Genomic DNA, 144,179 nt, shown 5'->3' with positions numbered 1-144,179 from the left:
CCCATCCTTCTGAATGGAGGTTGCCAACTCATACACTCTTCTTGTATCCACACCTGATGGTCTCGAGGTGAAGAAACTGTGCAAGTCTGCCCTTTCCAGGTACCTGCTGATGTCCTCTGACCTGCTATAATCCACCAATTCTTGTGGGATCATCGGTATATCCACCGCTTGCCCTTGAGGATCTCTGAAAGTCCCCTGGTAGATCTTTATTCCCTCTTGTTCCAGTACTGCTTCCTCCACCCAAGTTTTGGTTGGCTTGAGGGTTTCTGCTGGAATGTCAAAGGGTTCTGCTTCTGCAAGAGCATCTTTGATTGTCGGTCTTTTTCTCTTTGTTGCTGATAACTTGGCGGAATCCATGGATCCTGTAACTCCAATTTCAGAAGTTAGCATCTTTTTAGTACTGAAAGCCGAAATGAAGCTTTTAACTATTCAAATGACTTGAAAATTGAAACATGAGCTATTCAGGGTCTAAGGATGCAGGGTAGGTGAAAAAATATGCAAACTGGGCTCAAAATCATGCTGGAGACATCATACGCGTATGATGTCTTTTGTGTCAAAATGACTTCATATTGGTTGTGCTTGTAGCTGATAGTGTATACATGAGTATCATATGCTTGGATTTGAGTTTGGATCCCATTTGGTCAAGTTTTGGCCAGTTTAGTCCAGTTCAGGCTCTTGGAAAAATTTTGAAAGGGAAATGGATTTTATGATCCAAATTGGATAAAACTTGGTGGTTCACCTTCAAATGGCATGTAGATCACTTCTGTTTGGTGGTTGAAGCCATGAGGTTCCAAAATCACATAGTGAGACATCATACGCGTATGATGTCTTTTAGTGTATTTTTGGACCAAATTCCTCTATAAACTTGGATATGGCTTTAGATAGGCTTATTCAGTGGATTTATGAATTTTGGATATATTTTGGGCTAAAAATGGCTCTAAAGACATCATACGCGTATGATGTCTTTTTCATCAATTTTTCATGGGATTGATTCTGTGGACTCCCCATGTACTAGTGAAGGACTGTCTCTACTCAAATCTTGGTTTGGACTTGAGTATGTTGGATTTGGGCCAAAAATAGGCTTTGGATGAAGGATTTTCCCTCAATTGGGCTAATGGGGTGATCCACTTGACCAAATGGTTCCAAACTTCATATGTAGCATGTATTAGATATATATAATGGATGTATGATGACAAATGAGCAGTTTTGGCTCTGTAAGTGCAAATAGACATCATACGCGTATGATGTCTTTTGTGTCAAAATGGTGCTTTTTGGTTCCAGATAGCTTGTAGATGTGTTAATCAACAATCCTACAAAGTTTCAATGAGTTTGGAGTTATTTTGACAAAATTAGGACCAAAAATCAATTTTATGGCCTACTTTGCGTCTTTTTGGTTTTCCTTGGGTTTTCTAACTCCAATTCTCATGATACTTGGTTCATAGGATGTGATTAACATGTGGAATGAGGCTATGCACTCAAATGTTGAAATGGATGTGAAAATCATGCTGTGAGACATCATACGCGTATGATGTCTTTTCTTGAAATGTTGGTCTTTTTGTGCAAAGAATGCTTTGTGCTAGTGCCCTAAGCCCTGCTAACTAGTTTTCAACTTAAAAAGTCATCAGTTTAGCTAAAAAGCCCCCTTTAGGCATTTCAGTCTCCGAAGTCGTCTTTTTGCCTTGGAGTTGAATTTCTTCAACTTTTCTTCTCGAGAGTTGCATTTCCAGCTCATTGGATATGTTGTGAAGCCACCTATTTGGTTGAACTTGACTTTGGCTCCCCGTTCTCCATCTTTCTCCATTTGGTTGCCCGAAAGCGTCTTTTTCACCATCGGTAAGTGAATCAGCTTTCTTTTGGGTTTTGCTTGCAAACATAAGTCATCCATGTATATTTGAAGCTGCTTGTGAAGTTTCATGTCATTTGGTCGTCAATTTTAGCCGTTATGCCAAAATGACGCTTTGTGTGTCCGCAGCCGAATCGGTTGTTCCGACCTACTTTTGGTGATCCAAACCCGGAGATACTCCATGGTTGCATTGCCCTCGATGTTGTTAAGCTTCCTGAGAAGTTTTGTGTCGTTTCGACAACTTTTTTTCTGTTTGCCTCTTGCAGGCTCTGTTGACCTAGGGTTTTTCAAGTCGTTCTTTCTCGAGCTTTGAGTGTTAGAAACCCATCTTCTATGTTAGGGTAACCCACCTCTAAGTTCTTGCAAGGTTTGGTTAGGCGGTTGTGCCCCTACCTAGCGTTCCTCCCCATTCCCCGTCTGCTCTTGTTTCTTGGTTTTGGTCAGTTTTCGCGACAAAAGTTAACGATAAGCATCAAAAGCTTATGGCAACGAGTCTACCTCTCATGTCTGGTGTCCTCTGAGCTCTCGTAGCAGTCGTAGAAGGCGGTAGAAGGTCGGATGCTCCTGTGTGCTCTTTGCTCTCTCCAAGAAGGTAATAGTGGAAATGAGCTTGAAAGTGATGTGAAAAATACTTAACTTCGGACTTCCCGGATCACTTGTTACCAAATTTGACATGTGCTCCTATCTCGTCGTGAAATGCACTTTAGGATTTGAAATTTCTCAATTTGGACTCCGTTTGACCTGTTTCTGAGAAATCTGTCCACTTTGCCAAAATTCTGTCATTTCGGGCTTTCCGCAACTTTTTCAGAATTGTACCCAATTTTTACCATGGGTTGCCCTTGTCATTAGGACCATCACCGTCTATTCTTTTCTTTTTTCCGATCTCATTTCACCTGCTTTTTTATTTTTCTTTTACTTTTATTAAGAAAATCATAAAAAATAAAGGAAAATAGCAAATTGAAGCCAAAAAATTCCAAACATACACAATAAATAGCTGGTAACCCTGTGTATATGAATATACACTTATTTGTGATTTCTGGACTTGGATTACCACTTTTTAGCTCCAAAAACACTCTTATTTAGTGATATTTACACGTCTAGAGACCCAAATTCATCATTTGATCTCTTCTTGTTGCAAAACAAGGTATATAAGGGCATAAATATTATCAATATCCGCAATCAAACATAAAAATTGCAAAATCATGTAAGACACTGCCCTTGTAATATAATTTTTGTTTTTCTTTGTTTTCGGCGCTTGTAGCTGCTTTGTAACTCCTGTATGCCTGTATACCTCCCCCCCTCCTAGTCTGAGTCCTCCTGGACGACTATGAAGTGTCTGTGGGCGAAGCATTGTAGTTGTTTTGGTCATAAATTCCCAATGCAATTGCAGAGCGATGATACAACAGTCTTTCCAATAAAGCTGCTCTTTGTTTGATTGAAGGATTGGTGGTTGGGTTTTGGGTTGGTTTTGGCACTTCGGTAGTAGAATCAGTAGATGGATTCTTCTTTACTTTGTTGTTTTCTTTCACAATCCAAATCTGCTTCCGCTTCACTTGTGCTTGCCACAAACTCTTTGCGACCCAAACCTGCTTTGTTCTTTGTGTTGATTTCCTCGCCTTGAAATACCTAGGAGTTTCCGTTGATTGTACTGAAGGGAGTTCCTGTTTACAAATCTTTGGGATCCAAATTTGCTTGCTATAGCTTTGTGCCGTCATGAACTTCTTTGGAATCCAGATCTGTTTCACTGTCCTTGATTGTCTGGAATCACTCTGTTGTCTGGTATTGAAGACTCTGTTTCCACCTTTGTGTTCTCTGGCACAACCTTTTTTGGTCTCCATACCAACTTTGACTCCGTTTTTTCCCAAGGTTGAGCTGTTATATTATTGCTTGTCTTCCTTATCCACTGTTGAGAATTCCTCGTCGAAGAGTAATCCGGTTGTATAGAAACTTTTGGTTGCCATTGCTTCTTCTTTTTCTCTGGTTGTTGTTTACCTTTGTTCTTGGATTCTTCCTTTGGAGTTGGCTCTGATCCTTTGGTGAACTTAACTGATTGACTTTCACCTTCGTATTTGATAAGCACTGATTTAGAACTCCAGTCAATCATTGCATTGTATTGCTTCTGCCATGGTTGTCCTAGCAATAATGGATGTTGTGTAGCTTGGTCTTCAACCACGTAAAACATATGAGGATACACATAATGGTTAATCTGTATATGTAAAACTGTGCATCCGACAGTTTTGATTGAATTCTCAGAGTAACTCTTTAACTCTTGCTTGGCAGTTTGTAGTTTAGTGTCATTTGTCAATTGTCTATACAAACTGAGTGAAAGTAGGTTAGCTTGAGCTCCTGAATCCAATAGTGCTCTGGCTTTGATTTGGTTGGTTCCTACTTTGCATTCAATGATGGGTTCTTCTTTGTCATTATCCATTTCTGTTATACTGACTGCGTTTATTCGTATTGCTCCTTCATTGCGCTGTTTCTGACGCAGTAGTCTTCTTTTCTCCATTCTTTCCTTCGCCTCGGCTTGCGCTTCCTCCTCAATCTTTTTCTTTTTCTGGACACGCAGCTTTTCTTGATGTATTTTGAGAAGCATGTCTTGGGTTAGCGGCAAAAGATACTTTTTCACTCTGCATCCACTAATCCAATTGGGCATTTCTTCTCCGTCTAATGTAGCAAGCTTGACGGCTCCACTTGGTGATAGATCTTTAATCACCAGAGGTCCCATCCCTCGCTTTTTAAGCTTCTTAGCATGCTGTTTCAGAGTGTAAACTAGGACATAGTCCCCAACCTTAAACTCTTTAGTCCGCACATGCTTATCAAAAAATTCTTTTTGTCGCCTTTTTTGAGCGTAGATAGAAGCTACTGCTTTTAGGCGAAGCTCATCTAGCTTTTCCAGGTCATCTATTCTATCAGAAAGCTCGTGCCCTGTCCACTCTAGATCCTTAGCCACCCTTAAGGTTGAAATCAAGAATTCTATTGGTAAGATAGCATTTAGCCCAAAAACCATGTTATATGGGGTCGTTCCTATTGATGTTTTATATGCTACCCTATATGCCCATAATGTTGAATGCAACTTCTGGTCCCAGTCAGTTCTCGACTCAGATACAATCTTCGTAAGGACCGTGCATATGGTTTTGTTTGTTGCTTCAGCTTGTCCGTTTGCTTGTGGATGATACGGGGCTGATTTCCTATGGATTACCATGAATTCATCTAGAAGGATCTTTATCACTTCATTTATAAAATGTGTGCCTCGATCACTCACAATTTCTATTGGCAATCCATATCGTACAAAGACGTATTCATATAGAAATTGTGCCGTGGTCCTGGCATCTGCTTTTTGAGTTGCCTTTGCTTCGACCCACTTTGTTAGATAGTCTGTAGCCACAATGATGTATTGTGCATGAGTCTTATATGCAGGAGGTGAAATGGGTCCGACATAATCAATCCCCCATTTTGCAAAAGCTCTTGCCCCCATCATTGGTCTAAGCGGCATATCATCTCTTTTAAGTGGTACTTTGGTCCGCTGACAGTCATCACACCGTTTAACGTATTCCTCAGCGTCCATATGTAATGTTGGCCACCATATTCCTGCGGCTAAGACAAGTTTTGTTGTCTTATCACCTGAGAAATGGCCTCCACCTACTCCTCCATGAGCTTGCTCCAGGATTATCACATACTCAGACTCTGATGCGCAAATCCTAAGCTGGTTGTCTTTACCTCTCTTATAGAGTTGATCTCCTATTAAAGCGTAATCTCTAGCTTCTGTCTCTACAGATTTCTGACGAGCTTTTGACGTTCCTTCTGGGAAAGTTCTATTTGTGAGATATTCAACAATATACTGACTCCATTCTGGAGCGATCATTATCTGATATAATGTCGAATACTCTGCTGGCGGTTTTGATGAACATACAATACATACAGTGACATATTCATGTACGCTTTCTTTCATTCCTGGCCAATAGACTCCCAATTGTAACAAATTCCTATATGTGTTCCTTCTTGAACAATGAAATGCACATTCCTGAACATGTGCTTCGCGCAGATATATATTATATTCCTCAGGATTGATGCATAGTCGTAAAACATGATCATTTCCCAATTGATACAACCTTCCTGCAACCAATTGAAGATTCTTGGATTGCTGAATAGCAATATGTTTCTGGTTGTATTCTCTTCTATCGAACTCTCCTCCATAGGTTAATAGGTTAACGACATTTTGAGACCACTTCGGTATCATTTCTATGTTGAACAAGTACGCGTCTGGCATGTCGTCATCTACTCCTATAGGGTCTTCTCCATTCGTCAATCGCGAAAGATGATCAGCTCTAAGATGTGTTTTTCCTTTCTTTACTACTACCGTGAAGTCGAATTCCAGTAAGATAATGAACCATCTCACTATTCTCCCGGTATTGCATGGTTTATTCACTAGGTAGAGCAAGGCTTGGTGATCCGTAAAAAACACAAACTTGTTGGCTAGAAGATAATGCCGAAATTTCTTCACAGCATATATCATTCCTAATCCTTCTCGCTCTGTTGTGGTGTAATTCTTCTCTGCATTGTTGAGCTGTCGACTGGCGTAACAGATAGGAAAATCCATGTTTCCTTCTTCTGGCTGAGCCAGAATGCATCCTATTGCATATGCCGAAGCATCTATATGCACATGGAATATCTTCTCCCAATCTGGTGATTTCAAGACTGGAGCAGTAATGAGTGCCTCTTTCAATTTCTTGAACGATTCCTCACACTCCTCTGTCCATTCAAAGTTCACTATTAGCCTGTAAAGTGGTTGGCCTATTATAGCGTACATGTAAATGAATCGTCTATAATATCCGCAATGTCCCATAAAGCTCTGTACTTGTTTCGCATTGGTTGGTCTAGGCATATCCACTATAACTTTTATCTTCTCTAAATCCGTGGATATTCCGTTTTGTGAGACAATATGTCCCAGAATTCTGCCCTGTCGGACCATAAACACACATTTCTCAGGATTGAGACAAATGCGATATGTCCTACATTTCTCAAATACTTTTCTTAGGTGTTCTAGATGCTCATCTCTCAGAAGAGAATGTACACATAAGTCATCCATGTATATTTCTAGAAACAACCTTAAGTATTCTTTGAAAGCATGCGTCATCAGCCTCTGGAAGGTTGCGGGAGCATTGGTTAGACCAAAAGGCATAACCCGATAAGCATAAATTCCCCACTCCGTTGCAAAAGCTGTTTTATGTTGATCTTCCAGTGCTATGGCTAGCTGGTTATATCCTGAAAAACCATCAAGAAAAGAGTATGCTGTTTTCCCTGATACACGCTCTAGAACATGATCAGTTATCGGCAGGGGATAATTGTCCCTGATTGTTGCAGCATTCACTTTCTTTAAGTTGACACACACTCGGAGTTTTCCGTTCTTCTTGGGTACCACCACAATTGGAGATACCCAATCGGTGTGTTCAATCTCGTATATGAATTCAGCTTCCATTAGCTTATCTATCTCTTCTTTGATTCGCTTAGCAAACGTATCATTATATGTGTATGGTCTCTGTCTGCTAGGCTTTGCGTCTTGTTTCAGTGGGATTGTGTGTTGGCATATCGATGGGTCAACTCCCTTTAAGTCCTTATAAGACCATGCAAACACATCCCTATACTCTCTGAGAAGACTCAAAAGTCTCTCTTCCTCGCCTGGAGACAAATCTGTGGCTATGTACACCGGTCTAGGTGGCTCACCTGGAGCTGCTAAATCAACTTTTTTTGCATCCTCCGGTCCGTCATAAGATTCGTTCTCCTTTCTCTCTCGAATAGGTTGGGTTAATACCACCTTCCTATCCTCTATTGTGAATTTCCTATAGTGAGAGGGAACATCCATGTTTTCCTTGATTTTGGCGTTTTCGTCCTCTCCACTCTCAATTTCTGTCGTCCAAACTTCTTTCAGAGTTTTCTTGAGCTCTCTGTACTTGTTTCTACGTTCTAACTTGGACTCCGTGTGTTCTCTGTTGCGCTTGTTCTTTTCTGATTTTTCTGTTTCAGTTTTCGTTCCATTCCTTTGAACTTGATTTCTTGAGCCTTTTTTGTCTTTTCGTAAGCTCTTTTGATCATTGCCTCTCATTCTTCCAGAAATCTTGTCCTTAACACAATCTTATGCCTTTACTAGCATTAGGAATTGATTTTTTCCCCTTATTCTAAGCATCGGATTGGTTCTAACCCCCTTTGTTTTTCTCTTTGCTCTATAGCGTTTTTGGCGTTGTTTAGTTTGGTTCGGAAAATCATAAAATCGGACATCCGTTATAGTTTCTTCGTTTTCGCTTGAATTGTCCGTTGACTCGTTGTCTGCTTCATTTCCCCACTCAGGATGATCGGGAATGTCGTGAAACACCTCCTCTTCATCTTCCTTTTCCAGTGTATCGTTCTTTTCAGTTTCTTTTTCGAGTACAGTTCTCAACATGAAGTACAGAACCACGTCGTACCCGTCCTTGTCGCAAAATTTCGTTGTGGGACCATCCGGAATTGCACAAACATCTAGGGTTGCTAGAATGTGTGTCCATTCTAATGGTTCAAGCGTGTCCTCTGGAAAGGGTTCTCCTATATAAGTTTCGTCTTCGATAGCCCTTTCTAAAACACATTCTTCTCGTTTCAGACTTCCACATTTCGAGGCTCCACACATCCATAACTCCTCGGGCTTACCTAACCAAGCTGGAAATTCGGATCCCGCCAAAGTAGCTGAATCAAACTCCTCTACTGGTGTTTGGTTCACATCTTTGTAGCTATGGTCTCTCAGGTTCACACGTGTAGTGGTTTCCATATTTCTCAGGTATATGTGATCGTAGCCCCAATCCTGGACCATTTTCAACTGTCTCATGAATGGTCTTCCCAATATGATATCATAGTTATTCTCCTTGCCAAAATCGACAATAGCAAAAGTATGTTCGTATTCAATGCCGCAAGAAGTCACTACAACTTTCTCTAATAACCCCATAGGTTTCTCCATGTGTCCATCTGCTAATTGGAGTTTCAACCTAGTCTTCCTTATTGCTGGTTTTCCCCATTTTTTCCAGATTTCTTTTGTAGCAATGGCTACCCCAGCTCCGCTGTCTAGTATTGCCATCGTGTTCACTCCTTGGAATTCAACTGGTAAGGTTGTATTCCCCTCTTCACCTTCGCAATACTCTCCGACCTTGTTTAAGGGTACAGGCTTAGCGTTCTTTTGTGGTTTACTCAGCTCTTGTATACCCTCTTGCAGTCTCGATGTTGGGTCTTTTATCCCGAATTTCTCCAAGCATTTTCCTACAGTGGTCCACATATGTGGTCTTAGCCTCAAAAGCTCAGCTAGAGTGATAGTGCATGTCACTGGTGTTGACAAGATCTCTATCAATCCTTGCGAGTCCATGACTTTTTCTGATGAGATTCTTCGTGAGGGAAGTGCTCTAATCTCGGATTTTGCTTCATACTCTCCTAAGTATGAAGGTAAGGTATTCAGTGAATGAGGTTTGCTCTCCATTGTTCTAACAGAGCCCCCATCTCCCCAGTAAGATTGCAGATCCAAGTCCACTTGAGATCCTGCCTCAAATTCCACTATGGGAGGATTCCTGATGTCCTTTTCCCAATTTGTCTGATTAGCTTGGCAACTTAGCTCGTTTGCAAAGTTTGCCTCTCTCACTTGTTTCCAAAATTCATTGTAATCCTCATCTCTTCCGTAAGACCTCTGTATGACTGGATGAAAACTCTCTATCTCCTGATCGGTTGTGTTCAATACTATGCGGTCATCCTTGTGTGTATTTTCAGGCTTTTGTGCACTGGGAGTCTTTTCAGCTACCCGTGAAACGATAGTCTCTTGCTGAATTGGGTTTTCCGTTCCACAATTCATTGTTTCTTTTGGTGGTTCTAATAAGGCTTGTGCAGTCTCGATCATTCTCTGGCACATTTCAAGTCTCTGCTTTTCCAATTCCGCGTTTGGGTATGTCATCCACCTCTGTTCTTGTGTTTGGTTGTTCTTTAACCTAGCTTCGTAAGCTCTCATCAGTGCGTCCAATGGTTCGTGTACTTTGTCGACTAGCACTGATCCCCCTGAGCTTAAGCTCGTTGTTTCTTTGATACTCTTTTGTTTCGTTCTTTCCGGGCTCATCTCTCGTTTCCCGTTTTGACTCTCAAGTTTTTCTAATCTATCTTTAGTTCGCTTTAGTTCCTCAGCTAGAATAGCGTCTTCACGTTCTTTTCTCAACTTCATGCGTGCTTTTCTAGCTTTCCATGTGTTTTTCTGACTCCGCGGTCCTTGACTAACCATTTCAGTCGCTAACTTTCCATTCTCAGGTTCTCTAGTGGTTTTCTTAGCTTGAGCTCTAGTAACAACTTGCGTTGGTATCAGAGTTTCATTTTCAGACCCACTGCTGGTAGGAATAGTTTCTAGCATATTCAATGTCGTCTTTTGCACTTTGTTTGGATTCTTTGAACAATCCTCAATGAAGTGAGTAACCCCACACTCAGTGCAATAAGCGTTAATTCTAATGATTTCCGTATGTGGGCAAACATTCATCAGATGGTCACCTCCACACTTGTAACAGGGTCCTAGTGCTGGTCTTGGTCCCATTTGATTCGTCCTTTGTGGATAGGATGGTCTTTGTCCTGTTAACCCTCCATGAGCTATGAACATCAATGTTCTTGCGTCCAAATTGTATCTCTCTTCATCAGAAGCACTTGTAACTGTTGGTATTCCAACATTCCCAATCATGCCCCATGGTTCTGGTTGTTTGGGTTCTTCTGGTGGGTAATACACAGTTGGAGACATGTGTGCACCAGATTCTTCATAATAGGCTTGAACAGGCACTAAGGCTTGTTCTTCCTGATTCTCTAAGGTTGGTGCATATCTAATGCCCACTGGTCTTGCTCCTGGTAAAGGTGGTTGTTGTCCCAATACCGGTTGCGGTCTTTCTATCCCCATAGGTCCTGGTACATTTCCCGTTGGGTATCGAGGTACTGGATGTACTTGAGGTGGTGCTAATTGAGCAGGAGGTGCATACTGACGCTCCCTTACATACCCTTTGTTGTAATAGCACTCCTCTGTTGGATGGTTTGTCCATTTTTGTTCAATAGCACACCATTTCAGTGTTTTTGGCAATGGTTTTTGGTATGGTGCCATCCTTTTTAGAGCATCTTCTATCATTTGCTCTACATTTGGCATGGTTGTTGTTTGAACATTCTTTTTAGTGGTAGTCTCGCTCGCTACGGAGGAGGAGCTACTGGATGCAAAATCTGTATCCGCTGACACCTCTCCATAAACCGTACAGTTATCCACTAAGTACAATGCCTCTCTCGTTACTTGCTCGAAACTTGTACAAGCTTTCAAGTGCAAGTCCTTCTTGAGAGTGTCGTTTCTCAGTCCCTCAATAAAGAGAACAGATAGTCTGTCATCTTGTGGTCGTTCACGTACTGGACATCTCTCAATGTATTGTTTGAAGCGAAGTGAAGCTTCCTTCACTTTTTCGTGTTCTCTCTGTTTAAAAGCATATATTTGTGAGACCGTATTGTGCTTAATCCCTCGTTTTGAGAATTCCTCAGCAAACTCTCTTAGCAAATGGTCAATGTCATGGAATCCCCCTATGTTCAGTGGTTGAAACCATGTCAATGCCGTACCTTCTAGAGTAAGACCAAATCCCTCGTATTGTGTATGGAAATCTGTTATCTGCTCAGCTCTTAAGACTTGCTTAAAGAGTGACACATGTGCATACGGATCTCCTGAACCACCATACTTCTTTGGCATACACTTCGCTACTTGAGATGGTCTCATACGTCTATGGTCTGCTACCAATCTCATTGCTCCTGTGTCCCGGCTAAAGCTTTCTCTAGCATCATGGACTTCATGGGTTACCCTTGTCGGTTCCCCTGCCCTGAATCTACTACTAGGAGGTAAATGTGATGGTTCCGCTTCGAACCTTGGACCTGGAGTGGTATACGTGGGGATTGGAACTGCACTACCTCGATTCGTATCCATTGACTCTCTGGAATGTAATGATCCCATTGGTCCGGGCTTCGAGTACTGAGGTTGACTGAAAGAGTCAGCAGCCTGAGTTCTTTGTCCTCCTGTCGTCATTGGGTTTTGCACTCCATTTGTTGGTGCTGGTCTTTGTGAGCTAGAAGTAACATAATACTGATGTAGTGGTCCCCCAAAGTATGTATATCCTTCTAATTCTTTCTTGCCCATTGTTGAGTATTGCCTCCCATACTTGTCGTAAGCGGCAATTTTCACTTCCGATCCCTCTGTGTAGGTAAAGACATAAAGTCTTTTTTGGTCTGTCAACTCTCCGGTGTAGGGTTCTTCACATCTATAATAGAGATCTTGCTCCCCATTATTATATTTGTATAGCCCCACATAGATGTTATCAGTGTTGATCCTTGTAGTTTCATTCTCTCTTCTTAACCTCGCATCAGGGAAGTTCATTATTGGTGCTTTCTCCTCGAGTTCTTCATCTACTTTGGCTTTGGTGCCCATCAATCCCCACTTGTCCACAATGTTAGGGTTTAGGACTACCAAGTACATGGTACCCTCGTCATCTAGATATCTATCTCCGCTATAGCTCACAGGCACTAAGTCCTTGAACTCACTAGGTCTCTCCTCTATCTTTACACAATAGCGGTCCATTCCATCTTTGTAGATCTTGGCACCTTGCTCATTGTCGTACTGGTATTTTATGAACAATAGCTTCATTGTGGCGAAAGGGTTTGATGATACTGCTGCCATATTTTCTCTGTTGTTTAGGTTCAAGTGTTCCAAGTGTTCGGTGAAAATCTCGTAAGATCTCTCCCAAGAAGTATCAGAGACACTTCCTTCAAAGATCGGCTCTAATGGTTGCACCCAACTTTGGTTTACACTTCCCTCGGTTGATATGACACTTGCTGGTTCCCCTTGTTTTGGTTGGTTATTCTGGAGGTTCCTGCCCGATCTCAAATTCATCAATTCCCCTAAAGGACTTTAACTTTTCCGTCTCGGCAATTTGTTTTCCCCAAGTTTTTGTGGTCAGAATTGATCCAAACTGATTGATACTTGGTCAATTGTTTAATCTTGTCAGTTGGACAACTTCTGTTTCATCAAGTGAGAATTTTGTTGCAGTTATGCTGAAAAAGACATTATACGCGTATGATGTCTTTTTTCACAGATTTAGACTATTTTGGTTATGCTCACTCTCAGTAGCCCCCTTATGCTCTTTCCACTCACAAAATTCAGTTTGAACTCTGTTTGAGCAAGTTATGGCTAATTTAGGCTTTTCTTGGCAATTTTCCGCTTTTGACTTGTTTTTTGGTCAATTGTGATCCAAATGGGATGAAACTTGAAATATAACCTCTAGACAGCTATTACAATGGATCTGTGTTAGCAAAGTATCAAAATATGTCCAAAATTAGGTCAAAGACATCATACGCGTATGATGTCTTTTTCATCAATTTGGGTCAAAACTTGATATTTATGCTTCCTACAGTGCTTGTAACAATCTTGTCAGGTCAGATATCAAAAATAAGCAGTGGATGTGCCAAAAGACATTATACGCGTATGATGTCTTTTGTCCCAGATTTTGACTATTCTTGGTTTTAAGCCTTCTCCAATGTTTATAATTGAGTTTCAAGTGTTTTTGTCAGGTTTGAATGTAAAAACAAGATCTGAATCCAAAATTTCCTATTCTTTGCGTTTCTTGGACTCCGACTTGTCTTTTTGGGTTTCTTTGAGTGTTAATGCTCTTGTTTTAAGTTGAAATTAGGGTATAACCCCCCTTTTGAACACTCTGGTAAAGTCAAAATTTCTGTTTTGGTCTCTGTTTGGTCATTTAGACATCATACGCGTATGATGTCTAAAGTTGCAGATTTCCAGTTTTTTGGCACAGAATCCTTCCTAAAGCTTCCTCAAGTGCTCAGCAACTCCCAGATACACAGAAAATTTCTCTGAACTTTTGTTTATTGCAAGTTTCACTACTAACTCGACGGTTTAGTGATCTAACATGCAATCAACCATATCAAGCAAATACTCCAATGATTATTAGCTCTAGATCAGGATCAAATGAAGTCCTACCTAAGCTATTCCTAATCATAAAATGGGTTTGGTAATTGTGATTTTAAAGAGATCCACTGCCACTCACGGACTAGCAAATTCTTCTTCTATCAACAACTACTCAACACCAACAAAACAACAAACAAATCTAAGCTAAACTAAAAATACTGTCAACACGGAAGACCCAGGAATACCCCACTTCCTAGTATCTCTCGAGATCTTCGGAGTCCACCACTCCTAGATCTTTTCTAACTAAAGTATACAAAGTAGTTTATACGACTCACCTCGTAGGATTAGTCTAAGGTCACCTACTTAGGGCTCTCGTCCCCGACAGTGGCGCCAAATGTTAAGGCGGTTACGCCGCTAGCGGAAGCTAAATAGCGAGAACTCAACCAACAACAAAATTTGTCAGACGAGGACGAAGCTTGACCCGCAGGCGCATGGAAACAACTAGGTGGGTGTCAAATCACCTACTCGACCTTCTAATGACAATCACTACTAAGGAAATCAAATCTAAGTTCTAAAATACGCAAGTGACTGAAATCCGTACTACGAACGAATGCTATACGAAACAAGATCTAGAATCATTGAATCGATCTCAAACTCAAGGGAAAGTCTATGCACTAGGTAAGAACAACACCCTAAAGACTTGAACTGCAAAATCAACCTATAATCACTCCGTGCGGTAAACGCGTATGAAGACAGGCCAAAAAATACAGGTGACCGAAACTTGACCCCGATGGTACTAATGTGTAGCTCTACTCTTTGTGGTTCTATAGATATGCTGCACGCTCTATTCCGACACACGAGTTGGAAGAAAACTCACACCGAAGCTCGTAGGAACTTACCACACATAGAAGCCGATAGCGCGCACTCTTGGTATCAGTGCATAGCTCTCGCCGTTGCTAACACAATGGCAGTGTCGCTTCTCCAATGGCGGCTCCGTAGCTCGCGTAGCAAGTAGATAAGACTCTCTCTCTCTCACACACACACTCTCTCTCAGACACAGTCACGGCGCTCAAAAACTCACTTTGATTAATAATCTGAATCCCCTTAGGTTACAAAACTTTGGCTTATATACCTCAGCCTTGGAGGTGAGAACATCTCTAACTAATTACATCAGCAAGTGAAACTACTTCGGGATTACAAGCTGGAAACTCAATTGAGTCACGTTACTTAATGAATGGCTCAATTCAAAATCAATGTCGGAAAAACATTTATTACAATCAATGGTTACAAAAATGATGAGTGTGAGCAAAAATGTGGGTGTGATCCTCTGCTGGCTCAACAGAGAGCTAGAAGAGCTTAGGTCTCAGCAAGAGACTAAGGCTATGGTATGTTGCAATTCATGCCACTCTGGAGGACACCCTCCACAGGACTGTTCCCTTCGGGCTTACTGCCACTTCTACAAAAAGTCGGGGCATGAAGACAAGGATTGCTACTACCTCAAGGGGTTGCGACAAATACAACAAAGTCTTGGTCCTACTTTTCAACAAGGGCCAGCACCTGCATCCAACATGGTCTCTCCATGTGGCCATCCACACCACATGCCACCTTTATTGTCAGCCCGTCCAATGCAAGGTATGCAAAGCACTTTTCCCTCTCAGAGCTTTTATCTCTCCCTCCACACCTGCTATCCCTCCACACCTCACAGCTTCTATGCAAGGACCACCTCGTCCTTTGACACGTCCAGTGAAATCGGCCCATTTTGTGCTACAGATGCGGGGATATGGTCATTATCAAAGCAAATGCCCTCTGCCCGAAGGGTCCCCTCCTTGCTGTCATTGCCCTAATATGAAGGATCACTACAGTAAGGATTGCCCTAAATTCGTGCATCCACGGCTTCGAACCCAAGTCAAAGCTAGAATGAGTTTGCCTTTCCCAAGCTCATTTGATAGCATTACATTGGTTTTCTCAGCCGCCCCCTTCTACCCACGTGGTTACCCCTAAAAATAAGCCGCCACATCGGTAGAGGAGCCAACGGGCGTCCTCACCCGGGCCCAAAGAGCCTCTCTCGGTCTTAGCATTCCAACAGTTCAACTCCCCCACACAGTCACACACCAGTGATACCCTGCCTGCAGCTGTTAACAAGCCATTCCCCAGTGCCATGAAAGAATCCAAATCTTTGCTCTCCGATATTGATGAAGCTTTCTTGGAAGCAGTTTCCGATCTACAAAAGATCAAAGTACCCGAGAAACCACTGGTAGAACAGGAAAAGCTTACAGGAGAGTCAGTCTTGAAGAACACCTTCCAACAAGTGTCCCTCTATGACATGCTGCGACTAGGTGCAAATTTTAGAAGTGACACCCTTGATGTTATTCAATCACTTTATCTTGGAGCAGGTCCTAGTGGCGGGCACCTCCCAGTGCGACCATCAAAGTCCTATATGATATCCAATCCCGCTGCTCCACTCACTGATTATAGAAGCCCTCGCCTGACAGTGTCCGTTTGGGTCGACAATTCTCAGGAGTGATAGTGGATGGTGGATTTGGCATCAACCTAAGCCCGAGTTCACTATGTTAGCTATAGGTCTACAGCCTACTCGCCCTGCCCCCTTCACAGTTACATTGGCCGACCAGCGGACAGTCTACCCAGTGGGCATAGTGGACAATGTGCCTCTGCATGTACAAGACTTTACTTTTAACTTGGATTTTGTTGTGGTTCGTCTTCCCCAGGTTGAGGGCAGATTTCCCTTGCTCATTGGAAGACCATGGCTGCGACACACTAAAGCACTTCATGATTGGGGAAACGACGCAATGTGGATACAAACTTCTGGCTCTCCAATGCAACCCATCCTCTTAGAAGGAGGTATGGATCCAGTGGTGCAGCAAGTTTCTTTGTCAATGGAAACCAACCCTGAACAAGAACAACCTACTACACTTGAAGGGTCAGACGAAGATCTGCTGGAGTGGTTGGAGGCTACCAAATCTATGCCTTTTTATGGAGTCTCTATTCACTCTTTGCTTGAAGGTACACCCTCTTCAAATGGTTCCATAGTAACTAAAGCTAATGTGCCACCTGAGCTTATGAAGAAGCATAAAAGCAGTAAGAAATCTCCTCTACAGGAGTTCACCCCCCTTAAAACATCAACCCCTTTGGTGTCTGCTTCTCAGACCAGAACAAAGCTCTCCTCTGTGTCTAGCAAGCTCCCTTCACAGAGCCCGTCTTGCAAGATGAATTCCAAGATCATGATATCTCTCTTGCTCATGATAGCTGTGTGCTCTTTATTTGCCCCCTACCCATCGCCCTACCCTCCCCATCTCCCCCTCGCCCTCGAGCTAATCCCTCCCCCCTCCCCTCGCCTACCCTCCCCCTCTCCCCCTCGCCCTTGCCTAGTTCCCCTCGCCCCTAGTCCCTTCCCCTCACCTCCTCGCCCTAGTCTCTCCCCCTCCCTCGCCCCTACCCACTCGCCCTCGCCCTACCTCACCCCCTCGCCCTCACCGCTAGTCCCTCCCCTTCACCTCCTTGCCCTCGCCCCTACCCTCCCCCTCACCCCCTCACCTCGCCCCACCCTCCCCCTCCCCTCGCCCCTACCCACTCGCCCTTACCCTACCCTCGCCCTCGTCTACCCTCCCCCTCGCCCCTACCCATTCGCCCTCGCCTAGTCCCTCCCCCTACCCTATCTCTCCCTCGCCCCTACCCACCCCCTCACACACACACACACTCGCCCCTACCCACCCCCTCACTTTGCCTCTCGCCCCTACCCACCCCCTCACCTTCCCCTCGCCCCTACCCTCTCCTAACCTCGACCCTATCCACCCCCCTTGCCCCTACCCACCCCCTCGCTCGTACCCACCCACCCCCTCTCGCCCTACCCTCTCTTCCCCTTGCCCTACCCCCCCCTCCACCACTCGCCCTATCTAAACTTCCCCAACCCTCTCAACCTCAGCCTCATCTCCCCCACCCCGTTGATCTACACTGTATCTGCAGTAGCCTCAAGCACCCTTTGCAACCTAAGGAATCTCTTCAAAGAGTCTGCATTCCAATTGCTTCGTGAACCCTCCATGCTCTTCCTCAACAACTACGACTGGCCTCTGCAACTCCTTCAGTAACCTCTCATTTGCCTCCTTCATAGCAACTACACTTCATTGGTTTTCAGCTCGAGAAGTGCCAAGAGTTTGCTGCAGCTCTTCGCACTCTACTTGGAAATTCCCAGAATTCTTCTGAACTCTCATCATCTCCGCATAAGAATACGCCATCCTGTGTTCGAACGAGAAACCTCCTCCTTCAAGTGTTGAATTCTCTTGCCAGCTACAATCATTTCTTGCATGGTTGGGCCAAGCACCTGCTTCAAGAAATATGTATATGCGCTTCAAGAAAGATGTACATGCGGTACCTACTGGTTTTATTTCGCAGTTTTTCAGTATTTCCTAGTTTTTCAATATTTCCTCTCACCGAGACGGTGAGCAGTCTTGGCGGGCAACCTGTAGAGCAGGCTACAGTGTCACTTTCATAGGACACTCGGTTAGTACAGTTGGTCTGGTGTGAACCGTCTGGTCTAGGCTGGGCTGGGCAGTGACACGTGGCAGGATACAGATGATGGTCTAGTGGACATCGTGGCTAGGTCACCACCACCACTCACTTTGGAGATTGTCTTAGGTGACTGACATTTATGGGCCGTTGGGTCATTATCATCATATGCTTCACATCATCATCTTCGACACATCCAGTACGTAGTCGTCTACAGTGAGTGAGTCTATACAGAGAGCACGTCTTCACCATCCCTACACATTTGAGCCTCGACACCCCATTGTACCTGTGAGTCCTGGGCTGGAGCTGAGTGTGCTGCCACGCTAGAGTCTGTATCAGTCTTTGAGATAGTCGATTCATATGTTCTGGTCTACTGTTGTGTCTTTGTGAGCTCTGTTGATGTCTATTGTTTCCTTTCTGTTCAGTCTGTTTGAGTGAGATTGTCACGCACATTGCATTGAGGACCACCCACTATAGAGAGCCGACACATTATCCGCGCTACAGAAGATGACACACGAGAATGATCAAAACCCTCCCTCAAGCCCTGCTCAAGGTCAAGGAGGGTGTCATTCATCCTTTGCTCAGGCTTGTAGCTCTAATCCTACCGCAAGCTCTGCTAATATAAGCCGAAGTGAATTATGAACTGGAGGAGAACCTTCACCAAGTGGTCCTACTTTGCATCAAGAATTTGATAGACAATGGCTGCTTGAACTCCATCTTAAGTGGACGCAAGCATTTGTTGCATATGGAATTCCTTTTAATGTCATTCAAAATCCTATCTTCAAAGATGCTTTAATGAGCACAACGAAGAAGGGTTTTGTGGTACCTGATTATAATAAGATGCCTACAAAATATTTAGATAAAGTAAAAACTACATAAGAGAATATTTTAAAGCTCACAACTCTTGATTATGTGTTATAGTATGGATGCACAATCGCTCTAAATGGTTGAACATATTGTCAGAAGAAACCATTGATTAATGTGATGTTGATTTGTCCAAGAGGTTCCATCTTTCTTGAAGCGATCGATACATCCCTAAAAGACAAAACTAGTGGATATCTTGCTTTTGTATATGAGCGTTTGATCAGAAGAGCAGGGGGGGCTAAAAATGTGAAAGCCATTGTCACAGATAATGCATCTAATTACAAAAAGCAGTTAGAAAAGCAGTTGAAGCAAATTATTTAGAGATTACATGGGTTTCATGTGCTGCTCACACTTTGAATGCTCACACTTTGAATCTTCTCTTAAAGGACTTTGGAAAAGTTCCTTCTCTTAAGCAAACTCTTCTAGATGCAAACCACTTGGTGAAGTTTATAAGAGAGCATTCATTTTCTTAAGCTTTATTTAGAACAAAGTCTCCAACCAAAAATAAATTTTTTTTTGTGTGACCCGTTTTGCGATAGCATATTACGTTCTCTCTACACTACAACAGGTTAAAGCAGCCCTTGTTGAAACAGTGGCAAATAGAAGATAAGACATTTGGCTTGATAAATATCCCAAGTGTTGGGGTATAAAGCCCAATGTGGTCGCCCAGGTAAGTGGCCGGGCCGCCAGGTATGTACACATATTCTTTTGTAAAAACCTAATAAGAACTCACTATGCTCTACACATTACAGTAGAGCGAGTTCACCATATCCTCGTCCTCTTCTTCTCACACACTCTCTCGCGTCGCACTTCCGCTCGTACTCCTTCAACTGGTATCAGAGCTTAGATCGAGGCTCGAGGCAGCACTGCAGGAGGCTAGAGTCACCAACTCAGATTGGAGTGAAATTCGACAGGCAAAGACACGGCCCCAAATCTCGTGGGCAAGCCCAAAGGGCTTGGTGTTGTCAGAATTTCATTCTGAGGTCATCTCGGCCACCGTTCGGCTTCTACAAAGGTCTGCGCAGGCCATTTTCGACTACGTGGTCTCGACGGGTGCAGATCCGACTCTGCAAATTTGGGGTTTTCGGCCTACGACTGCAAATGCTGAGGATATCGACACTCCCAGAGTGATGATTTGTGGTTGTCTACACATCGAAGGACGGCTCACAGTTCTTGGAGGCGTGTCACATACGACACGGACGCATCTACACACAAACTGTAGGCGACATCCACTAGTTCATCAGGTAGCTTGTGTTTGCTGCTTAATATTCCATATTTCATCCTGACATTGCAGGTACTTCCACATGGGATGTATTGTCAGAGATGATGTATGTTTGTTGAGGGTTTGCTGGCTTTGAGTCACGCAGCAAACAACCGCCGCAGCGGTTACAGCATATAGTGGGAAATTTGTGGATGTATGACTTTGTGGGAAGTCTATGTACTGTCAGATTTACTGCAACCTTTATTGAGGGTCGAGTGAGGTTTTATTGAGCTGAGGGATTCTCGAATGTTGAGATCCTTTCGGTGATACAGGTCTTGGAGCGATCCCTCGAGCACCCTTAGATAGGCAGCTAAAATGTATTGACTGTGAGTTAGACAGTTGGGATTGCATCTTTGCTTTACTGCCGTTGAGGCATTGTCACAGTCTATGCTTACAGGACAGTGACAGACAGTACAGGTGCAGGACAGGTTTACCCGCAGCTTACAGTGTTAGAGAGACAGTGTTTTTTGAGCTGTTTTTTGGTCTGTTTTTAGTACACCAGAGCCATTTTACAAAGGAGACTCTGCCGAAATTTATGCAGAATCTGAAGCTTTCTTGGTTCATTTGACAGGTTGATATTGGTTCAGAGGTCAGTTTACAGGGGAAACTCTGCCGAATTTTTCCCAGGAAAGTAAACTACTGTGAAGCGTAGCTATGGCTGGATCACAGGACACTTCTCTTTACAATATCAAGAAGCTGGATGGAACCAATTTCCCATTGTGGAAGAAGCAGATTTGGCACGTGTTGGTACAAAAGAAGTAGATAAAACCTATAAAGCTCAAGGGGATAAAACCAGAAGATATGGACGAAGATGAATGGAGCGAAATGGATGAATTGGCACTTTCTACCATTATGCTGACTTTGGCAGAAAGCGTTTACTTCAATGTAGCAGACGAGATGTCAGCTTATCAAGCATGGTTAAAGCTGAGTGATCTTTATGAGAAGCAGAGTGCAGCTTCACAGGTATACTGGCTTAAGAAGCTTGTTGACTTGAAGATGAAAGAAGGGACACCTATGTCCAATCATCTGAATGAATTCAACACAATCTATAGTCAGTTGTCAGCTCAAGGTGTCAAGTTTGATGAACCTGTTAGAGCTATGTTCCTGTTGATCACATTGCCGGAAAGTTGGGACACTTTTCGCACATCTTTGAGTAATTCTGCACCTCCAGATGGTTTGAACATAGCAGGTGTAGAAGGAAGTCTGCTTACTGAAGAAACCAATAGAAAGACAATGGACAAAGGCAAAGGAACATCCTTAGTTGTCAGGGGAAGGACCAAAGACAAGTACAAAGGTGGAAAGAGGAATCAGTCTCGTAGCAAGTCCCGCAGTGCTAAAGGCAAGAGTGGCATAGAATGCTACCATTGTGGCAAGAAGGGTCACATGAAAAGAGACTGCAGAGAATGGAAAGCAGAAAAAGGCAAAGAGAAAGCTGAAGACCATGGTGAGAAGAACAAGTCCTCAGTGAAGATTCAAGAAATAAATGTGACAAACACTGTTGCAGAGGATGACAGTCTAGTGTCAGGAGACATCTACTTCTTGAAGAATACAATGAACTCAGCTCTTCTTACAGCATCTGATGGAAATGCACTGAGTGACTGGATTATAGACTCAAGGGCATCACTTCATGTGTCTCCAAACAAGGAGTGGTTTACTTCTTATGTGACCACTAAAGATCATGTTCGGCTAGGCAATGGGCAAACATGTGAGATCTTAGGTGTTGGAGATGTTCAATTGAATTTTCAGAATGGCTCTTCTTTCACGCTGAAGAATGTGAGACATGTTCCCGCAATTACAAAGAGCTTGATCAGCATAGGTTTACTTGATGATGCTGGCTACGTCACCACTTTTGGATAGAACATGTGGAAGATATCCAAGGGTTCTATGACAGTAGCACATGGAGTAAAGTCTGGAGGACTTTACATGATTTATGTATCAAATGTCTCTAAAAATGTAATCAATGTAACCGAGCAGCCGAACATTTCTTTGTGGCATAGCCGGTTAGGACATATGTCCAAGAAGGGAATGGAAATCTTGTCTCGTTCTGGTTATTTGCCTGGATTTTCATTTAATGATTTTGAATTCTGTGAACATTGTCTGTATGGTAAGCAAACACAGTAGCCACATAGGCATAGAAGCAATAGAAGAGATACACAGTTGGCACTTGTTCATAGTGATTTGTGTGGACATATGCCTAACCTATCTCTAGGGGGAGCTTCTTACTTAAGGACATTTATAGATGATTACTCCAGGAAAGTATGGGTTTACTTTCTCAAGCACAAGGATGAAGCGTTAAGTGTTTTCAAAACGTTTGTGACACTTGTGGAGAATCAGAGTGGCAAGAAGCTTAAATGCTTACGCACTGACAATGGTGGAGAGCATGTTTCAAAGGCCTTTCAGGACTTTTGTGAGTCAAAAGGTATAAAACGTGAACTTACTGCTCCTTACAATCCTCCTCAGAATGGTGTTGCTGAGAGGATGAATAGGACCATACAAGAGAAGGTCAGAAGTATGTTGTCTAATGCACAGCTGCCAAATGGGTTTTGGGCTGAAGCTGTATCAACAGCTGTTCATCTTGTAAATAGATCTCCTAGCAAGGTTTTGCAGAAGGATTCAGTGCCAAAGATGGTATGGTCAGGCAAAATGCCCTCATACAAGCATCTCAGAGTCTTTGGCTGTGAGGCATATACTCACATTCCAAAGGAATTTAGGAACAAACTTGAGCCAAAGAGTAGAAAGTGCATCTTTCTAGGCTATGGTAATTCTGGTGAGATGGGGTACAGACTTTGGGATCCCGAATCCAGAAAGGTTGTCCGCAGCAATGATGTTCACTTTAATGAATCCAAATATCATTCTAAACCAGAGAGGGTTGAGGAGATTAGAAGAGTTGTCTTCCAAGAAGATGGACCTGCACGTGCAAGACAAAATGTCAGGGCTCAAGAGGAGCAAGGACAGGATAGAGTGGAACCACAGGTTGTGGCTGAGCCTGAGCCACCTATTGTGCGTAGATCTGGATGTGTCACGCGACCTCCTGATAGGTTTGTTCCATCTATGAACTATGTCATGTTGACTGATTGCAATGAGCCTTCATGTTACAAGGAAGCAGTGCAAATGAAGGACTCCGGGAATTGGCAATTGGCCATGCAGTCAGAGATGACAAGCTCTGCATAAAAACCAGACATGGAAGCTAGTTAAATTACCACGGGCAAAAAGGCTCTACCTTGTAAATGGGTTTACAAGGTATAAGATCACCGCTCATGATAGTCAGCCAAAGTACAAAGCAAGGCTTGTTGCCAGGGCTTTAAGCAAGAACAAGGCATTGACTTTGATGAAGTCTTCTCTCCGGTGGTCAAGATGACTACATTGAGATGCTTTCTTGCATTGGTTGCCATATTAGATTTGGTGTTGCACCAAATGGATGTCAAGACAACGTTCTTGCATGGTGATTTAGATGTGGAAATTTACATGCAGCAGCCAGAAGGGTTTGTTGAGAAAGGAAAGGAAGATTGGTATGCCAGTTGTTAAAGAGTCTTTATGGCTTAAAACAAATCACCGAGGGCATGGTACCATAAATTCCACAAGTTTATGCTTTCTCAAGGCTACAAACGTAGTGAGTTCGATCACTGTCTATATACAAAGAAGGCTAAGGATGGTAGTTGGCTGATCCTTATTTTGTATGTGGATGACATGTTGATTGCTGGCAAGCACTTGGAAGAAATTTCAGCTTTGAAGTCAAAGATGGCAAAATCGTTTGACATGAAAGACATGGGTGAGGCAAGTCATATACTTGGTATGCGCATTGAGAGAGACAGATCAAAGAAGTTGATTTGGTTATCTCAAACAGAGTATATTGACAAGGTTTTGCAACGTTTCAATATGGAGAAGGAAAGGCACTGAGTGTTCCATTGCCACCATATGTGAAACTTAGCAAACAAGATTGTCCTGTGTCTGAGGAAGAACAGGCTGAAATGGATAAGATTCCATATGCGTTGCAGTGGGTAGTTTGATGTATGCAATGATTGCTACTCGCCCAGACATTGCATTTGCAGTGGGAGTAGTAAGTCGATACATGTCAAACCCAGGCAAGAAACATTGGGAGGCAGTGAAAGGAATATTGAGATACCTGAAAGCTACAAAGAGTATGCGTATATGCTATGGGAGTCAGGAGCTAAGTGTAAAGGGTTTTACAGACTCAGATTATGCAGGTGACTTAGACAACCGAAGGTCTACGTCAGGGTATGTCTTTACATTGGCTGGTGGAGCAGTATCATGGCGTTCTAGATTACAAGATTGTGTTACTCAGTCTACTACAGAGGCTGAATATGTTGCGCATCAGAGGCATGCAAAGAATCAATTTGGCTTAATCGACTAGTAACAGATTTGGGAATCAAAGAAGAGATGCCTGTGTTATATTGTGATAGTCAAAGTGCTATACAATTGGTCTCGCAATCCAGTTTATCACTCAAAGACAAAGCATGTGGATGTGAAGTATCTTTCATCAAGGAAATGCTCGAGGATAAGCACTTCAGCTTGTCAAATTTTCACACCACAGAAAATCCTGCTGATCTACTTACAAAAGGACTTCCCTCAGAGAGCTTTGCGCATTTTCGCAAGCAGTTAGGTGTAGGGTAGTACATCACTTCTCTACATCTCTTGTATATTAGCTTGTATAGTAGCTTCTCTCACACTTAAAGTACCACATTGGACTTTAAGTGGGAGGTTGTTGGGGTATAAAGCCCAATGTGGTCGCCCAGGTAAGTGGGCGGGCCGCCAAGTATGTACACATATTCTTTTGTAAAAACCTAATAAGAACTCACTATGCTCTACACATTACAGTAGAGCGAGTTCACCATATCGTCGTGCTCTTCTTCTCACACTCTCTCTCGCGTCGCACTTCCGCTCGTACTCCTTCACCAAGTATGAACATGCTGCTTCCAAATGCTATCAGCTTGTAAACTCTCCTGTTTTTTGGAGAAATGTAGACAAAATTGTTAGTGTCACAGAACCCTTCACTCATCTGATACGATTAATGGACAAAGAAGCCTCTATCTTTGGACGGGTTTACCGGTACATGCATGAAGCCTCTCACAAGTTAAAAGATTGTACATCTTATGCAGGAAAAGAGAAATCCATGATGATGTCATTTGTCAAAAGACGATAGCAGCAGCTACATACTCCTTTACATGGTGCGGGGTTTGTCTTAGACCCCAAGTTCGAGATGCACGAGCAATCTTCAAACAATGAAGTGATCAGTGATTTCAAGAAAGTGTGTGTCCAACTATTAGGCAATGTGCATGGACATGTGGCATACACACAGAAGACGACATATACTAGCAGAGAAGGAATGTTTAAGGATCCATGGCATATAGATGTTATCAAGACAATGAGCGCACCAGTTTGGTGGAAAGACTACGGTGGAGAAAAAGTGGAACTTCAACGTGTGGCTGTGAGCTTGTATTATCTGTCGTCGCCTCAAGTGGTAGCAGTGAAAGAAATTGCTCTTTGTTTTCTTCCATGTATACTAAAAAACAAAATCAATTAAGTCCTAAACGAGTTGCAGACTTGGTGTATGTATTTTGTAACATACGACTTATGCATAATCCAGCAAAGTCAGCCACACATGCCACAGAAGAAAGCTTTGGGCGCTTTCAAACACACAAAGCAATTGCAAATGAGCTCAACTTTGATGATGAAATGGAATGGAACCCGGAAGATATTGATCTGGAATGTTCAAATGTCAAAGAAATTGATGACATGGTGCCTGTGACTGAGGGGACGGATGAGCTATAAAGTTTGTACTATATTTTCAATTAATTTTATAATGCGAAAGTTGTGTGGAGTTTAGCTTCACAATCTCTCTCTCTCTCTCTCTCTCTCTCTCTCTCTCTCTCTCATTGTCTCTCCACCTTCTTTCCATCATTGTCAGAAAGAGGGAGGGAGAGAGAACAAAACTTCCACAATTGCAACAACATCCGACATGTTCATTTGCTCCAACAAATAGAGATTTACATATCAAAAAGAGGTTTTTAGTTACAAATCTTGAGATTTAAGATACAAAAGGAGCTTAGTATTGTTTGGGAGATTTAATTTAAATCATGGGCTGGATCCCCTAAAAGATCAGATACACAAAATTTTAAATTGCCGAATGAATCACTTGGACACTCATTGCCTATGATCTCTTCTTTAATTAACAGGCCCATATCTTGCCTCATACCATGCCAACTTTCTTTTTAGCTCTGCTATACAAGCACGCAGCATGACTGGGGTCTCTCCTTGACTTACCAAATCCACACCTTGGGTTGCAAGCTGCTCAATGACTTCGGTTTCTTCAGACAAATATGTGTAACCTCTCTTGCTTGGCTTCCCATGCATGAATCTTCTCGGTTGGGCGTCCTTTGCCGATGCCTCTTGTAGTGGGACAATTGTTCCAATCTACTTTGAGCCACAATAAATAATAACAATAGCATTGTTGCACAAAGTAAATTGCCACTTGATTGTTATTTGGTGGCGATCTGTACACTTGGATAAATCTTGAAAGGATATTTCTTGCAAGGACAATGTGTTGCAAATCTGAACCTTTCAAGGGAGCGGAAGCCTTAGCATTTCCACTAACTCAAAATAATGTATTGCGTACAAAGTGATTTGGACATAACTGTCTACATTGCCTGTAATTCAGTGGCTCCCCTTGAAGTTCTGATTTGTCTTCTTGGGACGCAGCCAAAGTGCTGAGATCTCCTTGAACCACCCAAATCTCTTCCTCTTTGTAAATTTGTTGTGCCAATGCATGATTAAGCAAAGGATCATTAAGCTGCTGTGCATTCTGGTCAGGAGCAATATCTTCCATACTTGAAATGCAAAACAATAAACTTTAATGGAACAAATCTTATCACTTAGAAAAGAGAGATGGTTTAGAGGATTTTAGTGATCCAACTTGAAATACTTTAAAACCTTAACTTGAAGAACTTTAAAGAGGTAACTGAAAACGATTAAAGATCTAATTTGAAATATCACACCACATTGCACACCATTAATGAACAAAAATATTGTTACTGGTCTAATCATCAACAGGCCTCAAACCAGATTCGATTACAACATGATAGCCAACATTATGGGCTCCATTCAAACAAAGGCTTAAATCCCATATTTTAGGCCTATCTAAGGGTTTGGAGAATTTTCCACTAGCAAGATATTTGTTTATATTTTGCAAAAATTTGCGCTTGAGAACCTCAGAGGGCTCTGGAATACACGTAACCAAGCATCTAAGAATATATGAGAGACTATATATATCAGATGCTTTGGTGAAAGGAGGAGGATTGGTGCTGATATTTTCAGGGGCAATCTATGGATAATCTGGGAACATGTATGGAGAAAGCTTTTGAAGGAAAATTTTGAGGGAGATTTTTCATTTTCTCTTACTTGGGTAATATTTTCTAGCAAAAAGCTCCCTCCTCTATCACTGGAGAGAGCTTCCTTTGTCATTTATCAATCCCTTAGAATTTTCAAACTATGGTTGTATTTTATAAAACTTATGCTATGACCATATTCAATGAACAATATGGTACAATCCACACTTTCAGGACATGTGAGTCACGGCACAGATCACAATTTTAGTTTAGTACACATCATCTATTAGCAAAGAAATATATTATGCACAAAGCAGACGAACTGCAAAACGACTTCAACCCAGCATATAGCATATATAGACAAAGTAATATGGTAAGCTTCAAGTAGACAAACTGCACAACGTTTAGTGCCAACCAACAAAGAGACATGTTATGCACAAAGTCGAGGATTCTCCAAAAAATTGAGATGACATCATCTTGAAGATGGAATTCTCATTACAAGAGTTTCAATACAAAATCACTCCGCAATTACATACAAAGTCACAAGCACTCAATGGCAATTATATTGCACGTTTACAATTGAACACGCACAACACATCTTCATTTGTAAGCTTTCTTTGATGACGAACGTATTGTGGTTCAAATCCAAGACAAAATAGCGTAGGAAAATGTAGTATATGCGCTTACAGGCCATATATGGTTTACTTTGCTTCACTCGGTCTGCAAAGTTTCCATATGTACACATCGGACTATTGGCAACATGCACTTCATATCTCTCTCCTCAAACTTGAGAAGAAGATATCTCCACCATGAACTTTTCATGCATGCTTGCCTTTACAACAATGTGTTGAATAACATGTACCTCCATGGTTATGGCTGATTCAATTCTCTTAGAGACCTGAATTGATACGCCTAGTCGATAATGTACATTGCTGGTTTTCCTTCTTGCAATCTTATTTACTGTGAAGCCCCTTGTCTCCAAATCCAACATCTCCAAGGCATTTATGTTTGTTCCCTTCTCCACAGGCCAAGTTGTAGGTACTCTTGCAGGGCATTGAGTGATTGTATTGCAGAGTTTCCACGTGTGATCCACACTATCATTGTAGAACCACATGGATTGTGCCTTTGAAGCGCTTCCCTGACCAATGGAATCACCTCTTTTTCATGTACGAATTCCTCAAAAAGAATGGTGCAACCGCGCCTGCACCAGTGTTCTTTATGTTTTTCTTGCATTTACCAAATCTAGAACCCAACCACCCTTGACATTGAACTCTACTACCCTTTGATATACGACGCAGTGTCCACATTGACTTATGAAAATCTTTCTCTTCTACTACCATACCACTCTCATTATCTTCGACCTCCTGAGCTGCCATTTTAAATGTTGTTTGTATTCCCCCGACAATTGCGAGGAACGTTCTGTGTAATATATTCAAGTCAGTGCGACGTGTTCTCCTCCTCACAATGTATTGTACTAGAATTTTTGCGCCTTCTGGCTATTGTAATATTATCTCCATCCATTGCTGGTCTTTGATATAGGGGCGTACCTCCATACCATCTTCAATGTCTTTAGCAATGTCCACAGGAACTGGTGCTTTTCCTTGTGCGTACCGACCAAGTTTTTATGTTGAATCATGATAGACCTACTCCATGATATCTAACTTCGACAAAAGCAAGCATCTTCACACTTTGCAACAATGAGTTTGATAGATCGAAAATGCATGCACCGTTCAAGCTCAATAATTCTTTGTTCCCTCGCCGGCTAGCCAGCGGGCATGCTTTGTTTCTACAAGATTTGTAGTTGGAATTTATGACAAATCATCTACTTCTTGCAACATTAAAAAAAACTAGTTAATGCATTGAAGTGAATAGTTTTACTTACCACTAATACATATTCTACATAGTTTTACCATAGCATAGTGCTTTCTCTAGCAAGGGTAACGCACGTGCCACCAATTGAGCCAACAATCCATCTGGGATAAGTTATTGTTGAATAGTTTATCAGTTGCCCACCAAGTTCGAATAGTCCTATACAAGCTTGTTGCCTCATCCTCGTTACTTGCACGTCGCCAAAGTTCACACACACGCTTGTGCTCGTCCTAAAAATTTTTATGCACGTATTGCATGGTGTGAATTTGCAAACTTTGGTCCCAGTGAAACAATGTCATTGTGGTGTGAACCATCGGTTGGCATATTCACCTTCAAGCATGACAAAAATTTACCAAGTTAACAAGGTGAAAATTCACTATGGTCTACATAAGGCTATTTAGAGGAATTTAATAGTAAGAGTTTCTTTGTGAGAGAGAAAACAAAAAAGTGACACTAGCATATTTTAAAACAATTGCAGTCACAATAAGGTCTTACAAATTTTAAAAAGAAATGTGAGGAATCATTTAGATTACAATATTTAGGTTACAAATTTAACAATGCACTATTTAAAATTACAATATATTCTAAAAGCATAAGAAATACTATAAAAAAAAACACTTGAAAGCATTGCAACAAATTGAGAAAAAATATGTGGAAGAGGATGAGAAAGATTGTGTGTGACCTAATACTCAATATCCCTCTTTAAAGAAAGAAATACACAAATGTCAACACACTCACAAAGGCTACAAAAAATAGTTTTAAAAAATTTTGTTTCTATGTGACACTAATCATTAAACTTTATCCAATGGTTCACAATGCAACCCTTTACTAAGGCCTTATGAAGTCCAAAAAGATTGAGCAACAGTATGTCCTTGCCCTTTAAGAAGGCTAATAAAAACAAATGAAAGAATCACGATGACTTTCTAAAACAATAAAAAAGTGATAAAATCATTAAGTTGAGTTTAACTAGAATTATATAAAGTGAAGCATTATTCAAGAATGTCTCAATTTTTAAGTGATTGAGTTTCCTCCTCGTAAAGAAGCAAACTAGAAATACTGAAATTTGCAAGATTTTTGAACTAGGTTCTCACGTAATTCATCGATTTTTTTTCCCTTGTTCATGGTTTGCTCATGTGTGTGTGTGCGCGCATGCACGTGTGTATGTAGAATTTATTAGAATTATGCAAGGTGAAGCTTCACCTTAGCATTCTAAAAGAATAGAATGCAAGAGAAGTCAACCATGTGAGGATGTGAAATGAAAAGTGAAATAAAAAGATGCATCTAATATTTAGAACAGAAATAACATTTAAGGTAAGTCTCAATCATCACTGAAAACATTGAAAGTATCTCTAACTCAACTCTCCTCTAATGCTTCTTTTAGAAAGCCAATAAGTCAATCACACAATTATTCAATGAAGTGGTGCATGATATTGAATGCCCAACACAAATATAATGAAAGAGAAAAAGTTTCTATCATAAATATTTTAAAAATTGTTAAACAAAATCTTAAGAGAAATCCCACCATGCTGAAACAAGAGAACATCTAACTTACATCAAACTCATCATTATCTTTTAAACTGGCGTGAAAAGCTCATTCATCAATTAGGACTTAGGTAAAACAAGTGAAATTCACAAGGCATGCCATGTGGAGCACAAGATGCCAAAAACCATCACCTCCAACATGCATGTTGCACACTTAATTATCTTCATCCTTAGAAGGGATAAAAATCATTACAAGTTTCAAGGTTCTGTAGAGGGCAACAACATGTATAATTTAAACAAGGCGAAGGGTCACATTTGTATTCTAAACCAACATGTGAACTTATGAAGCATTGAATACTCTTTGCTTTTGAATTATAAATATATTATTTTACTTGAGAGACTTGCCACTTCCATTCCATTTTATTGTTTAAAAATAGTAACGCTTTTCAATTTAGTGATTTAAAACACCAAAGTGACATGACAATTGTGGATCCTTTCCATCACTTTCATTCTTAATGCTCACTTTTTTGCCCACAAGAAACTTTTCACAATAAAAAACAAGGACCTACAAAAAATAGTAAAGAAGGATGTTTGTCATAATTAGCTTGCCATGTGGCACTAATCCGCAAGCTTTATCCAATGGTCTAGAGATGCACCAGAAATCCAACCCTGTTATAAGGACTACGTAAAAAATACCATGTGGAAGTAGACATGTGGAAGTAGACATCTGTTATGAAAAGGAGAACGAGGTGGACCTGCCATGGCACAAAAACTGGCTGAGTTTGGATAGGAGCAGCATGGCGTGGATTACTTGTTGTATCCCCTCAATGCTTCTTTTCATGAGTGCACACCGATTGCCAACCTTCAAGCTTGCTACGAATCTGCCGATTGACTTCTGGAATTTGTGAGACGTGGCCGAGTTTGTAGAGCTTGGGGGCTTAAGCACCGTGCTGAAATGCTGGCCGATCGAGGATGTAGGAGGGCTGCATGAGCGGTTGCAGGTAGTGTGCACAAGGTGCTTCAATATTTTAACAATAGAAGCTCTTGAACTGCTTAGTCCGCCAAAAAAACAAAGGAGCTGCTGCCTACCATGAAGGATCATGGAAGATTAAGGTTGCTTGCATGAGCATCCATGGCCGTGGATAAATATCAGATTGTACGCAGGTGTGGAAGTGGTCAACCATGCCCTTGGTCACTTGCATTGGCAGTCGAATTAAAGACTATATGCTTAAATGCACAGTATGTTGAGTGCTTGGTTGGCCCAACACTCTTGTAGAGGAGCAACTTTTTGCTGTGATTAAATATTTACATGTTTAAACATTTTTGTGAACCGGGTGACCGGGCGGACTGCCATGTCCACATAAAGTCCGATATCTAACTCAACCCTAAGTAGTTCACCAATATCAAGAAATGAAAGATATGAAAAACAAAAATGCACCCTACATTTTAATGCATGATGATTATATAACATAATCAATAACTAATTGAGACGGGAGGGATAATTAAGGATAATGTAATCTCTCTAAGAAGTCTGAATTTATGATACTATGTTGAAACTGAGGGTTGACTGTAGACTCAACTTACATTTATATATATATATATATATATATATATATAGAGAGAGAGAGAGAGAGAGAGAGAGAGAGAGAATAACTCGTCTCAATTTATTTCTCTTTAGTTTTGACCGTGAGAGGGATCCCTATCCCGAAATGAAAAAATTTAATCCTTATCCTTTTCTTTTTTTTTAAGGTACTCATATAGCTTTATATTACAAATACCCTATATCTGTAAACATATTCAATATCAAAACAAATTTGATATCATATGAGCCCAAGCCCAAAAGTTCAACTGCAATTTATAGAATGGGATGACATGAAGTTAACATAATCAAGTTGAGATGAGAATGCCACCACTAAGAAAAAAAATTACCATTTGGAACACGCAAGTAAGAGTGGCTCTTCAGCAGTTGGACCCCAATGACGGAAGTAGATTGTTTGCAAGTGAAACTCTTATATGCCCTAAGCTCTTTCTGAAACATGTACTTTAAAGGGGAGGCAAACTTTGCACTTACATAGTGTATTTATGAGCGCGTACTCACTTTGATGGTGTAAAGCTTCTGATGCAGCCAGCTATCTGATCACAGGCAAGAACCATAAGAACACAAATCTTAAAATTTCGAATTCTTGTGCGTAAGCCGAATCCGTTTTCTCATCCTTGCAAACAGAATCCGAGGCCATCTAGCACACTCCAATAATCGACCACATGTACTGCGGATCCAGCTTCCTCATAAATTTTTGAGGAAACCTCGTGCAAACTGGGACCTTTCAAAATGAAGAGTCGTTGTGCAGATATAATAGCTGCCACAACTTAAAGGGAAAATCAGCTTTTCTGTCGAGGGGACCTACTCAAATCGTGCTTCTTCAACATGTTTAGATACTCCCTCATCAAGCTGAACTTATTGGCACCTAAATGGTATAGGTAGTCCCATGAGTATATACCAGTACTATGTAAGTCATCAAAGCAAATCCTGAAAGAATGGAGTTAAAACAAATCAAAAAGTGTGTAGAAAATACCAGCACAAAGATTGAACTCACAAAAGACAAACCACCTTATGCCATAATTGCCCACTGGTTCCATAGACATTATGCCTACATTTCTCCTTCCGGCAATGACCTGTTCAAAAAGTAAATGTAACAAACAATGTATTTTGTAGATTTTTCTGAGATTCTACCTGCCACTAAGTGGATGCAAGACAGAATATTGTTAAGCGATATCCCGGTCACCATAGGTAAAACTAAGTGAAAATATATTCCTCAATTCATTTATTCACAAAAATTGTCACGTGCGCATTGCACTTGAGCCACATGGACAAGCTATTGCTACACGTCAGTGTCAGTCTTTGTAATGGCCTTGGACACTCCAAGCAGAAGATCTGCAGCAACACACGTGAGAGAACTGTAAACAACTGAACAAACCTTGCAACGAGAGAGAGAGAGAGAGAGAGAGAGAGAGAGAGAGAGAGAGAGAGATGTTGCACGTGCGCACTTCATTTGCGTCATGTGGACATGCTTCTGCCGTGTCTAGTGTCAGTCTTAGCGTAGGACCTAGCCTGGCACCTTGTGAGCCTCTAGCAGGACGTGCATGTCCAGACCGGTCACAGTTGCATTACCCTCTCTTGCACAATATAGCATTTTCAGCATGTAGGTTTCACAGCATGTGAAACCACCTCTTATGAGGACACTTCATTTATTAAGTAACCTTTGGGGAGTAAAATGAAAAGGGAATCGTGGGCTGATTTATGTCCCTGCTCAACCCAGCCTGCGCTTCCTATATAGGCAGCTCATTGAGCGAAAGAAGGAGAAGAGGGAGCGCCAGCAGAGACACGGATACAGCCAGCGTTTCAGCCCTTCTCCAGCAGTGTTTTCCAGCCAGTAGGACCCGCGTTGCAGCCCAAGTTGATCAGCGTTTTCAGCTTGCAGTCTCACCAGCGTTTTCAGCCAGCAAGGTCAGCGATCTCAGCCCGAAGACCAGAGTTTTCAGCCCTTGATCGCATCAGATTCAGTAACCACAGTCTGAGATTTTGCATCAGCCAGTAGACTCAGCCCCTAGCCTCGTCGTGGTTGCAGACCCCAAACCATCGACCGTGCTAGCAGTTCGTCATTTCGATTTAGCATCGTCGTCGACATCATCGTCGTTGACAAAGATCCATCAGTACCTCATCGTCGACTTCATCGTCTTCGACATAGACAGACCATCAATACCCCGTTGTTGACACCATAATCTTCGACACAGAACCTGTCGTCGACATCATCGTCATCGACATAGACCAGCAGCACCTCGTTGTCAACATAGAACCTCACCACCTCAGTACCCAACATCAGTAGCATCAGTACCCAGCATTAGTAGCATTAGTAGCTTCAGTACCCAGCATCAATAGCTATTAGCATCAACATCTCAGCATTTAGACATTGCATGAGCATTGTGTAAGAATAAAGAAAGTACTTGCTCTGGCAACAGAGCAAGGGGGCCCTCGAGGGTTGGGACCCGACATCCTGTGTCGTCTCTTCTCTCTCTCTCTCTCTCTCTCTCTCTCTCTCTCTCTCTCTCTCTCTCTCTCTCTCTCGTCTCTTTCTATCATTTAGTTCGGTTCTTTCAAGTGAAGTAAAGTGTCCCTTGTGTTTGTATGCAGAGTACTAGATCCGAGCAAAATCCTTAAACACTTCCGCTGCACTTGACATTGGTATCAGAGCTCTGTGCGTGCTTCGACTTCGTGAACTCAAGGGAAGAACCAAGAACCCCAAGTACCCAAGAAAAATCAAGAACCCAAGAACCATCAAGAACCCAAGTTGAACCAAGAACCCAAGGAACCTCTCCCGGGTTTTTTTCTTGAAGAATCTTTGAGTCCCGACCATTGACTTACCAGATCCCATCTTCATTGCCATGTCTTTGAAGGAAAATTGACATCGGATACACGAAAACCCAGATCTTGAGTACCAAGATCTCCTAGCCTTGTATGCGGATATGGAAGGAGTTGGAGACAGGATTCCTAACCTCTTCTGCATTTGCATTCGCATGTAGCGTGTATCCACTTCCGTCGACAAGAAACCCTTGGATTTTTCTCCAAGCACCCTTACCTTTCAGCTTCACCCGCAATGTTTTCACGACAGGATTATTCGAGCGGTAGAGCTTGCTTGCAGGCAGAGTCAGCACGAAGGCTGGTATTCTGCGACAGTAGTAAGGCTACCTAATAACTCGTATGGTCGGTGTTTACATTGCAGCAGTACCTACATCCGTAGTATCCACCCATTTGGAGAAATTTCCATCGGTAATGCATCCACAAGCATCAGAAGCAGTCGGCATCAGAAGTACAGATAGAAGTTCGGCAATTGTGCCTCACTTTTAACCGGGGGGGGGGGGGGGGGGGGGGGGGGGGGGGGTGGACATGCTTCTGCCATAGTCTAGCGTCAGTCTTAGCGTAAGACCTAGCCTGGCACCTTGTGAGCCTCTAGCAGGACGTGCATGTCCACGCCGGTCACAGTTGCATTACCCTCTCTTGCACAGTATAGAATTTTCAGCATGTAGGTTTCGCCACATGTGAACCACCTCTTATGAAGACACTTAAATTTATTAACTAACCTTTGGGGGGTAAAATAAAAAGGGAACCGTGGGCTGATTTATGTCCTTGCTCGACCCAGTCTGCGCTTCCTATGTAGGCAGCCTATGAGCGAAAGGAGGAGGAGAGGGAGCGCCAGCAGAGACACAGATTCAGTCAGTGTTTCAGCCCTTCTCCAGCAGCATTTTCCAGCCAGTCGGACCGCGTTGCAGCCCAAGTTGATCAGTGTTTTCAGCTTGCAGTCTCAGCGTTTTCAGCCAGAAGTCAGCCAGCGTTTTCAGCACTTCCTCACCAGCGTTTTCAGCCAGCAAGGTCAGCGATCTCAGCCCAAAGACCAGCGTTTTCAGCCCTTGGTCGCATCAGATTCAGTAGCCACAGTCAGAGTTTTTGCATCAGCCAGTAGACTCAGCCCCTAGCCTCGTCGTGGTTACAGACCCCGAACCATCGACCGCGCTAGCAGTTCGTCATTTTGCCTTAGCATCGTCGTCGACAAAGATCCATCAGTACCTCGTTGTCGCCTTCATCGTCCTCGACATAGACAGACCATCAGTACCCCGTCGTTGACACCATCTTCGATATACAACCCGTCATCGACATCATCGTCTTCGACATAGACCAGCAGTACCTGTCGTCGACATCATCATCTTCGACATAGACCAGCAATACCCGTCGTCGACATAGACCATCAGCACCTCGTCGTCGACATAGAACCTCAGCACCTCAGTACCCAACATCAGTAGCATCAGCACCCAGGATGAGTGGCTTCAGTACCCAGCATCTCAGCATTTAGACATTGTATGAGCATTGCGCAGGAATGAAGAAAGTACTTGCTCTGGCAACAAAGCAAAGGCCATCTCTTTATATGAAACTGCCCGATGGTGTAACAAAGGTGGCTTTGAGTTGGTCATCTGGGTGGGTGGCCACTTGGTTGTACCCATTGAATCCATCCATAGTGATCCGCAAGGCATGCCCTGCTACATCTTCCAATATGCACTTGCAAAAGGGAGTCAGGAACCCATCCTTAAATGTGGCCTTGTTAAGTACATGAAAATCCACAAATACCTTGATTTGTTCAATGGCTTCTTTGGGGCAATGACCATGGGAGAGCCACTCAGAATGCTCTACAATCACAATAATCTGTGTGGTTTCCACCTCTTATAGTTCTTGCTTGATGGCAACAACGTACCTTGTTTTCGTTTTATAAGCCCTTCCTCGGACCGGTTGAGTGTCTACTACTAAGGGTAAAATATGGACTCCCAATTTAGTTGCGATGACTTTTAAATCAAGTCAACTCATCAAGAAGTAATGGTTGTTCGTATGTCCATGTTGCCAACAAGATTGTTTTTGGGTCCTCATCACTGTCCAGATTGAATTCCTTTACGAGGTCAAGGTACGATGGTGGAACTTAGAAGTTGTGGAAGTGGGCCCGCAGCTCATAAGGCTTCTATGTTGTGGGCGGGTATTGTATCAATCATGAAGCTCATCCCCGAAAAGGTCCTCAAGTGTAGGGTGTCACAATACGGTGACATGGCATCATCGCACCCGACCCGAGAGTGTGAGAAGTGGCAATGAAAGATGGACAGATATGTCTGAAATCAGTGGCAACAAGCACACAGTCCCTCGAACCCGATGGCAAACAGCAATAACCTCCAAATGTGGAACCTCTTAAGAGAAACCCCATTGCGGTGATCTCCTAGATCTGGAGTGTAAGTGTAGAGCGAGTGTCACGAAGGGCAAGAGAGACCACAACAAGAGAGGGCCTGCAAAAACGCAAAGGAATTGCAAGAGGGAGGGCGATCTAGCACAAAACGCTAGAGAGAGGAAAAATGTTAAAGAGACAAATACATTGCAGCGAAGACACTCGCTGCTGCTGCACGCTCCCCCCCCTGCGCCATTGCTGCCCCTCACCCCCCTTCTCTCTCTCGCCCTCGCGCTGCCCCCAGCCCCCCCCACGCTGCCCCCCCCCCCCTCGCCCTCGCGCTGCATCCCCTGCCCCCTCTCGCTCTCGCGTTGTTTCCCTCACCCAGCCCAGCCCGCCACCACTGCCCCCTGCTGCCCGCCGCCCTCGCCCCCAGCTGCCCCCTAGCCTGCCCGCTGCCCCCCATTCCTTGGCTGTTTTTTGGCGAAACAGCTTGATCTCCCTCCCCCCCACCCCCCCCCCCCCCCCCCCCCCTATCCTCATTGTCCCCGAAGGTTTTCTGCGCCTGACTCTGCAACACTTTTTCTTCGGACAAGTGTTCGGCGCACTCGGTTGCAGTTTTATCTTCACCGTTCGCTTCTTCGACTCAGCAGTAGACACAAATGGAGGCTCCAGCTCCGCCACAGAGGGACTCGCCTGAAGCCCCCTCGCCCGACCCCGCTGAGCCCACCATTCGACTTGCTCTTTCGCCGACAGAGCAAGCGAGCCTTGCCGCAGAGGTAGAGTGCTTGCAGGCGACTTCTGTCATCTGCAAGGTTCTCGGCACCCGTCCTAGCAGAGGAGAGCTGCGAGACCTTCTCCAAGCCCGCCTTCTCACAGAGGTGGGCAAGATTTTGGATGTCCGGATCCTCGGACGGGGGTACTACCAGATCGAGTTCGAGACTTCCGAGATGGCCTCCAAGGTCATAGCTATGAGTCCAATGGCTATCCGAGCATCACGCGCCCACTTTCGACAGTGGCGACATGGTTTTGACCCGACTTCGGATGTGCTAGTAGAGGAGGCAGACATCCCCATCTCAGTCTGCTTTTCGGGTTTACGGAGGGAGTACCTTCCACTTCTCTCCACGATTGGCTCCGCCATCGGGACTGTTCTGGAGACACCTCGTATGGCAGCATCAGTAGCTGCCAAGGCGGCCGACATCCCTTCAGTTCGAGTTTTGGTCAGAGATACCCACATGCTCCCGAAGGTCATCCTTCTGCCTCGGCAGCATCAGTAGCTGCCAAGGCGGCCGGCATCCCTTCAGTTCGAGTTTTGGTCAGAGATACCCACACGCTCCCAAAGGTCATCCTTCTGCCTCGGGTGAGTGGGGGTTGGTTTAGACAGAGTGTGGAGTACTCGGGTCTCCCGAACCAGTGCTTCATTTGCAGACAGATGGGCCACCTAGCGAAGGCCTGTACACGAAGGAGGCCTCGACATGCACCTCAGCCTCAGCCTCAACCCCAGCCCCAGCCTGCCAAGGCTGGGCCGCAGCCACAGCCAGCGGCACAGTGCACAGATTCTGAGCCACCCTCCGAGCCTGGGGCTCCAGCGGAGGAGGGGTGGCAGCAAGCCCGTGGCCGTCGACGCCAGGGGCCACAGCGACAGCCTGGCACTCAAAGTGGCCCTCAGGTGCCTACTCAGCAGCAGTGGGTTCCCACGGGGAACCGCTTTGGTCCTCTTGAGCAGGAGGATCCCCCTACGCCTACCTCCACTTCCGCTTCAACCTCGCCAACCACCTCACCTTCAGATTTCCCCTCTTCCTCCTCATCCCCTCCCCCGCCCTCTGCTCCCGCCCACTCCCCACCTCGCCCCCCTGTCTCTGTCGCCCCACCCCGCTTCTCTTCTCCTCCGCCCACCCCCAGCTCCTTTTCCACCTCCTCCTACTCCAGTACCACAGTCGACTCAGGAGATTGGTCCCTCGCCGGCGGCTAGGAGATCTCTTGGCAGCGCTTTTGCCACGAGTCGCCTAGCGAGAGAGGGTCAGCCCTTCTTGCGGCCCCCTCTGCAGATTCAGACATCTTCCCTTGCAGCTATCCCTCATGGTCTGACGAGCATTGACCTCCGACGCCGCTGGGATTTCTTCGATTACGGATTCACTCGCTTTGTCGGCGATTCCGCAGCAGACCACGAGGCAGTCTGCTTCAGGTTCCATGCTCTGTTCCTCGCCGCTAGGGGGACAGAGGCCTTGGACTCGACAGTTGGTTTCTCCTTTCCCGTCTGTGGTAGGACCGAGACAGAGTGGTCCCTCGACTGAGTGGTGGGATGGTTGCATACACACGTTCTCGACTTCTCTCACCACATGGGAGAACTTGGAGTTACAGATTTGCTGCAGACTTTGTGGCCACTGGCCAAGTTTGCGGTGACACCCCCAAACTCAGCAGGATGTAGGCACTTTGTGGTGTACTTTTTTGATGATACGCGGAGTTTGCCTTGCTATGTATACATACATGAGGACTCCTGGACAGAGGAGGTTGCTTTACGCACGGCTCGCTCTGTTTGGGCTTGGACCAAGCAGTCACTACAGGCTCGCTTATCTAGAGGACGCTCGGATGCGGATTACTCCCCATCCAAGCCTGCCTCGAAGATAGCCCGTCTTGCTGCTGCGGCAGCATCTGATCTCTCTCGCTCCCCATGAGGATCGTCTCGTGGAACGTGCAGGGATTAGGTGGGCCCCAGTTTCAGTGACAGCGGGGCCGATTGCGTCAGGAGCTTCAGCGTTGCCTTGTGGGAGGAGAGATTGATCTCCTTATGCTTCAGGAGCACCATCTGTCTGAGAGCCGCATTCGGCGATGTGGTCAGATTTTGCGTGGACGTTATGATACCTTTTGGTCAGCTTCTTTTGGACCTGGAGGCATCCAGGGTGGGGTATGTATGACTATTGCGGACTCATTGCAACAGGCCATTGTGGGCAGAGGGATTATTGTGCCAGGCAGGGCTCAGTGGATTACTTTGCAAGTTCAGGATGGCCTTGTGGGCTTCCTGAACATCTATGCGCCCAATGTGGCGAGTGCTCGTGCAGAGTTTTGGTCACAGATTGTTGAGTCTTTGCCACAGGTTGACCATTGGTGTGTAGGAGGGGACTTCAACATAGTGGAGGACCCCTCTGACGGGATCGGAGGCAGCCATACTAGTGTGCATGGAGTCGAGTTAGCAGCTTGGGAGAGGTTGTGTATGACTTTGAGGGTCTCGGATACATGGCAGCATTCTGGCTTTGTGAGGCCTCCAGAGAGTCTTGCCTTCTCTAGATCGGACCGCAGAGTGGGAGGAGTGAATCTATCGCGGATAGATCGCTTCTACACTAGTGACCACTTCAGTGACTTGGGGGGATCAGTGGGCATCCTGGCAAGGACATCCTTCTCGGACCATGCACCAGTGATCCTCACAGTGGCAGACAAGCAGAGGAGTGGGAGCACGATGCTTCGCATCCCAGAGCGGGTCTTGTTGGACTCAACACTCAGAGAGAGGGTAGAGGCTCTCTGGACAGAGGGCATGGACAGCCAAGCTCTACCTGCAGAGAGAGTGGCCTTAGGCCTAGCTCAGCTTAGCCACTTTTTTCTCCAGGAGTCTCTGGCTCGACGGGCTGCAGCGAGAGAGGAGGAGTAGCGTCTCAGACGAGGCATTGCTTCACTACAGAGGATGCAAGAGCAGCATCCAGACAGTCCATGGTTGGAGGAGCAGTTACAGCAGGCTCGACAGGAGCTTGCTTGCACAGAGGAGAGACGCCATGAGTTTGCCTTTCACCGACAGGCATCTCAGTGGACTCAAGTGGGTGACAGAGTGACAGGTGCTTTTTTTGCGACAGTGGGACCTCGGCACTCGCATGCCAAGGTCAATCAGCTGAGGAGACCCGATGGGTCAGTTGTTTGTGAGCCTGAGGATATGCGTGCAGTTGCTACTAACTTTTACCATGAGCTACTGTCAGCTGAGCCCCAGTCAGAGAGACAGGATGCATGCAAGGAGCAGGTTTGGGCGCAGATGCCTTGTCTTGTAACTGAGGAGATGCGCCAGAGGCTAGAGATACCTCTTCAGCTTGAGAAGCTGCACACGGCTCTTAGGGCCCTCCCTCGTGGTAGTTGTCCAGGTGAGGATGGGCTGACTCCCAGCTTCTTCTTGGAGTACTGGGACCTGCTTGGCCCAGATCTTTGTAGTGCCTTTCAGTACATTCTGCACACAGGAGAGATGCCGGATAGCATGAGTGAGGGCCTGATTTACCTCATTCCAAAGGAGGGTGGCTCCTTGGATGAGATTTGACAGTGGCGCCCCATCACCATCCTCAACTCAGCCTACAAAATTCTTGCCAAGTCTCTGAGTTTGAGGATTCAACCACACTTAGAGAGCCTTATACATGGGACTCAGACAGGTTTTGTCAAGGAACGCAGTATCCTTGACAACATCTTCACTTTCTGGGAGGCTTCTGCCCTGGCACGTCTCCGTGGAGAGGACCTTGTGATTCTTCTTCTCGATTTTGAGAAGGCATACGACAGAGTTGACTGGGACTTTCTAGTGGGCACGCTTCGCAGGATGGGCTTTTCAGATGCTTGGATCAAAGGGGTGTCAGCTTTGTACAGACAGGCTCACAGTCAGGTGCTTTTGGCAGGAGGTAGAGGTGAGCGCTTCATGCTCACACGATCGGTCAGACAGGGTTGTCCTCTTGCCCCCTTTCTCTTTCTGTTCTATGCAGAGGCGATGAGCAGATTTTTGGTGTCACAGCAGGTTGGTTTGAGGGGCTTAGCACTCCCTATATGGGGAGATGAGCTTCTGGACGCTTAGTTTGCCGACGACTCGGCCTTGTACTTAGAGGGCCAGGAGGCCAATTTACACAGATGTGGGCAAGCTTTGGAGACCTTCTTCTGTGCATCGGGCCCACTGATCAACTGGAGAAAGACAGTGGCTTTCTCGGTTGGCAGTGCTCCTGTGTCAGATTGGATGCCAGAAGAGGGTTTCCAGTGGATTCCTCTAGGGACTGCAGTTCGATACTTGGGTTGTCAGGTTGGTTTGGATTTGTCCCCCGAGCAGCAGATTGCTTCTCTTCTCCTGTCCATCAGGAGAAAGCTGTTACATTGGAGCTCAGCACGACTTTCGCTGGCTGGTAGAGTAGTAGTTGCCAACCAGGTGTTGTTGGCGACTATGTGGTACATCACTTCTTGCTGGATCTTCTCGAGTTCTTGTATCAGCCAGGTAGAGAGGCTGATCAGGAACTTCCTTTGGTTAGGTCGCGACACTCAGATTGCCCGAGCCAAGGTGGCTTGGTCAGTCATCACACTTCCTTGTTCTCAGGGAGGGCTTGGGATCAATGATCCAGCACAACAGAGCAGAGCCCTTCTTGGGAAGTTCGTCGTCAGAGGACTTCTTCCAGGCGAGGAGCCCTGGAAGGAGTTCTTGCTGCAGAGGCTTCGTGCCAGGGTGCCTCAGTCAGGAGGCCCTTCGCAACTTTCGACCAGATGGATCTTTACAAAGTTGCGCCGAGTTGGTTTGAGCAGGAGCCTGGAGGACCGATTCGCTGTGAGTTTGCTTCGTTCTTGGGAGCTCTTACGGCGTGGCCTAGAGCAGAGACAAGCGACGTGCACGGAGGAGCGCATACGGCAGCCCCTCGTCTGGAACCCCATGGTCAGCACTCAGAGAGGCCACTTGGTTGGGAGTAGGCCTCATGTTTCTTGGGGTCCCATGGCAGCAGGTCCAGCGCGCTCTCTAGGTGACTGGCTAGAGTTCACAGGTTTGTCAGAGGAGGTGCAGGCTATCTAGCTACAGGGCATGAGAGGGGTTCAGAGCATGTGTCAAGACATCTCAGAGTCAGTTCCAGCTGAGTGGCTCACGCCTCTCGAGCCAGTAGCACCCCGATGGATGGGAGCCTTCACACGATTGGAGGTTCTCATTTCAGTCAGGGCTTGTTCAGAGACTGTCCCAGCCCTGTTCTTCGAGCTTCAGGGTGGGGGAAGATTACAACGAGTTGCAGTAGAGGCCCCGCAGGTAGCAGAGTGCTGTTTCCAGAGGATCTGAGTTGTGGGCATCTGTGGGAGGACTTGCGTCTTAGACCCTGACCGAGCAGCTCTTGAGGCAGGACACTGGAGGCTATGGGCTTGGGAGTGCTGTCCACTGGCACGAGTACAGTGGGCTCCTGGTGAGTGGCTATGGAGGGACCCCTTCTCTTCTGCAGACCGCCCAGGAGTCCCTTTCTTTCAATACACTGTTCGGCTTGGACGTCATATACTTGCAGCACAGAGAGAGGCCCGCCCCGTTGCAACACGTCATTGGCAGGAGGAGGGCCTCACAGTTGAGTTCTTGGCAGCTTTTTGGCAGAGGTTATGGGACTCCAAACAGCCGAGGCGCGTCACTTTGTTCCACTGGTTGGTTGCACACAGAGCCACAGCAGTAGGGAGCTGGCTTGTGCATAGTGGTCTCTCAGCCGCATGTACAGCCTGTGACCAGTTGGTGGAGAGTCAGCGTCACTGTCTTTGGGACTGTCCCTCGGCCCAGCAGGTGTGGCTACGAGTTCTTCGGCTGATGCCCGCCATCTCCACGGCTCGACAGTACACTTGGGGGGCAGCGGCTTGGTCCACCCTCACGGGCCCGGCACTTCAGTTTGAGCTATCTTCCACCAGCAGGATGATAGTGATACAGGGGGGGCGACCTACACTCGAGCCTGCTACAGATCTTACTCCACAGGAGTGGTGCAGTGAGAGAGAGGAGTGTTGGGAGCTCATCAGCGGCCTAGCTCTCTGGTTCATCTGGCGGGCCTGCTGTTTCCGCATCTTTGAGGCTCGCCTTGTGCCACCAGTAGAGACTGTTCGTGACTTTTAGCTAGAGCTGATCCATACTCTCAGAGGACAGCTTGAGGGACTACAGGGCAGCTCCAACCGCATGCGGGAGCGCCGCGAGGCTTTCCTTCGACTCTGGCGCCCTGGGCCTTTCTACACCATGGTCCAGGGGGTGCTCAGATGACACTACTGTCCACCTGTGTGGCTTTTCCCTCCTCCCATCTCTTGATTTAGCCCCATTGTATATATGCTGTTTTTTCATTGGGAGAGTCTCCCCACCATACTTGTTGTAGCCCTCTCCTGCAGAGGTGGATGTAGCCCTATGGGAAGTTTTCATTAACTAATAGAAGGATCTTTTTCTCGGAAAAAAAAAATACATTGCAGCGAAGAGAGAGAGAGAGAGAGAGAGAGAGAGAGAGAGAGAGAGAGAGAGAGAGAGAGAGAGAGAGAGAGAGAGAGAGAGAGAGAGAGAGAGAGAGAGAGAGCTGTCACTCTACTGATGATGCAAAAATTGATAACTTCAACTAAGGGCATCCCCTCCCTACACAAGGAAAGTGGAAAAACGCACGAACTCCCCATTAAAACTCCATGACCCTAAAATAGGATAATAACGGGAAAAACCTAGAGAAAAACATAAACCAAGCCCGCAAGAGGAAACAAGAGATATCAAGAGTCTAGGGAGAATACCCCCAACCTAGGGCCACCAAGAGGCAAACTATTATGACATTGCCAGCCATAAAGGGTGAGCAAAATGATGATAAGAACAAGCACAGCCAAAAAACAGCCTTCACTCCCTATGATCAGCCCCTAGGAGATACTCGGGCACTAGAAGCTCCGCTAGGACTCGCCAAAGAGACTAACTCTAAGACCCCCCTCTTAGCTCCTGATCAAATTGCACAATTGTGGAGCTATTGAGTGACATCCGAAGAAGAAGCTCATCTATCCTACGTGCAAGGAGACAACAAGGCTAGGCACGACTCCATCTGATCTCCATCAAAAACTCTAACAGGTAATTGTACCTGTAACTGGCATCTGCGAGTGTCAACACTCGCTCGCACAACTAATAACAAATCTAACACGCCTATATCTCAGAGAGTAATCTGTATGTACTCGGGTATCTCCACAATCCGCGCCGAATCAACAAAAGGACTTTGTTGCGCAATCACTCTCGCCTGGCACACCATGCGAGATCTGGTCTGATGTAACTTGCCTGAGAGTAAACTTGCTGAAGCGCACAAGGAATCTCCGGATCATGACAAACCACCTTCCAAGAGCAAGGACCAGGAAAAAGAACTCTCTCCTTAATGAAAGCAAGGATGTCTCTATCTCTTCTCCATCATACTCTCATGATATTACTACTACATCTACTTCTCATACACTATCTAAATCTTCTTCAAAGAAGAAAACTTCTACTACTTCCCTATGTAATACTAAAGAGAAGCCCAAGTTCAAGAAGGATAACTGCAAGCGTCACCGCAAGATGTGGGGTTTCAAATCCGGTAACAAGGATGTCAAGTTTGACAACTACATAGGACGGAGAGACATCTTCAAGGCACTGTCTTTTATCAGGCAGTTTGAAGTTGCTTTTGCCAACAAGAACTTCACCAAAAAATCCAAGTTGCATCATGTTGAGATGCATCTCAAGGAGACAGCAAGCAACTGGTGGTTAGTCAAGATTCTAGAAGGTACACAAGCTAGAATGTGGGCTCAATTCAAAGCTGAATTTTATGAACAATTTCTTCCGCCTGACTTTGAGAAGGACATTCGAAAGGAATGGGACTGGCTCGCCCAAAAGAAACACGAGAAAGTCACGCGTTGGCACTTTCTTTGTGACATTATAGTCTTCTCCAAGGATGAGGCAGAACATAGATAACATCTGTTATAGGTCTTTCAAGCATTGCGAGATCACAAGTTGGTGATCAATGCCAAGAAGAGTGAATTTTTCTTATCGGAGATACACTTTTTGGGACACATCGTCTCAGCAACAGGAGAGCAACAGGAGTGCAGATGGACCCAGCCAAGGTTGAGACTATGCGCGATTGGCCCGATTTGAAGAATGTCCATGAAGCTTGGGCTTATGTTCTTACTACCGGCGGTTCATTAGAAAGTTTGCAGAGGTTGCTTCCCCTTTCCATATCTTGCACAACAAGGATTCCCTTTCTCGTGGGGACCCACAAAGGTGACTGCCTTTTAGATTTTGAAAGAGAAATTGGCTACGGAACAAGTTTTGACTTTGCCGGATTTGCAAAATTCATTTGAAGTATATTGTGATGCTTGTAGTCGTAGTCTGGGTGCGGTCTTAATGCAAGAAGGCCATGTCATTGCCTATGAGAGCCGATTGTTTTCAAGGCCAGAATTGACAGCATAGATTTATGAGAATGAGCTTTTGGCGGTTATCCATGCTTTTATTCAGTGGCGACATTACCTACTCAGAGCCGATTTTACGATCTTCACTGATCATCAGAGTTTACGCTACTTTTTGTCACAGAAGCAGCTATTGGAAAAGCAGATGCGGTGGGTTAACATCTTGTCACGGTTTCACTTCCATATTGTCCATGCAGGGATAGAAGAACTTGGTGGCACATGCTTTGTCCCGGAAGCCGTTAGTCTTGGCTATTTCTGTGATTCATCATAGAAGCTTCGAGGACAAGGTCGATCAGTATGCCACAGATCCAGATTTTTCAGATGTATTGAATGGGGAGTAGCGGGATATTCCATTCGGAATGGCTACTTGATGAAGAAAACGATGTTGTGTGTTACACAACCGTTGAGGGAAAAGGTTCTAACCGAATGTCACTGTCCACCATTTACGGGTCACCGCGGCATTGATACCACCTTGAGAGATGTGGAGCGATACTTCTTTTGGCTGAGACTCAAGAAGGACGTGGACAATTTTGTACATAGTTGCTTGGTATGCCAGAAGGTCAAGTTTGACAGCACAAGGATTGTTACAGCCTTTACCCATTCCCACCCGCCCCTGGGAAAGTATTGCTATGGATTTCATTTTTGATCTCTTGAAGACACAAAGTGGGCACGATGGTATCTAGACTGTTATTGACAGATTTAGCAAGCAAGCTCATTCCATTCCAGTGAAGAAAACAGTCAAGCCGGATCATTTAGTGAGACTGTTCATTGCCCAGATATTCAGCTTACATGGCATGCCTGGGACCATAGTCTCTGACAGAGATCCCCGATTCACGAGTTTGTTTTGGAAGGCTATTTGGGAGAACATTGACACACGGTTGCAGTTCTCGTCATCTTTCCACCCGCAGACAGATGGGCAATCTGAGATTGCAAATTTAGTCGTATTGGATTTATTGAAGTCTTACATTTCGGATCAGAAGACTTAATGGGAAAAGTTTTTGCCTTTGGTGGAATTTGCCTACAATAACACGATCCACTCTTCGACGGGGAAGGCGCCATTTGAGATTATTGAAGGTGCTACGAAGGTTCCACCCTTCTTAAGCACGAAAGATAAGATTTTTGAAGCCGACTAGTACACGAGGGCCTTGGACATTGCTTTTGCCAAGGTTCGGGAAGCTTTAGAGAAATCTCAGGAAAGACACAAGAAGGCAGCAGATCGACACCGTCGCGATTTAAAATTAAAGGAAGACGATTGGGTGCTCTTATGTTTTGAGAAGGCACGCCTGAGAAAGAAAAAGGGAAAGGAGCGGCTTTTTCCAAAGCTTAGCATGAGATACTATGGACCTTTCTAGATAAAAGAAAAGATAAATGATGTCTCCTTTAGACTCAAGTTGCCCGATACTTGAGAATTCACAATGCTTTTCATGTGAGTCTCTTGAAGCCTTTTAAAGGCGATGTGCCCGATGATGGGGAGCCAAATCAACAACCCGAAGTGGAGGAAAGCGAGGAGATACTCGTTCCAGAACAGATACTGGCACATAAAGATAGAAAGATTAAAGGAAAAGTGATTAGGCGGTTCTTGGTTAAATTCAAGAACTATCATACATTGGATACAAAGTGGATGGAGGAGGAGGACCTGGAAGATACTCCTCAGATTGTGAACCTTTACCTTGGAGCATTCGGTTTAGCTTAGTCTACTCCGATAGAACCCCGATTTCAGCATGGGCAAATCTAGTGCAGCGGGTTTGCAGAAGAGGGGAGTCACTCCGCTCCTTTGTCAACAATTGCCCCGATCTTTGATATAGAGTCACTGATGTCCCTTTGGGTTTCAGGGATACTGCTGAGCTGACAGTATTCTGCTGTATGACTTTATGAACTGGAATTCACGAAAATGAATGTTAGGTGCAGCAGAAGTGAATGTTGAACTTTGCTCAAGATAGTGCTCCGAACTGTGCCCAAGGTTCCTTTTACTTACGAAAGGGAGAGCCTTCCGTTCCTTTAGTGAGAGAGTGCAAATGATCACAAACAAAGTGGTAAACACTGTGAATGAAGGTGCTAAGACTTCTGCAAAACGCTATGCTGATGCAAAAACGCTAGGGGTGAAAATTGTTTACTGCGGGGAATCTGCTAACGCTAGGGCTGATCTGCTGTCTTGCTGCTGCCGGGGCTAATCTGCTGTGCAAAAATGCCAGGCTGCTAGTTCTATGTGAAAACGCTAGGCTTGCATCCTGCAAAAACGCTAGGTCTTCACTTGGGGGAGGGAGGGTCTTGCTTCTAAAGTTGCCTGATGAACACAGGGTTCCTGCTGCCTCTTCTACCAAGAAGTGCTAGCGCTAGGTTTCTTTATATACTTGCTTGGTAAAATTACCCTACCTAGTTCCCAACAAAAGTCGCTTAAAAATAAAAAGTGAAAATTGGCTAAAATAGGGAAAATAGGTCTACGCAGTGTAAAAATGCTCTTGATGGGTTCTGACTGTAATCTGATGATCATGCTGTGTGCAACCAGAGGATATGCATCTAATCTAAGTGTCTGGACATGCACAGTCTGCGAACAGACTCACAAAAGTGCCAGATCACTTCCTAATCTAGACTGACTCAACCCTTGTCATGAAGTAGCTTGTCCACGTACACATAGGGTTAGATGTGCACATGACATCCCCTCCTTTTCAAAGTGAGGTACTGGTACCGAACCGTATAGCGTCGAGGGAGATCGCCAACAACTCCTGAAATCTTGGAAAGGACTCTTCGCCGGCCCACTCTGATGTGTGGGTCGTGCGATACTTGAACTTCATAATGGTCTGCAACGCTTGTTTCTTTGGGCCGCGCCGAAAGAGAGACAAAACCATCTGTGGCTCCTTCAATGCTTCAACTTCGTCTATAGTCATGCGTCTACCTTCTTCAAGAATCTCCGAGGCTGAAAATTCATAAAACCACCTCCAACACAAAAACATGATCATACCCATTCCATGTAAAGTGACTGGAAAAATACTATTCCTTCGAAAAAACTGTGCATGCAATGCAGAGGAACAAAGTGACGGAGTGCCAAACCGTTCATCAAACACACGCAAACAATGGGATCCAATCTTGACTTTCTGATCTAAATCAATCAACTGTGGCAAATCACAATAGAAATGCCGATACTTGATGCTCAATCCTTCTTGTGCTCTTTCAGATACTGTGTCATGCCAAGGAAGAGACACGGAATGTGAATTCCTTGAATGCAAACATTTCTTCTTTTCATGAATAATCCGCATATATCCGTGCTCATTCATGAGTGAATCGTGTTCATCGTACAATATATCATGCCTATGAAAAGGGATCACAAAAGGACAATGTCTAAAATACAGGAAAGCATCACGAATGAAACACTCGAACAATGCGTGCTGACTAATCATTCGAACACATAATCCTGCCTGTGGGGGTTCTTTGGACCTTGACTCGAGAGCCAAGATCGGTTCTTTGTGATTGATCGAATCTGCTTGGGGGGGTGCTGTGGACCTCGACTCGAAAGCCAAGATCGATTCTTCGCGATCGATCAAATCTGCAACGAGGTTAGCTTCGCTAGAAAAAGCATCAACTAAACCATCATCCTTGTGAACAATCACATCATCTTTATCTTGCAAATCATCATGCTCCGAAGGCCCCACTTTCTATGACGAGAGCAGTCTACTATTGATTGCACAAATTTCTACAATGCTTTGGACTTGCCAACAATGTCGACGACGACGAGACCGGCTGAAATCTGTAAATCTTTATCTGCTGAATTCTGACTCTATGTCAGTGACGATGTCGATGGCGACGATGCGACGACGACGCGCTGAAAACGCAGATGCTGAAATCTGCGTTTTCCGGGCTGAAACTGCAAACTACGCTGGATCTGACCGCGCGGCGAGAATCTGTTGCAGGATGGTGAGATCTATGAGGTTCGGGGGTTCTACTGCGATGTCTGACTACTGAAAACTGAAAACGCTGGTGCTTCTTGGTGTTCCGTCGCGGTGAATCTGCAAAATGCTATGCTGATGCAAAAACGCTAGGGCTGAAAACTGTCTGCTGCGGGGAATCTGCTAACGCTAGGGCTAATCTGCTGTCTTGCTACTACCGGGGCTGATCTGCTGTGCAAAAACGCCAGGCTGCTGGTTCTGTGTGAAAACGCTAGGCTTGCATCCTGCAAAAACGCTAGGTCTTCAGTTTGGGGGGGTCTTGCTTGAGAAGTTGCTTGATGAACACAAGGTTCCTACTGCCTCTTCTGCACAGAAGTGCTAGCGCTAGGTTTCTTTATATACTTGCTTGGTAAAATTGCCATACCTAGTTCCCAACAAAAGTCACTTAAAAAATAATAAGTGAAAATTGGCTAAAATAGGGAAAATAGGTCTATGCATTGTAAAAATGCTCCTGATGGGTTCTGACTATAATCTGATGATCATGTTGTGTGCAACCAGAGGATATGCATCTAATCTAAGTGTCTGGACATGCACGGTCTGCGAACAGACTCACAAAAGTGCCAGATCACTTCCTAATCTAGACTGACTGAACCCTTATCATGAATTAGCTTGTCCACATACACATAGGGTTAGATGTGCACGTGACAATGAATATGATACTGATTGATTTGTACTTGACTTGTTTGAGTGCAGGAACTGATAGAGAAATGACTGCAGCATTTCGGTCTCATAAACCTCTATAGACATGATTGCAATATGGATTAGTTGATCGGGCATCTGTGAGGTCCCTACTGGATCTAGATACGACTGCTAAAAATGTGGCCGATTAATCATGGTTTGAGATTTGGAACGAATTTGAATGTGATTTGTCCTATGATGTGACTGTCGATTGGTACATGTGCTAGATGTGTTGTGCCTAGTGCGTCGGTACTAACAGTCGGTGTCTGCTAAGACAGTTTATGGCCTCTGTCTGTTTTGCAGGCGTAATCGAGGGCGATTACAATGCTTTCAAGAGGGGGGTATGTCACAAATGGATAACGTGGCGGCAGACCCCGGGACACACTGACACGTGGCAGCAGTAGGGACCCCCGCAGTGCTGACGTGGCCACTATACGGACTTCCGGATTTTTGTGGCGCAAAACGCGCTAACAGGCTGACATGGTAGCGTACGGATCTCCGCAAATTACAGAGGCTGCTTTTTGCGCTGACTGAAAATCACTGGCAGCTTTTGGGATAATTCCTTTATTTTGAGAAGCTTTTCACTTACTGCTTTTGGGCATCCCTTGTATCAATAAATAAGTGGACTAGGCCTCACTTCTCAGAGCATCAGGACGCAGAGTCTGAGAGTGAGCACCTACCCACTCTCTTGTACTTTGAACACAGATTAATACAAAAAGAAATATTGAAAGGAGCGCTAGTCCTTGGGGCCAATATCTCTAGGCACGGAACTACGCCAGGCCATGTCGACTCAATTGTGAAATTGTGACTGTTTTGAAGTGAAACTCTGCTGTGTTGCGGTAGAATCTTGACTTGGGGTGTCCAAGTTAGTTACACGTGCTATCATCATAAACCGGTTGTTGCTTTGCACTGTACGTGCTATGTTCTACCTGTCTCAAGGTACCAATGGAGTGTAGATACTAAGGATTGATTGCCGACTCCATCACCCGCTGAAGGGTATCGTGGGGGTATATCTTTATGCTCTTCCGAAGCGGTGGTTGAAGGCTTGCTTCAAGCTGCCGCATATTTTCCTCGTTGGAAATCTTCATAAAAGGCGTAGCTTTCAGAAGAACCAACCATTACTTGTCAACATAGCATCACCAAAAATTCATATAAACCGAAGGTCGTCCAAAAAGCTGTCTTGTAGACATCTCCCGACGCGATTCGGATCTGATGATATCCGCTTTTCAAATCGATCTTGCTAAAACAAGAGGATCCATGTAATCTGTCAAGAATATCATCGATCCTCGGAATTGAAAATCTGTTCTTGATGGTAATTTTATTGAGAGCTCTATAATCAATGCACATTCTCCAAGATCCATCTTTCTTTAAAACCAACAACACTCGAGAGCAGTAAGGTGAAGTACTCGGCTGGATAAGGCCCTCTTCCAAGAGGTCTTTCACTTGGTTCATAATCTCTTCATTCTGGGCTCAGCTCACACGGTAAGGTGGCTGGTTCAGTGGTGTGCTTCTAGGTATCAGATCAATAGTATGATCCTCAGGATGAGCTGGTGGCAACTCGCCCGGCAGGCCCTCAAAAAAGCAATCGGCATGAGTGTGGAGAAAATCGTGGCGTTCTTTATCAAGTTCAGACATATTTTCCCTATGTTCATCATTCAACTCTTTCAAAAAGATCGAGTAAACAAACAGACTCGATTTCATTAATTTCAAAACGACCGAAGCTGATACAATAGGGACAGACTTGCCCTTCAATTTCACATCAAGTACAAGTTTTCAACCCTTTTCATTAGTCAATGTCGCTTTCTTCGCCCGATAATCGACCACGGCATTGTTCTTATGGTACCAAGGGACTCCAAGGAGAACATCACAACCTTCCGAGGGCATTATGTAGAAGTCCTCATGTCCCAAATACCCCTGACAATGCAATCGAAGTTTACCAATGACAGGTGTAATGGCCACATCCGGTCTGGATGCCGCTAGAACTGCCTCTGCTTGTGGTCCCATTCGATCGGGTGTAATCTCGAGCCGCGCTGCCAATTCAGGTGAAATGAAGTTGGCCTTGGCTCCTCCATCAAAGAAAATTAGGGCTTCTTGATCTTTTACTTTGCCCCAAGCTCGGCAAAGTTCTGTACTCTCATCAATCGTGCTTGGGTAAGTACCCATGCAATCTAGAACCAGTCCTGCTTTCATCTTGCATTTTCGTCCATGTTCCTCACCTGCTCTCAAACTCTCTGGCCTATCTTCATTTTGTTCTTGCTGTGCCTTTTTAGGACACTTCGCGGAGACGTGCCTATGTTCCCCGCATCCAAAACACTTCCCCTCTTTGATGTAATTGGCCCTCTCTCGAAGAGTCAGCCTGGGTCGTGAGTCCTTGTCTTTCTTTTCTTGGGAACTCTCTCTCTTTCTACTTTCATTATTAGAAGTCTGTTGGATTCTCTGAGTCAAGATCTCATCAGTGGGGTAAGTCAGATTGCCTGAATGTATGGCAAAACCCTGTTTCGCATGACCTATCGATTCTTGAATAGAATTTGACTTTTGTTCTAAGAAGTTATCTCGGATCTCTGTAGGAAGTCCGCAGTAAAACCGCTCAATCTGTTCCTTAAACGAGACCTTATTAAATGAAGAGGCTGGTCGAAAAGAGCTCCAAAATCTCTCACAATACGCTTCCAAAGAATCTCCCTTGGTCATCCGAAGATGATTCCAAGCAGTTCGTATATCTCGTTCATACTCTCGAGTTAAGCAAGAATAAATAAAAAGCCTTTGCATTTCAACCATTTAACCAGAGCTTCCTTTCTCAGTAGAAGGGTGGACCACCATGTTCGAGCATTTCCCTTGAAGAAAGAGGTAGCCCTCCGAATCTTGGAGTGCTCCGAGTAAAGCCCTCCAGAGAAAGCTATGTCAAACTGCTGCATGAAACCCAAAGCCCTCAGAGCATCTCGAAATCCAGAAAAAGAGTCAAACTTAATTGATTGTCCACCTTCTTTAATTCTCTTACTTTCTTGCTTTTATCTTCGAGGAAGTCATATTGGTTTTTTTTTTTTCCGAGAAAAAGATCCTTCTATTAGTTAATGAAAACTGCCCATAGGGTTACATCCACCTCTGCAAGAGAGGGCTACAACAAGCATGATGGGGAGACTCTCCCAATGAAAAAACAGCATATATACAATGAGGCTAAATCAAGAGATGGGAGGAGGGAAGAGCCACACAGGTGGACAGTAGTGCCATCTGAGCACCCCCTCGACTATGGTGTAGAAAGGCCCAGGGCGCCAGAGTCGAAGGAAAGCCTCGCGGCGCTCCCGCATGCGGTCGGAGCTACCTTGTAGTCCCTCAAGCTGTCCTCTGAGAGTATGGATCAGCTCTAGCCAAAAGTCAAGAACAGTCTCTGCTGGTGGCACAGGGCGAGCCTCAAAGATGCGGAAACAGCGGGCCCGCCAGTCGAACCAAACTGTCAGGCCACTGATGAGCTCCCAACACTCCTCTCTCTCACTGCACCACTCCTGTGGAGTAGGCTCTGTAGCAGGCTAGAGTGTAGGTCACCCCCCTTGCATCACTATCATCGTGCTGATGGAAGATAGCTCAAACTGAAGTGCCGGGCCCGTGAATGTGGACCAGGCCGCTGCCCCCCAAGTGTACTGTCGAGCTGTGGAGAGAGCAGGCATCAGCCGAAGAACTTGTAGCCACACCTGCTGGGCCAAGAGACAGTCCCAAAGACAATGACGCTGACACTCCACCAACTGGTCACAGGCTGCACATGCGGCCGAGAGACCACAATGCACAAGCCAACTCCCTACTGCTGTGGCTGTGTGTGCAACCAACCACTGAAACAAAGTCACGCGCCTCGGCTGTCTGGAGTCCCACAGCCTCTGCCAAAAGGCTGCTAAGAACTCGACTGTGAGGCCCTCCTCCCGCCAATGACGTGCTGCAGCGGGGCGGGCCTCTCTCTGTGTTGCAAGTATATGACGTCCAAGCAGAACAGTGTAATCAAAGAAGGGGACTCCTGGGCGGTCTCCAGAAGAGAAGGGGTCCCTCCATAGCCACTCACCAGGATCCCACTGTACTCGTGCCAGTGGACAGCACTCCCAAGCCCATAGCCTCCAGTGTCCAGTCTTAAGAGCTGCTCGGTCAGGGTCTATGACGCAAGTCCTCCCACAGATGCCCACAACTCGGATCCTATGGAAACAGCACTCTGCTACCTGCGGGGACTCTACTGCAACTCGCTGTAATCGTCCCCTACCCTAAAGCTCGAAGAACAAGGCTGGGACAGTCTCTGAGCAGGCCCTAACTGAAATGAGAACCTCCAGTCATGTGAAGGCTCCCATCCACCGGGGTGCTACTGGCTCAAGAGGCGTGAGCCACTCAGCTGGAACTGACTCTGAGATGTCCTGACACATGCTCTGCACCCCTCTCATGCCCTGTAGCTCAAAACCCTGCACCTCCTCTGACAAACCTGTGAACTGTAGCCAGTCACCTAGAGAGCGCGCTGGACCTGCTGCCATGGGACCCCAAGAAACATGAGGCCGACCCCCAACCAAGTGGCCTTCTGAGTGCTAACCATGGGGTTCCAAACGAGGGGCTGCCGTAGGCGCTCCTCCGTGCACGTCGGCTGTCTCTGCTCTAGGCCACGCCGTAAGAGCTCCCAAGATCGAAGCAAACTCACAGCGAAGCGGTCCTCCAGTCTCCTGCTCAAACCAACTCGACGCAACTCTGTAAAGATCCATCTGGTCGAAGGTTGCCAAGGGCCTACTGACTGAGGCACCCTGGCACGAAGCCTCTGCAGCAAGAACTCCTTCCAGGGCTCCTCGCCTAGAAGAAGTCCTCTGACGACGAGCTTCCCAAGAAGGGCTCTACTCTGCTGTGCTGGATCAATGATACCAAGCCCTCCCGGAGAACAAGGAAGTGTGATGACCGACCAAGCCACCTTGGCTCGGGCAATCTGAGTGTCACGACCTGACCAAAGGAAGTTCCTGATCAGCCTCTCTACCTAGCTGATACAAGAACTCGAGAAGATCCAGCAAGAAGTGATGTACCACATACTCGCCAACAACACCTGGTTGGCAACTACTACTCTACCAGCCAGCGAAAGTCGTGCTGAGCTCCAATGTAACAGCTTTCTTCTGATGGACAGGAGAAGAGGAGCAATCTGCTGCTCGGGGGACAAGTCCAAACCAACCTGACAACCCAAGTACCGAACTACAGTCCCTGGGGGAATCCACCTGAAACCCTCTCCTGGCATCCAATCTGGCACAGGAGCACTGCCAACCGAGAAAGCCACTGTCTTTCTCCAGTTGATCAGTGCGCCCGATGCACAACAGAAGGTCTCCAAAGCCTGCTCACATCTGTGTAGATTGGCCTCCTGGCCCTCTAAGTACAAGGCTGAGTCATCAGCAAACTCAACGTCCAGAAGCTCATCTCCCCGAATAGGGAGTGATAAGCCCCTCAGACCAACCTATTGTGACACCAAAAATCTGCTCATCGCCTCCGCATAGAACAGAAAGAGAAAGGGGGCAAGAGGACAACCCTGTCTGACCGATCGTGTGAGCATGAAGTGCTCACCTCTACCTCCTGCCAAAAGCACCTGACTGTGAGCTTGTCTCGACAAAGCTGACACCCCTCTGATCCAAGCATCTAAGAAGCCCATCCTGCGTAGAGTGCCCTCTAGAAAGTCCCAATCAACTCTGTCGTATGCCTTCTCAAAATCGAGAAGAAGAATCACAAGGTCCTCCCCACGGAGCCGTGCAAGGGAAGAAGCTTCCCAAAAAGTGAAGATGTTGTCAAGGATACTGCGTTACTTGACAAAACCTGTCTGAGTCCCATCTATAAGGCTCTGCAAAAGTGGCTGAATCCTCAAACTCAGAGCCTTGACAAGAATTTTGTAGCCTTAGTTGAGGATGGTGATGGGGGGCCACTGTCGAATCTCATCCAAGGAGCCACCCTCCTTTGGAATGAGGTAAATCAGGCCCTCACTCATGCTATCCGGCATCACTCCTTTGTGTAGAATGTACTGAAAGGCACTACAAAGATCTGGGCCAAGCAGGTCCCAGTACTCCAAGAAGAAGCTGAGAGTCAGCCAATCCTCACCTGGACAGCTACCACGAGGGAGGGCGCTAAGAGCCGTGTGCAGCTCCTCAAGTTGAAGAGGCATCTCTAGCCTCTGGTGCATCTCCTCAGTCACAAGACAAGGCATCTGTGCCCAAGGATGCCGCTCTGACTGGGGCTCAGCCGACAGTAACTCACGGTAAAAGTCAGTAGCAACTGCACACATATCCTCAGGCTCACAAACAACTGACCCATCGGGTCTCCTCAACTGATTGACCTTGGCATGCGAGTGCCGAGGTCCCACTGTCTCAAAAACAGCACCTGCCACTCTGTCACCCACCTGAGTCCACTGAGATCCCTGTCGGTGAAAAGCAAACTCATGACGCCTCTCCTTTGTGCAAGCAAGCTCCTGTCGAGCCTGCTGTAACTGCTCCTCCAACCATGGACTGCTGCTCCTGCATCCTCTGTAGTGAAGCAATGCCTCGTCTGAGACGTGCTCTTCTCTCGCTGCAGCCCGTCGAGCCAGAGACTCCTGGAGAAAAAAGTGGCTAAGCTGAGCTAGGCCTAAGGCCACTCTCTCTGCAGGTAGAGCTTGGCTGTCCATGCCCTCTGTCCAGAGAGCCTCTACCCTCTCTCTGAGTGCTAAGTCCAACAAGACCCGCTCTCGGATGCGAAGCATCGTGCTCCCACTCCTCTACCTGTCTGCCACTGTGAGGATCACTGGTGCATGGTCCGAGAAGGATGTCCCTGTCAGGATGTCCACTGATCCCCCCAAGTCACTGAAGTGGTCACTAGTGTAGAAGCGATCTATCCGCAATAGATTCACTCCTCCCACTCTGCGGTCCGATCTAGAGAAGGCAAGACTCGCTGGAGGCCTCACAAAGCTAGAGTGCTGCCATGTATCCGAGACCGTCAAAGTCATACACAACCTCTCCCAAGCTGCTAACTCGACTCCATGCACAGTAGCATGGCTGCCTCCAATCCTGTCAGAAGGGTCCTCCAACATGTTGAAGTCCCCTCCTACACACCAATGGTCAGCCTGTGGCAAAGACTCAACAATCTGTGACCAAAACTCTACACGAGCACTTACCACATTGGGCACATAGATGTTCAGGAAGCCCACAAGGCCACCCTGAACCTGCATAGTAATCCACTGAGCCCTGCCTGGCACAATAATCCCTCTACCCACAATGGCCTGCTACAATGACTCCGCAATAGTCATACATACCCCACCCTGGATGCCTCCAGGTCCAAAAGAAGCTGACCAAAAGGTATCATAACGTCCACGCAAAATCTGACCACATCGCCGAATGCGGCTCTCAGACAGATGGTGCTCCTGAAGCATAAGGAGATCAATCTCTCCTCCCACAAGGCAACGATTAAGCTCCTGACGCAATCGGCCCCGCTGTCGCTGAAAGTGGGGCCCACCTAGTCTCTGCACGTTCCACGAGACGATCCTCATGGGGAGCGAGAGAGAACAGATGCTGCCGCAGCAGCAAGACGGACTATCTTCGAGGCTGGCTTGGATGGGGAGTAATCCGCATCCGAGCGTCCTCTAGATAGGCGAGACTGCAGTAAGTGCCTAGCCCAAGCCCAAGCAGAGCGAGCCGTGCGTAAAGCAACCTCCTCTGTCTAGGAGTCCTCATGAATGTATACATAGCAAGGCAAACACTGCGTATCAGCAAAAAAGTACACCACAATGTGCCTACATCGTGCCGAGTCTGGGGGTGTCATCGCAAACTTGGCCAGTGGCCACAAAGCCTGCAGCAAATCTGTAACTCCAAGTTCTCCCATGTGGTGAGAGAACTCGAGAACCTGTGTATGCAACCATCCCACCACTGAGTCGAGGGACCACTCTGTCTCGGCCCTACCACAGAGGGGGAAGGAGAAACCAACTGCTGAGTCCAAGGCCTCTGTCCCCCTAGCGGCGAGGAACAAAGCATGGACCTTGAAGCAGGCTGCCTCGTGGTCTGCTGCGAAATCGCCGAGAGAGCGAGTGATCCCGTAGTCGAAGAAATCCCAACGGCGTCGGAGGTCAATGCTCGTCAGACCACGAGGGATAGCTACAAGGGAAGATGTCTGAATCTGCAGAGGGGGCCGCAAGAAGGGCTGACCCTCTCTTGCTAGGCGACTCGTGGCAAAGGCGCTGCCAAGAGATCTCCTAGCCGCCGGCAAGGACCAGTCTCCTGAGTCGACTGTGGAAGTGGAGCAGGAGGGAGGGAAGAAGGAGCTGGCGGGGGGGGGGGGGGGGGGGGCGGAGGGGAAGAGGAGCGGGGTGGAGCGACAAAGGTAGAGGGGCGAGGAGGGGAGTGGACGGGAGCATAGGGCGGGGGGGAGGATGAGGAGGAGGAGGGGAACTCTGAAGGGGGGGCGGCTAGCGAGGGTGAAGCGGAGGTGGAGGCTGGCGTAGAGGGCTCCTCCTGCTCAAGAGAACCAAAGCGGTTCCCCGTGGGAACCCACTGCTGTTGAGTAGGCACCTGAGGGCCACTCTGAGTGCTAGGCTGTCGTTGTGGCCCCTGGCGTCGACGGCCACGGGCCTGCTGCCACTCCTCCTCCGCTGGAGCCCCAGGCTCGAAGGGTGGCTCTGAATCGGTGCACTGTGCCGCTAGCTGTGGCTGCGGCTGAGGCTGAGGTGCAGGTCGTGGCCTCCTCCGTGGACAGGCCTTCACTAGGTGGCCCATCTGTCTGCAAATGAAGCACTGGTTCGCGAGGCCCGAGTACTCTACACTCTGTCTAAACCAACCCCCACTCACCCGAGGCAGAAGGATGACCTTCGGGAGCGTGTGGGTATCTCTGACCAAAAATCGAACTGAGGGGATGCCAGCCGCCTTGGCAGCTACTGATGCTGCCGTATGTACTACGAGGTGTCTCCAGGACAGTCCCAATAGCGGAGCCAATCCTGGAAAGAAGTGGCTCCGTAAACCCGGAAAGCAGACTGAGATGGGGATGTCTACCTCCTCTACTAGCACATCCGAAGTCGAGTCAAAACCATGTCGCCACTGTCGAAAGTGGGCGCGTGATGCTCGGATGGCCAGTGGACTCATAGCTATGACCTTGGAAGCCATCTCGGAGGTCTCGAACTCGATCTGGTAGTACCCCCGTCCGAGAATCTGGACATCCAAGATCTTGCCCACCTCTGCGAGAAGGCGGGCCTGGAGAAGGTCTCGCAGCTCTCCTCTGCTAGGACGGGTGCCGAGAATTTTGCAGATGACCGAAGTCGCTGCAAACGCTCAACCTCAGCGGCTAGGCTCGCTTGCTCTATCGGCGATAGAGCAAGTCGAATGGTGGGCTCAGCGTGGTCGGGCGAGGGGGCTTCTAGCGAGTCCCTCTGTGGCGAAGCTCGAGCCTCCATCTGTGTCTACTGCTGTGTCGTAAGAAGAGGTCGACGGGCGGACGCTGCAATCAGGCGCAGGAGACACTGCCCCAAAAACAAAGCAATGCCGAGGAGGCCGAACTGCAGCGGATGACGAGGAGAAACCGAGGCGGGGGGGGGGGGGAAGGCTGGCGGCAGCAAGAGGAGGGGGTGACGGGGGGGGGGGGGCGGCGGCGGGCAGGCAGCGGGCAAGCTGGAGGCAGCGCGGGCAGGCAGGGGGCGGCACAGGATGACAGGCAACAGGACAGTGGGGGAGGGGGGGAGGGGCAGGGGCTGAGGAGGGGGGGGCGGGGGGGGGCTGGGGCTAGGCGTGCGCAGGTGGGCAGCAGTAGCGAGCTAGAGAGCAGGTCGCGTAAGCTACATAAACTCGGAAGTCATATTGGTTGGCTTTATAAAAATGCTTCTTCTTTGCGTAAAACATGTGATCATCGGAGTCTGAACTATTTGAGGATGAGTCCTCTGTAGAACTGTCAAAAACTGGGCGAAATTTAGGCTTCTTTGCCGTTTTCTTACCCTTTCCGAAGCTTTGCTTTTTGCTTCGCTTTTTCCCTTTTCTGTCTTCTTTGCTTGAGTCAGAAGAGCTAGAAGAACTGTCAGAAAAAGAAGAAGAAGAAGAAGAATTGGGTAGTCCTTCAAATCGTACACGCTTCTGCTGCTTTCTCGCCAATGCAAAAGTAGATTGACGACCCAAATAACCTAGGAAGTCAATTCCTTTCTTCTGCTTGTTGTTGTACTTTTTGGATTTATTGTTCGCATCCAAAAGCTGGTTGACCTGTGTTTGAACCACCTCTTCTAATTCTTGCTCTGTAAACATCCTCGGAGAAGGAGGTCTCTTCAGTGCCGGTTTGATGGGTAGCTCATGGCCTTCTGCCACTGGGTGTGCACTTCTTCGAAGGATTGCTAAGTCAAAAATTTTGCAAGTTTTCAATCCTTCGCAATGTTAATCATCATCTTTGTTGCGTCGTCGACCAATTGTCGATGTTCAACCTCTTCAATCTCAGCTTGAGTAGGCCGAGGTGGGCAGTACTCTTCCTCTGATTGCTCATGAGAATCTTCTCCGTAATCTCCTCCCGCAGATGCAGAAGAAGTCGACTGATTTTTGTTGGAATCCATAAGGGTCGCGAGAAAAGGATCAGATTTCCCGGTAGAAGAGAAATCGGAGCTCTCTGATACCATTGTAACTAACTTGGACACCCCAAGTCAAGATTCTACCATGACACAATAGAGATTCACCTCAAAACAATCACAATTTCACAATTGAGTCAACACGGCCCGACGTAGTTCTGTACCTAGAAATATTGGCCCCAAAGACTGGCGTCCTTTCAGTATTTCTTTTTGTATTAATCTATGTTCAAAATACAAGAGAGTGAAGAGTGGGCTTTAGACCTGCAAATTTGCGCTCGCTGTTGCTGCTCCCCTCACTGCGCCTTCGCCCCCCCCCCCCCCCCCCCCCCCCCCCAAGCGCTGCCCCCCACCCGCTGCCCTGCCTGCCTGTCCCACGCTGCCTACCCGCCATTGCCCGCCCGCGCTGCCTGCCCGCCACTGCCGCCCCCACCATCCCCTTCCGCTGCTGACAGCGTTACAGCTTTAGCCGCCCCAGCCCGTTGAACCCAACCCCCCCCCCCGCCTGTGTTTCTTCTTCACCCCGACAGATCCTTGCAATTCGGCTTCTCCAGCACTGCGTCAGTCATTGGGGCAGTGCTTTGTACGCCTTATTGCAGCATCCTCCCGTCGCCCTCTTCTTACGCCACAGCAGTAGACACAGATGGAGGCTCCAGCTTCGCCACAGAGGGACTCATTAGAAACCCCCTCGCCCGACCCCGCTGAGCCCACCATTCGACTTGCTCTCTCGCCGACAGAGCAAGCGAGCCTTGCCACAGAGGTAGAGCGATTGCAGGCGACTTCGGTCATCTGCAAGATTCTCGGCACCCGACCTAGCAGAGGAGAGCTGCGAGACCTTCTCCAGGCCCGCCTTCTCGCAGAGGTGGCAATATCTTGGATGTCAAGATTCTCCGACGGGGTTACTATCAGATCGAGTTTGAGACCTCCAAGATGGCGTCCAAGGTCATAGCTATGAGTCCACTGGCCATCAAAGCATCACGTGCCCACTTTCGACAGTGGTGGCATGGTTTTGACCCGGCTTCAGATGTTCTAGTAGAGGAGGCAGACATCCCCATCTCGGTCTACTTTCCGGGTTTACGGAGGGAGTACTTACCACTTCTATCCAGGATCGGCTCCGCCATTGGGACTGTCCTGGAGACACCTCGTACGGCGGCATTAGTAGCTGCCAAGGCGGCTGGCATTCCCTCAGTTCGAGTCTTGGTCAGAGATACCCACACGCTCCCGAAAGTTATCCTTTTGCCTCGGGTGAGTGGGGGTTCGTTTAGACAGAGTGTGGAGTACTCAAGCCTCCCGAACCAGTGCTTCATTTGTCAAAAGATGGGTCATCTAGCGAAGGCCTGTCCACGGAGGAGGCCGCGACCTGCATCACAACCTCAGCCGCAGCCTGCCAGGGCTGGCCCACAGCCACAGCCAACGGCTCAGCGCGCACATGCATAGCCACCCTCCGAGCCTGAGGCTCCAACAGAGGAGGGGTGGCACCAGGCCCGTGGTCGACGACGACAGGGACCACAGCGTCAACCTGGCACTCAGAGTGGCCCTCAAGCGCCTACTCAGCAACAGTGGGTTCCCACGAAAACCGTTTTGGTCCTCTTGAGCAGGAGGAAATCCCTGCGCCAGCCCCCACCTCCGCTTCACCATCGACAGCCTCTCCCACCCCAGAGTTCCCCCCCTCTTCCTCATCCTCCCCCTTGCCTTCTGCTCCCGTCGCCTCTCAACCTCGCCCCCCTACCTCTGTTGCCCCATCCCGCCCCTCTTCTCCACCACTCCCCCCAGGTCCTTCTCCCCCCCTCCTACTCTAGTTCCCCTGTCGGCCCAGGAGGCAAGGCCTTCTCCGGCGGCTAGGAGATCTCTTGGCAGCGCCTTTGCCACGAGTCGTCTAGCGAGAGAGGGTCGGCCTTTATCACGGCCCCCTCTGCAAATTCAGACATCTTCCCTAGCAGCTATCCCTCGTGGTCTGACGACCATTGACATCCGACGCCGCTGGGACTTCTTAGACTACAGCTTCACTCGTTTTCTCGGCGATTCCGCAACAGACCATGAGGCAGCTTGCTTCAGGGTCCATGCCATGTTCCTTGCCGCTAGGGGGACAGAGGCCTTGGACTCAGTAGTTGGTTTCTCCTTCCCCCTCTATGGCAGGGCCGAGACAGAGTGGACCCTCGACTCAGTGGTGGGATGGTTGCATACACAGGTCCTAGAGTTCTCTCACTACATGGGAGAACTTGGAGTTACAGATATGCTGCAGAATTTGTGGCCATTGGCCAAGTTTGCGGTGACACCCCCAGACTCAGCAGGATGTAGGCACATTGTGGTGTACTTCTTTGTTGATACGCAGTGTTTGCCTTGCTATGGACAGAGGAGGTTGCTTTACGCACGGCTCGTTCTGCTTGGGCTTGGGCTAGGCACTCACTGCAGTCACGCCTATCTAGAGGACGCTCGGATGCGGATTACTCCCCATCCAAGCCTGCCTCGAAGATAGCCCGTCTAGCTGCTGCGACAGCATCTGTTCTCTCTCGCTCCCCGTTAGGATCCTCTCATGGAACGTGCAAGGACTAGGTGGGCCCCAGTTTCAGCGTCAGCGGGGCCAATTGCATCAGGAGCATCAATGTTGCCTTGTGGGAGGAGAGATTGATCTCCTTATGCTTCAAGAGCACCATCTATGTGAGAGGCGCATTCGGCGATGTGGTCAGATTTTGCGTGGACGATATGATACCTTTTGGTCAGCTGCGTTTGGACCTGGAGGCATCCAGGGTGGGGTATGTATGACTATTGCGGACACAGTGCAGCAAGTCACTGTGGGCAAAGGGATTATTGTGCCAGGCAAGGCTCACTGGATTACTATGCAGGTTCAGGGTGGCCTTGTGGGTTTCCTGAACATCTATGCGCCCAATGTGGCGAGTGCTCATGCAGAGTTTTGGGCACAGATTGTTGAGTCTCTGCCGCCGCAGGCAGATCATTGGTGCATAGGAGGGGACTTCAACATGTTGGAGGACCCTTCTGACAGGATTGGTGGCAGCCATGCTACTGTGCATGGCGTCGAGTTGGCTGCTTGGGAGAGGTTATGTATGACTTTGAGGGTCTCGGATACATGGTAGCACTCTGGTTTTGTGAGGCCCCCAAACAGTCTTGCCTTCTCTAGATCGGACCACAAAGTGGGAGGAGTGAATCTATCGCGGATAGATCGCTTCTACACTAGTGACCACTTCAGTGACTTGGGAGGATCAGTGGGCATCCTGGAAGGGACCTCCTTCTCGGACCATGCACCAGTGATCCTCACAGTGGCAGACAGGCACAGGAGTGGGAGCACGATGCTCCGCATCCCAGAGCGGGTCTTGTTGGACTCAGCACTCAGAGAGAGGGTAGAGGCTCGCTGGACAGAGGGCATGGACAGACAGGATTCTCCTACAGACAGAGTGGCCTCAGGCCTAACTCAGATTAGCCACTTTTTTCTCCAGGAGTCTCTGGCTCGTCGAGCTGCAGCGAGAGGCGGAGCAGCGTCTCAGACGAGGTATTGCTTCATTACAGAGGATGCAAGAGCAGCATCCAGACAATCCATAGTTGGAGGAGCAGTTACAGCAAGCTCGACAGGAGCTTGCTAGCACAGAGGAGAGGCGTCATGAGTTTACCTTCCACCGAAAGGCATCTCAGTGGACTCAGGTGGGTGACAGAGTGATTGGTGCTTTTTTTGAGACGGTGGGACCTCAACACTCGCATGCCAAGGTCAGTCAGTTGAGGAGGCCCAATGGGTCAGTAGCTTGTGAGCCCGAGGATATGTGTACAGTTGCTACTGACTTTTACCGTGAGTTACTGTGTGCTGAGCCCCAGTCACAGCGGCATGATGCATGCAGGGAGCAGGTTTGGGCACAGATACCATGTCTTGTGACAAATGAGATGTGCCAGAGGCTAGAGATGCCACTTCAGCTTGAGGAGCTACACACAGCTCTTAGGGCCCTCCCCCGTGGTAGCTGTCCAGGTGAGGATGGATTGACTCCCAGCTTTTTCTTGGAGTACTGGGACCTGCTTGACCCAGATCTTTGTAGTGCTTTTCAGTACATTTTGCACACAGGAGTGATGCCTGACAGCATGAGTGAGGGCCTGATCTACCTCATTCCCAAGGAGGGTGGCTCCTTGGCTGAGATTCGACAATGGAGCCCTGTCACCAGGAGGTGTATTTTTCCTGTTGCCTTCCGTAAATAAGTACTACGTATTTTTATTTATTTTTACTTTTACTTGTTTTCCCCGGAACCCTTGAAAAGATGCAAGTGGACATTGCATGGCCAGTGTGAAACGGCTGCGGCCAAATAGGTTTCTCAGAGCGGGAGTCTGGGTCAGTCAGTCTGGGACTGGTCGGGCCAATTAGCACTGAATTCTGATCAGTATGGAAGCCTGTGTGCGCCAAATGAAGTCTGGGCCACTCGGAAAGTCACTTATAACTTTATAAGTCAGTGGGAACTAGAGAATTAACTCAAAAAGGGCAAACTGGACACATGGCGGCTCCAGGCAGTTTTGCCACTTCCAGCATGAAGAGGGAGCGCCCAATTTGAGAGAGGAGGCTGATTTTTTATCACAAGTGACCTACAGTGTGTGTGTGAGTAGTGGGTGCAGGTCTATAGCTTTAATGGAAAGCTTGCCTTCTCCTCTGTCTCATGTAGCGCGATGATTTGCTCTCGTACATCTCTCTCTCCCCTTTGGCACATATGGTAATGCCCCACTAGTTGGGCTACTCAGATGAACATGTACAGTTATGGGGGTTTATGCGCGTTTGCCAAGGCAAGAGCCTTCTGAACAGGAACCGGATTAGCTAATTGCTAATCCCCCACAGGTACGCACAGTTCCATTGCGAAAGATTGCGAGTTTGGAGAGTTTTCTCGCGTGAAAACTCGTCCGATTCACGGGGGAACTGTCCCATTGCGTGCGGGAGCCCTTGGGACACGCGTAGGCGTGTTCGCTCCGCTAAAAGAGATCCGAAACAGCGAATTACAGCCTGCTGTGTTTTTCTGCAGGTTTAGGGTTTCGCACCTAAAATGCAAGGGAACACCGGGGGAGCCTCGTGAGAGCCTTGGGATGCGTGTACAGGCTTTTGGGCACCCGGCAGTGAAAAACAGGGAATTACAGCCCGCTGAATTTTTGTGACAGCTCACCAGAAAGCTTCCAGATAGCGAGGGAATTCTTCCTAGACGCGTGCTTTTGACCTACAGGGACTTTTGCGCCGTTATGCTGCCAAAATCAGGTCGAAAACCTGCGTTTTCAGCCCTCGCCAGGTTTGGACAGCTTTGTGAAAGCTTGTGCGAAGTGGTCGGATCGTCTACCTTAATTTGAATAAAGAAATACCGAAAGGGGCGCCAGTCTTTGGGGCCTATAGGGTGTCGGTCTCGTGTGCGCAGTGACATTCTAGTCACTGGACGCAACTGTTTTCTCTTCCCTTCTCAGTGCTCTGTGTAAAGTTAACAAGCAATTGAAATAGTACCGCCCTCTACGTTGTATAGGCCGGTTACATAGTTCCATCGACGGGATAGTCACTTTTTCTTCAAAAAGTGCAGCGTGGATTATTGTGGGTGAAAGCAACACAGAGCTTGTCGATATGGCAGAGAAGAGAGACCAAGTACCTGAAGAGGGATCTTCCTCACATGGCACGGAGAAAGTTCCTTCAACTCTTCAAGAAGAGGACACGTTGTTTAGAACTCAACTGTGTTGCTGCATGGACATGTTTCAACAGTTGGCTAACAACCCAAGGATGCAGGAGTTCTTACAGGCTCCGACACAGGGTTTTCAGCCTCCTACACAAGGCATGACTGAGCCGTTGCAGGAAAAGGAGATTTCCAATGCGCAGAGGACTCGTGATGCTCGAGGGAAAGCCCATGTGGTTGAGCAGCTAGCGGTGTCCAATGATCCAAAACAACTTGCTTTAGCTGGACAGGAACCGTTTCTGAATGGTCAAGGGAGCAATGAACAGGCTATGCGTCAGACCCTTCCATTACCTAATACTTATCCTGGTTATTTTGGAGGTGGTTCAGTGTTTCAAGCTAGGGCTGGACCTTCCACAGGTTATATGCCAGGGAATGTGTTCGGGACAATGCAAACAGGCATGGGTAACCCTATGTACGCGAACATGGGTGTCCAACCAGGTTTTCAAGGTACCTATGGCCAGTTTCGAGTGCCTGGAACACAATTTGGTATGGCTGGTTTTTCGCAGCCATACGTACAAAATGCAGATATGACAGGTAAAACAGTTGATGCGAGTGCTGGAAATGAACAATCATGGAGCACCACTGTTATAGGCACCTGTTTATGATAATGTGGCTCCTTTGAGTCAGCTTAAGGATTACAAGGAAGGTGGGCAGGGAGTGAAGTTTGAAACTTTTAGAGGAACTGAGGACCAATTGAAGGCTTTGACCTTCATACAGCAGTTCAATGCACCTTATGCTGGAGGAAACTTCACGGAATCTTCAAAGATACGCAAGGCTGCCACTTTCTTGAAAGGGAATGCGCTTCAATGGTGGACCGCATTGTTGAACCAGGGTCAAGCCCCAACAACGTGGGTCCAATTCAAACAGCTTTTTGCACCTGCATGGTTGACAAACACTTTTGAAGTGGATGTGATGACAGAATGGCACGAGTTGAATGCTAAACAGTGTGCGAATCTGGAAGAGTACAATAAAAAGTTTTGGGCCGCGCTGTTGCCAGTCACCTCTTACAGGTTTGTGCCATTGTCAGAACAGATTGAGAAGTACTGTTGCGGATTGCCCAAGAAAATCACGGACTACTGCACAAAGACTACTGTCATGAATATGTTTCAGTTGATAGAGAATGCAAGAGTGGCCAAAAATCTGTCGAAAGGAGATTCCGATGGATTTAATAGCCACAAGAAAGGGCCCCAGGGCAAACAGTTTTCAGCCAAGGGCAATGTTGCAGCAAAGCCTTCTGAGCCTCCCACAAAGAAGCCCTCCACTGAAGAAGGTGATACGTCCAAGAAGCAGTCTAAGTCTTCTTCGGACGAGGACAAGGACAAAAGAGGCATTTTTCTGGCAAAACTTTTGAAGAACGGAAAGCTCTTAGGGAGGCCAAGAAATGCTACATTTGTGAACAGGAAGGACATTTTGCAAATGAATGCCCACAGAAGAAGTCACAGGATAAGGATGACAAGTCAGACCATAAAGGGAAGAAGCCAAAGCCAAGTGCAGGACTTGTTCCAGATTTGGTTGGAGACCAGCCAAACACAGATGCCACGGAGCTGTGCAGAGCTTGGGGCAAAGTTAGAGACCAACAGTGCAGGTTTTCTTTGATCCAGGAGCCCGTGCAAATTTCATATCACCAGAATTGGCATCAAAGTTGGGCATTGGTGCAGAGGAGATGGGTATGACAGGGGAAGCAGGTTTGGCATGCCCAGGTCATTCAGAGCCCGTTACTCCCATTTTGGGGAAGCTTCGTCTACACATTCAGAGTTATGTGGATGCGGAAGAGTTTCATATTATGCCACTTGAGGGCTGTGATGTGTTACTGGGTATCCCATGGTGTTACAGGTTGCATGCTATGGTGGATACTTACAACAAAAAGATTACCCTTGTACATAGAGGAAAGACTCATGTCCTTGATGTAAAGCTTAAAGGCGAGTCTCTTCTAGTTGTTTCTGCTTCTGCTATTTCATCTGTAATAAAGAATCATCTTTCTGCGTACTTGATCTTTGCAAAAGAAGTACCTCAAGTTGGTATCTAATTTGTCTACCTTAGATAAAGACAGGTCAACTTTTTTGAGTGGTTTCAGTGATTGTTTTTCGGACTCTTTGCCAGGGGAGTTACCTCCTGAGAGACCTGAGGATCATACCATAGATCTTGTGCCAGGTTCTAGTCCATCGAATAGACCACCATACAGGGTTAGTGCAGCCCAGCAGAAAGAGATTATGAGTCAGATCAACGAGCTTTTAGAGAAGGGGCTGATTCAGCCCAGTTCATCCCCTTTTTGTTCGCCTGTACTCTTAGTGCAGAAGAAGGATGGTTCATGGCGCATGTGCATTGACTATCGCGCCTTGAATAAGAATACCATCAAGAACAGGTTCCCCATACCGAGGATAGATGACATTCTTGATCGGCTTGAGGGAGCGTCATTGTTTACAAGGATAGACCTAAAGAGTGGCTACCATCAGATATGCATTAGGCCAGAAGATGTCCATAAGACTGCGTTCAGGACAACATTTGGTCTCTACGAGTTTCTTGTTCTGCCATTTGGTCTCACAAATGCTCCTGCCACGTTTAATAGAATGATGGACAGAATTTTTAGACCAGCATTCTTTTGAAGACTGAAAGGAACTTGCACGTCTATGAGAAAGAATTGCTGGCAGTAATTCATGCTCTCACTAGTTGGAAACACTATCTGCTAGGGGCTGATTTTGTTGTCCAAACGGATCATCAAACCTTGCGATATTTTCTCACACAGACGAAGTTGTCTGAGAAGCACATGCGATGGGCAAACATCTTGTCAATGTTCCATTTTCAGATTGTGCATGTGCAAGGGAAAAAGAACGTGGTGGCTGATGCGTTGTCACGAAAGCCCCAAATTTCAGCAGTGTCAATTCCGTACCATTGTGAACTAGACGAAATGAAGACACCATATGCTGAAGATTCAGATTTTGCAAGGATCTATGACCAGCTTGTTGATGGGCAACATCATGAGCACTATATGCTTAAGAATGCCTTTCTCATGATGCATGGAAAGTTGTGCGTTACTAAACAGTTTTCAGCCAAGGGCAATGTTGTAGCCATTGCCGATCCAAGATAGGCCATGGGAAAGCATAGCAATGGACTTTATCTTTGATCTTCCAAGGACGCAAACAGGCAATGATGGGATTTGGACTATCATTTGTAGGTTCAGTAAGAAGGTCCATTTCATTCTTGTGAAGAAGAAGATAAAGCCAAAACACATGGTCAAGATATTTATGAGCAATATCTTTAAATATCACGGGATGCCTCAGTCAATTGTCAGTGACAGGGATCCACGTATGACGAGTCTTTTCTGGAAAGCATTGTTTGAGAACATGGGCACTACGCTAAAGTTCTCTTCTTCCTTTCATCCGCAAACTGATGGGCAGTCAGAAGAGGCAAATTCTACTATTCTGGACCTGCTCAAATGTTATGTGTCAGAGCACAAGGCAACTTGGGAACACCATCTTCCATTGGTTGAATATGCTTACAATAACACTGTGCATACGTCAACAGGTAAGGCACCATTTGAGATAGTGGAAGGAGGGAAGAAAGTCCCGCCCATTTTGCAAACTAAGGACAAGATTTTTGAGGCAGACAAGTATGTGCAAGATATGGATGAAACATACAGGAAGATAAAGATTGCTCTTGAGAAGACTCAGGCTAAGCAAAAGAAAGTTGCTGATCGTCACCGTCGTGAACTTGTATTTTCACTTGGTGATTGGGTGCTTTTGCGCTTTGAAAAGGCCAGGTTAAGGAAAAGGAAAGGCAAGGAACGCTTGTTTCCTAAGCTCAGTATGCGATATTATGGTCCTTTTCAGATTTCAGAAACGATCAGCGATGTAGCTTACAGGTTGAAGCTACCCGAAGGCTGGAAAATACATAATGCTTTTCATGTCAGCCTTCTAAGACCCTTTGTTGGTGATGTGCCAGCGAATATGCTTGATGAGGAGCAACCCGAAGTGGAAGAATTGGATGAAATCCTTGTTCCTGAACAAATATTGGCACATAAAGAAAGAAAGGTTTGAGGAAAGGTTGCAAGATGCTATTTGGTGAAGTTCAAGAACTATCCATCGTTGGATGCCAAATGGATGGAAGAGTCTGAATTGGTTGATTCACCTCAGCTATTGCTATTGTCTCTTGAAGCCTTTCAGATGGAACCCACAGTGACTTGATGTAGACTTTTTGGAGCAAGGCAAGAGCATAGTTCATGATGCTCAAGAGAGTAGTTAAGCAGTTGTATCTACTCTTTCCATACAGAATTTAGCTAGAGAAGTTTGTGCTTGAGAGTACCCTAGAAGACTTCTATGCTAGATATATGTGTCGTAGCCAGGTTGGTGGGATTGTTTAATCGTCCAACGCTACATTTCCGGAAGCATGTATATCTTGGATTTCTATCATAGAATATATGTGATATCAGGAGATACTGCATGTATTATTGGCATGCAAGCAAGGTCGCTTGCAATATTTCAAGGGTGGGGTGTGTCACCAGGAGGTGTATTTTTCCTGTTGCCTTCCGTAAATAAGTACTAGGTATTTTTATTTATTTTTATTTTTACTTGTTTTCCCTTGAACCCTTGAAAAGGTGCAAGTGGACATTGCATGGCCAGTGTGAAACGGCTGCAGCCGAATAGGTTTCTCACAGCGGGAGTCTGGGTTGGTCAGTCTGGGACTGGTCGGGCCAGTTAGCACTGAATTTTGATGAGTATGGAAGCCTGTGTGCGCCAAATGAAGTCTGGGCCACTCGGAAAGTCACTTATAACTTTATAAGTCAGTGGGAACTAGAGAATTAACTCAAAAGGGGCAAACTGGACACATGGCGGCTCCAGGCAGTTTTGCCACTTCCAGCATGAAGAGGGGGTGCCCAATTTGAGAGAGGAGGCTGATTTTTTATCACAAGTGACCTACAGTGTGTGTGTGAGTAGTGGGTGCAGGTCTACAGCTTTAATGGAAAGCTTGCCTTCTCCTCTATCTCATGTAGCGCGATGATTTGCTCTCGTACATCTCTCTCTCCCCTTTGGCACATATGGTAATGCCCCACTAGTTGGGCTACTCAGATGAACATGTACAGTTATGGGGGTTTATGCGCGTTTGCCAAGGCAAGAGCCTTCTGAACAGGAACCGGATTAGCTAATTGCTAATCCCCCACAGGTACGCACAGTTCCATTGCGAAAGATTGCGAGTTTGGAGAGTTTTCTCGCGTGAAAACTCGTCCGATTCACGGGGGAACTGTCCCATTGCGTGCGGGAGCCCTTGGGACACGCGTAGGCGTGTTCGCTCCGCTAAAAGAGATCCGAAACAGCGAATTACAGCCTGCTGTGTTTTTCTGCAGGTTTAGGGTTTCGCACCTAAACTGCAAGGGAACACCGGGGGAGCCTCGTGAGAGCCTTGGGATGCGTGTACAGGCTTTTGGGCACCCGGCAGTGAAAAACAGGGAATTACAGCCCGCTGAATTTTTGTGACAGCTCACCAGAAAGCTTCCAGATAGCCAGGGAATTCTTCCTAGACGCGTGCTTTTGACCTACAGGGACTTTTGCGCCGTTATGCTGCCAAAATCAGGTCGAAAACCTACGTTTTCAGCCCTCGCCAGGTTTGGACAGCTTTGTGAAAGCTTGTGCGAAGTGGTCGGATCGTCTACCTTAATTTGAATAAAGAAATACCGAAAGGGGCGCCAATCTTTCGGGCCTACAAGGTGTCGGTCTCGTGTGCACACTGACATTCTAGTCGCTGGACGCAAGTGTTTTCTCTTCCCTTCTCAGTGCTCTGTGTAAAGTTAACACGTAATTGAAATAGTACCGCCCTCTACGTTGTACAGGCCGGTTACACGCCCCATCACCATCCTTAAATCAGCCTACAAAATTCTTGCCAAGGCTCTGAGTTTGAGGATTCAGCCACTTTAGAGAGCCTTATACATGGGACTCAGACAGGTTTTGTCAAGGAACGCAGTATCCTTGACAACATCTTTACTTTTTGGGAGGCTTCTGCCTTGGCACAGCTCCGTGGTGAGGACCTTGTGATTCTTCTTCTCGATTTTGAGAAAGCATACGACAGAGTTGACTGGGACTTTCTAGAGGGCACTCTACGCAGGATGGGCTTCTCAGATGCTTGGGTACAAACAGGCTCACAGTCAGGTGCTTTTGGTAGGAGGTAGAGGTGAGCGCTTCATGCTTACACGCTCGGTCAGACAGGGCTGTCCAATCTTCACAAATGTGAGCAAGCTTTGGAGAACTTCTGTTGTGCATCGGGCGCACTGATCAACTCGAGAAAGACAGTGGCTTTCTCAGTTGGTAGTGCTCCTGTGCCAGATTAGATACCAGGAGAGGGTTTCAGGTAGATTCCCCCAGGGACTGCAGTTCGGTACATGGGTTGTCAGGTTGGTTTGGACTTGTCTTCCGAGCAGCAGATTGCTCCTCTTCTCCTGTCCATCAGGAGGAAGCTGTTACATTGGAGCTCAGCACGACTTTCTCTGGCTGGTAGAGTAGTAGTTGCCAACCAGGTGTTGTTGGCGACTATGTGGTACATCACTTCCTGCTGCATCTTCTCGAGTTCTTGTATCAGCCAGGTAGAGAGGCTGATCAGGAACTTCCTTTGGTCAGGACGTGACACTCAGATAGCCCGAGCCAAGGTGGCTTGGCCGGTCATCACGCTTCCTTGTTCTGAGCGAGGGCTTGGGATCATTGACCCAGCACAGCACAGCAGAGCCCTTCTTGGGAAGTTCATAGTCAGAGGACTTCTTCCAGGTGAGGAGCCCTGGAAGGAGTTCTTGCTGCAGAGGCTTCGTGCCAGGGTGCCTCAGTCAGGAGGCCCTTGGCAACCTTCGACCAGATGGATCTTTACAGAGATGCGCCGAGTTGGTTTGAGCAGGAGACTAGAGGACCGCTTCGCTGTGAGTTTGCTTCGATCTTGGGAGCTCTTACAGAGTGGTCTGGAGCAGAGACAGCCGACGTGCACGGAGGAGCGCATACGGCAGCCCCTCGTCTGGAACCCCATGGTTAGCACTCAGAGAGGCCACTTGGTTGGTAGTCTGCCTCATGTTTCCTGGGGTCCCATGGCAGCAGGTCAAGCGCGCTCTCTAGGTGACTGGCTAGAGTTCACAGGTTTGTCAGAGGAGGTGCAGGGTTTCCAGCCAGGGCATGAGAGGGGTGCAGAGCATGTGTCAGGACATCTCAGAGTCAATTCCAGCTTGTCCTCAGAGTCAATTCCAGCTGAGTGGCTCACGCCTCTCGAGCCAATAGCACCCCGATGGATGGGAGCCTTCGCACGACTAGAGGTTCTCATTTCAGTCAAGGCCTTTTAGAGACTGTCCCAGCCCTATTCTTAGAGCTTCAGGGTGGGAGACGACTATAGCGAGTTGCAGTAGAGGCCCCGCAGGTAGCAGAGTGTCGTTTCCAGAGGATCCGAGTTGTGGTCATCTGTGGGAGGACTTGCGTCATAGACCCTGACCCAGCAGCTCTCGAGACTGGACACTGGAGGTTATGGGCTTGGGAGTATTGTCCACTGGCACGAGTACAGTCGGATCCTGGTGAGTGGTTATGGAGGGACCCCTTCTCTTCTGCAGACCACCCAGGAGTCCCCTTCTTTCAGTACACTATTCGGCTTGGACGTCATATACTTGCAGCACAGAGAGAGGCCCGCCCCGCTGCAACACGTCATTGGTAGGAGGAGGGCCTCACAGTCGAGTTCTTGGCAACCTTTTGGGAGAGGCTGTGGGACTCTAGACAGCCGAGGTGCGTCACCTTGTTCCAGTGCTTGGTTGCACACAGAGCTACAGCAGTAGGGAGCTGGCTAGTGCATAGTGGTCTCTCGACCGCATGTGCAGCCTGTGACCAGTTGGTGGAGAGTCAGTGTCACTGTCTTTGGGACTGTCCCTCGGCCCAACAGGTGTGGCTACGAGTTCTTCGGCTGATGCCTACTCTCTCCACGGCTAGACAGTACACTTAGGGGGCAGCGGCTTGGTCCACTCTCACGGGCCCGACACTTGATTTTGAGCTATCTTCCACCAGTAGGATGATAGTGATACAGGGGGGGGGACCTACACTCCAGCCTCCTAAAGAGCTTACTCCATAGGAGTGGTGCAATGAGAGAGAGGAGTGTTGGGAGCTCATCAGTAGCCTGACACTTTGGTTCATCTGGCGGGCCCGCTGTTTCCGCATCTTTGAGGCTTGCTCTGTGCCACCAACAGAGACTATTCGTGACTTTTGGCTAGAGCTGATCCATACTCTCAGAGGACAGCTTGAGGGACTACAGGGCAGCTCCGACCGCATGCAGGAGCGCCGCGAGGCTTTCCTTCGACTTTGGCGCCCTGGGCCTTTCTACACCACTGTCCAGGGTGTGCTCAGATGGCACTACCGCCCACATGTGTGGCTCTTCCCTCCTCCCATCTCTTGATTTAGCCTCATTGTATATATGTTGTTCTTTCATTGGGAGAGTCTCCCCATCATGCTTGTTGTAGCCCTCTCTAGCAGAGGTGGTTGTAGCCCTATGGGCCGTTTTCATTAACTAATATAAGGATCATTTTCTCGAAAAAATTAAAAAAAAAAACAAGAGAGTGATACCAATCAATTGGTCGTAACTCCTGCTCGCTGCTGCCCTCGCCCTCTCCCTCTCCCCCTCCCCCTGCGCACGTATTGTCCCTCCTCTCTCGCCATCACTCTCCCCTCGCCCCCGGTGGTCTCGCACTGACCTGTCTTGCCTTGCCCGCTGCCCGCAATCATCACCAGCGCGCCCACCACGCCTCAACACCTTTCGCCGCGCCGCAACCCGCCTGCCCCGCCTCGCAATCCCGCTCTCTTCGCATCGCCACTCTCCCCTCCACCCCTATTTTCTGCTCGGCTGAAGTCGTCATCTCCTTCGACGTACTCGGTCGAAGGAGATCGCAGACGGCCACCACTCGTCAATGACTCTTCGCCCTTTCTTCACAGCAGCAGACACTGATGGAGGCTCATGCTCCACCTCGGAGGGACTCTCAGGAAGCCCCCTCGCCCGACCCTGCAGAGCCCACCATCCGACTTGCTCTCTCACCGACAGAGCAAGCGAGCCTCGCAGCAAAGGTGAAACGCCTTCAAGCAACTTCCCTCATCTGCAAGATTCTCGGCACCAGACCCAGCAGAGGAGAGGTGCGTGATCTTCTCAAGGCCCGCCCTCTCACAGAGGTGGTCAAGATCTTGGATGTTCAGTTCCTCGGACACGGCTACTATCAGATAGAGTTCGAGACCTCCGAGATGGTGTCCAAGGTCATCTTGATGAGCCCCTTGGCCATCCGAGCAATTCGCGCCCACTTTCGAGAGTGGAGGCATAATTTTTCTCCAGCTCTTGACGTTCTGGTAGAGGTGGCATACATACCCATCTCCGCTTGCTTTCCCGGTTTGAGGAGGGAGTAACTGCCACTTTTGTCCAGGATAGGCTCAGAGATTGGGACTGTCCTAGAGACACCTCGCACGACAGCCTCTGTAGCTGCCAAGGCGGCCGGCATCCCCAGTGTACGTGTTCTCGTTCAGGACACCCGCACTCTTTCGAAGGTCGTCCCACTACCTCGAGTGAGTGGTGATTGGTTTCGTCAGAGCATGGAGTATTCGGGCCTCCCACATCAGTGCTTCATTTGCAGATAGATGGGCCATTTGGCAAAGGCCTGTCCTCGCAAGAGACCTCGACCCACAGCGCATACACAGCCTTCCAAGGTTGAGCATGCCCAGCAGCCAGACACTCAGGACACACATGTTGGTACCTCGACTGAGACCAACGATCAGACAGTTGACGGTTGGCAACAAGTACCTAGCCGCCGCCGCCAGGGGCCGGCTCGCCCCACTTCTCCCCTTGGTGGCCAACTTGCTGTAGCTCAGCAGCACTGGGTTTCGACTAGGAACCGCTTTGACCCCCTTCAGCAGGACCCGCCTGAGGAGGCTCCGACCACTTCAACTCCTCCACCTCCGCCGCCTCCTCCCTCAGACACTACCGCCCCGCCTCCCCTGCCTCCTCCACCCACCCCTCCCCCACCCCCACCACCACCTCCAAGCTCCCACCCCTCCTCCACTCCTCCTCAGACGCAAGGGACTGGACACGCGTCTTCCACGAGGCGATCTCTTGGTAGTGCCTTCGCTTCGAGCCGTGTGGCTCCAGAGGGACAGCCCCACCTGAGGCCGCCTTTTTTGGTGCGAACTTCTCCTTTTGCAGCAGTCCCTAGAGGTTTGACTAGCTTTGACATTCGCAGACGCTGGGACTTCTTCGACTACAGCTTCACGCGATTCCTGGGCGACTCTTCTCCTGACCTGGAGGAGGCTTGCTTTAGAGTCCACGTCCTCTTTCTTGCAGCTAGAGGCATTGAGGCTTTGGACACAGCGATAGGTTCCTCCTTTCCGATGTGCGGTAGGGATTCCATAGAGTGGACCCAATACACAGTTCTGGACTGGCTCGAGATTCAGGCTACTGCGTTCTAACACCACACAGGGGACTTAGGGGTGACACATTTGGTGCAGAAACTTTGGCCTCTTGCCAAGTTCAGCGTGACGCCTCCGGATGCTTCGGGTTGCAGGCACATTGTGGTGCATTTGTTTGCTGACACTCAGAGCGCTCCCTATTATGTATTTGTACATGAGGATTCTTGGACAGAGGATGTAGCCCTTCGGCTGTACGCTCTGCTCAGGCTTGGGTGGGACAGTCACTCCTATCTCGCTTGTCTAGAGGTTGTTCGGATGTGGATTACTCCCCATCCAAACCGGCCTCAAAGATAGCGAGGTTGGCTGATGTGGCAGCAGCTGTTTTCTCTCACTGACCCCATCAGGATCATCTCATGGAATGTGAAGGGATTAGGAGGGCCCCAGTTTCAGCGTCAGAGGGATCGGCTGCGTCAGGAGCTTCAGAGATGCCTTGTGGGTGGTGAGATTGACATTCTTATGCTACAGGAGCATCATCTTTGTGAGAGCCGCATTCGACGATATGGTCAGATTTTGCGTGGTCGCTATGAGACGTTTTGGTCAGCTGCATTTGGACCTGGAGGTATCCAGGGAGGGGTATGTATGACTTGCCGACTCTTTGCAGCAGGCCATAGTGGACAGAGGGATTATTGTGCCAGGTAGGGCTCAACGGATCACTATGTAGGTTCAGGGTTGCCTCGTGGGCTTCCTAAACATCTATGCGCCCAATGTGGCGAGTGCACGTGCAGAGTTTCGTGCAATGTTTTCGTCTCATATTGTTTAGTCTCTACCGCAGGCAGAGCGATGGTGCATTGGGGGTGACTTCAACATGTTGGAGGACCCCTCTCAGGATTGGAGCTAGCCATACTACTGTGCATGGAGTTGAGTTGGCAGTTTTGGGAGAGGTTTTGTATGAATCTGTGGGTTTCAGATGTGTAGCAGCATTCTAGCTTTGTGAGGCCCCCTGACAGGTTGGCCTTTTCTCGTTCGGACCGCAAAGTGGGAGGAGTGAATTTATCTCGGATAGATCGCTTCTACACTAGTGACCACTTTTGTGACTTGAGTGGCTGGTACTTCTTTTTCAGACCATGCACCAGTCATCCTCACAGTGACAGATAGACAAAGGAGGGAGAGCACGATGCTTCGTATTCCTGAGAGGGTTTTGTTGGACTCTACGCTCAGAGAGAGAGTGGTGGCTCTTTGAACAGAGGACTTAGCCGTGTACGACTCTCTTGCTCACAGGGTGGCCTCTGGACTTGCTCAGCTCAATCGGCTTTTTCTTCAGGAGTCCATGGCTCGCCTGGCTGCAACGAGAGAGGAGCAGCAGCGCCTCCGACGGGGTGTTGCTTCCTTACAGAGGATGCAGGAGCAGCATCCAGACAGTCCTTGGTTAGAGGAGCAGCTGTCTGCAGCAGGCTCGCCAGGAGCTTGCCAGCACAGACGAGAGGCGCCATGAGTTTGCCTTCCATCGACAGGCATCTCAGTGGACCTAGGTGGGTAACAGAGTGACCGAGGCTTTCTTTGAGGCAGTGGGACCCCGGCATACGCATGCCAAGGTCAGCCAGTTGAGGAGGCCTGACGGGTCAATTGCTTCAGAGCCTGAGGACATGCGAGCAGTTGCTACCAACTTTTCCAGTGACCTGCTTTCAGCAAAGCCTCGGTCAGAGCGTCAGGATGCTTGCAAAGAGCAGGTTTGAGCACAGATGCCTTGTCTTGTGACTGAGGAGATGCGCCAGAGGCCTGAGCAGCCTCTTCAGCTAGAGGAGCTCCATGTGGCCCTCAGAGCACTTCCCCGTGGTAGCTCTCCAGGTGAGGATGGTTTGACTCCCAGTTTTTTCTTAGAGTACTGGGACTTGCTTGGCTAAGATCTCTGTAGGCTAAGATCTCTGTAGCGCTTTTCAGTACATCCTGCACACAGGAGAGATGCCTAACAACATGAGTGAGGGTCTCATTTACCTCATTCCAAGGAGGGTGGCTCCTTGGATGAGATTCGACAGTGGCGGCCCATCACCATCCTCAACTCAGCCTACAAAATTCTTACCAAGGCTCTGAGTTTGAGGATTCCGCCACCTCTAGAGAGCATTATACATGGGACACAGACAGTTTTTGTCAAGGAGCGTAGTATCCTTGACAGCATCTTTACGTTTTGGGAGGCTTCTGCCCTCGCTCGCCTTCGTGGTGAGGATCTGGTGATACTTCTTCTCGACTTTGAGAAGGCCTATGATAGAGTTGACTGGGACTTCTTGGAGGGCACTCTACGCACGATGGGCTTCTCAGATGCTTGGATCAAAGGTGTGTCAGCTCTCTACAGACGGGCACACAGTCAGGTAGTGTTGGCAGGTGGCAAAGGAGATCGCTTCATGCTCACATTTTCGGTCAGACAGGGCTGCCCTCTTGCCCCCTTTCTCTTTCTGTTCTATACTGAGGCGATGAGCAGATTTTTGGTTTCACAGCACGTTGGTTTACGTAGCTTAGCGCTCCCTATTCGGGGCGACGAGTTGCTAGATGCTGAGTTTGCAGACGACTCAGCTTTGTACTTGGAGGGCCAAGAGGCCAATCTTCACAGGCGTGAGCAGGCTCTTGAGGCCTTTTGTTGTGCATCAGGCACACGGATCAACTGGAAAAAGACTATGGCTTTCTCGGTTGGTAGTGCTCCTACGCCAGATTGGCTGCCAGGTGAGGGTTTAAGATGGATTCCCCCCGGGACTGCAGTTTGATACTTGGGCTATCAGGTTGGTTTGGACTTGTCCCCTGAGAAGCAGATTGCTCCCTCCTCTTGTCCATCAAGAGGAAGCTGTTACATTGGAGTTCCGCACGTCTTTCCTTGGCAGGCAGAGTTGTAGTGGCCAACTAGGTGTTGTTGGCTACTATGTGGTACATCACTTTTGCTGGATCTTTTTGAGTTCCTGCATCAATCAGGTAGAGAGGCTGATCGAGAACTTCCTTTGGTCAAGGTACGACACTCAGATAACCCGGGCCAAAGTGGATCAGATAACCCAGGTCATCACTCTTGTTCTCAGGGAGGGTTGGGGATCACAGACCCAGCACAGCAGAGCGGAGCCCTTCTTGGGAAGTTTGTTGTCAGAGGATTGCTTCCAGGGGAGGAGCCCTTGAAGGAGTTTTTGCTTCAGCGGCTTAGTGCTAGGGTGCCCCAGGCTGGAGGCCCCTGGCGACCTTCGACCATATGGATCTTCACAGAGATGCGCAGAGTTGGCTTGAGCAGGAGATTGGAGGACCATTTTGTTGTGAGTCTTCTCCACTCCTGGGAGCAGCTGCGGAGAGGCCTGGAGCAGCATCAACCTACTTGCACGGAGGAGTGCCTGAGGCAACCCCTTGTTTGGAACCCCATGGTTAGCACTCAAAGAGGCCACTTGGTTGGTAGTAGGCCTCATGTTTCTTGGGGTTCCGTGGCAGAGGGTCCAGCACGCACTCTAGGTGACTGGTTACAGTTCTCAGGCTTGTCAGAGGAGCTTCAGAGCTTCCAGCTTACAGGGCATGAGAGGGGTGCAAATCATGTGTCAAGACATCAGAGAGGTAGTACCAGCTGCGTGGCTCACACCTCTTGAGTCAGCAACGCCCAGATGGATGGGGGCCTTCACGCGACTGGAGGTTCTCATCGCAGTTCGAGCTAGCTTAGAGACTGTACCCTCCATGTTCTTCAAGCTACAGAGTGAGGGTTGTTTACATCGAGTTTCACTAGAGGCCCCACAGGTGGCAGAGTGTTTTTTTCAGAGGATCCGAGTTGTGGGCATCTGTGGGAGGACTTGTGTCATAGATCCTGACCAAGCAGCTCTTGAGATTGGCCACTGGAGGTTGTGGGCCTCGGAGAGCTGTCCCCTGGCACGTGTGCAGTGGGATCCTGGAGAGTGGTTTTGGAGGGACCCCTTCTCCTCAACCGACCACCCAGGTATTCCTTTCTTTTCAGTACATTGTTCGTCTGGGACATCACATACTGGCAGCACGGAGAGAGGCTCGTCATGTTGCAGCACCTCATTGGCAGGAGGAGGGTCTCACAGCTAACTTCTTGTCGGCTTTTTGGGCGAGGTTGTGGGACTCCAAAAAAGCGCAGCGAGTCACTTTGTTCCAGTGGCTCGTTGCACATGGAGCTACCGCAGTTGGGAGTTGGCTTGTACATAGTGGTCTTTTGACAGCATGCGTAGCTTGTGACCATCCTGTGGAGAGTCAGCGTCATTGTCTTTGAGACTGTCCTTTGGCGCAACAGGTTTGGCTTTGTGTCCTTCGACGGATGCGAGGTCTATCCTCAACACGACAGTACACCTGGGGGGCAGCTACTTGGTCCACTCTTGCGGGCCCGGCACTTCAGTTTGAGCTGTCCTCCACCAGCAGGATGATAGTGATGCAAGGGGGTTGACCACACTCCAACCTGCTACGGAGCTTACTCCACAGGAGTGGAGCAAAGAGAGAGAGAGAGAGAGAGAGAGAGAGAGAGAGAGAGAGGAGTGTTGGGAGCTCATCTGCGGCCTGACACTCTGGTTCATCTGGCGGGCCCGCTACTTCCGCATCTTTGAGGCTCGCCCTGTACAACCAGCAGAGAGTTCGAGATCTTTGGCTAGAGCTGATCCATACTCTCAGAGGATAGTTCGAGACTCCAGAGCAGCTCCGACCGCACCCGGGAGCGTAGAGAGGCCTTCCTTTGACTCAAGCGCCCTGGGCCTTTCTTCACCATGGTCCAAGGTGTGCTCAGATGGCATTACCGTCCACCTGTGTAGCTTTTCCCTCTTCCCATCGCCTGATTTAGCCTCATTGTACATATGTTGTTTTTTCATTGGAAGTCTCCCCTTATGTTTGCTGTAGACCTCTCTAGTAGTGGTGGTTGTAGCCCTATGGGCAGTTTCATTAACTAATAGAAGGATCTTTTTCTATTAAAAAAAAAGTACAAGAGAGTGGGTAGGTGCTCACTCTCAGACTCTGCGTCCAGATGCTCTGAGAAGTGAGGCCTAGCCCACTTATTTATTGATACAAGGGATGCCCAAAAGCAGAGCCCCAAAAGCAGTAAGTGAAAAGCTTCTCAAAATAAAGCAATTATCCCAAAAGCTGCCAGTGATTTTCAGCCAGCACAAAAAGTAGCCTCCGTAATTTGCGGAGATCCGTACGTTGCCACATCAGCTTGTCAACGCGTTTTGCGCCGCAAAATCTAGAAGTCCGTGCAATTGGCCACGTCAGCACTGCGGGGGTCCCTACTATTGCCACGTGTCAAAGTGTGTTCCAGGGTTTGCTGCCACATCACCCATTTGTGACAGCACGTATCGTGCAAGGCAACCAACGGTTTATGATGACCATGACGACCAAGGCAAAAAGCCTCTTTCAGAGGACCCGGATCAGCCTAAGAAGCCAGAGGGTACCGGTAAACAGCTCAAGTATCTCACACCAAGTCAAGTACAAGCCTTCAAAGAGCAAGGAAGGTGCTTCTACTGTGGTGAGAAAGGACACATGAAGACTGACTGCCCTGTTCTGTAGCAACGGCAAGAACAAGCATCTTCGAAGAAGGAACCCGCTCCACCGAGCTTGAATTCCATTCTTGATGTGCAAGGGAATACGGAAACAGAAAAAGGGAAGCGCCAATTCCTTAAAGGCTAGGGATCTATGAATAACCAACGAGTGATGATCCTCTATGACCCTGGATCGATGGACAACTTCATCTCACTGGAAACTGCAGAACGCTCGACCCTCACACCGGCTCAGCTTGGAACTTCGGTCACTTCCGGATCGGCATTGGAGGGGTGAACTACCAATAGAACTCCCGTGCAAGGATAGCTCAATCTTCGGATTGGTGAAAGGCTAGGCTGCCCATATTTAAAAGGGTAAATAAGTGTGAAGAGGGAAAAAAATAGGGGATGAATGGCGTCGACCAGCGGGCGGCAACACAGGGAATGGAAGAATGGGCTCGCGCTGAGCGGCAGAAGGCTCAGACGAGCTTGCATTAGAAAGGGAAGATGCTCAGCGTCCCTTGGCACCCATTTTCGGCTCCGCTCCCGCCAAGTTTGGCGATGTCCCCAATTCGGCCTGCCACGTCATCAAGGCCCAATTCACATGCCACATCAGTCATGGCGCCGTGACTGATGGGCAAGACGGATAACAAACAAAAAGGGGGGGTTATATAAGGAAGGCCAGCGTGAAGCAAAAAAAGCGGAAGAAGTGATAACGAAGAGGAAGGCGGAGAAGCAAGGAAGGCGATGATGTGAGGAAGGAGGGAACCGAGAAGCGGAGGAGTCTCAAGCTCTCGATAGAGAAGCATGCTCCCGCTCTCGCTCTCGACCATAGCAAGGCTAATTGCATGAAGCAAGAGTAAGTTAAACGAGTTGAAGGGAGAAGCACGAGAGGGTAAGCCGTGGATTCAAGGGAGAAGCTCTCTCTCTCTCTCTCTCTCTCTCTCTCTCTCTCTCTCTCTCTCTCTCTCTCGGCACAGGAGGCAAGCAAGGTTTATCTCTCACTCCAATAGAGAGATTTCTCTCTCTCGACCGTAGATAAGCAAGGGGTATGCTCTCTCTCGACCTTGGTGAAGCGAGGAAGCAGAAGAAAAAAGGAGTAGGATGAACAAGATGAGGGGAGGTAAACCCATGAGGTTAAGCAAAGGAAAGAGCAAGTAAAGAACCAGAACAAGAACTATGGAATTCTAAGCTATCGACGAGTTTGGCATATCCCTAAAGGGAAATTGAAGGAGTAAAAGTCAACATCTATGAAGGAGGTGAAGAACGAGAAAGACGGGGGATTTTTGCAGATCTCTCTCCGATTTTCTCTCAATTAAGCATGAGGACAACGACAGAGGCGATCAGAGAATGCTACAGAGTGTTAGTTTGCAGAGCTCATAAGGGAAATTGAAGCAGGAAGAGCCACATGGAGGAAAACTCCATCACCGTCATCGACTTGAAGATTGCTTAAGCATCCTGTTAAGCCCAGGTTTCGTTAACGGCCCGATTAATCTTGTAAAAAGGGAGCTTAAACTCCTAATTTTCAGTTAATCCAAGTGACGATGCTGCTTACAGTCTGCCTTGGCCATTGGTTAAACTGAACTTAAAGCATTATTCAATTAATTGATGATTACGGTGATTGCCAGAGCTTTTAGTGTCTGTTCTCTCTCATTCACACCTTCCGCAGCCAGAGGCCCCACGCCTACCTGGCTCACGTTTCGAACACATATCCCCAGACATATTTGGTGAACCCGACATGAAAACCAAGCCGAGGTGGGAGGTGAAGATGGAGACGCCAGAACAGTTGATGCATTTTATTGAAGATTTCAATTCTGATGGATTTGATAAAAATCTAGCAATTGCAGATTTGCCAAAAAGGTTGGAATTAGTTCAGGGATGTATGTAGGAAGCGAAAGCCATGCAGATAAAAAAGTAGATTGATGATGCAATAGAGATGGCATTTGATACTGTATGGGAGCAGTATCATGTTTTTCAAGGATATGATCCAGAAGGTTTTATTGCATGTTATGAAGCCGAGATGAAGAGCTAAAATGTTCCAAAAAATCGAATGATTGCAGCTTTTAAAGAGGTTGTAAACTCGGATTTTAAAAAGCAGGTTCAAGAACTGACTGAAGCATATCCCACACGGTGGGACTATTTTGCAGAAGAATTTATTCGAAAAAGTTCAAGGATTCTAGATCTAGAAATAAAGGAGATTACTGAACGAAGCCAAATTATTTTCACTAAAAGTGAAGGGGATCAGATGCAGGTCCTTAATTACGATCAATTCTAAGAGCATATTTCTGCAAGAAGCAAAGCAAAGCAAATGCAAAATTGAAAGTAGCAGATTCAGCTTGAGAGCAGCATATTTTGAGCAACGTAGGTAATGCTGAAACAAAATTATATGAATTTTTTTCAAAGATTGCTCGCATGGACGCTACCTCCAATAATGGTCCCAATGAAGACGTAGACTGTACAGCAAGTGGTTCACAAGCCACTGATCTTGACATGGGTTATTCTGAAGGAGTTCATCAAGCAGACGAGCCTCTATAGGATACTAATGAAACTATCACCACTATAGCCGAGCAGGACAACATGTTTGCTACAGATGATTGCATAAATAAAGCTATTATATACACAGTAGCTGATGAAGTGACCAAGATTGTGGACCCAGCACAGGATGAGCCTGAGAATACCAATGAACTTATGATTGCTACTAACAATATGTTTGCAGATGCTGTTATCACAGAAGAAGATGCCATAATCGATGATTTCTTGACTAGATCTGAAGGAGATGATTATAGCAGTATAGAAAAGCTTTCTGATGCGTACACCTTTTCAGAGGGGGTGTCAGATGAGCCTTTACAGTGCTATGATGGATTGCTAAGTAACATGGATGCAGATGAGGAAGCAGAGGATGATATTGATGAGTATGAAGATTGCCTAGATCATGTTGATTGTGAACATTTTTTTGACAGGGATTCTACATCTATGCTTATACATGAGCTACATGAGGAGATAACTCCTACAGTTTTGATGAATGTTGATATTTTGAAGAGTGATTTTCTTGAGGATGCTATGGATGAAGAAAGTTGTTTTTCATGATCAAGTTGAACCCCAACAGGTAAAAATTCCTTTGATGATACAGGTCCAGAGACTCCCAAGGTTTTCCGTGATGGCTATGAAGCTAGAGGGGTGATGATGCTAAATCATCATTGATACTGCAAAAATTGCACAGGGTTTTTCATTTCCTTGACAATGTGCCAAATATGGCTGGATTTGGATGCTATTCCTAATGATGCTTATGTCATTGATGTCTTGGCTGCCATTAAAAGGGAGTCAGAATTCTTTAATGCTTTCTAGTAACGAGCTTAAGTTGCCAAAAGTTTACGGGATGTGGGTGCTGCATTATGCTTCAAAAGAAGCTCTAGTATATTGCGGAGCCCAGCAATGCTATTTGATCTCAATGGTGTTTGATCTAGGAGATTCTAAGGATATTCATAAGCAGATTCAATATGGATGGATACTGTTAAGTATGCATAGTAATTGCATGCTATTTGAACCAAGAATAGCAAGCATGCATCAAAAGTGCTTGATGCTAATTGAAACAGGAAATGTATGCTCATGTGGATATTATGTTGCTCCAGTATTAGGGCAATTCCTTATTATTCCATTTGAACCTCGGGGCTACTAAAGTGCAAAGTTGCAGATTCATAGGATACCAAATGTCTCTTGTAGCATGTTGCATGGTACAAGGTTTTGTTTTTAGGATTTATGCTAAGTCAGAAGAGTTTTTGGTTATGCGATCAATAAGCTTACATGGCTAGCTTCCACTTGCCATCTTTGGACAATTGATAAAGTATCTTCACATCTTTTGAGTTGGTTCTGCTACCAGAACTTAGAGTAAAGGAGATACGGCAAATACGGTTCAAAGATTTCTGATAGGCAACTACCTAATAATTAAGCTAGAACATCCCTCATAGGGGATAAGCCTTATATTATTTTCTATATGTTTACCAGTTACGTGAGTCTGATGGGCAAAGAGCTTAAGATACCTTTACCAGATGCAGATTGAAGTGCAATTGGCAAAGACCGAAGGTTGTGCACGTTCAGAGGGGGTGAATGTCGTGCAGCTCTACTTCCATGCTAAGAAAGATACCAAGAAGATGCACATTGAGCTTAATTGAACCTTACCTGATTAATGATCAGTGTTCATGGCTTACTAACAAGCTAGTTTCACGATTAATGTATGATAGATGCAGCTTTAAAGGGCCAACATATGCCTTAGTGATGCTAAAAAAGAGCATGCTTGAAGTGAGCACAAATAGGAGTTTATGATCTAGAACTGCAGTGCTTGAAGTGCCTTGCCAGCCTGGCTTTACGGCTCGTCGATTGGAGCTATGTTGAAGAAGTTATAGCAGTTTGAAGTTTAAGTTGATGCATATCCATACCGGATTGGGCAACAGCAACTGACGGGACAAAAATAAAGTGAATGCATGGGCCTGAAGTGCTCACTTTGTGGAGCACCTCGGTCTTTTCAAATCAACAATCAAAGTTCTGGTTGCCCAATTATTGCCATTTGAAGTTGCATCCGAGCCAGACTGGTCGCCTTGGTCAGTGTGACATCTGAGATGCTTTCAACCTTGCAAGGGTTTGCATGGAGACTATATGAGGAGTGAAGGCTAAAGGAATTTACAGAATGCCAATCGAAGTCCAGAGCTGTAAGAAATTAATGCTTGAATTCGGCGACAATGACTAGGCAGCAATGACTAAAGGTGAGGTTTGTTCAGAATGTCATCTTATGCAGTACATAGATAGCAAGATATACCCGATATGGTTGTGACAAAGAAGCTCGGGGTAGTTTTAACCGAATGCGGAGGGAATGCCTTTCGGCAAATGCAATCACTTATACTTGCATCTTGACGGCGTGTGGCACCCTGCAAGACATTGATATGGGCTATAAAACACACGTTGATAAGAATATCGAATGTGCTGCCCTTAAGAAAGCATAAGGTTCTTGATGAGGTTTCATTGCAACGGCTCGTCTCATGGAGCGTATTGATTGTGGGATATGCCTACCAACAACAGGGAGTGTCAGGCAGTGCATTGACCAATATGTATACCAAATGTGGTGCCCTTACGAAGTTGATTGGCCGCCCAATGCCGAAGGGAAAGGCTAGGCCGCCCATAATTAAAAGGGTAAATAAGTGTGAAGAGGGAAAAAAATAGGGGGATGGAGGGCATCGACCAGCAGACGACAACGCAAGGAATGGAAGAATGGGCTCGCGCTGAGCGGCAAAAGGCTCAGACGAGCTTGCATTAGAAAGGGAAGATGCTCAGCGTCCCTTGGCACCCATTTTCGGCTCCGCTCCCGCCAAGTTTGGCGATGTCCCCAATTCGGCCTGCCACATCATCAAGGCCCAATTCACATGCACATCAGTCATGGTGCCGTGACTGATGGGCAAGAGGGATAAGAAACAAAAGGGGGGGGGGGGGGGGGGGTATATAAGGCAGGCCAGCGTGAAGCAAAAAAAGGGAAGAAGTGATAACGAAGAGGAAGGCGGAGAAGCAAGGAAGGTGATGATGTGAGGAAGGAGGGAACCGAGAAGCGGAGGAGTCTCAAGCTCTCAATGGAGAAGCATGCTCCCGCTATCGCTCTCGACCATAGCAAAGCTAATTGCATGAAGCAAGAGGAATAAGTTAAACGAGTTGGAGGGAGAAGCACGAGAGGGTAAGCCGTGGATTTCAAGGGAAGCAAGGGAGAGCAAGCTCTCTCTCTCTCTCTCTCTCTCTCTCTCTCTCTCTCTCTCTCTCTCTCTCTCTGCACAAGAGGCAAGCAAGGTTTATCTCACTCCAATGGAGAGATTTCTCCCTCTCGACCGTAGATAAGCAAGGGGTATGCTCTCTCTCGACCTTGGTGAAGCGAGGAAGCAGAAAAAAAAAGGAGCAGGATGAACAAGATGAGGGGAGGCAAACCTATGAGGTTAAGCAAAGGAGAGAGCAAGTAAAGAACAAGAACAAGAACAAGAACTATGGAATCCTAAGCTATCGGCGAGTTTGGCAGATCCCTTAAGGGGAATTGAAGGAGTAAAAGTCAGCATCTATGAAGGAGGCAAGAACGAGAAAGACGGGGGATTTTTGCAAATCTCTCTCTGATTTTCTCTCAATTAAGCATGAGGAGGACGAGAGCGGCGATCAGAGAATGCTACAGAGAGTTAGTTTCAGAGCTCATAAGGGAAATTGAAGCAAGAAGAGCCACATGGAGGAAAACTCCATCACCGTCATCAGCTTGAAGATTGATTAATCATCCTGTGAAGCCCCGGTGTTGTTAAGGGCCCGGTTCATCTTCTAAAAAGGGAGCTTAAACTCCTAATTTTCAGTTAATCCGAGTGACGGTGCTGCCAACAACCCGCCTTGGTGATTGATTAAATTGAACTCAAAGCATTATTCAATTAATTGATGATTACGGTGATTGCTAGAACTTTCAGTGTCCGTTGTTCTCTCTCTTTCACAACTCCCAAAGCCAGAGGCCCCACGCCTACCCAGCTCACGTTTCTAACACATATCCCCGGACAACGTTTTGAATGTGCATAGACTACCAATCTCTAAACAAGATCACTATCAAGAATCGCTTTTCGATTCGTCGGATTGATGATATTCTCGATAAGTTGCAAGGTGCAAGCATCTTTAGTCGCATTGACTTAAAAAGCGGGTATCATCAAATACGCATAGCCCCCACCGAGGATGTCCATAAGACTGCCTTTTCACAGAACCTTTGGACTTTATGAATTTTGGGTAATGCTTTTCGTCTTGACCAATGCTCCTACCACATTCAATCAAATGATGGATCGAATTTTCAGCCAATGTCGGGCCTTTACAAGAGTGTTCTTTGATGACATACTCGTCTTTCCAAAGACTGAGGAGGAACATTGGAAGCAGTTGGACATAGTGTTTCAAGAATCGCGAAAATTTGAGTTACATGTGAATGCAAAGAAAAGTGAGTTCTTTCTCACTGAGATATACTATCTTGGCCATATAGTCTCACACAACCAAGTGAGTATGGATCCCACAAAGATCCAGGTGGTACAAGATTGGCCAACTCCAACAACAATACACAGTGTATTTTGCCTTTTGAGGTAAGGGCAGGCTTTGATGGATGTTGTTGATGAAACTCGCGAACTTTCGTAGGTGCACGATGAAGCTTAGATGCAGCCTTCCATGTTCGTTTGCTTGCATCATAACCTTTTCAATGTAGAAGGTATTGAAGTCTTCCATGATAGATTCTGGAGTCAAGGATTTTCTCGACTTCATATTCTTCACGACCATCAATCTCTATAGGCAGTGGTGGTTGTGAGCATCTCCCAGGAATCTTGGACTTATGACAAGGCTCCAACACTAAAACATATGAGAATGGATGAAACTTCATAGACTATGGTAACAAGAGACGGTATGTGACTGGATTTACTTGGTCAATTATCTTGAATGGTCAAGTCTTTGATAATCCAACTTTTGGAAAGGGCAAGACGAACGTAGGTCATGGCAGAGACGCCACACTCGATTTCCAATCTTGTATGGTGGATGTTGTATTTGGTGTTTTTCTACGTTACTTTAATACCTCTCTTGAGCCTCTCCGATATTTTGTCAGTTCTTTATGAATGCTCTGTAAATGTGTGGCTAGATCTATGGCAGCCAGATTCTTTACTTGATGATTCATGTGGACATCCATCCTTGGGTGCTGACCATAATTGGCAAAGAATGGGGTATGTCGAGTAGAAGCATGAATAGTGTTGTTGTACATGAACTCGACCAGGACCAGCAATTCTACCCAATTGTCTTACTGGTAGTTGATTGTGCATCGGCGATATTGCTCTAGAACTTGATTCACCCCCTCCGTTTCTATATCACTCTCTGGATGATTGGTTGAAGAAAGGTTGATCTTCACTTCTAGAAGCTTAAACACGCCTCTCAAAAGCTTGATATAATTTGTGGTCATCGATTTGAAACTAAGTGATCTGGAAGCCCACAGAAAAACTATCGTTCCTTCTAAAGTGATTGAAGCAAAGCGATAGCCCTATCGTAGCTTGCAAAGCTTGGCTTTCACAACGACTTCTCCAAAGCGTGTTGAGTGAACTTTGAAGCCCATGAGACTAACTTGAGAAGCACCATCCGGATAACACTCTCGTTGCATGCATATAAACAGCCTCACTTATTGAAAGAAGCCTCTAAACTTTGATCTTGTCACATAAAACTTTTCAAGCACGTTGACCTTGGGCTCCTTCCTTTGTTGTGGTGGACTAGTTGACACCATCGGTGGATTTTTGCACGTATTTGCTTCACGCAGTTCTTGGACCCGCATTTGAAGTTCTTGCACCACTCGACTTAGCAAGTATGGTGGCTCCGCTTGCCCCAATGGACTAGTTGAAATCATGGGTGGACTTTGGCACGTATTGGCTTCACGTTGTTGTTGGACCGGGCGTTGAAGGTCTTGCACCACTCGACTTAGCGAGTGTGATTGCTCTGCTTTCCAGCGTGCATGTAGCTCCTGGATTTGTTGTTGCAACTTTTGCAATCGGGCCACAACACCTTTCAATACAGACTAAATGTTTAGGCAAGATCAAAGATGTGGAGTCTTGCCAAACTCTTATGAGCGCATCTTGAGCTAGAGAAGAGGGAGAAAGGCGCTCACAATATACAAGAACTTCGAGACTTGATTATAACCTTTATCTTGATTACAAGACTTCATACTTGATTAAGAGAACTTGATACAAGACTTGCATTACAAGGTAAGACTTGATTACAAGAACAAGACTTGAACACAAGACAAGAAGTAAAAGAGGACTTACCTAACTGGAGCTGGCAAGATTGAGGGGCTTATAGCCCAAGACCTGTATTTATAATAGTGGTTAGGGGGTTAAAAGGGACACATGTCAATGCAAGAGTCTACCACATGTCAGCACATGGTGCACATGCATGGTGATACATAGCATAGGAGGTATGACACATGAACGTTGACATAAGAGTGATGTAAGCAATGATGCTGACATAAACAATGCAGCAGACTATCTATCCCCTAGAAGCTTCTACTCCAAGATTCTAGAATCTTCTACGATCTTCCTTCTAGAACCTTCCAGACTTTTCATAGAGCTCGTATCCATGAAAATTGACGTGGCAGGCATATGGAGTGATGACGTGGTTGATTGTACCAACGACTGCTACTAACGTGGAAGATTCTATGCCTGGGTGCTTTATTGGTGCCAGTTTTGTTGTCAAATGATTTTTAGTGCTTATGAGCACTTTGTAAAAATAACTTGTGAAGCAGTTGCTTTTATGGCCAACTGCCTTTAAATATGAGGCAAAGAAACCATTAGTGCTCAACTTATGTGTGTATGCTCACACTAGCAATTGCATCCGACAACTAGATCAATAAAATAAACAAGTACCACAAGGCCCACCCGTTGGAGGGCCAACACTCTGAGAAAAGAACTCCGCCCCACTGTGTCTCGTCTCCAGTGTTCTCTTTTAGTTAAACTTTGTTGTTTTCAATAATTTTGTGGTGGTGTTGTATTGTTTATGGCCTTGTAAAGTGACTTGCCAGTTTTATTGTCATCAAAGCACCAGTCGATTTTTCTCCTAGGAAGAGTCTAATCCAAATCTGCATGTAATGGGAGCGCACCAAGTGCTAACTGAACTAAACAGTCTGGAACACACTTTTAGCACTTCAAAACAACTTCACTAAAGAGAGAATACACACAAGAGATATAAGCTGATAGAGTTCCACTCCTAGATTGCATTGGTCCAAACCCTCGCACCCCTTTAGGTGTTTCTTTATATTGCTTCGACACGTTACAACTCTGGGGCTTTAATCCTCCAAAGGGTAGGATGCCAAAGAGAGTACCGAGTACACATATTTGAGCTTCTCAAAGCCAACTACTATGAAAAGGCACACGCTCAAAAGCATTTAGTCCAAAAGCCCACACTTAGCAAGTTGTTCCGCATTTTGCGCAGGGCAGATCCATACAGCACTGGCACGTCAGCAAGTTCCATGATTTGCGGGCAAATCCTAGTCAGCATTATCTATGCAATTTGTGTGTGTGTGCGCGCCCTTTGCTTTATTAGGGCTTTAGGCCCCTTGGCCAAACTCCTCCAAGTTGGTAGGGTTAGGATTTTTAACCCTAACTCCTTTCGTCTTTAGTTAAGATTTTAGGCCCCTCGGTCGATTTCTATAAGTTGCTATCTTCAATGGTTGATCTTTAGTTAGGGCCATGTCACTAGGTTGTGACATACCCCCCTCTTGAGAGAAGAGTAATCATCTACTATTAGATCTGCAAAACTCAATTGAGTTAGTTAAAAATTCCGAGGGGTCATTCGAAGGGTCAATCAGTTTTTGTCAGGTGCAAGGGAAGAGAATAAGGATTTTCTTGCATCTAGTACTCCGCACACAAACACAAAGGACACTTTACTTCACTTAATGACTGAACTGAACTGAAAGAAAGAGAGAGAAAAGAGACGACATAAGGATGTCGGGTCCCAACCCTCAAGGGCCCCCTTGCTCGTTGCCAGAGCAAGTACTTTCTTTATTCTTGCACAAATGCTACTACAATGATGCTGATGCTAATGGGTACTGATGCTACTGAGTTGGGGACCGGAGGTACTATGTCGATGACGACGATGCTGACGACGACGACGACGGTCACGGACACGACAATGTCGCCTTGACGACGATGACACAAGGCTCGGGCTGAAATCTGAAAACGCTATGTCTAACTATTGTTGATCTGCAACCGCTACGCCACTACGGGGCTGATCTGCAACCACCGACACGGGAAAGTCTGGGAATGAAAAAACGCTGGCAGATCTGGCTGAATCTACAAAACGCTAGGCTGATTTGGGGCTGACAACTGAATGCGGCAGATCTGCGACACGCGGGGACTTGCGACAAGGATCTGCTACCGGATCGGGTCGGATCTGACGAGGGTACGGGCTGAAAGTACTAACGCTGGCAGATCTGGGCTCAAATCTGCAAAACGCTAATGCTCTTACTTGGATCTCCAAACCGCCACGGGCTTGGGCTGATCTGAAACGCTAGACTGCTGGCTGAAAAACGATGAGGATGGATCCACAAACACTGGCCAAACTACTGAGAAAACACTGCTGGAGCTGATTAGCTGCACGGCTAACTTGTGCACTTTGGCTCCCTTCTATCTTCTGCTTCTACTGAGTGCCCAATGGGTTTCTTTTATAGATTCTTTGGCAATTTTCCCTACCTACTTTTCAAACAAAACTCACTTATTAATAAATAAGTGAAAATGTGTACTTTAGAAAAAAGGGTTCTATGCTCTGGAAAATGCTCATGATGGGATAACTGTTTTGTGCAAGAGAGGGTATGCAAGTGTGACCGGCCTGGACATGCTAGAGGCTCACAAAGGTGCTAGGCTTAGTCCTAAGCTAAGACTCATGCTAGACTATGGCAAAAGCATGTCCACGTAGCGCAAGTGAAATGCGCACGTGACAGTTTTCCATTCCATATTGGAGCTCTTGATATTCAAGCGCAGCAAAGCTAGCCATCACACCCAAACCGCATTGATCTTCAAAGGGGTGTCTCGATGCTCTAAGATTACACACCCATGTAATCGCACCCAATTTGGAACATATATGGCTGGCACATCACGATACAACACAGATGATTATAGATGCAAGTGCAGGACTAGTGGGTCATTTTGAATCAAGGGTTGACCAAGCTGGTCAAGAAACTGAGAACTGGTATGATTTGGACATGGGATTTACGATCGGAGGCCCAGCTTGGGCATACCTTGTCCGAGGAGACCAGCCAATGTGAAAGGGTCTCAAGGGATAAGTTGAATTGGATCAGAGGAGAGTTATTGGACATACCTTGGTGTTAATTTTTTAAAAAGAAGATGGAGAAGAATGACGAAAGGGGAATTGAAGGAATTTGAGCAGCACAAAGAGGAATAGCAAGAACTGGAACACTCCCTACATAGAGACACCCTCACAAATGGTATCAGAGCAGGTTATTGAATGCTTGGGCACTGAGAGAGATGTTTGGGTAGTAGCCATAGTTACCCGGAACAGGAGATTGGAACGGGGAACGGGGAACAGCAACATGCATGAAATGCCATTCCCTGTTTCGGATACTCCCGTCTGAAACACGGAACGGGAAATTAGGATGGGAACGGGGAACGGGGAACGGGGACCTGAAAATGACCATTCCTTGTAACTAAGGCAGTAGCATTATTTCTCAATTGGAGCAGCATGAGTATCAAATTTATCCAGCACTGAGTTTGAGGGACTCCTTTTCTCTTAATTGGAGCAACAAGAGTATCCAAAATATTCCGCGCTGAGTTTACCGGTTTGAGTTTCAATGGTGTGCTTCTCTTCTCTGTTGCATACGATCTCATCTCTTGAGTAGGAGGCAGCGTCCGCAATTCTCTGGCTTTCTTCACGAATCCCGAGTAAGATACGTTGTGAGTGTTGTCGGGAACTCCAATGGATGTGCATATTGTATTTTCAACAAGCTCTTAAACTTGAAGGAAGAGTAAAAAATCTCTTCATGCTTGGTGCAAATCAAATTTTGAACCAATCTCCAACTCTCATGTGTGCGTTGCACAGAGCCACGTGGACAAGCTATTGCTACAAGTCACCATCGGTCTTAGTTAGTATGGATCTAGCCTGGCACCTTGTGAGGAATATCAAGAACTGGAACGCTCCCTCACTTGCACAGTACAATCACTTAAGCATATAGGCATATAAACAGTCACTTAAGCCATTTATTATTAAGTGACTTTGACATGACATATATGAAAAAGTGCTAAAAACCTATAAAAGAGTCACTTGGCCTTCAGTTTTTGGGGCATCAGAACCGAGTACCCCCAGGGGCATCCAACACGCACAGCACCTCAGCACCTAGCTTTTCCATCTCCAGCACCCCAACATCATCAGCGTTTTTCATCAGTTCAACCGCGCGTTTTTGCATGCGGTTCAACACAACGTGCATCAGATTCATCCCTAGTGTTTGCTCAGCATTAAGCATAGCATTCAGCATTTAGCCATTGTATCAACATTTGTGCAAGTAATCTAAAGCAAGTACTTGCTATGGAACCAGAAGGGGGCGCTTGAGGGTGGTTGGGGCCCGACATGTGGTGTCGTCTCTATCTCTCTCTCGCGGCAGCAGCCCCAGCCCACACCGTCGCCCGTCAGCCCTGTCTTTCTCTCAACGCCGCCCTCAGCCCATCAGCCCTCACCTCCTCCTTTTTTCTTTCCGCAGGCAACAGAGAGAGAAAACCCCTTCCCTTCTCCCTCCCCAAGGGCAAAGGGGACATTGGGGGAGAGGGCTCACCTAGCACCCCCTTGTCAGCCCTAATCATATCCAAATGGCATTAAGGAAAACTTTTGCTGCTGCCCTAACCCAGCATACCACACCCCCACCACCCATATCAAAGCAGTCACCATGGGAGATGTACCTATTGCAGGAGATAAAGAAACTTCAAAGTGAGGTAACCTCTATTCAATGAGAGCTCGCCACAAAGGATCAGCAGATAACAGACTTACAAACTAAACTACAAGAGGTAGAAGCATACAACAAGCAGTCGACGACAATACCATGGTGAATATTGCACAAGAATATGGAGAGACGGCTACATCGCAGGTAAAATCTCAGAATTTTGCAAAAGAAGTCTTGTTAGTTATTCATGAGAAGAAGAGAGTAAAAAAAGTACAAAAATACATCAGAGTGGGTGGACTCCCTGAGGGACGGGAGAAGCCTCGCCAGGATGAAGAACACAATCCAAATGAAGAATGTTTTATAGCAACAAATGTCTTAACAAAAAGACTGTCCAAGGCAGTCCCCTTCATCGATCTAGGGGATCCAATGAGTGTGGAGGTTCAAGGCAAGTTGGCAAAAATTTCTTATTTTGATAGGAAAGAAAAAAGATAGCAACCATGAGACAAACAAAATCACTAAAAGGTACTTCAGTGTGGATCTCAGATGAACTCGCCCCCCTTCAGCTTAAAAACCAAGCATTCGAATTAGCCAAAGTCAGAGAAGCCAGGAAGAATGGGAAGTGGGCAGTATAAAGAGGAGGAGAAGTTGTGATACGAGACTTTCTCACCAAAGTACCACCGACCTAGCCTATTGATTAAGGCATCATGATTTTATATCTCATTTTGTTCGCACACTGTGGATGATACATGTTTGTAATAGTAATCTCATGACCATGGAGCTTAGAGCTACTGAATGTCTAGATTTTTCCTTTTATGATGTTGAAACACTAAATTGATGTACTCAATTGGTCCCATAGGTCGATTTCGGCCTCCAACGGACGTTAATAAATCTTCTCTCTCTCTCTCTCTCTCTCTCTCTCTCTCTCTCTCTCTCTCTCTCTCGTCGGCTAGATCTTTAAGGTCTCTTGGGATAGTTTCCTACGACATAAAACTTCTTCTTAGGTGTGTGTGTGTGTGTGCGCGCGCGCGCACACGCTAATAAAAAAAGGAAAATGGTATAACCTTTCTATCACCCAACTGTGGTAGATTGGTTATGCCATTTCCCTCTTGAATAACACGTCTTGAGTTCAACTCTCCTCGTCGGCTAGATCTTTAAGGTCTCATAGTTTCCTACGAAGTTAAAACTCTTCTTCTTCTTCTTCTTCTTCTCTGTGTGTGTGTGTGTGTGTGTCTGTCTGTGTCTGTGTGTCTGTTTAAATCTTAACTAATAAGACATAATTGAATTTTTACATTCAAAAGACAGCTAGCCAAGGAATAAATGAACTGATATGTACAAAAATAACTCAGTATTAGAATTATTTAGGTACAATGATTGTAGGAAAGAGATCCTCTTTCAGTAAAACTAGAAATAGGAGAACTTCCTGGTTCTTCAGTGAGTAATTCATTACAGAAAGGTTGCTTGCCAAAGAAAAGAAAGCCATCCAAGATAAGATAGAGTCCTTACCTGCATCCATCCAAACAAGACAACAATTCTGTTAGCCTTTGATGTGTTTTACAGGTATCAATGGACTATATCAGTTGTTATCCATGTCCATCTTATAGGTTTTAATTACTTTAGACAAGCTAGTTTATTCATTTAGTATGTTAGCAATCTTTCATATTCCTTTTTCAACTATGGTGGAGTCCATCAAGGGAAACACCAAGAGCCACCGCTCAGTGACTATGTATAAAGAAGCAACCATATACTTACCTTCTTCAATCAGTATAACCCATGGTATCAAAGGTACTTTTTTTTTAACAAAAAGATGCGAGATCTGACATTATTTTGTTTATCCAGAGGTTATAGATGCTGGTGGTGATTACCTCATTTTTTGACACCAACCAATAAGACAAAAATGTAACTAGTTTAAAAGAGTAGTAAAAAAACTTTTTCATTTTCTTGCCAAAAAGCTTGGTGTCACAAATGCGGGCACCACGTGCCAATAGAAAAGAACATACTGAACAAACTCTTCGCACTTCAATAACAACTGAACTGAGAGAGAGAGAGAGAGAGAGAGAGAGAGAGAGAGAGAGACGACACGCGACACGGAGTGGCGGAATTCCACCCCAGAGAGTATTGGCCCCAAACCTTGGCGCCCCTTTCGGTATTTCTTTATATTGCATCATCAAAGTACAAGCCGGTACTCCAAACTCGGCACCTTCTCCAGGAAGCATGCCAGAGAATGAGCCCTAGCCTCATATTTAAAGGCCCTTGGCCTGAAAAGCAGTTTACATGAAAAGCTTTCAAACTCAAAAGCTTCTAGTCCAAAAAAGCAGTTTACATGAAAAACTTTCAAACTCAAAAGGTTCTGGTCCAAAAAGCAATGCCAAAAGCTGCCAGCGTAAATCACGGAAATCCGTACAGCCTGCCACGTCATCATGTCAGCGCAATTTTCAGAATTTGTCTGCTGCCTTAGGGTTAGGGTTAGGGTTTCTGGCAGAAATTAGGGTTTGCAGGTTTTAGGGTTAGGGTTTTCAGAATTAGGGTTTGCAGCAATTAGGGTTTCTGGCAGAAATTAGGGTTTGCAGGTTTTAGGGTTAGGGTTTCCAGAATTAGGGTTTGCAGCAATTAGGGTTTCTGGCAGAAATTAGGGTTTGCAGGTTTTAGGGTTAGGGTTTCCAGAATTAGGGTTTCAGCAATTAGGGTTTCTGGCAGAAATTAGGATTAGGATTTTTCTGCACTCGGGCAACCACGTCATCACTCTGTGACACTTTCTCTGTTGCTTGTTCTTCTTAGGGTTTAGGCCCCTCGGCCGGCATCTGTAAGTTGGCTCCATTCTTTAGGCTTTGACACGTCAGCAGTTTGTTACATCTCCCCTTCTTGAAAGAGAGTAATCGTCCGCGATTACAGCATATCTGCAAAACAACTCAAGTTAGTTCAAAAATTTCCGAGGGTCATTCCGAGGGACAATCAATTTGCTCTTTTTATTAAGGAGTTAGCTTCTCCTTTCTGCTCTTTTGATCAAGGAGTTAGCTGCTCCTATCGGCTGTTTTGATCAAGGAGTTAGCTTCTCCCTTCGTCCAGATCGGAACTCTTGATATTCCGGCGTAGTAAAATTAGCCATCACACCCAGACCGTACTGATCTTCCTCGGGTGTCTTGATGCACTAAAATTACATACCCAGGCAATCTCATCCAATTAGGAATATTCAGTGGTTGGCACATCACAATGCAACACAAATGCTCACATATGCATGTTACAAGACATAGAAACATAAAGCCGCCGATGAACACTCCTCCCGCATAACCTAACAAGGTCCGGGCCGGGAGATATTCAACGACTCCCTCATCACGCCTCCCGCATAACCTAAAAAGGTCCGGGCCGGGAGATATAGAGGCCTTTTACAACCAAACGCCCCCAAGACCGCAGCCTGCGTCGTTTGGAGGTGCTGAGAGTAACCACTGCTCAGACTTCTTAATACTCCTCCCGCATAACCATCCAGGTCTGGGCCGGGAGTCACAACAATAATTATTTTACAAGCATACAACCAAACGCTTCCCAGGCATCGGCCTGCGTCGTTCGGAGGTTTTCAAACATACAACGAAACGCTCCCTAGGCATCGGCCTGTGTCGTTCCGAGGTTCAAACAATACCAAAACAGTATTTCTCACTTCTCCACCCGGGAGTAAAATCACCAATCATTGAAACCAGTATCAAACCAGAGTCAAACAATTCAAATCGGCACCAAAACACGTTCAAAACAGATACCATCCATTTCAAACAAATTCCAAACAGGATCACCAAACAAGCTCAAACAGAACTCAAACTTAAAAAGCAATCTCGACATCAGTCGAGCTCGAAAAGTCAACTGACTTTCCATCCTGAAACCTGCACCAAAAATTAGGGTTAGGTTTCTTCCATAAGGTCGTAGCCGAGCACAGCATGGTCCATCAGCTCTTGGACAAACACTGTTTCTTTGGCGGCGATAGTAGTCCCAAGATAGCAATCGCACTCGGTCTCCAAGTTCATCTGCTCGTGAAGAGACATCTACTGGGAGATATCGAGAAACTTCAAGTTATAATCTGCTAGGGTTTCCATGCCAAGCATTTCAGGATACCCCACTCTGCCAGAAGTTGCACTCCGAAGGAAGATGTCAGAAACCATATAACTTCGGGCAAAAAATTTCTTGAACGCTTGCCAAGTACTTGGAGTATGCTGCTTGGTAGCTGTAGACATCAACATCTGCATGGCATTGCTACTGAAAAAACAGTGACTTGAAACAAATCTGGATCCTTCTCTTGCAAGTGATCTTAATTGGCTTATGCCCTCTAAGACACTGCGGTGAAGACGGGAGCGCGCCCGATGCGCGATGAAGTAAGGGTGGGGTGGCTGATTGGTCTGGGTTGGAGGGCGAACATACCTCGAATCAAATTCAATAGCTTTGTCTGCTCTTTTGTGGGACCGGTATGCTTTTAGAAAAGCACACGCCTGATGCTCTGATACCACTGTCACAAATGCGGGCACCACGTGCCAATAGAAAAGAACAGACTGAACAACTTTAAGCACTTAAAATAACAACTGAACTGAAATGGAGAGAGAGACGACACGCGACATGGAGTGGCGGAATTCCACCCCAGAGAGTATTGGCCCCAAACCTTGGCGCCCCTTTCGGTATTTCTTTATATTGCATCAACACAGTACAAGCCGGTACTCCAGACTCTGCACCTTCGTACTGAAGCATGCTAGAGAATGAGCCCTAGCCTCATATATAAAGGCCCTTGGCCTAAAAAGTAGTTTACATGAAAAGCTTTCAAACTCAAAAGCTTCTGGTCCAAAAAAGCAATTTACATGAAAAGCTTTCAAACTCAAAAGCGTCTGGTCCAAAAAGCAATTTACATGAAAAGCTTTCAAACTCAAAAGCTTCTGGTCCAAAAAGCAAAGCCAAAAGCTGCCAGCGTAAATCATTGAAATCCGTACAGCCTGCCACGTCATCAGCCAGCGCAAAACGCAGAAATCTGCCCTTAGGGTTAGGGTTAGGGTTTCTGCAGTTTTAGGGTTTCTGGTAGCAGAATTAGGGTTTGCAGGTTTTAGGGTTAGGGTTTCCAGAATTAGGGCTTGCAGCAATTAGGGTTTCTGGCAGAAATTAGGGTTTGCAGGTTTTAGGGTTAGGTTTTCAGAATTAGGGTTTCAGCAGTTAGGGTTTTTGGCAAAAATTAGGGTTAGGGTTTCTGCTCTCGGGCAACCACGTCATCACTCTGTGACACTTCTTCTGTTGCTTGTTCTTCTTAGGGTTTAGGCCCCTCGGCCGGTAGCTTCGTTCTTCAGTAGGTCGACACGTCAGCAGTTTGTTACACTTGGAAGCTATACCCAAGCCCAAATATCCACTTACCTTCTTTATCCAAAGAGTCATTATCGATTATCTCGAACAGTAGTGTCTGGCCATACCAACCATGGCCTATTTCAAAAGTTTAGAAGAATGAGCTGCTATATACTTACCTTCGGAAAAGATGCCAGGTTATTCCGATATGCAATGTCCGGCCTATGAGTTCCCAAATATGCTAAGCAATCAGTTAATCACAGAAGAAAGAAAGACCCCACTGATTTCGAGGACTGTCAGATAGAAAAAACCAGTAATCACAGCGACAGCAACCTGCTGTTTGTTTTCGCCAAGTCGCCCATAGGCCATAATCCCTTGTAGCAACCATTTACACAGTCGGTACACAGTAACAGCCCGCCTTTTGCTTCACATCCAACAAAAGCCTGAACGGCCATCAATCCACCCTTCATACTCAACACCAAATACTCACCAACACCTACTGCCATTCATGCACACGCAGTCTTATGTGGAGGTGAAGTATTGCGCCCTGAGGCCACCCCATTATGCAGACAATGATCATTTTTTATGTACAAGAGGCCCACGGCCACCCATAGTGTCTAGGCTTTTAGCAAACAAGAAACCAGTCAAGTTTTAAAGTATATGAACCTGCAGCAATCGACATAGCCTACAGTAAGCCACAAAGACAGTCCAACAAGTTCTAGGTCAGGAGCATTTTCTTATGCATATGGCAGGGATGCTCCAATCCTTATTTTCACTATATCCAGCCCTTTAGGAATATCAACAGAAAGTGCTATTTGCTCAGTTTTTGCAAGAAGAACGAGCCTACACAGTATGCGTGTTTTTACCAAGCAAAAGACCTTTAGTATGTGTAAAAAACGGTGTAGAAAAACAGTAAACTCAGTAGAGGAGGGATTGAACACATGAGTCACCTCCGAGGAGACCTCCATTCTCCTTGGTAGTAGCAAGCAGACAGGAAATGTTTCACAAAATAACTCAACACACCCAATATAGCTAAGTGAGGGGCAGAGATGCGCCCTCACCTGTTTTTTAAGCAGAAGGAGACAAGTCTTGCCCTTGTGCAGTGTCACGGTATCGAAAGAGGAAGGCCACGCTCCACCATGAGTAAGAGATATAGCATCGAGTAGCACGCCTATAGCTTTCAATGGAGATCGACAGTCTGGGAGGAGGATGAGGACCGCCTTCGCTACTCCCCGAGGGCAGTAGACATTGATCACGCTCGACAGAGCTCACTTAGTAAAGGGCTTGGCCCCCGGTAGTAGTGGTCAAAATAAACAATCAATAAAAGTTTTTTAGACCTAGTATGGTCCAGGCAGCAGGAGTCTAAAAAGGGTGGGGAGGGGGGTGTTTTGTTTTTTCTTTTTTGAGAGTTTTTCTTCAATTACATATAACCAATGAACAGTATATAAGTGTGTGTGTGTGTGTGTGTGTGTGTGTGTGTATGTGTGTGTCTACCCGCCCTAACCCAGGCACCACACACAATGGGTCGGTAGTAGGCCCATTGTGTATGGGGGCCTACTGCCTAATGAGAGAGATGAGACTCTCTTTTTTGAAACAATAGCCCCGGCCAGTTATGTCGAATGAGGGCCTGTATGATGGTATTCTTGATCTGATTACGGTTAAACCCGTTCCTACAGTATATTTTGATTAGCACAGATATCTCTTCCCAGACCAGAGAAGACAAGTAACAAATTAAGTAGAGAATGCCAATACAGGAGCAAATAGAGACTTTGTATGGCCTATTGCTATTTCTTTTGATGAATTCTAGATGAGGAAGCTTGAGAAGATCCTTTCTCCAGATAAATCTAAGGTCATAACCGCCTGTAGATAGGGAATGAAGGGAAATTGAAAGGTTGAGAAATTGGGTTGATTTGCAGAATTTCTCAACAGCAGTTGGATTATCTGGGAGGGAGGTAGGCTCAATCTTTAAGCAGTGGGGGTAGATTTGATTAATCTCGTTAGAGAACATTCTCTTGTTAACACTCATTAGGTCATCCATATATTTAAAAGTATGATTGAACAATGGAAGTATTTTATGGTTAGTTTTCAAGTTTTTAAGACACCATTTGTATTCAAAAAAGGAAAGGTAGATGTTACACATAAGAGGTGAGCAAGAGAAGCCCATAGGAATGCCAAGGCATTGGTTAAAGCAGCAGCCGCCTGCAATCACAGTGCAGTTATTCAGCAGCCAGAAGATATAGGCGCAGATCTTTGTTTCATTGAAGTGTAGAGGGTGTATGGAGTGGGATGCTTGAATCCATCTCGGTTTCTTGGATAGAGAGATAGAATGATACTTTCTTTTTTTGCATTGGAAAAGGCTAATTTAATAACCTTAGCTAAAACAGTCTTAAGGCCGAGTTCTCCCCTAAGTGGAATGTTTTCATAGCATTGTGTAATGTCAGCTGAAAAGATGTGAAAGATATGTTGAGGAAGGTTAAGTGTGACTTCTATAGCGTTTTTTGTTAGCCAGAAGGGATTGTATTGGATATTTAAGAAGTTTTTGTAGATTTTTTGTTTCTCTGCACAAATGAGTTCAAATTCTGTGAGAATAATATCGAGGCATGAAGTAATATCCTTGGTGATATCTGTGAAGATGTAGTTAGAGGCATTAGATATCCATCTGAATTTATGTTTGTGGAATTTATATGTAGGAAATAGTACAGGTAGCCTGGTGTTATTAAGAGAATAGCCAAGTTGTCCTAGATGTTTAGAGATCTTGTCAGAGATCTCTTGCGGTGTTTTGTTAGTATGACAGAATTCTTTTCCTGAAACTCGATCCCAAGCGGCTTTCCAAGCAAGGTATTTGCACATAATAGTAGGACAATTGGCACTTTTGTCAAGCCCGACCACAAGCCATTTATCTGAGATTAGTTGAAAATCAAGAGCTAGTTGAGGAGTAAGCCAAGAGCTATCAGACAAAAGCCATTTCCTAGGAAGTAGAGAAACTTTATGAAGGAAGCCTTCCTTCACTAATTCCTTTAAGTCCGGTAGGACTGCCATCTCCAGTCAGAGAGCACTGACAAGGTCAGTGAGGCAGCTAAGTAAAGCTGAAAAAGCAAGGTAAGGGTTTTTTGGATAGTTGGGTATGTGATTGAGCCCTTTGGCTAGTAATCTTCGTATTGTGATATTATCAATAATGCTAAGATCTTGGGTACAAACATGTTTATCAAATCCTTCAAAGTTTCTGCAGAATGAGATGAATTGAAAGCAAGTACAGTAAGGTATTGTTTCTTGTCTAAGAAAGTCATTATTTAAAACTAATCCTTTTATAGGATGATGGTATTTCCATCCTATGAGAATGTTGTCAAGCAGTTTATGATCACCAAAAAATAAGTCAAAGCACTCACAAAAAAGGTTTTTTGGTGAGATCCAATAGAGAAGGATATTGTGAAACATACAATGTATGTAGATAGCACCATGATTCGAATCATCTTTGCCGAGAATCCTTCTTCCACAAGGGTTGGTAGAGACCTGCAATATATTCATGGGTTAGATTTCAGGAAAGTTTTTGATTGCGGGGAATCTGCCTCTCCCTCTTGTAACACTACGGGATTTTCCTCGACTAGATGAGGAGCTAAGTGTAAAAAACGAGGTGAAGGAGTTGGGAGTAGCCACAGAGTTAGCTCTTTTTAAAGCAGGAGACTCATCATCTTCAATACAAGGTTTAAGCAGATTAGTGATGAATTTGACTCCTTTAAAGTTAGCATAGGTGGTGAGGTATAGACCGGGCTCATCTGCTTTAACCTCTTTCAGAATATCATGCATAAGACCACGGAAAATATTAAAGGCAATTTGTGCAATCACAATCTGCTTAGCCTGTCCACCAAGCCAAGAGCAGATGAGGGATAGATGAAAGTCGACAGGTTTCTCTAGGAATAACAGATCCAAGTGGTTGAGGATAAACCATATTGCATGGTCAAACCACATGATGCTTGATTCACAGGTAGCTTTGGGGTCAAGAAACCTGCAAGCACATTTTACATAGGGGCGGAAGATATTCCAGATAGACTCTGTGTAGAAATCAGGGTTGCTTTTTGCAAATTCCATACTTCCTTTAGTACGTATGTACAATCCAGCATTTGAGGGGCATTTGGAGTGGTCGATGAGGTGGAGGTTAAAGGGTGCTTTAATTAGTTCTCCCTTGTCTAGGAACTGCCCGCCTTTGAGAATCTTGAGTTTACAGTCTTCCACTGTCGAGGCTGGGAGATTGGCCAAGTACACCCAGGTTTCACTAAGAATAGGGGCAAGGAAAGCCTTGTTCGGCAAAACCCATAGTTGATGATCAACTCCGAGAGATTCAATTTCTATTTGTCTTATTGGTAGGACAGGGAACACTTTAGAGATTTTTGGTACCATCTCCAGGAGGTTGACAACATTGAGGGAACAAAGATTGTTTTGGAATTCTTTTACTGCCTCTAGTGCAGCACTATCTCTACAAAATATTCCTCCGGTTGGAGGGATGGAGGGGTTATTCGGGGTACAGACAAACGAGGGGTTAAGCCCACAGAGTTTCCTAAGAAAGTTTGACAGCTCAACTCCAGAAGAGGAAAACTGAGCAAGCTCTTACTGATATTGTGTAGCAAGGACGAGAAGTTGGACAATATATTGGGTCAATAAGTTAATTCCTTCTAGGGAGTCCTTGTCCAATGTAGCCAGAATCTTTACCCAATCATTAAATGACAACATATGCAAAATAGACAGTTTTTTTATTCGAGACAAGAGCTGAATCATAAATAAGCTGTGAAGCATCCAAACTGCTTATACATCTGAGGACAAGAGATGAAGCCACAAAGAGGGGCTCCGAGGTGAGTTCCAATCCTTGAGATAAGGCCAGAGTCTGCAAAAACAGTGAGGTCAGGTTTACTTTTTCTTGCCATAGTATGTAGTACATAGTTTGGCTTTTCTAGTAAGGAAAGGTCTAGTTCTAGAAGCCAAGGCATCCTTTGGTGTTTGTTTTTTAATGTAAAGCTTAATCTGATCAAGAATCTTTGCATGATTCTTAGGGTTGTGATTAGTGCTCATGCGAGCTATCAATCTATAGCGTGAGCAGTCCTGAAAAAAGTGACATAAAGATTAGCAAAAAGTGTCTAAATAGTAAAGTATACTTGGTCCTGCAAACCTTCAACCGGCAAAGTCAGAGACTATGGTAGCTGTGAGCAGGGAACCACGAAAAAGAGTCTAAAGGGGGCCACCTAACACAAGTCTACCAATGAAGGATTTATCGACTGTGGGTCAAATTTAGAGCTCCATTCCTAAGAAAATATCCTAGGCCAACATCCCGGTTTTCCCAAAAAGGAGAAACCTTACGTATAGGATGTGTGTGTAGCTGTTTAAATCTTAACTAATAAGACATAATTGAATTTTTACATTCAAAAGACAGCTGGCCAAGGAATAAATGAACTGATATGTACAAAAATAACTCAGTATTAGAATTATTTAGGTACAATGATTGTAGGAAAGAGATCCTCTTTCGGTAAAACTAGAAATAGGAGAACTTCCTGGTTCCTCAGTGAGTACTTCATTACAGAAAGGTTGCTTGCCAAAGAAAAGAAAGCCATCCAAGATAAGATAGAGTCCTTACCTGCATCCATCCAAACAAGACAACAATTCTGTTAGCCTTGGATGTGTTTTACAGGTATCAATGGAATATATCAGTTGTTATCCATGTCCATCTTATAGGTTTTAATTACTTTAGACAAGCTAGTTTATTCATTTAGTATGTTAGCAATCTTTCATATTCCTTTTTCAACTATGGTGGAGTCCATCAAGGGAAACACCAAGAGCCACCGCTCAGTGACTATGTATAAAGAAGCAACCATATACTTACCTTCTTCAATCAGTATAACCCATGGTATCAAAGGTACTTTTTTTTAACAAAAAGATGCGAGATCTGACATTTTTTTGTTCATCCAGAGGTTATAGATGCTGGTGGTGATTACCTCATTTTTTTACACGAACCAATAAGACAAAAATGTAACTAGTTTAGGAGAGTAGTAAAAAAACTTTTTCATTTTCTTGCCAAAAAGCTTGGAAGCTATACCCAAGCCCAAATATCCACTTACCTTCTTTATCCAAAGAGTCATTATCGATTATCTCGAACAGTAGTGTCTGGCCATACCAACCATGGCCTATTTCAAAAGTTTAGAAGAATGAGCTGCTATATACTTACCTTCGGAAAAGATGCCAGGTTATTCCGATATGCAATGTCCGGCCTATGAGTTCCCAAATATGCTGAGCAATCAGTTAATCACAGAAGAAAGAAAGACCCCACTGATTTCGAGGACTGTCAGATAGAAAAAACCAGTAATCACAGCGACAGCAACCTGCTGTTTGTTTTCGCCAAGTCGCCCATTGGCCATAATCCCTTGTAGCAACCATTTACACAGTGGGTACACAGTAACAGCCCGCCTTTTGCTTCACATCCAACAAAAGCCTGAACGGCCATCAATCCACCCTTCATACTCAACACCAAATACTCACCAACACCTACTGCCATTCATGCACACGCAGTCTTATGTGGAGGTGAAGTATTGCACCCTGAGGCCACCCCATTATGCAGACAATGATCATTTTTTATGTACAAGAGGCCCACGGCCACCCATAGTGTCTAGGCTTTTAGCAAACAAATAACCAGTCAAGTTTTAAAGTATATGAACCTGCAACAATCGACATAGCCTACAGTAAGCCACAAAGACAGCCCAACAAGTTCTAGGTCAGGAGCATTTTCTTATGCATATGGCAAGAATGCTCCAATCCTTATTTTCACTATATCCAGCCCTTTAGGAATATCAACAGAAAGTGCTATTTGCTCAGTTTTTGCAAGAAGAACGAGCCTACACAGTATGCGTGTTTTTACCAAGCAAAAGACCTTTAGTATGTGTAAAAAACAGTGCAGAAAAACAGTAAACTCAGCAGAGGAGGGATTGAACACCTGAGTCACCTCCGAGGAGAGCTCCATTCTCCTTGGTAGTAGCAAGCAGACAGCAAATGTTTCACAAAATAACTCAACACACCCAATATAGCTAAGTGAGGAGCAGAGATGCGCCCTCACCTGTTTTTATAGCAGGAGGAGGCAAGTCTTGCCGTTGTGCAGTGTCACGGTATCAAGAGAGGAAGGCCACGCTCCACCATGAGTAAGAGATATAGCATCGAGTAGCACGCCTATAGCTTTCAATGGAGATCGACAGTCTGGGAGGAGGATGAGGGCCGCCTTCGCTACTCCCCGAGGGCAATAGACATTGATCACGCTCGACAGAGCTCACTTAGTAAAGGGCTTGGCCCCCGGTAGTAGTGGTCAAAATAAACAATCAATAAAAGTTTTTTAGACCTAGTATGGTCCAGGCAGCAGGAGTTTAAAAATGGGGAGGGGGGGGGGGGGGGGGGGTGTTTTGTTTTTTCTTTTTTGAGAGTTTTTCTTCAATTACATATAACCAATGAACAGTATATAAGTGTGTGTGTGTGTGTGTGTGTGTGTTCAGTTTAGTTTCTCTCAAGCAAAGTAAAGTAACCTAGCGTTTGTGCGAAGTACTAGATCTGAGAAAAATCCTTAAACCCTTCCCCTACACCTGACACCAACCCTTTTTGGTGGTGACATCAGATACACAGTAGCTTTTCTTTCTCTTTCTTTGGTTTTAGTTGTAGTATTTGTGAGTTGTTATATGTATCTCAAGCTACTATAGACCTTGTGCCTCCATATAACGTACTTGAGCTCTACATGCATGGTTTTTCTTGTCACAAAGGAATTTAATTATTCATGAGTATGTGGACAAATATACGGAAATCGTTTTGAGAATTCCAGATTTTATGCAAGTTCACAATTGCTTTAGGATTGAAAAGAGACGTTGAGGCCTCCCATGGTAAAGAAAAATGCAATACTTTGAAAGGCGCTATCAAACTTGCTCTTTCTCTAGAGGATGGCCAAAAAGGTCCAATGGTACCTAGCCAAAAATCCTACCGGAACCGGTTTTCTCGTCCTTCCAATCCAAGTACCTTTGGGATACCAAGTTCACTAGACGATTTTGGCAAGATGTGTTTGCTCACCTTCACACAAAGTTGAGTTGCCATCCTCTGATCACTCCAAATCTGATGGACACACTGAAAGGATGATTCAGACGTTGGAAGACAAGGGCTTATGTCTCTCATACGTAGTCACATTAGAAAAGGTATCTTCCAGAGTTGAGAGTTTTCCTATATAATAGTAGCAAGCATTCTACTACTAGGTTTAGCCCATTGATGTTGATGTATGGATTTGAGCCTAAATCCCCTATTGCTATTGGTTTAGATCACCAAGCTCGTGATTTCTTGTATGATATGCAAGAAATGCTATAGCTCAGGATTGAGTTACTACTTATATTAATCGAAAGAGATCTCCAAAGATTCTAGATATGGGACAATGGGTCTATCTCAAGATGCCCAAAGATTCCAAGACTAAGCAAACTGAAAAGCATTATAAGCTTTCAGCTAGATTTTGGGGTCCGTTCTTGATCACAAAGAAAATTGGTCCTCTTGCCTATAAAATGGCTCTTCCCTCAGATGTTAGTGTATATCCAATATTTCATGCCAGCTTCCTTGAAGAAAAACTCAGTGAAATTGGCACTATTGTGCCTATCGAAGAAAATGTATCCAAACTCAATATATTCCTTGAGAGCCGAAGACTGTTTTAGATCATTGTGCCCATCATTTGCGTTGGTGTGCTTATGAAGAGTACTTAATTAAATGGAAGCATCAATCTGAACGATTCGCTATCCGAAAATCAATCAAAGCTTTAAAAGACCAATAACCCCACTTCATTGATGAGGACATAATGGTTCTTAAGACTGGAAGTGTGTTATGTCCCCAGCACAGAAGAGGGAACTTAGTCTATGACACCGTCAGAATGGGTGTCCAATGTCCGAGCGGACAGAGTGAACCTGGCCAATGTGGCTGGTTACTTATAAAAGGAGGCCAAGGTCTCATTTGTAGACATCGACCTCCAATGGTAGGGTGCCAATGGTCAACCCGCGAGGCTAGACATGCATGAGGTCACCTCGAGGAGGTGAGGCCGGATGGTATGGGAATCTTGGTCTTGAAGGAGAGCGCCGAAGTCCTTGGACGTTGGCCTAGCTAGGGGATGCTGCGGATAGTGGCTGTGGTGGGGTGGTTAGTACGACACGTGTGCTAAGTCCATAGGCGGTTTAGGTAGCCGGGAGATCCTCCCATGAGATTGTTAAGAAGAGAATGGAAATGAAATAGCAAGAGTCCTTACAGATCGATACAATACAGTTTTGTGAATATAATGGAATAACTCCCTCTATAATATAGAGCTCTACATGCTTAAACATATATAGGCTGTTCACCTTCCAAAAGAATTCAAAGCGGTAAACTAAACTGTGTCGCGTCGTTTTTCTACCTTTAGGTTCACTCAATAGCTCCTTAACCAGAGCAAGACTTTTCCTAGCATGAGGGGCATATGGCAATAATTTACATGATAGTCAGCATACAATTCTGTCTAGACCTTTGTTGAAATTAACCCAGCAGCTTACAAAAGCCAGATTTATCGAGATCCAGAATCTATGTGCAGCATCAATGGTCACCAACTCGAGATGAGGAATCTTCGCAGTCCATGCCCATGCTTTGTATATGCCTTGAGCCAGCCAATGAGCCTCATGGAGATAAACCAGACCATCTAGCCTTCTAAGCAGTTCTGAGTATAAACCAAGCGATACTGATTTGCGCCAGATTTGTTCAGCCATAGTTCTCTAAAACAGGATGGTTACAACCAGCCCAAAACCAATAAACTGAAATCAACAAAGCTTTTACATCCAATAGTCATGCCATTGCAGAAAGAACAGTGTCACATATATTTGTGGACTACCTAGGGACTTTACATATGATAGTTTGGTCCAAGTTGATTGCTTAATGCTTTGGCCAATACTCCTGATTAAATTGTGGTGCACCCGATCCTGTCCCAAATCAGTAAGTCTGATGGTAAAGATTTGTGCTTCATGACCAGAAGGTTCTGGGTTCAGGTCCTGACCCTCTTTCATGAAAAAAAGAGCATCTGGCCTCATTTGCTTATTGCGGTGCAAATTCATACTGCAGTCATCCCAATTCCCAAATGATGATGTGAATGGCCCCAGGATGGGATCCCATTATGAACCTTCCAAGCTCATGGGAGATGCCTACGCCTGACACTGCGCAGCCCTAGGTTCAACCATGATAATGTAAACCCCTTTGTCTTATCAAAAAACAGATACAGGAACAGATTGGCACCTTTTTTTATAAGCATGATAGCTTGATTAGAAAGAATGTCATTCAAAAAACGGCAATGCTCATCATATCTTAAACAAGCACCACATTTGCCTAGTCCAACCTATCTGGTAACAGAACATAAACCATCAAAGCCCACCAAACAAGGCACAATTCCCACCTTTTCTCCTGATATTGTCCTCCGCTTGCTGTCTGCAGCAGGCGACTGCACCCTGAGAAACTCAGCAGAGAGGTGAAAAGTCTGGCCATTTTCAAACACGACTTCCACCTGCATAAAAAGTGACTTCTAGATGAAACTAGTTGCTGCATCTCTCAATATTCAGCCTTCACAAACAACCTCGTGTCAAACTAGAAAAATTAAACTCTCTAGGACACGATGAGAATTTCTCCATACTAAACAATGACTACAACAAATAATTCTATAATTAAATCCTCACATTGACATATATTTACAAGCAATCAAGTTTCTTGCAGTTGACATGAGATTTTATGGGCTCTCAAATAGGTTTTTAGTAAAGAGAGGATGGCCTGACCCCTGGCTTTTTTTTTGAGATATGCGGAGTTGCTTGGTCTTTGTTTACGCAGTGGGTTATGGACACGAGTGTGATGCCTCAGAGTCAAAAGGGTTTGATTTATCTCATCCCCAAGAAGGGTGGCTTCTTTAGATGACATTGATAGGAAACACTCACATATTCTATGCATAAAATCTCTAAGTTTAGTTGATATTTAAGTGTGCACGGATTCCTAAGCATTAATAAGCCAAAGAGGTTTTTACCTATACTCACAAACTTTTTACTCCTAGCTTAGGTCATACATAATCTTCATCCAATCTAGCTTAAATCACTCCATCTACTCTTAGGTTTCTATTGGATGGTTTCACCTCTTGATTTTCATTGGAGCTGCACACTAAATTATCTCTTAGTTGGTCCTCTGATATAGGGCGGGACCATCCATTGGAAGCCCCTCTATAATGGTCATTTCTTTCTTTGTAATAAATGGGGAAAATCCATTTTATGCCTTGTAATCTTTTCCTACTTTATTAGAATCTGTTCTTTTTAATAATCTTGTGTTAAGCTAATAATGCCCAATTATGCCATAGCTCACACTGATTCTTGTCGTGCTAGTCTAGCTAGAGTCTAGACCCAAACAAACAATTAGAATCAAGCACCCAATTGATTTGATTGATTAACCAAAAGTGCATTCCTTACACTTAATCAATTGTACTACTTTAATTGTTGCACACATAAAGTCAAGGAGTGATCAAAGAGCTTCACGCTCTACACCAAATTTGAGAGCAGAGAAACAACCAGTGAAGCTTCAATACACCATCTAATACCAAAGGAGTGGGTAAATTATTAAACTCTACCTCTAGTCTTGAGTGATTACAACCATGTAAACTCACTCAGGTTGCAAGTTGCAAGCCTAACCAGTGCACTAAAAGCATGTTGATGTTCAGCTGCTTCATAGGTGAGCATTATTTGAAGTATTTGAAGTATTAAAGTGTGAAGTTTGCAGTTATCTCTGTACTTCCTTCGATCACTCGTCGGAAGTGATTACATAGAGTACTTGGCGGAGTTCCGTGCCTAGATGCGTTGGCCCCAAAGACTGGCACCCCTTTCGGTATTTCTTTATTATTGCTTCAACATGGTACAACTCCTGATGGGTCTAGCTCTTCAAGATCTGCATCCAAATGCCCCAAAGAATGGACCATGGGGCATATAAAGAGTACAAGGGATGCTAAAAGCAGAGCCCCAAAAGCATAAGTTCTAAAAGCATCCTATCCCTTAAGCATCCGATCCCTAAAAGTCCACATGAGCTGCCAAAAAGTTGCCAAAGTAATTTACAAAAATCCGTACAGTTTGCCACATCAGCAGTGCAACGCAATTTTCAAAAATCCGTACAGTCTGCCATGTGGCCATATTTTCCTACTCCCAACTTGCTCCAATTCATACTTATTAGGAAAAATCTTTTGCAGGTACCTCCTTAGCATTGTCATCATCTAAAGCTCTCCCCCTTCCAACAAAAGAGAGGCTTCAGATTCGAACTCACCTCGTTAAAACTTCCACCTACTGGTCGGCAAAAACGCTAAAGAGAGGAAACGCCACATAGAGAAACGCTAAAGGTAGAGTGCTTTGGACCCAAACGCTGGCAAGCTTTGCAATCACTGATATGACCAAACATGTCAGGTGCAACGGAAGTGTTTAAGGATTAAGCTCGCATCTAGTACTCCGCACAAACACAAGGGACACTTTACTTCACTTGAAAGAACTGAACTGAACTGAATGAAACACGGAGAGAGAGAGAGAGAGAGAGAGAGAGACGACACGGGATGTCCGGTCCCAAACCCTCAAGGCCCCCTTGCTCTGCTGCCAGAGCAAGCACCTTCTTTATTCTTGTACAATGCTGATACAATGTCTAAATGCTGAGATGTTGATGCTACTCAGTACTGATGCTATTGATGTTGGGTACTATTGGGTCTATGTCGAGGATGATGATGTCAACAACGAGGAACTCATGGGTCTATGTCGACGACAATGATGTCGACGACGAGGTACTGATGGGTTTATGTAGACGACGAGGTATCGATGGGTTCCATGGATCTATGTATCGATGGGTTCCGTGGATCTATGTCGACGATGATGACGACGACGAGGTTCTCGACGGGTCTGTGGATCTATGTCGACGACGACAACAAGGTTCTTGATGGGTCTGTGGATCCTTATGCTGAGCCAAGGCACAAGGGGTACTCGGTGATGGGGTACTTTGTCGACGGCGACGATGGGTCTATGGCTGAATGCCGGATCTACTAGCATTGTCGATGGTTTGGGTCTACAACCATGGCAAGGCTAAGGGCTGAAATCTGCAAGCGCTCCAAAGCTGAAGACGCTGGCTAATCTGCCTGAAACGCAGGTCTCCAAAGCTGAAAACGCTGCTCAGAAGGAGGGCTGAAAACGCTGCTGCTCTGGCCTGAAAACGTTGGGTCTGCCATCTAGCGCTGCCCATGGGCTGCTCTTATAGGAGAGTTATGCTGGGTCGAGCAAGCAAAAGGGCCAGCCCACGATGATCTAAATAATAGGCTGAAATTGACTTATTAAATAATAAGGTGGTAAGAGGTGGTTCACATGCGGAAAATCACCCAAGTGCTGAAATGTTGTCAGTGCAAGAGAGGGTATGCAACTATGACCAGTTGGACATGCATGCCCTGCTAAAGACTCACAAAGGTGCCAGACTCGGTCCTAAGCTAAGACTCATGCTAGACTGTAGCAGAACATGTCCATGTAGTGCAAGTAAAGTGCGCACGTGACAAAACGCTACAAAGGGGGTCTCCCTATAATTTTTTTTTGGGGGGGGGGGGGGGGGGGGGAAGAGGCAAAACTATGCTCTACCCAGCATAATACCCCACGACTAGCAATAAATGGACCTACTACTAGTAAAATGTGTAAAAGTCACTCTAGTGCCATATTGCCCACATTTTATAAGTGAAACCTATAGAAAACTGAGACTCTGACCTCGGGGAAACCCTAGGATTTAGGGGTCTTGCCTCATGCTAACCTAACGGGCGGACAACACTATGGAATGCACCATCGAGAAAGGTCGTCTACCTCAAGTTCAGTTGGGCACAGCCACAAAACAGCCCACACTCCTTTGATCTGCTCCGAGGAGATAATGCGGCCACCACTAGATAGGAATCTAAAACTTAGCACTGCCTCTCAGCTCCTAGATGGGGAACCAATCCAAGGAAGCTTGCATGAGAGGATAATATCGCATGTGGTGAGGGTTGGTGAAGATATCATCGAAACATACTCTAGTCGAATCGAGTCATCCTTGGTCTTCTCGCAAACATCATGGTATCGTATCTCTATATGCTTGGTCCGGCCATTAAAAACCGTGCTCCTCACAATGGCTATACAACTTTGGTTGTTAAAGAGTAGATCGTGATCGTCTATTGTGGCGAGCCACTCTCCGAAAGTAGCCTCCATAACCACATTGACTCACATGTAGCATTGCAAATAGCCCTATACTCCGCCTCTATGATGATAAGGCAACTGTAGGCTGCTTCGTACTGCTCCTGAGCCAAAAGAAACAGTTTAAATTGTAGTCGACCATCGTCCATCTAGATCTCCATCCCTATGATGAGTTTTAGGGTTAGGGTTTTGCATCAAGGTCATACACACATTGGACCAATACGTTCGTTTGGCTAGTCACAGACTCACTCTCCCTGGAAAGGTGGTCCGTACCAATCTCTTGGTCAAAGAAAGAATCTTCTATGTCGGGAACAATTATCTCTGTGGTATTTGCATATGTGACCAATTGCGTGGCACTAGGACATCTGAGTGACCTTCAGGTCTTGGACTAACTTGACTGCGTTTTGCAGGAACCGGCCGAGAAGCCTAAATCCTAGAAGAAGAAGAAGAAACAGAGAAACACTAACTTACAAAGTTCTACTGAGGGGGCCTAAAATTTAAAAGGTGGTGTTAAATTAGCTTTATCTAACAAAAAATAATTCTAAATAAATTTTTGGATGTATGAGTGAGAGGGTTTTCTCGCTTGAGACACCAAGAAAAATAATTCTACATGAATCATCGGAATTGAGGGTTTTTCTCACTAGACATCTGAGTACAAATATGTCTAGTGCGTCATTCAAAGTAATGCAAAAATGACTTTTTTATTTCCTTTGTAATGGAGATATGGCTTACATGGATGCAATGCAAACACAAATTCCTCGCGGGAAAGCACTTAAAAATATTCCGCTTTTTAAAAAAAGCTTCTCAGAACCCATCTTTATTCTTGTGCTTGCGTCTTTATACGTATTTCTTTTTCCAATTAGGATTTCCTACCACACTAATGAAATATTCCTTTTCCGATGCTCTCGTCACCGATCACGTGATGCATCCCTTCCCGCTCTCTCCCACCGAACTAACGGTACAACCCCTTCGCAATGCTTAATGTCAACCATCATATGACACATCAGAGTTGTTCATTTCTAATGGCTTTTATCAATTCCAGTAGATCTACAGTTCCTAACCTTTACGGTTCAAGTACACACATTTGAATATCCTAATTTCAATAAATAGAAACTACTCACAAAAATAAGAAAATAGCCCATTGCAACAGATATGAATTGGGCAACAAAATTACAGGATTGATCGGGCCGTTAATAAGCAAAACTTCCAACCTAAAAGAGCTAGGAAACCTCCAAGCTTTCAAGGCACTAAGCTTCAAGAGCTTCACGAAATCAAAGAAGAGCTTAGACTTGCAACAAATAACCTGGGGCGTATTGTTCTAGAATACAAAAGAGCAAGGGAAGTCAAAAGAAGAGAGAATTAAGTGCTCAAGTTAAGGGAAGTGCAAGGCAAGATAAGGAGTTGTTTGCTCTCTCTCACGCTCTCTTTGTCAAGGGCACCACTTCTCTCTCTTCCGCTCTTAACTAAGCAAAAGGAAGCAGAACACATAACCCTGATTGTAGTTGGTGGACTTCATTTTCAAATTCATAAGTTGTGAGTAAAAAAAAATCAAGTTCCAAAGCGTCGTTTGGCAACATTGTGTTGTGTCTTTTCTCTCACTTTTTCCCAAAGCAAGCAGCCCAGTGTTGATCCCAGCCCACCGATCACAGTAAAACACCCCGATATCTTTAGTGAACCGACGCGAAACGAGCTGGGGTGGAAAATTTGGCAGAGAAAATGATGACACCACAAGAGACAGCGATGCAGCAGATGATGCAACAATTTGCGGCTTACATGTAGCAACAGCAAGCCTCCCAGCATCAATTTCAACAGAGCGAACACATTAAACAAGTTCCGCACGGGGTAACTGAAAAATTGTAGAGGTTCGAAGGGCGTGATATCTCAAATTTTTGTAACATTTATGAGCAATCTATGGAGGATCATCGTGTTATTGATCACGATACAATGAAAGGATTTCACTTGATTGTGGTGCCTAAGCTTAGGGCTCGCATTGAAGAGATTCGAGCAGCGCAAGGTACAAATTGGTAGGAATTTAAAAAGGCTTTGCAGAAAGAGTACTTTCTTGAAGATTCCCAGTGAGTGACCAAGCAAAGTTTTATGAAGTGGATACAAAAAAAGGACAATGGTTTTCTGAAGTGGATATTAATGAGCCTATTCTAGCGCTTGTGGATCATGGCTCGGAGATTCAAGAGGTGGTTCACGTGCAGTTTGGGAAAAATGAGTTCATGCGGTGAAAATGCTTATGTTGGGTGCTAGGTACTGATGCTAGTGCTAATGGGTTGTATAATCAGAGGGTATGCAGCAACTCTAAGTGCCTGGACATGCACGTCATGCGTACAAGCTCACAAAGGTGCCAGAACATTTCCTAGGCTTAGAGGTAGGTACAGCTTGTCTGCATGCAAATAGGGTTAGATGTGGACGTGACATCCCCCCCTTTTCAAGGTGAGGTACTGGTACCAAGCTGTATGGCTTCCATCTAGTCTGCCAACAACTCTTGGGAGTCTGTGAAGAACTCTTCGCCGGCCCACTCTGCTGCGTGGGCCCCGCAACACTTGAACTTCAGGAAAGTCTGTAGTGCTTGCTTCTTTGGACCACGCCCAAAGCGACACAAAATAATTTGCTTTGTCTCCAATGCTTCAACTTTGTCTACGATTTCGAGTCCATCTTCTTCAAGAATCTCCTCTAAGGAATATCCCTGAAACCACTTCAAACACAATATCATAGACACAGCTGTTACTTGTGGAGTGACCGAAAAAAGACTATGCTTCATAAACGACTATGTATGAAATGCAGATGAACAATGTAACGGAGTACCAAACCGTTCACCAAGTACATGCCAAAAATGCGATCTAAACTTGACTTTTCGACCTAAAGCTATCAACTGTGGAAAACCACAAGGGGAAAACCAATGCTTAATGGACAATCGTGCTAGTGCTCTTGCTATGACTGTGTCCTGCCAAGGCATGAACATGCAAAATTGACTGACAAGACGTACAATCATGAAACATTGTAAATTTCTTGAATGCAAACTCTTTATCTTTTCTAAAGTGATCTTCATGCATTTGTGCTCATCCGTAAGTGAACTATGTGCATCGTGCAATAGGTAGGTCCTATGAGAAGGTAACACATAAAGACGGTGACGAAAATAAAAGAGACCGTCACAAATGAGAGACTCAGACCATGCATACTGACTAATCATGCGAAAAAGACTTCCTGAATGAACTCTTTGGACCTCGATTCAAGAGCCAAGATTGGTGCATGATTGATCATATCTGCAATTGGGTTAGCTTAACTAAGAATACAATCAATCAAACCACCAAATTGATCACAAGATTGGAGCCATCTAGCTTGACGGTCACTCCAAGGTATATTCAGTACAGACTGGAGCAACTTGAAGGCTTGATGCTCCTTACAAACAATCAAATCTCTATCATGCAAAAAATGTGTGTCGTGCTTAGAAGAAGGAAAGATAGAAACAGATTCCTTTTTATGCAATAACTCATTCTTTTCTAGAATGTGGGACTGTGTACTGAGAGAAGCTATGAGACTACGTGTTTTAGCCTCTTTCAAAACATGAGAGTGAGAGATTAATGACACAGATGGAATGTTCGTGTCACAGCCAGTGAGAGAGTGTTTTCGTTTCAATCAATTTGTGGATTATAATCTTTAAACCACTTGAAGCCAAAAAATCAAATCACGTCTTCTGAGGAGAAACCACAAACTTACGACGAAAACCGACATTTTGAACTAACATTGTCACATCCGAACATTCATACGTGAAAGAAGAGTGCATGCCAGGAGCAAATCCAGATCTCACAATGGGATCTATTCGAAGAGCTTCTAAACGTGCGCTCTTCACAAGAGAGTCAGTAATCACATCATGCATACTACCCGAATCAAACAAGATCACAATGCGTAAACTATTCACAAGACCATAACACGGCATGAGAGACTCATCTACATGATCATGAGAAACTTGGGACACATTAGTGTTCTCAGTGATTGCATTAACAGATGATGTGAATTTTGTGGGTTCTTTTGGTGCTTTCTTAGGACAAACTCTTTTTATGTGACCTTTCGTGTGACATTCAAAACATCTTCCTTCCTTTGCAAATTCGATTCGTTCTTCAAGAGTTAACAAACCTCCTAAGATTCCTTGAGCATATTTTTAATCAGGCGTCAACTTAGGAGTTTCCTGAGTTTTAGCCTTTCCTTTATTATCATTATGAGAGTTTTGTGCTTTAGGTGTAGAAGAAGATTGAGAAGAAGAAGAATCACCGTTATGCTTACCATTGTTCTTACCATTCGTTTGGTCTTGAGGGGTACTTGACTTCTCCTTCGGCTTACCTTTGTTGTGCTTCTTCTCTTGCGCTATAGCGATTCTAACGGCGTCATTGTAGTCCGTAGGGTTGAAGAGTTGCACATCGAACTTGATGTACTCATCTAACCCAAAAAGGAAATCCTTCTTTCCATCTGCATCTAATTTGCGCAATTGAACACCAATCTGCAAAATACAGTTAGAAAAAGACATAACAAAAGTGCAATTTTGTTTAATACCACGCCAATCTTCTTTTAACCGATCAAGGTACTGTGGTGGCATAAAGCGAGCCCTGAGCTTGTCTTGGAAATGGACCCAACTGAGAGATGCTCAAGATGCTCCGCCAACTATGACTCCTGTCAAGCTTGATACCAATTGATGGCATCACCCGTTAGATACATGGCAGCAGTCAAGACTTTACTATTGTTGGTTTTCTTCTTAGTCGCAAAGTAAGCATTAAATTGCTGCAACCAAGAATGAATCACAAAAGCATCCATCTTACCATCATACTTACTGAACGTCAACTTCTCAGTGACTAGATTATTGGAGTCGTCGCCTCTACCTCTGCTACACGATGACTCGCCGACCTCTTTGAGAGACTCGCTCTTTGGGAGAACACCTGTAGGACCAACTCCTGCATGCATTGGTCCCTCTGCGCCTCTCGCTCTAACTCCATCGCTGCTCGCTTTTCTTCGGCCGCTACGCATTGAGCCTCATGTGCTTGCTCACGCTCGAGCTCCGTAGCTGCCCTTCTTTCTTCAACCGCTATGCGTTAGCTTTGCGTGCTTGCTCACGCTCAAGCTCCATAGCTACCCTTCTTTCTTCACGGTCTCAATCCATGGTGGCGCATTGCACCTCTTGTTGTAGCATCATCTCCATCATCGACTTAACCAAGGTCTCCATAGGGCTTGGTACAATCCGTGGCATAGATGGGGATATGGGAGGATCGGAGAACAACCCTCCTACTACCTAGTGTAGAAACTTCGTCTCCTCCAACTCCACTCTCATCACCTTCACGCAAAGTATCCATTCCGCTTCTTGGGATGACCAGGCACTGAGTACTTGGGTACTTGGGGTTCTTGGATACTTGGGTTCTTGGGTACTCGGGTTCTTGGGTACTCGGGTTCTTGGGTACTTGGGTTCTTGGCTTGCAATCTATGTTTAAGAAGGCTTTTCTCTTACCCAAGCTCAACTCCTTCTTGCAGGTGCACCCCTTGGCGGCCTTGCGCTCACACCAAGGTTGCTTTGTCCCACCTCAAGTCGATTGGCCTGCTGCTAAGTGCACGGTCCGCTCTCAATGAGTGGAAAAGAGGAGCGAGAGGAGGCTGGACAAGCCCTTCTTTTTTGGGTTACCTGCCACTCTTCAAAAACACAGATTAGAAATATGTGCGATCACACAAGCCAAAAAAATTATGTGCGAACACTACCAAAGAGCTCTGATAACAATGTAATGTGCAACGGAAGTGAACGATGGTGTATGCTCAGAATGAGTGATTAGTGAGAGCTCAAGGTTCCTTTTACTTAAGAGACAGGGAGAGCCTTCCTTAACTTAATGAGAGAGAGTGTGCAATACCAAAACCAGAGAGTGGGAACTGTGAGAGAAAGTGCTGAGAGTGATAGAGAGAGAGAGAGAGAGAGAGAAAAGAGACGACACCAGATGGGGTCCCAAACCCCCCTCCAAGGGCCCCTCTCTCTATTGCTAGAGAGGTATTTGCTTTAGATTACACCAAGTCTGGTACAATGGTTCTAGATGTTGTGATGCTTGACGACAACGATGATGATGTCGACCATGATGACGACAACGATGTCACGATTGTGCCGTATTCTTTATCTTTGTATTTACCTTCCTCACTTGGTTCTCTTGCAGATACGAAGACGTACCAGATCCGAGACCCCTGATTCTCTAGAAAATGCGTCCCTTCGCCCAAGAGTCGCACTTGTTCACCATGCCTCTTTAGCGAATGGCTGTACTTTTACGCCGAAGGGTCACGACTCTACAACAGAGGGACACGACTATTGACCTAGAATCATGTCTTTTGACCTATGGTCATGTCTCTTCATCGCATCTCTTCAGTTTCTATATAAGAACACCCTTGTAACACATTTCAGGCAATCGTTCAATCAATCAATCAAACACAGAGTCTTTCGAGTCTTGTCTCTGAGTCAAGTTCAAGTTTCTTAAGTCTTAATCATGAGTTTAAGTACTTAATTAAGGATTAGTAATTAGAATACTTACAGTGGTATTAAAGCAAATTTTTTTCCCGGGAACCGAAGGTTGTGAGCCTCTCCCCCTTGCCGAAAAATGTCAAAAATAGGGAAAATAGGCTAAAATCACTCGAAAATTCCCCTAACTGATTCTAATGGATTCTGATGGGAATATTGATGATCATGTTGTGTGCAACCAGAGGATATGCGTCTACACAAGTGACTGGGCATGCACGGTCTACGAATAGACTCACAAAAAGTATCAGATCACTTCTAATCTAGACTGACTGGACTGACTGAACCCTTGTCGTGCTGTAGCTTGTCCACGGACACATAAGGTTGGATGTGTCACGTGACATGTGCGTTCTTTTCTAGGTTTATGTCAAGTATATAGTTCACACATAGAGAATTTTGCACGCATTGCCGCACCTATGACAGATGTTTTGAAAGGGGTAAAGACTCGCCGTCAGCGCGTGGATTTACCCGAGGCAACCGTTGAGGCTTTCGCAGCTCTCAAGGTTGCGGTGACAGAAGCGCCGTGTCTTATCCTTGCCTCTTGGGATGACCCCTTTGAGGTATGGACGGATGCGAGCATTGTCGCCATAGGCACTGTGCTTCAAAAGCATGGTCGTCCACTAGCTTTCCTTAGTCGGAAGCTCAATAGTGCAGAAAAGAACTATTCAATTTATGATAAAGAACTTTTGTCTGTCATTCACTCTCTTGAGCATTGGAAACATTTTCTTTATAGTAGAGAGTTTACAGTTCGCGCAAATCACCAAGCCCTCAAGTGGCTCCAGTCTATGCCTAGTGCACATTGGAGTGATCGCCAAAGCACGGTGGTCACAATTTTTTGAGCAATTTGGAGGTTTGATTGAGTATGTGCCTGGAAACGCTAACCCTGTTGCAGATGCGTTGAGTCACAAAGGACAGAACCTGGCTCTTGAGTCAAGATCCACAATTTCTCTTCAGGGTGTATCTTTCGACAGCATGAAGAACCAGTATGCGGATTCCAAGTTTGGTAAGCAATGGTTGCAGGCTCTTGCTTCCCAAGGGCCAAGCAACTATCTCATTCGTGTTGTTGTATTTTCGTCAACATCTATGTATGTTGCCCTCTCTAAGGACAACCATATTGCATGATGCACGTGACTCTCTCACGGGTGGGTACACGGGAATGAACACCACCCTGGAAAAAATAGAAAGATTCTTTTATTAGCCTAAAATGCGCAAAGATGTGTTTCGTTATGTCACACAGTGCACTATTTGTCAAAAGGTGAAAGCTCCTCAAGGTAAGCAGCAAGGCCTCTTGCTCCCGCTGCCTATTCCCGATGGACCTTTTCAGGATATTTCCATGGATTTTGTGACTAACCTTCCACCTAGTTTGCATTCAAGGAACACTCAATGTTTGACAATTGTCGATCGTTTCAGCAAGTTTTGCACGTTGATTCCTTGTAAGGCCACAGTCACCGCACAAGATGTAGCATGGTTTTCATAAGCATCGGTACCCCCTCCGTGGTTTGCCAAAATCGATTGTTTCATATAGGGATGTTAAGTTCACATCCAATTTTTGGTGCGCACTCTTTGAAAATTTTGGCACTAAGTTGAATTTTTCATCGGCTTTTCATCCACAGTCAGATGGTCAGACAGAGATTTACAATCAGTTTGCTTTTGATGTTTTAAAGTCATATGTGCAAGATCAGCACTATCTTCCATTGGTTCAGGCTATATTGAATGACTCTTTTTCCTCTGCCATTGGTCGAACTCCGTATGAGGCAGCTTTTGGCCATCCGTTCCAGTCACTTTTGACTCGCTCGCTCAATCAAATGCCTGATGCCAATGCTAAAAGTCGGTCGTTGGATAAGATTTCTGAGAGTGTGAAGCTTCAGCTAAGCAAGGCTCAGGAGTCTTACTCCCGACACGCTAATAAGCATCGTCAAGATGTTTCGATCAAGGAAGGGGATTGGATGTATTTAAGAATCATGAAGCAACGTCTTAAGCAAGTTGTAAAGAAGTGTCCAAAGTTGTCTTTTCGGATTATGGTCCATTTCCTGTCATTAAAAAGATAAATGAGGTTTCAATGAAATTGCAATTGCCTAACTCATGGTCAATGCACAACGTTTTCCATGTTTCTTGGTTGAAAGTGTTTAGGGAACACCTCCAAAGGACATTTCAAAAGAAGAACCAGAGATCATCGATAAAGCTAAAGTCATGGAGCCGGAGCAAGTGTTGTTCCATCAGTTTTGCCATGGTTCAAAGAAGCAAGTGAGATAGTACTTTTTGAAGTTCAAGGATCGAGGAACCCACAAAGCAGTGTGGGTTGATAAAAGAGTTTTTCAAAGACTATCCCGAAATGTTGGCAACCTACAAGGAGGCCATGCAGATTGGTACCAGTACCTCACTTTAAAAAGGAGAGGATGTCATGCGCACATCTAACCCTATGTGTATGTGGACAAGCTACTTCTTGACAAGGGTTTAGTTAGCCTAGCTTAGGAAGTGTTCTGACACTTTTGTGAGTTTGTTCGCAGACCGTGCATGTCCAGACACTTAGAGTAGATGCATATCCTCTGGTTGCACACAGAGGATCCTCAGCATTACCATCAGATTCCATCAGGTGCATTTTACGGTGCAGAAAACCTAATTTCCCTATTTTAGCCATTTTTCACTTATTAATAAGTGACTTTGTTGGGAAACTGGGTAGGGCAATTCTGGCAAGATAATATATAAGAAACCTAGCCTAGCACTTTCTGGCAGCCCAGGCAAGAGACCACAGTTAAAGTGCACCTTCTCAGCAAGACCGGCAAGAAGACCTAGCGTTTTCAAGCCACCAAGACCAGCCAGCGTTTTCTCAACAAATGCATATCAGCCCCAACCTTTTGCAGTTCCTAATCAGCCTGGCGACAACAGACCCCCTAGCGTTTTGCAGCAGGACCTCGGATCAGCCCTAGCGTTTTTGCACCAGCAATTCAGCCTAGCATTTTGCAATTTTCGACGACAGTTCAGCCTTTCTACATCAACGTTTTCAGATTTCGGCATTACAACTCCGTACCACAGCCCCCAAACCTCGCAGATCTCACCTTCCCGCAACAGATCCTCACCGCACGGTCAGATCAGCCAACGTTTGCAGATTCAGCTCCCTATTCACAGCTTTCAGCATCTACGTTTTCAGCACGTCGTCGTCGTCATTGCCGTCGTCACCGACATAGAGTCAGAATTCAACAGATACAAGATTTGCAGATTTCAGTCCTTAGCGTTTTCAGTTTCAGCCTGTCTCGTCGACGCCTGCATCATCGTCGACATCGTCGACAAGTCCATTGCATTGTAGATATTTGTGCAATCAATAGTAGACCGCTCTCGCCATAGAGAGTGGGGCCTTCGGAGGAGGGTTTGACAGTCATATTCTTCTCTCTCTATCTCTCAGTATCAGCACCTTCATTCACAGTGTTTGCCACTTTGTTGTGATCATTTGCACTCTCTCACTAAAGGAACGGAAGGCTCTCCCTTCCGTAATAAAAAGGAACCCTTGAGCACAGTTCGGAGCACTCATCTTGAGCAAAGTTCTATCTATCAGTATCAGCACCTTCATTCACAGTGTTTGCCACTTTGTTGTGATCATTTGCACTCTCTCACTAAAGGAACGGAAGGCTCTCCCTTCCGTAATAAAAAGGAACCCTTGAGCACAGTTCGGAGCACTCATCTTGAGCAAAGTTCAACATTCACTTCCACTGCACCTTACACTGCGGGTACTCCTTGAGATGCTTGTTGCTGCGTCGTCGACAACGATGACGACAAGGCTATGGTTAAATGTTGAAAATGCTAGTGACTGACGGTTTTGATCTGCACCTTACTGGCAATGAAGGGGCTGAAATCTGCATGCTGAAAACGCTGAACTGCTGGCTGAAATCTGAGATACTGCATGCTCAAAACGCTGGTGCTAAAGGGCTGCAAACGCTGATGAGAAGGGCTGGAAAACGCTGGGTACTTGGTGCCTGGTACTGCGGGGTGCATTGGTACTGCTGGTCCCTGTATTCTCTAACGCCCAAGGAGCTTCATTTATAGGTAACAAATGCTGGGTCGAGCAGCCTCCTAAATCAGCCCACAATTTGGAAGATGAAAATTTACTTATTAACAAATGCAATGCTAAGAGGTGGTTCATAGGCAGTAAAATGCATATATGCCGACTGACTGTACTGTGCAAGAGAGGATATGCAACTATGACCGGCCGATGCATGCACGTCCTGCTAGAGGCTTACAAAGTGCCAGGCTAGGTCCTAAGCTAGACTACGACTGACGCTAGACTATAGCAGGAGCTTGTTGACGTGGCGCAAGGGCAGTGCGCACGTGACAAAAAAGGAGTAAGTGCTCACGTTAAGGGAAGAGCAAGAGGAAATAAGGAGGAGTTTGCCCTCTCTCGCGCTCTCTTTGTCAAGGGCACACTTCTCTCTCTTCCGCTCTCAACTAAGCTAAAGGAAGCAGAACACATAACCTTGATTGTAGTTAGACTTTGTTTTCGAATTCCTAAGTTGTCAGTAATTAAAAAATATCAAGTTCAAAAGCGTCCTTTTTGTTTGGCAACATTGTGTTGTGTCTTGTCTCTCACCTTTTTCCCACAGCAAGAACCCAGTGTTGATCCTGACTCACCGACCGCAGTAAAACGCCTCGACACGGAGCCCAAGTTCCCTTAGCAAGTGGCCCGTGGCACTAGCATGGCATTCTTAAGCCCCAAGCAAGGAGACAAAATCATGATAAGGTTATGGTCACAAACAACCATAGAAGTAAGTGTGGTAATCAACAGACCCCTCCTTATCACTCAACTCACATAAGGTGCACACATAATGAGATAGGGAAGTAAAGCTTCTGCCTAAAAGGCTCAACCACCAATAACATATAATGCAAACCTAGGCCAACAAGGGCGTGAGTTACTTGCCCCCACGTACTTGTGTAAATGCATGCAGAGTTTATGCCGAAAGCCCTTTCCCAAACGCAAAAGCTACTATAAATCTAGTAGCGCGAAGGCACATTCCTGATTGTATGAAGCCATTAATATCACAAATGCAAAAGCAATTATACATCAGGCAGAGCAGAAGTCAAATTCTCTTGTCAAGGCCAGCTTCATTGCCTTAAAACCATCAGAAGGGTCGTACCAGTTGCGGTGAAACCAGGTCGAGCTTGGTGAGAACGGGGCATTTGGGCGAGAACGATGAGAAGCTCGCGTACAAAACATGCAGAATAGGCCGCTGTCGAAGACATCTTTCCATGTGAGATGATAGGAAATGATGAGGAACTCGAGACTAGGCCGCCATCTTTCCATGTGAAATGATGACTACTGACTCTCTCCATTTTTTTTGTTTGGAAAGAAAAACCTGCCTCTCCTCCCAAAAGGCAGAGGCCATAGAGATGGGTTCTCTTTTTCCTTGGCTAAAATTACATTTTAATTTTTGAATGTAGGAATTTAGCGATTGGTGGTAGAAGTTAGTGGGGCATTCATTAAAAAAATCAGCAGTGATGGAGGATTCTTTTCTCGGGAAGCATAATTTTGAGGTACCCTGACATAATTGGCCAATTGTTACTCATCATCTTGATCATGGGTTACAGCCCAACACTCCATCAACCAAAGACTGGCTCAACTGGTCGAGAGTGGCCAAATTGAGCTCGAAATTCTTTGACCTTGTCTCCTTTGTGCTCAACCTACTGGAGCGTTCTTCGTCATCAAATAATCATGGCCCCACTCAGCCTCCATGTACCTCCTCCTGTGTTGCTCCTTTCCCAAATCCTACACAAGCTCCACACTCATTGATCCCTCCGTTCTCCCTTCATTGTCCGCTATCTTAGTGCCCCTTTGTGAGCCCTCCGCACATGGCCCCTGAGGTTGTTCAATGACTAGAGCAGGGTCCACCTCCTCCATCTAGTCATTGGGAATTTGAGATGGACAGCGATGGAGGTGTTGTAAGGACGGCCTCCATGGGGGCATATAAAGAGATGTAGGGGCTCACTTTTCAAGCTGAGGAACTTACAAGAGAGCCCGTCATCAGCGTCTACAGAGACCAAAGATTTCTTGTGGCTGCATTTGCGTAGAGGCCCCAAAGCAAGGCTTGTAGCAAAAGAGCTTCAATAGCTCTAGTTCGTCATGGGGAGTAGCAAGGGAGAGGAGGCCATGTGATCAAGTGCAATCGCAATGAATTATTAGCAGCATGGACGGCTCCAAGAATTAGCACATTATTTTCCATGCAAGCATCAAAAGCTTTTCATTTTTGCAAGAAGACTCGGGAATGATCGAGTAGCCCAGACCACTTGGGGCTCTCTATATTTTTTTTCTTTATTTCAAAAGATTAATCTACTACATTCATCTATGATGAACCTGCGTCTAGTGATGTCTTCATGAGACTTGTTGGGAAATCTACATCTGTCAACGAACTCCTCTCTTGCTACAAAATTCATGTACGCCCCTCCTGTCCCTCAAGCTATTTGGAGTTTGGACCACAAGCTCTTAGAAAGCATCCCTTCTTCTAGCTCTCAAGTGTACTCACTCTAAGGGTAGTGTGCAGGGTGTAGTGGCGGTTATATAGCTGCACCGCTAGATGTCAACCTCATAATCTTTAACCTTCAAAGACATCCACCCTCTCTTCTTGATTGGTTTCTCAACATTAATGAGCAGATACAAGTCCTTCATCACATACCAATGTCCAACTCGAGGCTTTACTGGGTTGCAGTCCACACTGATCAAATAAGTCTTTTGCAGGAGTCCACAACCTCTTTAAGGAAATTGTGCTCCATGGCTTGATCTTCTTGCAGCACACCAATATACTTGTCCAAATCCCCACAAGGCTTGAGAAGAGTGAGAAACTACTAGCCAAAGACCTCTTTTTTAATGTGTCCTTGGATGACTGCTAGAATCTGCTCCAAAATCCTTTTCAAACTCTCTCTCTCTCTCTCTCTCTCTCTCTCTCTCTCTCTCTCTCTCTCTCTCTCTCTCTCTCTCTCTCTCTCTCTCTCTCTCTCTGTGGAATGCCAAAACCCACACCCCCAAAAAATGTAGAGGAGGAGGTAGAATAGACCATTCATATACACAACATGGGATTGATGGGAGCCTCTCCCTCTCTCTTGTATTCTTTTGGATGAGATTATACAACAATTTGGGCGTCCCCCCCCCCCCCCCCCTCTCTCTCTTATATTCTTTTGGATGAGATGATAGGAAATGATGAGAGTAGCGTCATAGGAAACAACCCCATGAGGAAATCAAGACTAGGCCGCCATCTTTCCATGCGAGATGATGAGAACTTAGGAATGATGAAAGTAGGTGGTACCACTACCAGCTAAGTTTTATTCAAAAATAACTAAGAATCCAAAGGGATTCTCTCCATTTTTTTGTTTGAAAAGAATAGCCTGCCTCTCCTCCTTTTTGGCCTGCCCAAAGGGCAAAGGCCATAAAGATGGGTTATCTGTTTCCTTGGCTAAAATTACATTTTAATTTTTTAATGTAGGAATTTAGTGATTGGTGGTAGAAGTTAGTGGGCATTCATTAAAGGCATCAGCAATGATGGAGGATTCTTTTCTTGAAAAGCATAATTTTGAGGTACCCTGACATAATTGGCCAATTGTGACTCATCATGATGATCATGGGTTACAGCCCAACGCTCCATCGACCAAAGACTAGCTCAATTGGTCGAGAGTGGCCAAATTGGGCTCAAATTTCTTTGACCTTGTCTCCTTTGTGTTCAACCTGCTGGAGCGTCCTCTCGTCACCAAAAAATCATGCCCCCACTCAGCCTCCATGTACCTCCTCCTCTGCTGCTCCTTTCACAGATCCTACACAAGCTCCACATCCTTGGATCCCTCCGTTCTCCCTTCATCATCCGCTCTCTTAGCACCCCTTTGTGAGCCCTCTGCACATGGACCCTGAGGTTGTGCAAGGAATAGAGCAGGGCCCACCACCTCCATCTAGTCATTGGAAATTTGAGATGGATAGCGATGGAGTTGTCGTAAGGACGGTGAAAGGGCGGTGGTAATGCGTGTGCTAGTCTCCACCCAACCATGCTATCTCATAGCCTCCCCCTAGCATACACACTATCAAGTCGTGCCGGTGGCCTTGCCCATAGGACCCATGTCCTTACATTACCCCCCCCCCCCCTTGGAGAATCGTTTTCGTCCTCGAAAACGAACGTAGGAAAACGTTTCTTAAGCGCGGAGACATTCTCCCATGTAGAACCTTCTTCAGGTCTATCTAGCAATTTTACCAACACCTGTTGTCTGACATGATGTCTGGTGCGAAGCTCATGAGAATCCAAAATCTTTTCGGGCTCATGAGGAATGCTTGGCGGTTCGATAAGGTCAACTAACACACCTGTGTCAATGACGTTATCATTTTGTCCTAGTTGTTTTCGTAAACGGCTAACATGAAAAACAAGATGAACTCGTGAGTGCTCTGGGAGAGCTAACTTATAGGCCACTTGACCTATACGTTTGAGAATTGTAAACAGCCCACAATAGCGTGGTGAAAGTTTAGCAGTTTTTCCCGTCTTCAGACTTTCTGAATGCTCCGAAACTTTGAGGAAAACCTTGTCTCCTTCTTCGAAAGTAGCAAGATGACGATGCTCATTTGTGTACTTCTTATATCGATATTGAGCTTGCTTAACATTCTGTCGAGCAACTCGAAGCATGTCAAAATGGTCTTGGAGAAAATCCTTCGCTTGTTGTATCTTCTCCTTAGCCAACCCCACCGTAACGTGTGATCTAGGTTGAAATCCATATAAAAGCATAAATGGACTAAACCCTGTAGTCACATGCTTTGAACTATTATAAGAAAATTCCAATATAGGTAAGTAGTCTTCCCAATTGGTTTGCTTCTTGCTAACGTACGCTCGTAGCATATCCTCTAGCACTTGATTAACTCTTTCTGTTTGACCATCCGTTTCTGGATGATCATCCGTACTTAGATTAACTTTAGTTTCCAACTTTTGGAACACAGCTCTCCAGAAGTGATTATCAAACTTTCGATCTCTGTCATTAATGATACTAGCTAGAAGACTGTAGAGTTTATATATATGCTCTACAAATAGCCGTGCTAATTCCGGTGTCTTAACTGTAGTCTTAGTGGAAATGAATTGACCCATCTTTGTGAGACGGTCTACAATTACCCAAATGGCATCATGGCCACGATTTGTAGTAGATAGTCCTACTACAAAATCCATAGAGATACTCTCCCATTTACCTTGTGGAATCTCTAAAGGATGTAAAAGGCCACCTACCTTGAGGCGCTCTACCTTATTAACTTGGCACTGTTGGCAGTTTAGTACGTACTCTTGAACATCATGATGTAAGCCCGGCCAATAAAATTGCCATCGAACTAAGGCATACGTCTTACGAATACGTGGATGACCAGCACTTCGACTATCGTGACACTCAAATAAGATTTGGCGCCTAGTGTTTGAGTCCTTTGGCACACATACTCTACCTTTGTGGAGTAAGTAGCCATCATCAATGGAAAAATTCTTCCATCGCTTCAACTCTTCCTGAGTAGGGGTGGAGCTCTGTGTGTTGGAGTTTTTATCTGCGCGTGTAGAGACATGTTGATCTGGTTATTCAGAGACATGTGAATGTGAGGGATCCCTTTTTAAAACTGCACTCCACACTTTAGCATATGATTGATCTTGTGCACACTTGCCACGTAATGACTCTAAAAATCCACTCTTTATTTCCGTGAAATCGAGTGAATTAATATGAGGCATCCGACTTAGTGCATCCGCTATACATTATATCGCCCCTTGTGATATCGTAGCTTACAATCATAGTCTTGAAGGATTTCGGCCCATCTAGCTTTACGGCCCTTCAAGTCCATTTGAGTAGTAAACCATTTGATACTCTCATGGTCAAAAACTACTTCAAACTCGGCACCATATAAATAGTGTCACCACTTTCGTAAAGCGTGAATTATGGCATAGAGCTCTCTCTCATAGACAGGATAATTTTGTTGAGCTCTATCTAACTTTTTACTTTCAAAGGCTAAAGGTCTTCCCTCCTAGAGAAGTACCGCACCAATTGCTATATTCACTAGCATCAGTCTCTACCACAAACGGCTTAAGTGGGTTGACGATTGCTAGGATGGGAGCAGTGGCTATAGCTACCTTGAGCTGTTCGAAACTGCATTTTTGGGCTTCTTCCCAAGAAAAGGTCTCACCTTTTGCTTTAAGCTTATCCGTCATTGGAACAGTGATTTTGGCATATCACGGATATATTGTCAATAAAATCCAGCCATGCCTAAAAATATTTGAAGCTCCTCAACCGTGTTGGGATGTGGCCATCGAAGAATGGCAGCAACCTTGTCAGTGTCCATCTTGATGCCAGAATAAGAGATCACATGACCAAGGTAATGTATCTCTATTTTAAAGAAATTGCACTTGCTTTGCTTAGCATGCAACGCGTGAGCTCGTCTCCAAGATAGGGACGTAAGACACTATCCATGAGTGTCATAAATGTAGCTGGAGCATTGGTTAGACCAAAAGGCATAACCAAAAATTCAAAATGCCCGAACCGTGTTCTCAAGGCAGTTTTGGAGATATCTTGTAGTAGGATACACACCTAGTGGTATTCTGAATAAAGATCTATCTTTGTATAGTATCTTGCCCCGTGGAGTTGATCAAACAACTCATCCACTCGAGGTAGAGGATACTTGTTCTTGATGGTTATCGCATTTAATCCGCGATAATCTACGCACATGCGTATAGTACCATCTTTCTTTTTTACCAATAGAATTGGTGATGCCCAAGGTGAAGTGCTAGGTCTAATGAAACCACGAGCGAGGTAGTCAGCCAATTGACTCTCAACCTCTTGGATTCTTTAGCACTTATATGATAAGGTGGTTTACTCACCGGTTTAGTGCCTGGAAAGACATCTATGCCATGCTGCACATCACGTATAGGGGGTAAACCCGGTGGTAAATCACTTGAGAACACATCACTATACTCCGTGAGTAAGTGAGTCAGCTTTTGCCGTGCAAAGGAGAAGTAAACTAGAGTTATGTTGGGATGGAGAATCTTGTAATTCCTGTAATGTTTGTTTTACAACAGTTGCACGTTGCTCTATAGAATTAAAATTGAGAGCACTTTGCTCGTTAGATTTGTTAACACTTTGTTTATCAGTAGATTGTCTCTTATTCCTCTTGGAACGTGTGGGAGATCTACCTCGCCATTGGCTCTTAGCCACATTGCTCTTAGCAAAATTAGTCTTAGTGTAGGGAACATTTCCTTTCCTCTTGTTCATCATCATATCTTTGGGCATGACTGATGGCTTCTTCCAAAGTTTTTTGATATCGGGTCTTGACATGAAGACGATAGTCTTTGTCAAGACCCCTATTAAAACCCCGTATCTTTTGGAATTCATCTAGACCTTCTAGTTTTAATATGATTTCCCGATACTTCGAAAGGTACTGTGTGAGAGAGAGGCCAGACATGCGGCATGCATCCCATGCTAACCAATTCTTATCTTCTTCATTGGAGTCCAAAAACTCTTTGGAGAAAGAAGCTTGAAATGCAGCCCAAGACGGAGGACGAGCATCCATTGGAAATGTCATCCACCACTTATAGGCCTTTCCTTTAAGAGATAGACTTGTTTCCACAGCCGTCTTTATATCCGGGGTGTGTCTCAATCGATGAATATCACTCCATTTGTGTAAGAACATATTGACCGCATCCTTGTTGCGATCACGCTCTTCCCCATGAAATTCAGGAATGGTGATATTCTTAAGTAATGCATTGCTACCTTCTTTATCTTCTGCATCACTTGTCTCTTGGACTCCTTGAGTCGTGCGAGCTTGGTTCCCTTGAACCGTGCCACTATTCATAAATTTCACAAGTAACTCCGTAGGATTGGTAACATTTGCATTGAGTGCAGAGAGGTTGCTTTCAAGTACGCTTTGGCGATGTTCCAAAGTCTTGAAAGAAGCCATATCTACAAGCCCATGATCTCCTAGATCATCATCATCATGCATATTAGTGTCAGCAGCACCCGTGGTGCCCTGATTTTGATCTACGTGCTCAGAATCAAATGTGTGTGTAGGTGGGATATCCTCACTAGCCATGGTAAACACACACTAATGCAAAGAGAGAGAAAAAAACGACAACTTGTACCTTGAGAAATTGAAGTCTTTGTGTTTTGTATGCTCCGCGATTTGCGTTGCATGCGAACCTCACCTTGCAGGAATTTGAGCGCTTCACTTGTCGTTCGTTGTAAGAACACCTTTCATGATTCTTCACAAAAACCCGTCGTTTTTGTGAAGGCTTTTGTTCACTTTGAAGCTACCTCCTTGAGGGAAAAGGAATTTTTGGAGGAAAACTTGCCTTCCTCCAAGAAGTGAAAAGGAAGGGTGAAGCTACTTCCTTGAAGTTTGAAGCTTTCCCTTTCCTTCTAGCTTTCCTTTTAACACAAGTAGGCTATCTTTCCTTGTCATACACAACAAGGGTCAATAGCTTGATGGTAAAGTGTTGGCCTGTTACCCTCATGGGGTGGGTTCAACCCTCCTTTGTGTAAGGGTTAAGCGGGCCTTCATACACGCACAGCCTCGGTGCCGTCGAGTTGTCGGTCGAGTTTGCCTTGGTTGCCCACCTTGGTCGCGCACTGTGGAGGTCGTAAGTGGGGCGGCCGTGGTTGGCTGTCGTTGCCTGTCCATGCGTTGCACACAGGAAAGCGTGCCTGTCTTCTTTTGCTACATAGCGGAGACGTCGTTGTCTACGGAACGTGGGAGAGAAGCAGAGCGTCGCACGCACATGCAACCCGCTTTTCGCCTCTTCCCAAGAATAGCTCGGATACCAGTGAAAGGGCGGTGGTAATGCATGTGCTAGTCTCCACCCACATGTGCTATCTTATAGCCTCCTCCTAACGTACACACTGTCCGGCCGTGCCGATGGCCTTTCCCATAGGACCCATGTCCTTACAGACGGCTTCCATGCGGGCATATAAAGCGATGTAGGGGCTCATTTTTCAAGCTAAGGAACTCACAAGAGAGCCCATCATTGTTGATGCCTACAAAGACCAAAGATTTCTTGTGGTTGCATTTGCGTAGAGGCCCCAAAGCAAGGCTCGTAGCAATAGAGCTTCAACAGCTCTAGTTCGTCATGGGGAGTAGCAAGGGAGAGGAGGCCACATGATCAAGTGCAATCGCAATGAATTACTAGCAGTATGGATGGCTCCAAGAATTAGCACATTATTTTCCATGAAAGCATCAAAAGCTTTTCATTTTTGCAAGAAGACTCGGGAATGATCGAGTAGCCCAGACCACTTGGAACTCTCTATATTTTTTTTCTTTTTTTCAAAAGGATTCATCTACTACATTTATCTATGATGAACTTGCATCTAGCAATGTCTTAATGAGACTTGTTGGGAAAGCTACATCTGTCAACGAATTCCTCTCCTGCTTCAAAATTCATGTACACCTCTCTTGTCCCTTAAGCTGTTTGGAGTCTGGAGCACGAGCTCTTAGAAAGTGTCCCTTCCTCTAGCTCTCAAGTGTAATCACTCTAAGGGTAGTGTGCAGGGTGTAGTGGTGGTTATATAGCTGCACCGCTAGATGTCAACCTCGTAATTTTTAGCCTTCAAAGACATCCACCCTCTCTTCTTGATTGGTTTCTCAACATTAATGAGCAGATAGAGGCAGAGGGATTGGATGTTCAGGCCAAGTATTGCCTTGTTTTCTGTGGATTACTTGGTCAAAAGAGGCAAAGCTAGCAGCTACTGTGTTGGCTGCAAGGCAACACGTTAGAAACCCACTAAGGGATTAGATGGAGGTGACATTTGGCTTAACAAGTGCATGCTTGTATCTCAACACTCCAAAACATTGTCGTGCTTATGAAGTTTTGAGATATGCGTTTGAATGTAGGAGTGTTTGTAAGTGTATTGCCACAAAGTTTAGTCAAGCAATTCTACCTGCCTATAACTGATTTGAGGTAGAACTTACTTGTCTCATTTCTTGCCTTAGTGACCAATGCTTGCTTGGTCGGGTAAGGCATTCATACTTTGATTTGAAAGTATAACCCCTAGATCTACATGCTTTTGTAAGTTTGTAGCTGTTCTAGAGCTAATTAACATGTTTTAAGGTGAGTCATAATCTTGCATATTTTCGTTGTTCCGCACCTTGGTCAAAGATGTGAGCAAGTTCATTAAAAGAGTAGCTTGGTGATGTTCACCAAATGGATGGGCTATGACAAAGCAAGAGGGGTGTATTCAGAAACTTGTAGATGTTGAGGCTTGTATTCAAGAGATCCCAGCTGAAAGTTTGGTGCAAAATGAGAAAAGTGCCTACTCCCCATCTGAAAGTTTGTAGAGAAAGCGATTGAAGTTTTGGATTATGTTGGCACTATCCACCGACTTTGTGCTATTCTTGGCATGGACTTGTTCAAGACTCTCCATAGACTGCAACCTAGTCTGGACAACTCTACATCAAGCAAGTGTAGCACTTTGGTGGCTTTTGCCTTACCACAGATCAACTCTCCCCGAGTCCTTCATCACACGCCAAAGTCACACTACAGATTAAGATATCACCCTTGCTTTGTGTCAATCTAGAGGAGAGATGTACTCTACTCTTGTTTCTTCCAATCAAGTGCACCCTATTGGTGGCTTTTGCATTACCATATATAAAAGCACTTCAAGTTCTCATGTGTACTATTATTAAAATCCTCCAGATTCCCAAAAGGCAAGGAAGTTAATGCATAGGAGATGAGGCCCATAGTTCCCTTAAAAAAGTGACGACCTACATCTGTGAGGTAAGACCTACACTATTTTTGCATTAAATTTGATCTCTATAAATCATATATAGCTACTCGATGTAACCCATATTAGACTCCCTGATCCAAATCCATGCTCTATCATGAAAGCTTTAGCTTAATGAGGAATTCATTGAGGTAAGCCTTTAGCTCACACTCATGGTGGTGAGAACAAACCCTTAAGCCAAGCATGCACCATTTATGTACATAGTCACATTTTCCCTATAGAACCTATAAAGCCTCACACATACTACTCATTCCCTATACACATGCTACACACTTGATATCCACATGCTACTTGTGGTAGCTCACATGACCCTTGCCATTTGCACTTGTAGTGCATATTCATCCAATCATTGATTTCACTTCTCCACATTGTGCCTATAAATGGACACTATCCAAAGCTTGCAATCCCTCTCTTTGATTTGAATCAATCAAGAAAGTTTGCCTCTTATTGCATTGAGTACATTTCTCTAATTTACCCATTCTTGATTGTTATAAATCTATTATTATGATGAATGCCTTGTTGGTCTATCCACCATAGGCATTATAGAGATTAGATGGTGTGGACTACACACACACAGAGTTGTAATTGTGAATCCTTCCTAGGATCACATAAGACAGCAAGGTCATCATAGAGATTTCCCTTGGCAAGGCATTTGGTGATGGTAGCCATGTCCAAGTTATTGATGGAGGTGTATAACTTCTCCACCATTGTTGAGCCGCTCATTGGTAGGGCCTTGTGATACTTGTGGTGGGCATAGATGATAGCCATCCTCACAATCGTGATGTTGGGAATGGGCGCACACACACACACACACACACACACACACACACACACACACACACACACACACACACACAGATAAGGAACTCAACCCAAGACAATGAGCAACACTGAATGATAATGGATAGAAGAACCATGAAAATATACATAGGTGGTGGCTTATATAGCCCAAATGATGTGCATGTGCCATCATTGAATGGGTTAGTGTGACCTAATCAACTGTGTCAGGTGGAGAGAGCTAAGCTAGAGAGGTATCTCATCGTGGAGCTAAATTTAGTTCGTAAGGTGAGGCTAACCATTGAGATGACACATAGCTCAATGTTAACCCTCACAGCTCACGGACACCCTATCACCTACAACGGACGTTGTAACCTATGGCGGACATTGTATTATTTATTTGGTAGAGTCAGGTACCGGGCTTATCGGTCCAATAGGAAAAGGGTAAGAGTGATCGCCGATGAGAGGCGCACTCTAACTGGAACATTCAAGGGATTACTTGGCTAAGCATGGGCGCCCAAGTGTGAATGGGGCGAGCTCATATAAAAGTCAACTAAACCTAAAATCCACTCATTCTCTCATTTGTGCAATAGAAGAGTGCTCTTGCTCCATCTCCATCTTCTTCTTCTTCTTCATCTCTTTGTGTGTGAGAGAGAGAGAGAGTGAGAGAGGGAGAGAGAGGGAGTGTGTGGGCGATTGAGCATTACGAAGGCATGACGGCGGTGAAGCGGTTGAGCGCGGCGTAGCAGCGTCTCCTTCTTCTTCACGGCGAGGAATCCTCCACGAAGCAAGCGTAGAGAGGTGAGTGACACACCATCGCCTTCTTTGAGCTTACTAGTTTAGGCTTGTTGTGTGCTTGGAGCCATTTGTGGCTCGCACACGGTGTATCGGCAAGTTCCTTGCATTGACACGTGCGACATACGCGCACATTTTTGGCGCCGCTGCCGGGGAATGCCATACATGAAGCTCGAGTAGCACTCTGTGCTTCTCCGTGGTGCAATTTCTATTGTAGGAAAGGTAAGGAAAGAGTGTGTGTGTGTTGAGAAGAGGGGTTTGGTGTTATACTGTGTGTTTTTTTTGTTAATGGAGTTTTCAAAGGTTCTGTGTTTATTCTCTGTGTATTAAGGTAGTTAGTTTTCTTTGTTAATAGAGATTTCAGAGGTTCTGTGTTTATTCTCTGTGTATTAAGGTAGTTAGTTTTCTGTGTACAGTAAGTAGGAAGTAGATTAGGGAGAGTTAATAGAGTGTGTTAGTGTGTAAGAGTAGGTATATTAGCTAGAAGTAGGTAGATAGAGTGTGTGTGTGCTCTCGCGCAGGCCGCGGCGATTTTTTTTTAAAAATAAAAAATTTAAAGGTAGAACCGGGATCGGGAATATCTCCCAGACCCAAGCCCAAGCTCACGCTCAGGCCTAGGCCTCAGTCGCCTTTTAAAAAAACAAATTTTAGCTTCACACGTAGCTAAAAATTGATTTTTTGAGGACCAACGGAACGTCAGATGCCCGAAAATTGTGCTGTAAAGCACATAGCGACCCTTTAAGTGATACGCTCGTTTCGAGCTATCACACACTTCAATAAAAAAAATCAAACATTAAAAAAACATAAAAAAAACATCAAAAACAAGAAAAAATCAAGTAGAAAACGGGGTGCAAAACACCCACAAAACAAAGCAAGTAACCTTTGAGGGTACTTGCCGACACTTGTAGGGCACCCAAAGCACATGTATCTACGCTCTGGTTATGTGCTAGAGTCCGAACAACTAGCTAGTGCTTCAATTTACGAGGGTACTCACTATCCTTCCATGCTAGGGTCTACGCCCTCGGCGGGGACCCAAGGTAGTGCAACCCAAGACCCAAATATAGCGGCTAGCGACTCTTCCTCTGACTACGATATTATGGAAGAGCATCTTACACAAAGCCCCAGGGGAACAAATGAAACCGTACCTAGCTGGGCCCAACAACCTGGAACTAGTGTTTTTAGCCATTTTATGGAAACTTTTAGTAGAGCTACGCGCTCTGAATCTATAGCTAGTGAAGTAAACGAAGAGGGTGGGGAAGTAGAATCACCATTCACATCTCCTGTAGACCCCACACTCCCTCATAGTGTCCACGTGGACATTCTACCTACCTCATTTAATGAGGGCCCTACCGAGCTACCACCTTCCAAAGTCACCTCTAAGGTAGCGGTGACTAAAAGTCAAAACACGGGAAGCAACATTGCATCCACCTCACGGCAACCCTCTAGTACACCAAGTTTGGACGGGGTATTTCTCAATGAAAATTGGGAATATGACCTACACACGGAGACTTTGACCGACCTATACATGGGCTACACATACCATGTGGGTTGGTTAGAAGTTGTACAATCTACATCTAGTGCCACTAGTCTAGAGGAACAACAACACATGATCTGCAATGTCATCCATAGGATTATCCAGTCCGAGAGGCAAAATCGAGGAATAAACATACCTTCAACGGGTCCTATGCAATTTTTAGACACGGACAAAGGGAAACAACCCACTCTATCACAAATGGAGACTTCCCCAATGAGTCCCATCGATCCCCCATATGTTGTTTCGCTAGGGGTCTCAATGCAATCTGAGCCCACAAGTGATAGCTTTACTTTTCCAAGTCTAGCTCATCTTTCCCTTGATGACACCATGGCTACCATGCCTACCCCAATGATGGGCATGCCAAGAAACACGCCATGGACCTCATTTGCTAGTAAAGCACGACTACATGTTAGCTCAATGCCTGCAATAGTACCTACAAGTGCGTACCGATCGTATGCACCTATGGGTCCACGTACTCATGTAGTCCCTACCCCTCCCATTGTTTCAACTACCTATGCTCCACAACCACAACACCCAAGTTCTTATTTCCATGGGACTATACCGGCTAGCATTAGCATGTCACATCCGACGTCTGCTATGCCTAGGGCCACCCATATGAACTATGGACCACCACATGGCACAACATCATACCAAACGTGGAACCCAAGGGCTTCCTATGTGCCAAGCCCAATGCCAATACCTACTCCACATGTAGTCTCTGGAGCACCTTCACCCACGGTGCCTTCTCACTTAGGTGACTTGGCAACATTTGCTCAAGCTATTGGTCGATCTATTGCTGAGAATATGCGTAACATGCCTAATAGAGAGCCTAGAAGTAAGGCAGTACAAATAGCCAAGCTCACACAAAAATTTAGCGGAGACGGGGATGTAAGAAAGCATATCGAAGTGTTTGAACAAATATGTGATTCTCTAGGAGAACACAGTGACCTACATAAGAGCAATGCTTTAAGCCTAACCTTAAGTGAAAAGGCTGGGGATTGGTATAGAACCCTAAGGGTGGAAGAAAAAACGATTTACCCTACTCTTAGGAGACTATTCTTAAAAGAATACATACGAGAGGGAGTGCTTTGGGGTGTAGCCTCTCAGCTTCAGAAAGCCCAACGAGAGGAAGGAGAGTCGGTGAGAGACTTTATAAGTCGCTTGAAGCATTTGAATTCTCGTTGTAATCCAAATGAGCGCTTCAACAATAACCAATTTCTTGATAGATTCATTAGGGGATTACGACATGAGGATATCTACAATGGCCTAGTCATTAGAGGTATCACCACTTGGGAAGCAGTCACCACCAATGCGATCCAATTGGAGGATAATTTAATGATTCAAGGAGAAAGAGTGTCTGTTGAGCCTAAATCTATTAGCTCGCAAGGATCGGGGCATCAGCCAATGACCCTAAAGCCTATTGCTAAGGAGCCAAAGATATATGAGATGACTTTAGCAGATCTCACCAAGGCTATTCAAGAGAGTCTTAGAGACAATCGTGCTCCACAAAATAATCATATGTATTCAAGAAGGGAGCAACAATGGTGCTCAGTATGCTATGGACCGCATAGTACCAGTGAATGCCCTACTTTTAGAGTAAAATTCAATGGGAACTACAATGCATGTGGAAGGTATGGTCATCAAGCTAAGGATTGCATAGTATTTAAGTGCGCGATGGCCAATAGACCAACCTTAGCATGGACAGACACACCTCGAGTGCCTGCATTGATGCCGGCCCCACCTCTTGAACAAACAACACAACACATGGTCCCTAGGGCCCAAAATGTTGTTCAAACAACACCCTTACCACCTCCAGTGCTAGGACCGCAACCACTACATCCGAGAATCACTTCTGTGAATCAAGTGGGTTGTGAGTCATCTATTTCTTGTTTGGAAGGCTATGAGGAAGATATAGATCCTAATATCGCCTATGGGATGGATGTGCTTGAAGAAAGTCCACAATACTACATGGAGGACTATTGGGGACAAGTCAAACCTGTATATCAAGTAGCTGCTCTTACGACAAGAGCCCAAAATATCAATTACACTGCTAAGAGACCACCTCTTCAATGCTATGAGTGTGGAGGTCCACATCGTGTAGCCGAGTGTCCTATTAGGCTACAAAAGAACGCCACACTAATGCAAACCAATCAAGCAAGCACGTCTACAATGCCGATACTCATGTGTAATCGATGTGGCATAGATCATTTGATTGCCCAATGTCCAAATAATCCAAATGCACCGAAGATCACGCCATTAAACTTGATTGATGTTATCGAGGAGCCATCACCAAGTACACCGGTGGTACTAGTAAACGTACTCACACGATCGATGCTCCAAAAACAAAATTATCTTCTTTAGGAAAGAGACACGGCATCAATTGACCAATCTCAGAAAAAGAAGAAAACACGAAGAAAGAGATCGCAAAAAGCAGCGACGTCAGACCCCAGTTCAAAGACCAACATAGGGACTGGTGACGACCTTGTATATATGAACGATGCTGAAGAAGATTCTGATTCAGGTGAAACCATGGAGACCAAAACGACCACTAACATAGAAACCAACAAGGAAGATCTTCATGAGCCACAATGGCTAGGATCCAAAAAGAAGATAGGAACTTATCCAAACCCTACAGAGGAGATTGAGCGAGTCAAGCAATTAAGGAGTTTGGTAGAAGATACCCAAAGGGATCTAGAATCAACACCTAGGAAGATCCAGATTACAGACACCGTGTTCCCTACGCAACAACAACCTCACCAAGTCCATAGACCCTTGGACAAACCTAGTGTCATCCAAGAAGAAAGAGACTTAAAGTCATGGGAAAGTGGGCATACTCACTTCTTGATGGAAAGAATGTTTACAGAGGGACTACCTGATCCTATCGAAGAAATGGAGATCCCATCTTCCCCACGTCAAGGGACTCAAGGCCAAAAGGTGCCGTTAAACATTGCCAAATTGATGGATTTCATGTCTTCATAAGTTAGAACCACCATCATGTCCAAACTATATAAAGACCCTGAGCTAGTCTCAGCTCTTCGAGCCTTCCTCAATGG

General features: G+C 45.6%; 1 protein-coding gene across 2 annotated transcripts; it reads right to left on the bottom strand.

Annotated features, from left to right (window-relative positions):
• Positions 1-32,971: 32,971 nt before the first annotated feature.
• LOC147427619 (Myb domain protein) lies at positions 32,972-128,623 on the bottom strand. 2 transcript variants are annotated; one of them, XM_086496572.1, is made up of 5 exons: positions 128,408-128,623; positions 112,942-113,049; positions 105,932-106,004; positions 33,760-33,824; positions 33,532-33,678 (listed from the first exon to the last, which is right to left on the bottom strand). In XM_086496572.1, exons 1-5 carry the CDS (start codon positions 128,519-128,521, stop codon positions 33,667-33,669), a joined length of 372 nt encoding a protein of 123 aa, XP_086352698.1. In that variant the 5' UTR covers positions 128,522-128,623; the 3' UTR covers positions 33,532-33,666. The 2 variants fall into 2 exon arrangements, with proteins under 2 accessions (XP_086352697.1, XP_086352698.1); XM_086496571.1 differs by lacking the exon at positions 105,932-106,004 and having other exon boundaries at positions 32,972-33,678; positions 128,408-128,613.
• Between the last annotated feature and the right edge of the window lie 15,556 nt (positions 128,624-144,179).

The sequence above is a fragment of the Adiantum capillus-veneris genome, chromosome 23, assembly GCF_014529385.1.
Source record: "Adiantum capillus-veneris isolate H3 chromosome 23, ASM1452938v2, whole genome shotgun sequence".
Taxonomy (NCBI): Eukaryota; Viridiplantae; Streptophyta; class Polypodiopsida; order Polypodiales; family Pteridaceae; genus Adiantum; species Adiantum capillus-veneris.
The sequence above is the reverse complement of the archived record's forward strand: the minus strand, read 5'-3'. Positions and strand labels throughout refer to the sequence as shown.

Coding starts and splice junctions, on each gene's coding strand:
- LOC147427619 (XM_086496571.1), bottom strand. CDS start 128,521: ATGGAAAGATGTCTTCGACAGCGGCCTATTCTGCATGTTTTGTACGCG. Junction 113,050..128,407: donor ACCTGGTTTCACCGCAACTG/GTACGACCCTTC, acceptor CTTTTTATGCAG/GTGGAAGTCGTGTTTGAAAA. Junction 33,679..33,759: donor GTGGGCAATTATGGCATAAG/GTGGTTTGTCTT, acceptor CCATTCTTTCAG/GATTTGCTTTGATGACTTAC.